Source organism: Cinclus cinclus, chromosome 1 (genome assembly GCF_963662255.1).
Source record: "Cinclus cinclus chromosome 1, bCinCin1.1, whole genome shotgun sequence".
Taxonomy (NCBI): domain Eukaryota; kingdom Metazoa; phylum Chordata; class Aves; order Passeriformes; family Cinclidae; genus Cinclus; species Cinclus cinclus.
Genome location: NC_085046.1, coordinates 5,607,757 through 5,743,366, shown reverse-complemented (window position 1 = coordinate 5,743,366; position 135,610 = coordinate 5,607,757). Strand labels below are relative to the sequence as shown.

Genomic DNA, 135,610 nt, shown 5'->3' with positions numbered 1-135,610 from the left:
CACCTCAGGTTGAGGTGGTGTTCCAGTGTCACTTCTACTCCCCAAAATGTTCTGGAGTGGGAGCAGGGTGCAAATCTTCAGGGATTTGGATGTACAACATGGGCTGCTCAATATTGTGTTTTGTATTTGAGGTCCTCAGGGGGCTGGGGCTTGTTCCTGGAATGTTTTTGGTGCCTGTAAAAGACAAAAACTTTTCTTTTAATGGGTAACACCAGTTACAAGTAACTCATGTGGGCTAATAATTTCATGTGACCAGCAGCATGCTGTTCCAGCAGCAAAGGGATTTCGTTTTATTTTACTCTATTTTATTTACGTGTGACTGAAATAATTGCTCAGCAGTGTGATTTATTCTAGAATGCAGGAATGTCCTAACATTTTCCTTAGGAAGTCAGGCAAACTACCATGAGGGTCCCGTTTTCAGCTTTGGAAATGGGAACCTCAGAGGGATCATGGTCTTGTGAACAAGACACTGAACTAGAATTTCAGGATTCCATGTTCCTCCATGCACATAAATCAGACAGTTGCCTACTGATAAACTCCAAGTAAACTTGCTTTATGGCAGTCTTGAGTTCAGTGCTTGAAACTTGGCTACATCTGTAGTAACAGTTTTGAAAGCTCCTGCCCATGATGGCCAAACATGAAGAATTTAACAGGAAAGGTTTTGCAGATCAAGTGCCCTTCAGTACTTGAAGTTTTAGGCTTTTTTTCTTACTTTTCTGTTTCATTTTCACTGCAGCTGCTTTAGGAAAAAGCCTGTAATTTTCTCATTAGACAATTGTGTGTGTGCAATGTTCCAGTCTCTTGAAATGTTAGTATAGCAACTTTTCTCATAACTGAAACTACTCCACTAACAAATGAAAACTTAAGAACTAATGAAAATGCTCTTTCATAATGTCCTTGGAAATTAAACTGAAAGATTCTCCATAGGAAAACTGCCTTTTCTAAATTAGCTCCAGTCAGTACAAGGCACAGTAATATACTTAGAGAAGCCTGAGGAAAGGACGAAGTGTTTGTATGAAAGACTTTACAGAGGAGTTAGTTACTTAGTCCATACATAAACCTGCACTGACTTTAAAACCAAGGTTTTCAAGATCCGTGTTTAATTAAGATAACTAAATCAATCAAAGGAGAATGAAGTTTTGAAGTATTTCCTTCCAGGTAATTTCTTGTTTCATGTGGTCTAATTGTTATCCAGTATTTTTTCCCTGTTATACCTAATAGGTGTATCTGTGCCTTTTTGTTTGTCTGTTGGTTTGTTTGTGTTTTTTGTTTGTTTTTTTTTGTTTTCTTAATAATTCTTTAAATACTGAACTACGGTGAAGAAAAAAACCCAATTACTATGATACCCCACAGCTACCCATTATGAAGTGGGGAGATATTTCCCATCTCCAATTTTTGTGAAACCTACTTTTGAAAAGGAGACCCTGTCTGAACACTTGCAGCCAGAAGTGAGTGATACATAGATCCTATTTGTGTCATTGAAAAACCCCTGTGAGAGAGGGTCTCCTCCCTCTAAAGATCTTGCAGAAGGGGTGATATCTCATTAGTTTTCTAATGAAACACTGAGGATAAATGGGAACCAAAAATATATTGTGATAAAATTTATGTATGAGTAGGGAATTATATTTACTAAGTCTCATTGCAACAATATAAATGAGCAGATGTTTTATTAATTGATTTAAAAAAAATACATCAGAAATTATCTTGAATATCTTGAAACTGAATGATGAAATCATATGTTAAGAAATATAAAGATTTTAAAGATTATATAATTAGAATCTTCTGTGGCTAATAAAAATAGTAGACCTCAGCAGGTTGATCTGTGTAACTAGAAAGACTGCTTTGCTATTTTAGGTTTTAGTCAAGTTTTTGACTAAGTTTTAGGTATTACTGAAAGTCTTCATTGTGAGACATATAACCCAAGCCTTCTTGCTGCTTCAGAAATTCTGGGCCCTTTCCTATTTGGGAAAGGGTAAAAGTTCAGTTTGTTGCAGGCTGGCATGCATTTTGTAGCAGAAATCTGCTGATGTGCCCAAAGTGCTGCAGGGGCTGATTTCAGAGGAGGCTTTTGGCAGGAGCTTGAAATGTTGCAGCCGTTCTCTTTGCTGAGGTTGTTCAACACACTCGAGCTTCCCAGCTGCCTGAGCTCAGAGAGTTCACCTGCTCCTGCTGGTTCCTTGGTCTGCAGTGTGTCGTTTCCCTTTGAAATCAGTCTGTGGTTGTCAAAACTCCACGGTGTGCTGTTGCACTGGGAAGGATCCCAGGAATCTCCTTGTCCAGGGGCCTGCCCCAGGCGGTGAGTTCCCAGGTGGATGTGCCATAGCAAGTCGTCTTCTGAGTCGCCACTGTTGATTGGCTCCAGCACGACTTTTCTGACTGGGACGTCTCCTCTACATGACTTTGATCTTTTAACTTTCTTATTAATTAGAACAGGGTTGACAATTGATTCTGGCAGAACAGATTCATGTCCACCTGCAGGAGAAATACATTTGTGCACGTTACTATAGTGGCAAAAATCAAGGGTATGATTTCTGCAGCATAAACTCATCTGAAAAGCTTTAGCATGAGTTCTAGCTGTGTCCTTTGGTTCAGTGGCTGAGAGCAGTGCAAGTTCTTTTGATGCCACATTAAGGAGTAGAATTACTTCATGCTTGCTTTTGCAGTTCTGAGGGCATAAATGGTATTCTAGTTTTAGTCATATGAAAATGGAAATTTATCAAGACAATATTGATCTAACTGGTACTCTAAGACTCATTAACAGCACAGATTGAGAACTGACTTTCAGTAATTAATTGCTTGTAAGTAAAAGTTCTTAAGGTGAGTAGAGACTTGCTCAGTGTGTTGGAAGTGCTGTAATTTGAAAGACAAAAATGTTCTGTTTCATACTGTTTGAAGTTTGTATTCACAGCTTCATAATATTATGACTATTTCCAGATGAAACAAGTTCTGAATGTCTTATTTTTCTTAATGAAGGATCGTTAACATTATAACCTTGTATTTTAATATTTTCCTGCAATTTTACTATTCCAATCAGTATAAATTGTGTAAATAGCTTATCACAGCCTGAATGATAACTTAGATGAAACTTCTTCCTCTGTGAAAGGTATAGAGTAGCTGTAACAGTTGGAGAGATTTTGGTCTCTTTTTTTTTTTATTTAATATTCTACTCCTATAGCTTAATTTCTAAAGCACTATGAAAGTTACTGTTAAAATGTTTAAGATATTAGAAATGATAATGCTACTTTAATTATATATAGCAGTCATCAAATTGCTGGACATGACTGGTTTTCTGTGTCTTGAACAGAAACTGATCTATTACACTAGAGATAATCCATTGACACTAATGAAATATACTTCAGTTGGTATAAATACAGTTTAAAGTAGGGGTTGTGCAGAATGCTGGCCTTATTTACAGGGTTGACTTATAGTGTCTTGTGTCTCTTGCAGTATAAGTTCTGAAACACATTAAAGGGAGAAAAGTAGACATAGAAGAGTGCTGATTATATTTTGAATGTCTCTGAACAACTGTTTTAAAAGGATTGTAACCCTGAATTTGAAATGAAGCTAGTTTGAGTAGGATGCTGCCTGCACAAAAACCCAAGAGCAAAACCTCTGCTTCAAAGCTGCCTTTTGTGTCATCTTTACAAATGTGTTAGGAGATGTCAGACCCAGCTGATTTACTGGCAGTAAATGAACCTGTACAACAGGGGTTTTGCTAAGCAAGGGCTTTCACTGCTGCCTTTGGCTCCCACTGCTGAAACAACAACCCCAGCATAATATCACAGAACTTTTTCTGCTCCTTGGCCATGAAGGGTTGATCTGATAAGAGCTGTTTTTGCAGCATGGCTGGGAGGGAGAACCATGTCAGGCCACACTGGTTCTCGTGCCGCATTACCGAGAGAAAGGAGACTGAGGCACGTGCAGAGCTTTGAGATACAGGTGTGTTTGTGCATCCGTCTGTACAGTGAGGTGTGTTAACAGAATTTCTTAGGGTGACTCCACTCAAAGAGATAAGAACACACAGTTCTCTACCAATGCAACAATGAGAATCAAAGTTATGACTGGACCTCATCCAAGAAATAAAGCTGAGCTTGGCTGGCTATAAAAAGATCCACGTGCAAATCAGAGCCCCGTGTGTTCTGCAGAGCAGCACAGTATAGCACCAAGCTGTGAAAATCAGGTCTTGTTGTCTGTATGTGAGAGAAAAACCAAGAGAGAATGGAACTGAGAGACGGAGGTGAAGCAACTTTGTGTGTTCTTGTGGTGTTAACTGTGCTTTTTGCTGTACTGACATTGATAGGCAACATCAGAATATCTAGAACCTTATGAACTGGTCATCAGAGTAGTTATGATCTGTTTTGAGCTGATCAGAAAGTTCAAAGTGACAGATATAGTCCAATTTTAATAGTGTGAACTGGTTTTGAGTTCAAGGTTGATTTAATTCCTTGCTTGGCTCCAGGTGCAGCACACAAAATTGAGCAATGACCTTGGATAGAAATGCGATAGTCCTGAACCACTGAGTGTTGAATTAACACATCTCCAGCACTGTCCAAACTTCTCAAGAAAGCTGCAGTTATACAGACCTTTCTTTCTGTTTTTCTGTCTTTTTTTTTAACCTCCATGTAAATTGTGTATTATAGCCTTGTTGCAGAGTTGTTTACCATCTGGCCATATGCTGTCATTATTAATAGATACTTTTAAGATTCTGGAGTGGCAAAAGTTAATCTTATCTCAAGTTAGCTTGGGAAATACTTGGAAGAGATTTCTGCAGTCAGAGCCCCAGTATTTATTCTGTTGTGACTGCATGTGCTGAATACTCCCACTTAATTCCTAAAGTAAATACTGTTTTTCAGCTTCTAAGCCAATAAATAATGAATACACTGCTGTATTATCCCCTTAACTGGTGCCTTTCAAATCTTTGGTCTTTGTTCTCAAATAATCAGGAGTGGGCAGAAGCATGAATGTGGCTGTGTGTATTGGGCAAGAAAAGTTGTTTTCAGGTGACTTCTTGGTTACTAAGCCCTCTGTGAAAAAAAAAATAGAGTTAGAGGGTCATAAGGTCTGTTTAAAGGCCCACAGTTTCACGACTCCTGCAGACAGGAAGTGATATACAAAGCTAAAAGTCCTCTGGAAAACTTGGAATTACCGTTCCAGCTGTGGTGCAACAAACCTACAGTGCTCCAAATCCCTGTGCTTACATGGAAGGGCAGCTTCTCTGCCATGCAGGAATGAAGCAGGGCTTTCCTGGTAAGAACAAAGACCTTTGGCAGGGACTTTTAGGACCACGAGGGACTGAAGGTGCTCTTCTTCCGTGAGAGTTTGTGTGCCTGGTCTTTGAGGTGTGTGTGTATGTGTGGGGTTTGTGGTGGTCCTGTTGTTGTCACCCCTTTCCCAGCACAGCCATAACTCGACCCTCCAGGTAGGGAAAAAAACTTGGTCTCAGTACAAATCACTGACACATACATGGACTGCATTTTGGAATTGCCTGGAATTTTGGGATAGTGTAGGGCAGTCCTGATATGGCAATGTTAATTTTTGCTCCATATATACCTGAAAACTGATGCATGTAACAGGTACAAAGCGCTGAGCCACGTAACTTGTTTTCCCAGCTTCCACAGGAATGTACAAGATAAACTTTTAGGACCTTGAGAGCTCTGCATAACAAAAAGTATCCAAATTCGGTCTGCTAACAGTGACATGAATCCTTTCCACGCAGGTTGTTTGAAGATGGAAGTTCAGTGCAGCAGGTTATGTGATTTTGTGAATGTTTTGGGGAAGGTGCATGTGTACAAAAATATTTGTATGTGAATTTGTAGCCCTACTACGTTTTAAACTCCCCAGAAACTGCGGTTCTACTTTCTTACATATTTTAATCTTCAAATGACCTTGCAAAAATCTGCTCTTGATTACGTTCATTGTATCTGAAACTTCATTTGAATTCAATCTGAATAAAGGCTTCTGCTCCCTTTCTTTAACTAACTTTTTTTTGCTATAACTGATTAGATGGGCTGTTTTGTCTTCAAGTCAGCTGCTTTTTGGTACCTGATAAAATAAGCTTATATATATATATTTTATTCTTCACAGAGATTTTAATTCCTTTAACATGAGAATTTCAAAACATTTGAATGAAGGAATATTGAATAAGTAAATCTGTTGCATAGTTCATAATTACATGGTTTTTTTCTGATTGTTTTGATCATGAAGTCTGACACAGACAAATGCTAGAACTGCTGAAAAACTTAGAGGAAAATGTAAAGAATGAAGTAACCTAAGTTCTCCACTTGTTGAGCTAAATACTAATATGACACATGAGTGAAGGATGTGTTTTATATTAAAATTAAATTCAGAAGACAACTTTATTAGCTGTCTTAGTACTCTCAATATCACTTTAACTTGGAAAGCTAATGTATCAGTATGGTATTGTCAGCAGTAGTCTAACTAAAAGCTTCAAAATAATTGCAAGTTTCTTATGTAAAATCTTTTTAATGTGGCAGGTAGATCAGTGATCTATTCTTACATATTCTTGTTTTTCTATGTATGCACTTTCCAAGCAATATGCACTGAAAATACTTTCAAAACAGGACCTTTTGTTCCAAGCTTGTACCTTGGCTACCTACTATGACTTCTAATTAAAGTTATTTTTTAACAAAACCCCAACTTGTGCTTGTTACTTGATATTTGCCATTGCTTCCTGTACTCTTTCTTTACACAGATAGAGAAGGGGAAAAAGAGAAAGATTATCCAGAATTGCTGGTTCTGATGGAAGCATTGAAGAGAGCAGAAATATTACAGAATATGTTGCACAAATACACTTATCATAGACATGAAGAACATGGTTACTGTAACAATTACTATTTATGTTTAGAACTTTATTTTACTGATATAAAACCTATAAAACCTTACCTTAAATATGTTCATCTGTTTCAAATACATAATAATATTTCACTGACATGAAGCTTATAGATATAAATATAAAACCACCTTTCAGCAAGACGAATAAAACCCCAAAATGACAGAAAAGGAATTTACTTTTACCTCTATTGAAGCTAAACACAAAAAGAGCAGTGTGTTATAAAACATTTAAAGAAACAATCTTTACATTACATACGCATTTTTTTCCTACAAATATAAGCGTACCTGTTTTATATACAATAATGTGTGGTTGCAGTTTTTGCTTCTGTTTTATATGGTCATACTGCTCCTCAAGTACACTTACATCCATCTTGGTGAGCTTCTTATCACCCTCTGAAACCTGTGGCTCTGAGCTATGAGTCACTGAAAAAATACCAGTCACGTATTTGTAAGCCTTCACCATCTGTTCCAACAAGGAAGAAAAAGTCAAGCAGAAGCAGGACATTTCCTTCATTGTGCTAGCAAAAAAAAAAATAATAAAAGAAACTCAAGTATGCAGCATCTGAAGTCTTCCTAAATGAAGGAGTGACTTTCTTCCAAGCACAGTGACTTGTGTCAGGAGTTGCCTGGTCTGCACTGAAGCTGTGGATGTCACTCAGGTTGTTTTCATGCCCAGTGCCCGGAGCTCCTGCATACAAGAGTTCACAATCAGGACTGCATAACTGGATTTAATGTTTACTTAAGGTTGTGAGCATATGAACATTTGCCAAAAAAAAAAAAAAAAAAACCACAGCAAACTACAAACCCTCGTTGAACAGAGCCAAGTGCAGAAAAGGCTGGGTAATACTGGTTTATGTAGCAATGCTAATTCTTAAAGGCATGCAGTTGTGGAGGCATCCCCAGGCCAGGAGTTCCACCTGGGAAATCCATTTCTTTTTTCCCCGTGTATTTTTTATCTTCCTCCCCCCCCTCCTTTCCCTTAACTTTCAATTACATTCTTGCTGACACTTCTTGGGGCAGTGGAGTGTGAGGGGAGGGTTTATTAAGCTTTCATGCTTTTGTGCTTATTGTTGCCTTTCAAATAATAACTTAAAAATACTCAGGCCTGGCTACAGAGTAAAAAAAAAAATATGGACCAACAAATTTGGAACTGGGAGCCAGGAGACAGGAACGCCTTGCTCTGACTCATTCAGGACTTCTGCTGGTCTATAAAATGAAATAAACTACAGAAATAATGATTTTGTTAACGAGAGCTGAGCAAATTCTTAAAATGCACAGTAAGGTAAATTTAAAACTTAATGTTAACAGTATTATCTCATAATGAGGCAAAAATTTGAAAAACATGGCTTTTGATCATACCAGATAAAGTACAAAGCTTTGCCTGGGCTATATACTTCAACTTTTTGTCCCTGAAATAGGTCTATCAAGGGCCCAAGACAGTAGTGTGTAAAAAAAAAAAAAAAAAAAAAAAGGAGTTAAACTGTAGTTTTAATACAACTCTGCATCTGCTCCTTTTTGTGTAGTGACACATTTTTTTGGTAAGGCTTTAAAAGGACTATCTCAAATCTAACTTGAGTAAACATTCCAGGATATTTCCTAAGAACCACGTGGAATGCAAGACTGAGGTTTTTGTAACTAAAATGTCATCCTCTACAGACAATTTACCTTTAGTGTGGCGTAAACCAAGCAGAGAAGCAAGGCTTGAAAGCCAAACTGCTGATGGAAGGGACAGAGAATTGCCACAATGGTTGGCTAGTAACTGCAGGCTAATAAAGCAGCATTAATTTTTCCTAAAGACAAGGAGGAAAAGCACTTCTCTGACACATCCCTCTGGGCTGGGCGAGCGGAGGCACCAAGGCAGCATCCTGTGCATCCCCCCAGAGCCGCAGCAGCCCCGGGCACCCACCTGCACCCCACGGGATGGGCGCAGCCTGGGGGGATGCTCGGGGATCCCGGTGGCTGCTCCCTCCCTGAGCCCCTTCCCAGCAGTGAGGCCGGAGCTGCTGTCCTTGGGACCAGGGGTCCGGAGCAGCCGGGGCGGGGCTGCGGACACAGCAGCAGCGGGTTCTGGAAATGTCACCACCATTGTCACTGTCACAATGGATGCTGTGATGTACGGCTGGAGGAAATAGCAGAGGGTTCCACGATGGTTTTTCCTGGTTTTGTGGGCTTCAAGTGCTGTGATATACTTAGAACCGTGAATCTCCTGTGCTGGAAGTGTAGGCTCAGATGGGTCTGTGCAAACATCTTTAGGTGTAGAATCCTCCATCAAGCACAACAGAAGTCACAGAATCACAGAATATCCTGAATTGTGAGGGACCTTCAGGGATCATCAAGTGAATGGTCCATACAGGGATCAAACCCACAACCTCGGTGTTATCAGCACCATGCTCTAACCCACTGAATTGAAGTCTGCAGAATTGTAGGGAAGGTTAATGGTTTGAAGCTGCCTTGAGTGAAAGAAAATGGTAGTTTCTTTTAGAAATGGATAGCCCTCCTATTGCTTTGAAAATAGGCTCTTATTTATCCATTTGTCTCTTTTCAAGATACCTTGTGAGGGCATGTTATAGTTCTCTGAGAAGAGTTTGTGTCTAAAAGGGCATAAACCACAGCTGTTAGACTAGCAATAACCATTTATGAAAACTTGTGCAGGTTTGTGGCGCTGTTGTGGCGCAAGAGAAGTTCATAGAATCATGGAATGTTAAGGGTTGAAAGGGACCTAAAAGACCATCTTGTCCCAATTCCCCCAGCCATTCCCCCTGCCTGGGACACTTTTCACTAGATCAGGTTCGAGGAATTGTCCAACCTGGCCTTTAACACAGACAGGATTGGGGAATCCACAGCCTCTCTGGGCAATTTGTTCCAGTATCTCACCACCCTCACAGTAAAGAATTTCTTCCTAATATCCAGCCTAAACTTTCCCTCTGTCAATTTGTACCCTTTACTCCTTGTCCTGTCTCTACAAATCCTGATGAAAAGATGCTCTCCAGCTTCTCTGTAGGCTCCCTTCAGATACTGGAATGTTGCGATGAGGTCTCCACACAACCTTCTTTTCACCAGGCAAGATGTTAAATCCTCTCCATAAAAATCAGTTGTGCCACTACATTTACATCTGTGTAGTTGAAATGGTTACATTCCCTTTGTACATGGAAAGAACCGAAAGATGTATTACGCTCTGGTAAGGAAGGTGTGTTCTTAGACGGTATCAGGGAACTGAGTAATAAAGTACAAGTTTTGTTTTCCTACAAAATACTGGGGGTAGTTAGGAAGCAACAATATGTTATTATAAAATTTATATATAAGAGAATGATGCCATTTACTAAGACCCATTAAACAAAATCAGAAATGAGCAGAGATTATATTCATTGATTTTAAACGTTTTAAGATTTTTAAAGATTACGTAGTCACGATCTTCTGTAGCTAATAAAAGTAGTAACCCTCTACAGGTTGACCCATATAACTAGGAAGACTATTTTGCTATTTTAGGTTTTAGTCAAGTTTTTGACTAAGTTTTAGGTATTACTGAATATCTTAATTTTGAGACATATAACCCAAGCCTCCTTGCTGCTTCAGAAATTCTGGGCCCTTTCCTATTTGGGAAAGGGTAAAAGTTCAATTTGTTGCAGGCTGGCATGCATTTTGTAGCAGAATCTGCTGATATGCCCAAAGTGCTGCAGGGGCTGATTTCAGAGGAGGCTTTTGGCAGGAGCTTGAAATGTTGCAGCCGTTCTCTTTGCTGAGAAGTTCTCTTTGCTTGCATTTCTCTTTGCTGAGACTGTTCAACATGCTTGAACCTCCCAATTGCCTGAGCTCAGACAGTTGACTTGTTCCTTTGTGTTCCTTGGGTTGCATCATAAATGATTGACTGAATCAGGCTGAAATCCTGCAGATCTTGGGAATCCCCTTGAAAGTTCTGTGTCTGCAGGTGACAGGACTCTAGATACCCAGTGCACAGAGCTCTGGGAAGGCTCAGCAGGCTCGCATGTGTAAGTCTGCTGTAGCTGACTTGTTAATAATTACTCCTGCCTTCCCAATATGCTTGTGTCTTACAGTCATGTTACCTACCTCAGCTGCAGTCCTTTCCAGCCTTAGCCAGGGAAAGAACAGTAAATACAGTACTCTGTCAGACACTGTGGGTACTCTTGAAGTTGGCTTCTCTCTACCTCAGAAAAAGCATGTCATGTTAGAATTGTTCTGATGTATCATGGCTTTGTTAGATCTACTTTGATGCTCAGTCTTCATCAGTGACAAACATCTTGTGCTCTCTAGCAAGCAGTGCCTCAATTGCCTTGTTTGTCCAGTGTTCAGAGTTGTTGTCACATGGAGTCTGCCACTGGACCTTCAGGCAGCTGGCTTATACATTGGGACAGGAGATTTAATTAACTTCATTACAGTTTGAGCTGGCATTCAATACAAACATTATTAATGGTCATAAAAGTTACCCAACCTTTTTAAAATTCCAGTCACACTATTTGACTCTCTGAACTCTTGTGAAAGTGACTTGTGCAGCCTGCCTGTGTGTGGCTGGAGGAACTACTGGGGTAGCATCCTTAAACCTGAAACATAGGCTCTGCCTTCAGAGATGTGAGCTTCACTTCTCATTAGAAGGGCATTTAACATGTAATGAGTTTGTATCTGATCAGAAATTATTGTTAATTATTTGTGCGGCGCCATTCCCATGGAAAAGCCATCACACGTAGTCACACGGATGGTTTACACAAGTCAGTCCCCTCCCAGGCAGTTGCACAGGTAAACAACAGAACCACAAACTAGGTGAAGGAGCCAGATGGCCAGTGAAACAAAGGGAATGAGTCCAGGTGGTACAGCAGAGTGGAGGAACTGCAAACAGGATTAGCTCAGCCAGTCCCATATACATCACAGTCTGTTTGCTTTTCAGGGAAAACTTGTGAACAGAGTCATCATAGAATTGTAAAGGCAGGAAGAAACCTTTAAGATCAGCAAGTCAACCCAGCACCACCATGTTCACCATTAAACCATGCTCTCAGATGCCATTCCCCAAGTGTTTTTTGAATACTTCTGCGGATGGTGACTCCCCCACTTCCCTGGGTAGCCTGTTTCCATGCTTTATAACCCTTTCCATGAAAAAAATTTCATAAAATCCAATCTGAACCTCTCCTGGTGCAATGTGAGGCCGTTTCCCCTCATCCTGCCACTTGTTACCCAGGAGAAGAGACTGACCTCCACCTTACTACGACCTCCTGTCAAGGAGTTGTGGAGAATTATAAGGTTCCCCCTGAGCCTCTTTTTCTCCTGACTGAACCTCCACAGCTCCATCAGCTGCTCCTCATCAGACTTGTGCTTCAGCCCCTCTTCTCTGGACACACTCCAGCAATGTCTTTCTTGTCATGTCTGGCCCAAAACTGCATACAGGATTTGAGATGTGATTAAATCAGTCTCTGGAGGTGCGTATGGGTTTCTGTGTATGTGTGTTTGTGCAGGTACACTTTGCCATCAATTCATGTCTCTGTGTCTGTATACACACACACACACACACACATATATACGTGTGTGTTTTTTGTGAATAATTTGCAACCAGGATATGATTAATAAAATGAATTGCAGCTCTAATCTGCATGACATCAGAAAGTACATGAGGTTAATTGTGAGTTTGATGTGTAGTGAGCTGATGTAACTAATCCTTATTATGCCACTGGGATAAACTTGAAAACAGATTATCCACAGGTTCTGTTCTTACATCATAGTGGAACAACTTTCTTTTATGTATTTCCTGCTTAGGTGTTACTAATAAATAAAAATTAATTCCTGTTTTCTTAGATGCACACCATGTGGTTTCTTTTAAAATCAGTCAATAAATCTTTAAATCGAGTTACCTGGAGCTCCAGAGCCCTGTACACTTTCCCAGTATGCAGCAGGTGGCACTATTGGAGTGGAATGACTGTGTTTGCCCGAGACTGAAACGTTAGAGGTCTCCATTTGGGTTGCTCTAGGTTGCTGAGGAGTATAAACAGCCAAGCCATTTTCTAGCACTGGCACATGCATCTCTGAACAGCACTATAGGTTCTGAAAATTTATTGCCATGAGTAGTTTTGTGTCAAAAGTTGTTCTTTTTTAATTGAACAAATTCCTGATCAAAAGATCATCTGAGTGGTTTTCACTTGATTATCCACTGAAGTCTGAAGTGCCCTATTTCCCTTAAGTATTTTCTTCCATCACAATGGAACCAATTCTTCATTTCCTCGAGACAAAAAAAAAAAAATTGAGAATATTTCATTGTCCAAAAGCTGTGGCTTTTAGAACCTGAAGTAGATGTTTACTGCCCTTGACCTTGGTTGCAAAATCTCATTTAAAAAGATGCTACTAATTTTATCTCATACTAATTAATTTGTGTGTAATAAATTAGTTTTTTATTAAAAATTGTTTGGAGGACCTTTCAGGAATAATTGTTGATTTAAAGATAATTAAAAATGCTCATAATTGTTAACTGACTGAATGCACTTCCTGTAACACTGGTTTTTACAGCACACCTGAGACCAGAGGTATATTATTCATGATATTCGTGTACTGAATTATAGACTTGTTCAACACTGTTCATGGAGGTTAAAAAGATAGAATGCAAATATCTGTAGATTTTAACTGGCACTGAGAAGGAAAATCAAAGTTACTATAATAATCCCCTTTCTCTAGCTTTCTATAGTGCTATTAAAATTTTTATTTAAGTGCAGTTTTGAAGTAGAAGAAAGTGACTTTTATTGTTAGAAAATGTAATAACACAAAGAAAGATAGAAACAAGGTGGCTACTATTATTTGGATTCCAGACAGTATTAGTAGAATCAATAGTAACTGTTTACTTTTGGGTGAGATTTTTGATAAGAGCACACACATTTCTATTGTTTGAAAGCACAACCTTGAAGCATGCCCATTACAGCCTGTTGTGAGTAGAGCACAGGACTTTCTGATGGTGCAAGATTATTTCTGGTGCTCTCTTCGTGTCCTTGCTAATGGGGTGAAAGATCCTACAGTGGAAGTTTTCAAAATGATCTTGAGATGTTTCTTCTGATCATCTTTCCTGTGCTTTCAGACCTAAAGGATTCAAAAGAAGGGATCAGATGTCCTTCAGGTCCCTCTGAAGATTCAGTGAGCTTGGGTTGCATGTAGTCCATCTTTGCATTTCCTTGACAGGATTCTAAATACCCATTTTATTCCTTGTGCCTTTAGGTAAATATGATTAGTTAGTGTGTGTAGGTAGGCATATACCAAATATCTCTGGTCGTCCACTCTGCCTGTGTGTCTCTAAAGGCCTAAATCAAGCACACCAAGTTAGCACTGAGGGTTTCATGCCAAATATCTCATGCTTTATATGCTTTTGCCAAGAAAGGTTGAAGCAGCTGATCCTTGAGGTCCCTTCCAACCTGGTATCCTGTAATTCTATGATTTAGTACTCACTCATCTAGCTGTGCAGGTATCGGGAGCTTGGTGCTATCCAGTCTCCTTTGCAGAAACACATTCTTTGGGTTTTTTTGGTTTTTATTTTTTCTTTTTGTGGATGGTAAATGTGGCCAAACAGAAGTAACTGTTCATGCATGTCAAATTCAGTTGTGCTGCTTGTGAGGAATTAAATGCAGCAGATGTTCTGTATGAGTTTTTTGCACCTGACATAAACAGCATTTAAAAACCTCTGTTCTTCTGTCTTACTGAGGATTAAATCATATTCCTTTGGAGTGTTAGTTGCTACAAAAAATAAACTAAAATGCTGAAATTTGCTTTGTTAGAAGGCTGCTCCCTTTGTTGGTTGTCTCATTGATAGGTCTGGAATCTCTCCTGGGCAAACAACCAGCCTCCAAAACTGAGGGTCAGGAATTGTTCGTTTTACAGCTCTGCTATCCTTGCCCACCAAGAGCTTCTGGCATGCCCTTTTAGAAGTGACAATTTGCAGAGGCAAGTAGAAGAAGAAACTGAACATATTTACCCAGTTAGAGATTTTAAACAAATGAACTTTTGACATCTTCCCTCACAGTTCCCTGGGACTCCTTCTCTTCTATAACTACTTTTCTGACTGTTTCCTATCCATGGAGTTATGAATGATACAGTTTTGGGAGGTGACAGAACCCTGTGGTTATTTGTTCTCCCAAAAGACATAATAGGCATATAGGAATTATGTGGGAATTTCAAGCAGGGTCTAAAAAAAATGTATAAAGCTATATAACTATACTGCCTTGATTTTTGCACCTAACAGCTTCAGGATTTTGACTCACTCTTGATTGCAAGAAGATTTTTGGTCCTTGCAGGATGGCGGTGAAAAGAGCAAGGTTTGTCCCTTATTAATTTCTAATTCAGGCATTGTTTGAGTAGGAATGAGTTTATCTTTGATTGCTTTTAATCAATAAGATGTACTTATCTGTAAGTGAAGTTTGATAAGAATCAGGTACAGCATGAAAGAACTGGTTAATCTGTTGTTAATGAAAAGTTTTATCTGGGTGACACCATCTTGCTTCTGAGATATTTGCTTTTGAGTACTAGAACACAAACCGCTTTGGTATTCATTTTCAAGAAACTCTTCTGGGTGCATAAACTAATTTTAATAAGCCTTGCAAATGGCTGTAGTTAGGATAGTCCTCCAAAAAGGATGGTTAGGTACTGTTACTATTGTGAGAATGAGCATGGACTTGAAGTCTGTGCAGAGGAGGAAAGTATCCTAAAAATAATTTGTTATTCAGAAGCATCCTTCACTTCCATGCAGAAATCTCATGAGGACTTTGTACTGCACTTCATAATCACTGGTAGCCTAATTGAGTCAGGGAAATTACATCTGTAAAACTAGAGTATACAAAACCAGATACAATTCCACAGTACCTGATTCAGTACCCACTGAAGTCAAAACATCTTCTGCTGAATTAAATAGATGTGAAATTCGAGGGGTTTATGTACATGATCAAATAAAAGCTGCAAATTGACCAATACCCATGAAACCGATGGTATAGTTGAGATTGTGTAGAGCCATCATTGAAGTCCTTTTCTTGTACCCATTATTTTTGTGCTCGTGTGTGCTTTTATGTGGAATCCTGCACCAATTCCTGATGAGTTCTCTGCGAAGGGCCTTAACTGGTTAATGCAGTGCCACACCTGGCATATTGAATATGCACATGTCAAAAAATTAAATCAGCCAGTAAATTTGTGGCGTAATGACTATACTTAAATTATCTACATTTTTAGTCTCTATGCAAAAACTCTGCTCTGGGCTTCCTCTTGTGGAACTCACTCACAGGGATTTTGCTGGATCTTTGTATGTGCCTTCATAGAATTGCAGAGTGGGTCCTGTTGGAAGGGACCACAGTGGGTCATCTGGGCCAACATTCCTGGTCAAGGGTTGTCCTGGGGCACAGTGCACAGAACTGTGTTCAGACAGTCCTGGAATGTCTCCAGTGAGGGAGACTCCACAACTGCACAGCCACTCTGGGCAGCCTGCACAGCAGCAAAGTTCTTCCTCGCTCTCAGGTGTTTACAGCCAGTAAAAAGCCAGCTGCCTCAATCCATTGCTTTTAAACATTAAGCTCTTATTCTTACGGAGTGAATAATGAGAATTTCCACTGCATTTGGAGGTATGGACAAACATAATGGTTACCAGAAGATCATGTGCAAAAATAACTTCAACAGATAAACACATATTTAGGGAAAGAAAAACACTTTTGGTGTTATAATGCCAAATAAATAAAAAAGATCTCAATAAAAAGAACAGAAACTTCATCTTTTAATTTATGGTACTGTGGTATTTTATATTCCTCAGTACTTGGTTAAACATTGCTGGAGATTTTGTGATAAGGGTACTTGCAATGCCAAGTAGAAAGGGAATGACCTTTAGAGCATTGCCATTGTTCAGCTATTGTTCTGGCAGGTAGGTCTAGTGCTCAGGCTGAGATTATTTTTTGTAAAATTATTTTTAAGTGATGTGTTAATGTGTTACTGCTGCATTACTTGGAGTTTAACATTGTAAACATCTCCCACCTCATTAGCAGCACTGCACATGACTCAGGTTACCGGGCAAAAAGGTAGGTTTGCATCTGACCCAGTTTACTATGTTTAATGTTTCTGATGCTAATTAAACATTTCTTATTGGGAAAAGCACAATTGTGCTGGCAGACTTAACAATGCTTGTGCTAACATGGGCTGCTGTGGTTTATTGCATGTTCATAACTTAAATGTTTGTTTGCAGTGACTCTTACCTGTCCCATTGCTTCTCCTGGGCCTACCTGTGCTGATGCACCAATGTGGAATACCTGCTTGAGGCTTATAAACACTTGGCTGCCCTGCTACTTATAAAATAACTAGTTAGGTGCCCAAAATCTACATCTGGAAGCAGAAGGATTGTTAGCTTTGTAGTTGCCCATGGACATCCTGTGAGGGTGTGAGTCTTTCCACATCCCATTAAATTATGTAGCTGGTATGAATCAGGTTAGCCGGACTGCTGTCAATACAGTCATCCTAATTTACAGCAAAGGTCTGGTCTACCTGCTCTCTAGCTTGGCATGTCTCAGATGATGTGATTATAATGAAGCCTCAAATTTTGGCTATCACTGTTTTTGAAGGAGTTCTCCTGTGCAAAGCTGAGGAGTGCAGTTAAATCTTAGTTCATATCAGAGACCAGCTGAGATCAGAGGCAGGTTTTGATACTGGAAGTGAGAATAAGAAGTGAAAAAAATCTCAGTATGTAGGGATGTGGAATACAGTTAATTTATGTTTTGCAATGAATTGATGGAAATGTGCTGTTGCAGTGAAGTTGACAGTGGGGTAAGAAAAAATAGCTTTAATTGGTGTCCTAGCTGTAACTTATCTCAACAGCCAGGGGCCTAGGAAAGCATGGAAGTGTTGCTTCTCCATCAGGTCAGAAACTGGTTAATAGGAAAAAGGGAATAAACTTGCTTTTCCCTTTACTCTGCTTCACATGTCTTGAGTGATTAATATATGCTTTGCCTCAAGCTGTTAATCTGCAGTGGTGACATTTCAATTATAAACAGCATTTTGTCCATCCCCTCTGGAAATTCTGGGTTTGTCAGTGCTAAAACATCAGTAGTACATGAATGCAACTTCACTGATAAATGCACAGCTAACCCTTCTTTGCTTTCAGGAAACATCTTTGGAGGCTATGGCAGTATCTGTAAGCATGAATTTGAGTCCAGAAAGAACAGCAGCAATGCACATTTTCTATACTCAAACAATAAATTTGAGACACTGCTGCCCGGATGAAAAGATGGGCAACAGAGTGACTGGGTAAGGCATTGATCCTCCAAACTTCCTTACTTTCTTTTGAGAAATATGAGTAGTGAAAGTAGCAACAATAACATTCCCACTTTGTCCTTCAGTGGATTCTCCTCCTGACTTGTCTTGGACCCTTGTTCCTAATTAAGGAGATTGATAATACAAGGGAGGTTGTTCCAGCCCCAGATTTTCTGTGCTGTTTAAGTCAAGCAATTTCTTGGTTTTTGAGAGTATTCTGACCTGATTCCTGAAGAACATAACTGATTCTTACATCCTCACAAGATTGTTCTTTTGTTTTATAAACTCTGGTTCCCTTTCTACTAGCCTATACCTCCTTTAAAAAAAATAAAATCCGCTAATTTCTCTTTTTCAGAAGTAATTAATTGTTCTTATATTCAGACTTGCAGACTTCAGTTTCTTTTCATTTTTTTCAAATAATTTGAAAATGGCAGCACTTCAAACCTCAGCCTTTGGATCTGGTATTGTTGACAGGAACTATGCAGCCAATGAAAGGGCTGAGCAAACCTCTCCTCTGGCTCACCAGCAGCATTCTGCATTAATAAAAAAACAGTCTCTCTGTGTTATTTGATCCTTTGTATAAATTACAACAAGGAAACAGTTATTGGCAACATTTCAGAAACATTATTTCCTTCACAGCCTCTGGTTAAGTGAGACCTTTCTTCGGGACAGGTTCATCCAGCACAAGCTCTTCAGGGGCAGGCAAATTTCACCACTCCTGGTGGCCATTGTTCTGAAGGCTGTTCTTCTCAACAATAACTAGAAATCTTGAAAGAGTAAACCTATGGGTGTTAGGACTTTGAGAAATCACTGGTTATATTTTTAAATGTTCAGCCTATGACAAAATTTCACAATATTTTACAATTAGAATCACAGAATGTTCTGAGTTGGAAGAGACTCACATGGATCATCAAGTCCTGCTCTTAAGTGAATGATCCATACAGGGATCAAAGTCACAACCTTGGCATTATTAGCACCATGCTCTGACCAGCTGAGCTATCTCAAATTAACTGTTTGTACTGTAAAAATAGTTAAAGATCCTGGGCATGCAAAACCTACTTGACTTCATTAAGGCTCTGCTGAGATACTGTCTTGACTGCAGAATGGAAGTGTATTTTAGATAAGTCTTCTTTTGATTAAGCAATACCACTTTGCTTGTCATATGCTATGGCAGATAATGCAAAACCCTAAAACCCTCCCAACCTTCCCAAGTGAAAAAAGGCAAACCAGAAAACAATACTTCTGCCAAAGTAACAATACTGTGTTTTTTAATGGGATGTTGTGTGCGTTTGTGCTGATTAGAGTGTGATACCTCAACAGGGCTGTGGGATATCAATCGCAGTAATGGGATATTAAAATTTAATTAATTCCTTGGGACTGTGGCTTGAGGTTGTTGGTTTTGATGTGGTTCTGGTTCCTGGGTGGTTCCTGCATCCAGCTCTGCTGTTCTCTCACTGGCCTGGGCACTGCTGCTGGGGATCCTTGTGTGTGGGTGCTGGTTATCCATGCTCAGCTGCCCCATGCACCACCCTGGCACAGTGTGACCCACCACCACATCATCCCACCAACCCATCATCCTCATCCCAAGACGCTGAGGATTTGAAAAAGGGTTTGTGTCAAACTTTGTAGGCTTTTTTTTTTCCTTTTTTTTTTTTTTTTAATTGTTAACCAGTAGCTGTAGCTGGACAGTTATGATTAAGCAGCTGTATTGTGAATTCCGTATGCTTGGCTAATCTGCTGTTTTAAGGAAAAGGGAAGACAGTCCCAAGATGAATGGGCTGGACAAGAGCCAACAAGAGTGAATTCAACAGAACTGAGCAGGAACTGGGGGAAAAGTGATTACAGCAGTGGGTAATCGCGACCATCAACTCATGGACCGCCTACTCAGAACGGACCCCAGGCTCAAATGCAGGGACAAGTCACGTAATTTGCAACCAATGAAAGCTGACGCCTTTGTTAAAATGTATACACAATATAAAGTGTTGATGCCCTGTGCACCAAACTTTTGCGGGTTACCGCTCATCTCCGTTCTTTGCCCGAATTGGAATGAAGGGACAGCATCACCTCGCCCTGTGCGTGAATCGGGCCCGCATTCGGGACAATCCCAGCCCAGCATCGCCCCACCATGGCCTCGGTCCAGCACCTCATCCCCCCCGAGCTCTCCCCAGCCCCTCCGTGCGGATGGGGCTCTCGCCCCGCTCCCTGAGCACTCATTAACCGCGGTGCCGCCGCTCCTGCCCGGGGAGGCCGGGCCAGCAGAGCCACCCCCTTCCCGCTGCCTGTCCCGGCTCCCGGCTGAGGGCCGTGCCGTGCCATGGCCGCTCCCCGCTACCTGGGCTGGGATTTCAGCACGCAGCAGGTACCGCGCCACCTCCCCCGCCCCTCCCTTTCCCTTTCCCCGGCCGGGCCGCCCTGCCCAGCTCCGAACGCGGGCTCGGCGTGCGGGGAACGGGAGCTGCTCCGGCGGGATGCGGGGGATGAACTCGGCGCTCCCCGCCGCCACCGAGCAAGATCGGAGCCAGGCCTTCTTCCTCCCGGCCGCTTCCGTCCCCTCCTCCGCCTTCCTCCCCGCTCTCCTCCCTCCGCGGCGGGATCGCCGTGCGGGGCCGCGCTCCCTGCCCGGCATGGCTGGTGCCAAATTATGCACGGAATCACGCAATCCTTCGTTGCCCGGAGAGGTTGTGGAGTCTCCGTCACTGGAGATAATCAATAGATGTCTGCACGGAGTCGTGTGCCGTGTGCTTAGGGACGAACCTCCTAAAGCAGGGAGGTTGGACCGGATGATCCGCTATGGTCCCTCCAACATGACCGGTCCTGTGAGTCTGTGGAAGGGGCTTCTGGAGATCATCCAGTTCAAACCTCCTGCCAAGGCAGGGTCACCCGGAGCAGGTGACACAGGAATATGTCCAGGAAGGTTTGAAATGTCCCCTCCCCGGGCGTTCTGTTCCAGTTCTCTGCCACAGTCACTGTAACAAAAGTTCTTCCTCCTTTTGAAGAGGAACTTCCTGTCTTTTAGTTTATGGCCATAATAATTCCGAGCAGTTTGTGTGTTGTAAGAGGTCCATGGCCTGAACACAGTGCCCATACCTGGTTGTTCTCATATCCCCTTCACCTTCATCCCTTTCCGTTTAGCCCCACCTGAAGCAGTGGGCTGTATGTCGGAATGCATCCTGCTAGGGATGAGCTAAATCCCGGGGAGGAGTGTGGAAGAACGGATTATAAAAGAATAGAGAGCACTGCAGGTAATCTCACCTCTGATGAGTTACAGCGGTACTAATTTCCAAAGAGTGGAAACAGCCTTGCCCGGAATAGATCCCAGCTATGCCCAATAAGGATGGGTGTGATAAAAGAGGGATCTGGAGCCTGTTGGCCGTGCTCTGAGGAGGGTGATGTGCGAGGGACAGGAAAGAGTTGGCTGGTTGAAGAGGAGAAGGAATCAGTGTTGTGTGGAGCTGCCTATGGGAAATTTACGAAGAGAAGTTATGGACGTTTTACTGTAGGATATAAAAGGACTGATGCTTGTGTTACTTGTGAGTCTCCCATCAGTTGGTGCCCTGTGTGAGGAACAAGCACTGGCAGCAGAGGAGTGCTGTGGACATTCTTAATGTGCAGGCTGCATCAAGAGCCCTCTGCCCGCTGCTTTAGGAGCTGGGCTTTGCACCCCAACCTGACTTCCCAGTGTCCTTCTATGAATCGAGACAATAAACCTGGATGCTCAGATTTTTGCTTGAAATTCTGATTGGCCAGCACAGCTGGGTATAGTTGCACTGTGAATATAAATTCTGCACAAGTTGTGCAGAGGCCTGAATATGTTAAAAATAGGTATTTGAGCATAAATCATCATTATGGTTGTGTTGAAGTTTGGGAGCTTGAAAAAACACATCCAGGTTAGGTTGATCAAGTGTTTTTACAGGGACATGCTGCAAGTAGAGAGCCAATTAGGCTGCCGCGGGTCAGAGCTGTTTTTAAGTTAGTGCAGGTAGGTTGGTAATGAGTTGTGCCAGGGCATAGATAATGGCTCTACATTACTATGGTAAAAATGGGGATGGCATTGTTATTTGAATGCAGCTCCTTGAGATGATAGCTTTTGTAGGTGTTTCCTTTTCCCCCCCCCCCCACCCTTTAAATTAGTTCCTTGAGCAGCAGTTTGCACTCTCCCCCTGGTTGAAATAGGTACAGAATGTGAGCTTCCTTCTTGCTTTTCTTTTCAGCTCTTGTGTTCTTCAGAACTAGGTGAACTTAAGATAGATGAGGAAAGGTTGTGGTACCCTTCTAAGTCATGTTTACAAGAAGGCTCAGCTTTATGGAGTTGGGGATGTTGCTTTCTGTTGCAGTAGATCAAAATACAGCTATGTAATGCCCTCTGAGCTTTGCCAAATGGGCAGAGTTTGATTTCCTCACCATCTAGGGAGCAGGAAAGGTGTTCAAGACACCCTAAAGGGTCCATAAGGTTCCTTGGTAAGATGTGGCCAAAAAAAAAAAAAAGTGGTGTATGACATCTTTAATTTTAGATACTGTATTCTTTGGAGGAATTGGAAAAACTGGTTACTATGATGCAAGCTATGAACCTGGTAATAATGTATTTACTGCGCTTTAGCATATGCCTGTAACCCGTTCTTTTGTATTACAGGAGAAAGAAAATACAAACAAACCCACTTTGCTGAATAACTAGCATGCTGGAAACTCACATAAAAACTTGTTTAATGCAAAATTATGCCCTAGATTCAGTGAGTTGTATGGATTTTTTTTTTTGTCTGTGGGAATTAAATTATTATAAATGAGTAATTACTGCTATTCAATTGCTGCTAGATTTTGTTAACTTCCTGTTTTATATCTTCTAGTTGAAAGTCATTGCTATTGATGAACAGCTGAGGGTCATTTATGAGGATAATGTTCATTTTGATAAGGACCTTCTGGAATTTAAGTAAGGCTTTTCATGTTTAATATTTTACTTGGATAATGTAATTTAAAGTTTGGAGATTTGGGTGAGGGGAATGTTGCTGTATTTGGTCTCACTGATATGTATGGAGGCATAGGAAAAAAGTCATGCTATGTTCATGTTTCCTACTTTGCAAGGGTAGTATATGCTCTTCCTTCCTTGCATATAAATATAACAAGACCTCCCAACAAGAAATAAACTAAGAAAATATACCCCAAAAATATTATGTATAAATAAACCATTATTTTTCTTTTGGGACTTCAGACCTGTGGACATGACTGGATGGGATGCTCTCAGAACAGCATGTGGATTGCATGAGGGGAAACATCTAAAAGGCATTTGGAGATATATTAAGTTGTTAAGATGTAGGATGACAATATTTGCTTACTTAAACAATAGATTAGAATTGGCAAATGTCATCTTCCAGTCATAAGTTTCAATAAAACACATTTACTTGATGGTTTAACAGCAAAAATTGAACTTCATCTTTGAGGTTCAAGTCACTAATTGTGACAGAAAAACTATGAATTACATGGAGCCAATGAGCAATATCAACAATGGATTCTACCATGGATCTTACTGCAGGATCAGGGCCTTTCCATGAAAATCACTTACTTTGCAATTGGAGCAAACGTGTCACCTCCTAGGAGCTGGCTTTTACTTTTTCATGTCCCAAACATTGATCCTTGCTCTTAACATAAAAGCATTGCAAATTCTTTTTTGGTTATAAATAAACTTGAAGAACTCTGCTTGGCAGGGGAAAAAATTGCTGAATTTACTGAGGGAAAATTCTGTTTTTCTGTAGGACTCAAGGTGGAGTCTATATTCACAGTGACAAACTGACAGTCACTTCACCAGTGCTTATGTGGGTCAAGGTATGAACAAACTTTATATGGATCAGCTTTCTTCTTGCTGTTACAGAAGTGAAAGTTTATTGTGAGCAGTAGTGGAACCCATCACTCAAATCAACACAGTATTTTTGCTTGCATTCTGTTTCTTTGAACTGTTATTCTGTGTCTTTGATCTGCAAATAGTAATGCTATCAACAAACATAGTAAAAATTGCTAACATTTTGATAGGTTTGTTTGTTTCTTCACTCTCTACTATTACAGCATTCTACATGTGAGAAATTCCTTCCTGTCTTTCCTTCACTTAAAAAAGACTGTTCACCCCTATACACAAATAGGGCAGCTGTCACTTTGCCTGGCTTAAATCTGCTTTTGTAGCACCCAGGTTATTTAAACTGTTTTGTTTAGAATAAGCATTGCCTACCAATTGATGTTGCAGCTGGTAAGTGGTGAAAGTGCAATTTATTCACTGGTTCCCAGTAACTGTGACTGATTATTTTGAAGTACAGCATTTTTTCTATTTTGAAATAAGGCCTTCCTTACTTCTGTGCAGATTCTGCAATGCTTACATGATACTATGTAAATTTGTCTTACTAGAGGGATTTGGATAGTTAAAATACTTGAAAGGTCACAGAACCCCCAGCTGGTGATCGACAGTAGCTGACAAAGGTTTGGTAAATTTGCTTGCAATTGGTTTTTTGAACCATAATGAAGAGGAACTGTTGTAATTATTAAATTAATATGATGATATAGGTATATATGAGGCTTCTTTGGAAGTCTTGCAGTGGTCCTTTTTTCAAGAGCATCTGGGAAATGCTGATCTAATTTAAATAGTTTAAAGATAATAGATTAATTTTTGGTTTTAAACTTCAGGAAATAGTGTCAAGAAAAAAATTACCTAGGTGCTTGAAGTGCTAAAATAATTTGAATTATCCTTCTGTTGAGGAATCTGTGAATCTGTTGACACTGGGGGCACTAGTATTGAGGTTACCTAATGTCTTGTAGGATGGGGTGCTGGGTGTACCTATTAAGACTTCATAGATTTTTTCAAAAGAAAGAACAGAAAAATATTACCTTGCTTTGTGTCTAGCACTCTTAAAGTGCTTTTTAATGAATTAGAATTCTTTAATTTTTCCCTCTTAGGATTCAAAGAACAGATCTTTGAGATTCAGCTTCTTTAAAGTTCTTTTTTTTCCCCCAGTGTGACTCAACTTTTCTTTTATGGACTCTCACTTAATAAATTAATTTATGCAGATTTTTGAGATGTCCATAGTCATTAGCTAATTTTTCATTATCTGCCAATGAACTCTTATCAGTGATGACATGAATTTACTGTTTAATTCCAGATTGAGTGTGCATAATTTGATAGCTCGTTACTGTCATTCTTGATTCTGTTTGTTGTTGTAGGCTCTGGATATGATCTTGGAAAAGATGAAGTCTTCAGGCTTTAACTTCTCTCAAATCAGAGCTTTGTCTGGTGCTGGCCAGGTTAGTTTATACAGAAAAGTTCAGTTTTACTGTATTTCCTTGATAGAGTACAATGTAGAGTGATAAATTTTAACAGTTGTATGGCAGAAGAGTGTAATGGCATAGAATAAGATCTAAACTTCTGTATAAACATCCACAGATGTTCCTCAGGGGAATTGGACACCTGAAGCACACAGAGCAATCACTAGAAGATAGTGGGAGTGGAGGATGAGGTTTGCAGTTCAATTGTTTAGATCAGCATAGTCCAGAACTGCTTGGCTGTGCACTGTTTTAATTCTTTGTTCAATTTGAATTTCATCTGATCCAGGTGTATGTGGAAAATGGGCTAGAAAAACCAGCAAGGGGCACAGTTTGCTAAAAGCACAGTAGCATGCCCCTAAGTAGTTTTTTGTTGGCTAGGACAGGGATCAGCAGGGAAACAACAAAACCCAAATGATGCAGAAATGACAAAAATGTTGCTCTGATTTAGCCTGTAGTGCATAATGCTTTTTTTTTTGAGATTTATAGAACCTACCCTGATGTTTAGTCAGATACCCGCTCTCCTCCTAGTACTCCAATGAATCAACAAAGGCTTTTATAACTTTCCCAGATGTATTCAGGGTGAGGACAGCACCAAAGCAATAGCTAATTTTGACATGCGAGGTTTAGGTTATTCATCTTGATGTATCTGGGATTAATTAATCAAAACCCTTGCTTTTATCTCCATGTTTCATTGATTGCAGTTGAAAGTCTGAGCAAAAGACCTCAAAATCAGAGCTGGTAGCAAGGGTCTGTTAAGAATTCTTCAGTGGAGCACAGGCTGGGGACTCCCAAATAACCCCACGTTACTCAAGTGAAACAAGGGAGTGCATTTCCAGACTGCCCATATTCTCTTTATTTTTGGCCCCCTCCAGCAAGGGGGGCAGGCTTGTAACTGCTGGATCAGGGGTCTGTGCTGAAATAACACAGAACTAAATTTTGACTGTGGAGCCCTGATTATAGCTCAAAGAGCCCTCAAATAACTATCTAATGCCATTAGCAGTACAATTATTGTTCCCACTAGAAAATCTGCAGTTCAAAATAACATTCTGGTTTATTGTCTGCTTTACTCAGTCTTAAATAAGAGTTTTTAATGAGACCCTTGTTTTGTAATGGGCCATTTTTTAGTCCTAGTTTGGAGAGAGTTGTTTTGTTTCTTAGAGTGTAAGATCAGGATATGAGCTTTGAAGCTTGGGAGGGCATCTTCTCCTGTTTCTCTATTTCCTACAGCAACATGGGAGCGTGTACTGGAAAAAAGGAAGCATCCAGATTTTAAAGAATGCATCATCTGAACTGCCTTTACATCAGTCACTAAAGGTAAGGTACACAAAAGCTCTGAAGGGAGGGCTACACTGTCCTTTTTCTGATCCTTACACTTTGCTTTTCTTCTTTTTCTTGTTTGGCTGGGCTGCAAGCCCCTGCAGCATAATTGAAATGTAGTAGTTATTCCTTCAGTTGCAGGTCTTTTGATGTTTCATTTTCTCCTGAATGACGGTATGTTCTGCTTTAAAAGCTTACAGGTGTTAGTAGATGTCCCAGAATCTTTCTCTGTCAGAGTAACAGCCTCTTTGTTCTTCTAGGAAATGTAATATTTTTGTAAACCATCTGTAAGTATTTTGCATTTTTAATATATTTATATTAACAAATATTCAGGTGAAAAAGATCGCTGTACCTGAGCTTCCTTGCAGGATGTGCAAGTGATTTCATAAGAAAATATGTTTAAAGAAGACCAGTTGACACTTACCTCTGAAAGTATACTAGTGTGATGTTGTGTGGACTTAAAATCCTAACCAAGTACCTTGTTGAACCTCAACATTTTGCATGTGTATGATTGGTGAGCTTTGAACACAGATTTGACAAGCTTTTATTTAAAAAGAAAAATTGGGAGGACTCAGCTTTCCTCTGGAAGATCCTTCTTTCCTTACTTCAGGGTCAGAAAGGACAGAAATGTTGAAAGGGAGACTTGTGTAACTGATGTTTTAAATCATGAGTTCTGTAGCTGTCTCATCTGTGTAAAACTCATGGAAATGACATTAAAATACTGGAATAAATGGTGCATTAAGCCTCAGTTGTATTTCCAGGTGGTTATGCCATGCATTAAAGAGAAATGTGTTAGTAGAGCTGCAGGAAGATAGTCTGATGGTTTGCAGAGGTGTTCTGTCAGGGGCTGGGATTTTGGCTATCAGAGAATGTATTGAGACATCATGCTTCAGGGTCTGGGAAGTGACAGCAGAAAAAGAATGTCGCTTCCCTCTGACGCGAAATTTGGGTTGAACTTTTCATCACTGGCCAACATTCTACCCAATATCTGCATTCTGTAATTGCTGAGAGAAGGGCAGAAGTACGAGCTGTGAGCTGATACATACGGCTGCTGTGTTTTTATTACCCTAGCAGGCACTTGTCAGAGATCAGACTTCCTAATAAAGGGTGTTCTTCATTACAGGGCTGTTTTTCAGTCAGTGACAGCCCCATCTGGATGGATTCCAGCACAGCCTCCCAGTGCAGGGAGCTGGAGAAAGCCGTGGGGGGAGCCCAGCACCTGGCGAGTGTCACTGGCTCCCGAGCCTATGAGGTAAGAGATGGATGGGGAGAAAGTTCCCAGCAGAATCCTGTGATAGAAACAATTCTGTCGACACAGGGAACTGCAGCAGGTAGCCATCAGCCACTGACTGTGAAGGAGCTTTTGAAGAAACTCCAACCATACTGTGCTTTGCATTAGTTTCACAAAGGAAGATATGGAAATTTTATAGTGAAATAAACCAAACACTGGAAATTTTGCTGCAGGAAGCAGTTGGAGTGAGCATTTGGTCAGTGGTCCCCAAATACAGTGTTTGGTGGCCATGCTTGAAGTCTCAGGGCCTGTTTTTTTCCTGGGAGCATCTTGTGTAATCACATTTCTATTGGGATGGAAACTCAGTTTGTGATACAGGTTAATCTAGGGTAAATCCATCCACCTATTTGTGCATCATGCTCTAGGTTACTTCTGCAATTAAAATATTGGCTTTTTAATATTCCTGGGGGTAACAAGCAGCTGTTGACCTAAGTAGTGTCAGAAGTTTGGGACACTGTCAGAGGTACATTGTCACTTGTGTCCTTTTCCTGACTCTTCTCTCCTTGTAACTGTGATAATGAGTTATGGAGCTGGGAGCAGGGCTTCTCTCCAGGCATCTCAGCACCTTGGTTCAATAAAATAAGGCTTTACCTTCCAAACTGATGTTTTTGGTTTTAAATCACCATGCAAGGTTTATGGCTGATGTTGAAATCAGACTTAGCGTATCACTAACAGTTTATTTTTTAGCTTGTTAAATATTAAGGTCTCAGTGCTAGAAGGTTTTTTGATTATTTGACATAATATGTGGATGAAAAGTATTCTTACAGTGGTTTTTAACCTGTGGTGGAGTTTCTGCTTTGAGTATGAAACTTCCTGCTTTAATTTCAATTCATCTGCCTCACAGGCAGGTACATAGATTGTGTAGCTTAAACCTTTCCAAGGATTTGAAGGCAGCATTTGAACTGTGCTGGTTCCTGTGCAGAGAATAAGTGTATGATTCATTCCATTGAACTGTCATTTCTGAAATGTAAATTATGGATAGTAATGCTTTTCTACATGCTTTTTTTTTTAAAGGTGAACAAAATTCTCATAATGAGACTATGTGTTATACCCTGTTTAGTGCAGATTGCCTGCTGTGCCCTGACTTTCATCATGCATCAGGCAAATTAAATATCCAAAGTGCAATGTTCTGAACTCATTACACAGTTAATGATTATTGACTCCATTTAGGGTTTGTGTTTCTAAGCATTTGCATTTCTTTTCCAGCGTTTTACAGGAAACCAGATAGCAAAGATTTACAGCCAGAATCCTGAGGTCTACAAGCAAACTGAGGTTGGCTTAACTTCAATTCTCTCATTTGAAAACATGGTCAAAATCTTTCAAAATTAATTTTCTGCGGGTGTTTTTACAGATCTTTCCCCTAAAGATTTTTCTGATTATTGAGTTTGAATTTAAGATGAAAATTGAATTTATTTTTAATTTTGTTATTAGTAGTTAAGCAGAGAAAAATCAGACATTGGTTATACTTTGAGTGTTATATTTGTCAAACTAGTGACTAGAGCTTTAAACTGAAGTTGCTGGGGGAGGAGAACCTCAGTCCATCCCAGTCCTCCTAGTTTGGTGCCAGTACCAGAAAGAGACATACCCAGAGGCTGGAGACCCATGGCAGGTCAGCAGGAGAGCACCTGAAGGACAGCAGCAGCCAGTAAAGTCACCTTCATTGGAGGACCAGATTAAGTGTCTGGGCAAACACATATGGCATGGGGAATAAACAGGAGTTGGAGGGTTATGATCCTTTGGCATCATGGAGATATGGGATGCCTTCTGGAGTGTTGGAGTGGAAGGATACAGGCTCTCCTAAGCTGGTCAATGTTCAAGGATCACCTCCTCCAAGCTCTGAAGTGATGCATCCCAGCTAAGATTAAGTCAGGCCAAAACATCAGGTGGCTGTGTGGATGAACAAATTGCTCCTGGACAAACTCAAACACAAAAAGGAAGCCTAAAGAAGGTGGAATAAAGGCAGTAGCCTGGCAGGAATATGGAGAAGTTGTCTGAGCAGTCAGGGATCAGGCTGGGGAAGCTAAAACCCTGACAATTAAATCTGGCTAGGGACATCAAGGGCAACAAGGAAAACATTTATAGGTATGTTGGTGATAAAAGGAAGACTTTGAAAAATGTAGGTTCTCCCCAAAAGAAAATGGGAGACCTGGTTACCCAGGCTGTGAAGAAGGCCAGGTACTCAAGGAAGTTTTTTGTTTTTTTTTTTTGCCTTGGCCTTCACTGGCAAGAGTTGCAGCTAGATCCACCTGAGTCACAACAGGCAAAGGCAGGGACTGGGGCGATGAAGAACTCCCCAGTGTAGGAGAAGATGAAGTTCAAGACCATCTAAGGAACCTGAAGCTGCACGAGTCCATGGGACCTGATAAGATGCTTCCATGGGTCCTGAGGGAACTGGTGGATGAAATGTCTAAGTCACTGTCCATCATATTTGAAGAGTTGTGGCATTCTGGTGAAATTTCCACTGACTGGAAAAGGAGAAACGTAGACCCCATTTTTGCAGAGGGGAAGTAAGGAAGACCTGATTTTCCATTACTTCAGTTCTTGATAGCATTAATAATTTTTTCTTTTTCTTTTAATCTCACCCTTGTATGAAGCAGTTTATTTCATGAGAAATCAAGTTGCAGAGTTGACTCTGTATTTTGTTGAAGAATACTTAATTTTTAATTTTTTTTTCCTTTTCTTTTGCATTCTCATTGTAACTAGTAGGGTATGAGATGAAACAGAACACTAATGCAGTCTGATCATAAGCTTAAGACTAAATTTAGAGAAAGATATGTTAATGGGGAGAAGCGGGTCTGTGGAACCAAGAACTAGTCAGACCAATTTCAGACTTTGAGGGCTATTTGGACTGATGGCAACTTTTAGCAGTGAAGCTTATGCAAGATGTGTTCAAGCACAAAATATCTCTCTGCCAGAGCTGCTCTTGGGGACCCTCGAGGAGCACTTAACAGCTTGGCAGTCTCAATGACATGTGGAAGGTGGATGCTTTTGCTTCTGTAGGTCAGCTTGCTAAACTGGCTGGCTGATTCACAGTTTAACTTCATCCTTTTTTCCTTCCATTTCAGGCAGCTAGTGCCCACTGGGGCACCGTGGAAGGTAGGCCTTTGTTATCTGAGCACAATGTGATATATTCTTGGGGAGAGATGCACAAAGAGCAAGTGCATCATTAAATTTCCTGGCTATTACAACCATCTCTTAGAGCTCTGGCTATAGGCTGCCCTTGAGTGCTGTGTGAAGCAGTGGTTTTGTGATCATTAATAAAAAAGCTGTCATTTCTGGCTCACTCCACCAGTAGAGGTTTGATTCTGTTTAGTTACTGGGTGACAACCATATTTCTTCTGAGTGAGTCACAGCACAGAATGGCAATATCTCTGCTTTTGTGCCAGCTTCTTGGGAACAGACAATACTTGATCATGCAGAGAGCTGGTTAGCTTGGTAGTTCACACAGATGTGAAGAGGAAGCAGGTTCATGCTGCATCAGTGTCTTGTGTCATATGGGGCATTATTTGGCCAGCCCTACAGCTGGATTTCATGCAGCTGGAGCGTGCCCTGAGGCAGAGCTGCAGGCAGTGGCTCAGTTCAAAGCTGATTATCATCAGTTCCTGGGAGTAACTCCTGGGAGGTCTGGGGTCTCAGCTGGAAGGAAGGCAAGGGGTCATGCAGAGCTGCTAAAGGTGCCTGGGAGCTTTGCCAGAGCTTCTAAAGACTTAGAGACCTGTGCTGTGGGTGGGGCAGAGCATGGTTCTGAGCATCTCCCCTGTCATCCACACACACCCGGTTTTGGGGTGGATTTTTGCTTTTGTGTGTTTTTTTTTTTTTTTTTTTTTTTTTTCCCTTAGACAGTGTTTTTCTTCAGAAATGAGATTCTGTGATAGACTGAAGTTGTGGATTCATGCTAACATACTTAGGTGTGTTTTGCATGTTTCAGAAGGCAGAGCTATTAACAGCTTTTGTCATGGGGTTACTTTTAGATTGATATGTGCTGTATTACTGTGAGGGTCAGAACGGAATAATCCTTCTAGGTGTATTTTTGTGTGCTTTCTGGGCTTAACCTTAGGCATCTATTAACATTTGCTGCTTCCAATTACTTTGCTTTCTACTTACTTTGAAGTGAATACTGATGGGGTTCACTACTTCTCACTTGTTTTTTGATTTTTTTTACTTTTTTTTTCCCCAGAGAATCTCTTTGGTCAGTAGCTTTGCAGCTTCCCTTTTCCTTGGAACTTATGCACCCATTGATTACAGTGATGGTAAGTGTGGGGCTTTTTTCATAGTAACAGTTAAACAAGAAATTTTCCTTCCCATCCCTACATTATAGATGGGGGACAAGGTTTCTGGTATTTGTTCTCAACCTTTAAATTTAAATGACAAGTATATTAGATTCTAAGATAAGTTACTCCTTTCAGTTGTTTGCTGTGCTTGTCTATCCCCATCATACTGATTCCCACTTCTAGCAAATGGATCCACAGAAAAGATTATTAAATGTAATTATAGCTTTTTCCATTATTTTGTGATGTGTAAAGGAGTGGTGGAAGATCTTTCAGAGACATTAGAAAGTTGTGGAATCTTAAGCTAAACTTCAGAGTTCTGATATTTGTTCTTTGGTTTTGCTGGTTTAGCTGAAAGGTGCACAGGATGTAAACATGTCTATTGCGATGACTTTTTTTTCCCCACCTAGCAGGAGTATGGAGCTATAGCAGAAGTATATTTTCAAAATGTACTGGGAAAAAAAAAAAACATAAATAAAGCAAAATGTACTAAACCCAGTTAAAAAAAGAAATCCTCCATATCTCTCCGTTCGTCACAACAAATACAAAAATTGACAGGACTGTCTCTCTTCTGTTGTGTGTTAATCTCAGTTATCCAGCTTTTAAATGGCAATTTTAAATGGCAATTACAAAGGAAAGCATTTTCCTGGGAGCTCTGCTGTTATTTCTAAAAAGCTTTTCTGATTTCTGCTTTGAAACTAAGAGAAGATATATTTCGGAGCTGAAAGGTTAGATAACTAGGCTCTCTATGGAATTTTTGCATTATAGAGACATGGTTGACACCCATGTGTTAAGATCAATTCATATTTTCTCCTTTGTTATTCCATCAAATCTTACAGGAAAAGACCAGACGCCTCAATTTTAGCTAATGGACAACTTGTTATCAGAGCTTCCAGTTATACTTGAGACCTTAGAAATTGCAAGGCAATCCATGCTTATTTCATAACACTCACAATTGTGAGATTATTATATCTGTTTTCTGGTCCTGTCCTTTTAGCCAAGTATTTCACAGCTGAATTTTATTTTTGTGTATTATTGGCAACAATAACTCTTTGGAGATTTGCACTTTGCTCCTCAGCAGGTCTGAATATTGGGCACTTGAGCTGCTCAGCCACCTACTGTATTTCAAAGAGGGAGTGAGATTTTGAGGTACTTTTTCTGATAGAGAAACATTGATTTTTTTTATTTTTCAATGAGAGTGAAGTGTTAATTTTGGTTCGACTGTTAAAAATTATAAGCATTAAAAATATATCCGGTTTGGGTTTGTTTTCTTATTACTTGATGATGTTACTTTACCTTTTCTGCTTGGAAGCAAGTGGAAGAAAGTCATGCTTCTCCAATTTCAGAACATGAAAAATTGCTGGAGAACAAAATATTTTAAATCAAAAAAACCTAAAATTTTTTTTATTGGAAAATTTTCTGAGGAAAGAAGTCATATTTTTCAAACTGCTTCAGGAAAGCCTGTTGTATTATACCTATGGATATTTACAGAACCTGAATAAATGCTATGTGCTATGTAAGATTATTAAATCTTTGTGTGAAAAAAGAGAACTAAGCAGGATGTTACAGTTCTCTTTGCAACACAGGAATTTTTTTGGTATTGTAAGCTATATTTTCCTCATTCATTCATTTCTTAATATAATGAGGGAATTCTAATTCCAGTAATAAAATATAAGTATAGTGGGATGCAGTAGTTATTTGGATGCAGCCAAAAAACTTGCTTTCTTGTCATTTACCATTTCTTGCAATTCACTTGATCTTCTACTTAGCACCTGTGTATTGTAGTTTAAAATGCATCTCTCAGAATAATATTCAGATAATAGACCTATTCTTCATTTCTGTAGGTTTAACTGCAGGTCATATCATCTTTAAAAGACCCTGTCAAATTGTTTAGCTCTACACAATGACTTATCTCTCTAAATTTGCACGTTATTGTGGGAAATGTGCTATTCAGTTTCGAGATTTTTTTTTCCTTTTCTTGAAGGTCCAATCTTTTAAGGCTGAAGTCACTTGTGAATGGCTGAGCACCATGAGTGATTGATTTAAAGAAAATGAAATTACCTTCTAGTGGAATGAAGAATGATTTTTATTTATATTGTGCAGATGTTAAAAGTAAGGTAGATCTGGGACTTAAAGAAGTTGAACAATTGGGGCATTACTTCTTTTAGAAGACACCCTAAAGAACAGCACTTCAGCTCTTGACCTGGAGAAGCTTTATCTTTTGAAATGCTTTGCTGAGAGCCTTAGGCAAATTGTAGCTTAGCATACTAGTTTTTTGTTGTTCTGTCAAAAAAGGATGTGTTGGACTGAAGCCTTTTCAAAAGGAGTGTGGTAGGCTGAATTTATTCTTCCTGTAGCCTGTGTGGTGTCAGCAGTTGCACTTCTTATGGCATTAGCTCACTGCAAAGGCAACCAGAGGGCTGTAATGCATAAACAGATGCACTTAACTGCTTATGAACGTATGCAAATATTGATCTTGACTTTGTTGATGAATCAAACCAGTTAGTCTGCATCGTTGGGTCATTGTAATGAAAGTCCTTGTATTCTCCCCTTTCCCCCCCAGGTGTTTCAAGCACTTACACTTTTGTACTTGTAGTAAATATTAGCAAGTCCTGATTGTGCTCCTGGTCATTCTGTGCTAAAAGTCAGTGATGTTTGCAGTGAAATATGGAAATCTATGAATCCATGTTTTGAGCCTTTCCTCAGTTCTTACTATGCCATGGCCTTGGCTGTTGACCTTTACTGATGATGGGTGACCCTAAGGGCTGCCTTTGATTTTTTTTTTTTTTTTCCCCCCCCTTACTGCTCAGGTCATTACTGATTTGTATGTTAAACTTTGTGATGTAGATCATGAGCAGAGGTGCCAGAATTATGAACTTGGGGTGCATGAATCCTCATATAATCAGAGGAGCATTCAGCTCTGTTTTTTATTTTCCATGACTAGAGAGTCCCATGCCCCCAGCTGGGTAGGATGAATCCAACTAAACAGATTAATAATTGTTATAAAACCGTTGTTTCACAGTTCTAAAATGAATTTCTGAGTTTGTGGCAAATTGCCTTACCTCTTTTCTCAGGGCATGTGAAAGTCTTTGTGCCACTGCATCTACCAGTCAATAAACTGAAGCGTTGTTTCTGTATAATGTAAACATTCAGTTAGAATGATTAGAGGCTTTATGCAGGACAGATTGAAGGCTGCCCTAGTTTCTTGTAAAATTGCATTGGAGTGTTCTAGTGAAATGTTTCTCTAGGCTTGTGGGGTGTGGACCAAGAAGAATTAAAAAAAAAAAAAACAAACAGCAGGAGAAAAAAGTCTAGCTATTCTATATCTAACCTTTCCTAAATTCCTGTTTATTTAAAGATTCTGTTCCTCACTGCTTTAGTTTAGTGAAGAGGTTCTTGGCCTTTTAAATAACTTTAAATCATTTGTACTTTTCCAGGAAAACGTTTAAATTTGTGTATTTCCTTGTAGAAAGCCCTGTTATGCCTGAGAGCATGGAGCACTGCTCACACCCTCTACCTCTGAAAAGTGCAGGTGGTGACTCTGGTCTGAGTTTACCTTGTCAGGACACAGTTTACCCTGGGAAGGAGGGGAGGCTGGATTTAACAGTGATCTCTCATAGGGAACTGGGATAAGCTGGAGTGTAAATCATGTCATCTTTCCTTTTCTGGGTGTGTAGTAGTGATTTTGATGGCAGAAAAGGGATCCTTTGCCATTGGGAGGGTTGCTGCACTTCATGCTCTGTCAAATTCCTGGTGTTTTGTAACAGGCCAAATATTTCAAATCTGTTTTAATTTGCCTGAAATGGGATTGATTGACTTGGATAAAATTAATTCTATTTTTGTTATTAAGTATAATCCAAACATCCTGCTGTTTGGCTTGGGTTATTTCAGTTTCTCAGCTTGAGTGTGCAGCACTTTCTGTTTGCAACACCATGTGGAGCACTAGGTCCAGACCATGCTGGTGGTGCTTAGGATTGTACTGATAGAAATAGAAAGCTTGTTTATAAATGCTATTGAACCAATTTCTAAGCCTGTATGGAAGAAGTCTGCTGGGAGTTGGTAGGGTGGGCTCATTTGTGCTTGTGTAACCAGCAGCACAGTGTGTGTGGAGTGTGTTGAAGGCTCTTTCTCAGAGTAGAAGCACTGCTGGAGCCTTGTGATGTCCTGTGTGAGATGGGGCTTGAATCCTTTTCTTCCTCTGCATCCCAGCACTGCAAGCAAAGTCTTGCTCCACAGGAACTGCGTGTGGCATCAACCTCACCATCTTTAATTTAAAAAGCTTAAAAATGTACTGAATGGAAGGAAATACCAGGTTTTCCACTGTGCTCAACTGAGGATGTGGCTGTGTTTCTGAGATAAAGAAGTTGTGGGCTAAATAGTCTTTGACATGAAATTGCTATTAATATAGAATAAGACTACTATGTCCCTGAGCAGCACTAACCAGAAATGCATACAGATTTTCAAGTCTAATGAAATGTGCAGTTAAAGGTGTCTTAGAATCATATGCTAGGGGTGTAGAGTGCTCAGTATCTTATACAGAGTTGGCCACTAACCAACTTCAATTAACTTTTAAACCAGCAATAAAACAGCAAGGAAAGAGCAGTGAGAAACCAAACCAAAGCTGCAAAGGCCTTTCTCAGATCTAGTGAGAGTTTTGGTGCCAAAACAGGTGATCAAATCATTTATTTAGTTTTTTTGCATCCTTTAAATAATTTCACAGAATCTGGCCTTAAGAGGTTTGCATGCTGGCAGGTGTTGTGGATTTCACTTGGGCTGCTCACCATTCCTGGAAGTCATGGCTTTGGTATTCAGAACTAGATACCAAATTATCCTCAAAATTAGAGGCTTTATTTGAAAAATTGAAAAGGGAAACTGATATGGAGGAAGATTAGTCAGTGTGGCTTTAGATAGGATACTTGCTCAAAGGTAGGAGTAATGTAAAGCCATCCCACTTAGGGGGGAATTCCTTCACCTTTAGGTCTCTGCTGAGCACAATGCATCTTCAAGAGACATTGCTTCATCACTTTTAGTTATTGTATGAAGTCATTGTCCAAGGTGGAAGATCTGGGGGGGAGTTGATGGGGAGGCATTGATATTCTTGTTTTTACTCATAATTTGTGAATGACTGAGTTGCCTAACGCACTGTACATCAGAGCAGCCTTTTCTGCTACTTTTGCAGGTGAAAGCTCTCCAGAGGCTAAATTATCAGTATCCTTTGTTCTTAGAGCTGAAACCATTCTCTTTAAATGTAAAACATAACTCTAAGTTTTTCTGGTCTCTATGCACTTCCTCTTTTGATCTGTCTTGTAGGTTCTGGTATGAACTTGCTGCAGATTTGGGAAAAGGCATGGTCAAAGCCCTGCCTTGATGCCTGTGCCCCTGGATTGGAGGAGAGACTAGGATGCCCTGTACCATCCCACTCAATCCTGGTATGTGCCTGGCCAGGAGGGTTGTAAGCAACAATTTGGGCTTTGCTGGGAGTTCTGCTGATGTCACTTGGAGTGTATCTGGGTGTGCAATGCTGCTGGTTTAATATTTCCAGCTGCGCTGTGAAGGTGTTTTTTTTTTTTTTTTTCAAAGCAAATACAGGCATCTTTGAAAACTGGAACCCATCATAGCTTTGCCCTCCTAGGATTCTTGCATGGTCTTGGTTGTGTCAGAGACTTTTTAGTCCAATGATAGGAATTTTGGGGGTCCTCTCCCATGCCCCAGAGCACCTGGTCACTGCAGAGCTGTGCATGAGAGTTTATTGCTGCAGAAACAGAACACAGCATTTGCAATTCTCAACAGAGATCTTGTTTTAAGCTGTTTGTATAGTTAATGAGGTAATCTTTCTGAATAATTTGGGATATTTAAAGCTCCTCGGTTCATGTAGCTTAATGGTGAAATCAAATCAAGCCTCTCATCTCCTGAGTAAATGAGTTTACTATCCAGCCCAAAACCAGCTATTCTTTAGCTGTGCACATGTGAGGCAGTGGGGATACCCATCATCTGAGCCCTCTGAATTCTCTGCTGATCCTCTGCTGATGGAGAGGAACATATTAAAAAAAATCCTTATAGATGCTCTTGTGTTTTTTATGGAAGTTTTTGTCTGTTTTTTCCTCTATGGCTATAAAATGTGGCTTAAAAGAATATAGTTCTTGACCTCTAAAATAATAGAGGGTCATATTCCAGCATTTGATGCTGTGATGTGTATTCATGTTGTGTTTCCTCTTACGTTTGCATTGAATTTTTAATTTCTAGCTATTAATATTCATGTATACGTGCAAAACAGATGTGTTTATGCTATTTGGTGTGAATAAGTGAAGAAAGACCCAAAGCTAAAATGCTGCTATTTACTAGCCTGTTTTCAAATCTAATCTGAGGGTATTCCTGTGAGGTTTTCAACAGCAACAATGAAAAAAGTGCATTAAAATTTTTTAAAAATTCATTTATACCTTAAATGTTGAGAAATTATTCTTGTAGCTGCTCTAGGGTTTATTCAGTTCTGTGTTACAATACATTGTCATATATTGCACAATCGCATTCCATTTTTTTGAGGTTTTTTTTCTCTTTCTTTCCTTAGGGGCCCATTTCTCCATATTATAGTCAGCGTTATGGGTTTAGCCCAGACTGTAAAATAGTAGCTTTTACAGGAGACAATCCAGGTGAGATGATTAACTGTGCAAGATTCAGTGGATATGATTATGTATGTACTGAAATTCTAAATCTATCTTACTGGTTCTCTGCCTATAAATGAAAGAATATTATTCTTCAATTATCAAGCATAAATTCCTCTTTCCAATGCCCTTCCAACACCAATTCTTCTGAGATAGAGATATCTTGGGTAGTCTGTGTGTGACAAATTAATTCTCTTTTGCCAAGTAATCAGAGGTGAATTCATTTCCTCTTGATAACTTCAGTTTTTGTTTGCCTGCGTATGAGGAAACTATCCCTGCTATGAATTGCTAACATTTTAGGTTAGAAAATATGAGTTTAAAAATAACCTTGTATCTTTTCAAGCAACAAGATGGAGACGGTACCTTGTTGGCTTTGTCTAATAATTAGAGCTGTCCTTTCGTCAGACTGACAGACCTCAGTACAAGGGAAAGTGTTAATTTAGGGTCTGTGTTTTGAACCCTGGACACTGTTTCAGTGTAAAGTAAATGTTTCTGTTTCTCAAGACTGTGAAAATAAAATACTTGCCATATTACAGTAGCTTAGGCAGGTTTGAATCATGATAGAAGCTTCACAGTGATACATTTTCCATTCTTGTTCTGGGAGTTGGGTAAACTCTGCATTTCCCAAAAGTCCAATTTTTTCTTCTAGAGACCCAAATTCAATGTAGTCCAATAAATGTGATTAATCTGATGGAAGTGGTAATGTTCCTCCTTTAAAGTGTGTTGTTAATCAAGGGTCCACTGTATATAAAACCTGAATGCATAAACCATTAGAAAAATCATGCTGTTCTGTAGTGTTTTGTCTTGAGCATTTTGATTTTATTAAGAGTCACTCCCTCACACAAAAGCTTTGCCCATCTTTTTTGGTGGATAGCCCAAGGCCATCAGGAGCACATTTGCTGTTTGTTGTAGTTTGAGGTGGTGTTTGTGCTGTCCTATGATGTCTCAGACAACTGGCTGTAATTGAGTCAAAGAACTTCCTTTGTACCTGGTACTCTTTTTGCTTTCAGCATCACTGGCAGGGATGAGACTTCAAGAAGGAGACATTGCAGTAAGTCAAAACACTCTCCTGAAAACTGCTCGTGTCCTTGGGTACTTGAAATACTTGAAATGTAAATAGCTGCAGGTTGCCAGTTAAATTTACCTGCTAATGTTGATTTGCTGCTTATTGGATTTATGTTTGTTCTATTTCTATCAATCTGTAAGCTGCCTGAAAGATTTTAAGTAAACTCTTGTGACTATTTTTAACTAATACTTCAGACATTAAAACCTAAGTATCTAGTATGTATTTCACTTGCATGACGGCCTAAGTCAGAGCTAGCTTCAACACAAATCCAATTGACTTAATGTGTAATTTAAAAACAATTAGTGGTAATAACAAATGGTTTTAATTTAATTTCTGTATTGCTTTCCATGCACATTGTGATAAGGCTTCAATTATTTTTTTTTCCTTTTCCAGATTAGCCTTGGCACAAGTGACACATTGTTCCTGTGGATCCAAGAGCCAACTCCTGCCTTAGAAGGTCATATCCTCTGCAATCCTGTTGATTCTCAAACATATATGGCACTTTTATGGTAATATCATTTATTTTTTTTACATCTGGGATCGATAAGATATATTTCTTTCTCTGTGTTAGTGCTTTTTATTTCTTTTGTGAAATGATAATGAATAGAACATTCAGCATTCTCTACGGTATATGGCAATCTACTGCTGAAACATTTCCATCAACATTATAGCATTCCTATTGTTTAATTTGAGGAACTGAAACTGCAGAGTTGTGGAGGATAAATTCTCATGGCAATAAAAGCTGAAATGATTTCAGTGTATGGATAGAGCCAGTTCACTGTGTGTCTCAGGTAATACAGTTAATGCACAGGAATAACAAATCTGCTGAGATAGAATTTGAAATGCGTGAAGCCTGACCAGGCTGTGTAACTTCTGTGCTCATCTAGTGGTCCAGCAGGGTCATAATGGTGTAGGTGAAGATTCCCTTTCCAGAGAGGAGCATAATCAGTGCTGTTCAGGGATGTATTAAGGCTGTGCTTGAGGAAAATATTGAGGTCTCAAGGAATCCAGCTGAGATGATTCTTGCCATTGCAGCTTTTGGTTGCTTTGATTTGGGAATTGTTTGGCTGCTTGCCAGCCAAGTAGGTGGAAAAGTGGTCTGGAGCTGTTTGCCCTCACAGAACCACTGTATTCTGGATTAAAATTTCTAATCCAGGTCATAGTGTTTTGGCGAATATTTGCAAGTGATGTGTGGATTGTGTTGAAATGCCCTGGATTGTAGATGCTTGGAAATCAGAAGCAGCAAAAAGCTCATCTGCCCTGGAGCTGTAGTGTTGAATCCCACTTGTACAGTAGTAGGTGACAGTGGGAACAGTGTTCATGAAGTTGAGTTCAAAAATGTGATGTCAATTGCAAGTTACTGAGTTTCGTTTTGTGTTTTCCCAGCAGGTTTTGTTTTGTGTGGTTTTTTGTTTGTTTGCATTGTTGTTAATTTATAATTGAGTTTTTCTTCTACTTGATGTTTTCTTTACTTTTGCTGTGTAAAAGAGCTGTATCAACAACCTGTTTGTAATAGGAAAGCAGATACTGAAGCAATTCTTTTTTAGAATAAGTGTTTCACTGCTGCTCTTTCACTGCAGCTTGACATGTGGTTTGGTGGTGCTGAGTTAATCCTTCCTGTTCCTCCTTTGTAGTAATTTCTGAGCTGCCACTGCCCCTTTGGCATCAGGGCCCCTTTTTTTCTAGAATATTAAAGTTAACAGGGGACTCCCAGTAGAAAAAGAATGCCTGAGCTACCAGATGGGGTATTTGTATAAAAAACTCAAATAACTTCAGCTGGTGCTACTGAGTGAGTTCAATGATTTCCTTGCCCTCATTTTTGATATTTCTGTGCCTCTCCTGCTGAGTTGCTCTGATAACTCTGTGCTGGAGAGTGTTCAAACTGCTTTCCCCTGGATACGAATCCAGTGCTGCAGTATTTTGCAGGAGTGTGATAGTCACAAAGGTGACAACACTTCAGTGTGCAAAGACCATAAGAAAGGAAGAGAGGCATATTTACTGCATGGTTTGTTTACTGCCTGTGGTGATCTCTTTTGCCAGGTTCTGGCACAGAGCTAGACCTCATCATAAGTCTTAGTGGACCCAAGCTGGTTCCATACAGGTACCATGTTCCTGAAATCATAAATGCAACATGGAGACACTCCTGCTGCTCTTTGCAGAGCTATCTCACAGTGAGTGGTGGCAGGGCACCTCTCTGAGGAGATGTCTCAGCTGCTCAGACCTAGCCTGGGTTTGGCATGGCCTGCCAGCCTGGATCTAACCTCACTTACTGGAGAGATGTATATCCCCATCTGTGCACTGTGTTCCCCAGCATCTCCTGTAAAAGTTTTATCTTGTTCTTCCTTGTCTATCTCTTTCCATAATGAAGTGATTATATCTTTTAACTTGCCCAGCTTTAGACAGCTGATAAACTAAACAACATCAAGTAAAGGAACAAAATGCTTTAAAAATCTGGAGCTAAACGTTTTGGAAAATGCATATGGTGTGTTTGTGTGTTTCAGTTTTAAGAATGGCTCTTTGATGAGAGAGAGGATCAGAGATGACTGTGCTTCAGGCTCCTGGGATGAATTCTCCAAAGCCTTATCATCAACTGTTGCTGGAAACAGTGGAAACTTGGGTATGAATTTTAGGAGGGCTGGGACTCGGAGGGTTTGCTTAGACATACACTGCAGTAGGTGTAGTACCTGCTTTTGACTTGAGTCATCATAAAGGTCAAGAATTAAGTTAACTAGAGCAAGAGAAATTCCTGATGTGTACCTGGAAATGCTCTGTTGGCAGCCTAAGTGTCATCAGTGTTTTCCTTCAATATTCACTGACTAAGAAAATTGTATTTATGGATCTCCTTTGGTCATTGGCAGTAACAACTTAGCTACAGAATGCTTACAACTTGTAATTTCTGAAGGAAGCTTTCACTAAAGTTTATTTCTTTTTCCGAAGACTCAAACCAAGTCAATTAAGTAGCTCCATATTATCTCTTTCTCAGTCATTACTCTAGAATCTTGTTCATGCATGTGTACAAAGCAATGATGTCAAGGGATGCCCTGATTTCCTGTATTTTCCCCAATGTGTGTCACAGAATAATTTCATCCCTGTTTTTCTCCCATGTTATGGTTAGTGAATGAAATGTAACAAAATTACAATGATGGAAATATTTAAAACACTGTTAAACCCATGGATTTGACATTTTACATTATTTTCTTTCCCACAGTTTAACATTTTACAAGTCTCATATGTAGCTCTGAAATAAGCTGTTAAGAAGTGAACACATGTCTAATCAAGATTAAAATGGACTTAGTTGCAGAGCAGGGTTTGAAATCATCACCATCATCTCAGGAGTGAGTTGATATGGGTAAAATTAATGTAAAAATTATAGGCAGCAAAGTTTTAAAATGTAGATATTTAAGCTGTAGAAGACTTCACTCCTTAGCAAAGTGGATTTAAGACGGAGCCTCTTGACACTGTGAGATTAGATTTTTCAGTTTTGGAAGCTCTGTTATGTTGTCTGTCAAATCCAGTCTCTGTGGGGTATTAAAATGACTGGGAATCTCTTTTCACTAGAAGACAAATCAATTCTAGTTTTAGAAAATGGGAAGAAATTATTCTAAAACCCCAAAGTCAGCTAGTTTAGACAGTATTAAAAAAAATTGGAAGTTGATGAAAATATTGTTACTGAACCAGGACAGTGTTTTAAAGTTTTAAAGTTTGTATTATAGTATATTCACTTGATATCTTGCTCCTCTATAAAATGGTGTTTCATGGAAGCCATCCTCAATAACCTATATATTAGAATAACCTCTGGGTGTAACTGTAAAAATGCAGTGATCTCCATAATTTGAGTGCCTGGGGGAAGCAAAGCAAGAGCATAGCTGGTTAAACACCCCCCCCTTTATTCCTGCTCCCTGCACTCCCTGTTGTGTGGGGAGGTGCCTCTGCAGAGATTTGGAGGTCAGAATTGGAATGTTGGGATGTGCTTCCCCTGACAGGGCCTGCAGATCTGTGACACACAGAGCTAATTTCTGCCAGCTTTGCATAATGTTTAACCAGCAAGGTTGTGTGCTGAAGCACTCTGTTTTGGGTTTTATTTTGCCTGTAATCACAGATCTGATACGGCAGCACAGTTTTGTTTTAAGGTTACAACCTCAGAAACTCTCCTTAGTTTTAGCTATTCATTCATTTTTCTGTCCTCATTTTTTTCTGGTCTTCTTTCTTAAATATCTTTTCTGACCAACCAACCCAAAGAAATCTTTGCCTATCTGTCTTCAAAGCATTACAGCATTTCCTCAGATCTCATCAAAACTATTCAGAGACAAGCTCTGCTTCGTGACTTAAAATATCTGATGTTCTCTAATAAGCTCATGAAATCTAATCCAGGGTATGAAATGTTCCAATATTCCTGTACTCTTCTTACCAACTTGCCATTGTGTTTTTTTTTCTTCTTTCACTCTTGCATATGACCTAATCAAACTATTTCTAGTATGTGTTATGTATTATCTGTGTTGCTTGCAAATGTGTTTATTGTGGTGGCTGTATCCTCTTTTGTAGGCTTGGTGTTTATTACATTGTTTGGCATGTTTAAGGTCCACATTTTGTAAACAGAGAATCATAAAATTATACAATATCCTGATCATTAAAGTCCAACTCCTGGCTCTGCACAGGAGAGCTCCAAGAATCCCACCACATGGCTCAAAACATTAAAAAGTTGATGTGCGGACTGAAATTAGTAAAGAAACAGGCTGTGTGATGACTCACATGTCCAAATACATGATAAACATCTATATCATTTTAGCTGTGTGCAGAAATAAGTTTCCAACTTTGGGCCTGGGAGCAAACATGACCCTCTTTAATGTTCCTTGATGCAGGTTTCTACTTTGATGTGATGGAAATTACTCCTGAAGCAGTTGGAATTCACAGATTCAACAGGGACAACCAAAAGGTAATAATAATCTGGTTAATGTCTCAGACTTTGAAGAAGTACTGTCAAGGCTTCTAATCTTTGCCATTTTATATTTTTTTCTTTCTGTCTGGAATATTTGGTTAATAAATGAAAGTCCCTGGGACGATGTTCATATGGAAGTATTTGGTCTGTAGCTTGAGAGCATCTACAGAGCAATGTCTGAACTAGAACTTATATGGTATTTTTCTTATGATATATGTTCTTTACTGGAAAATGTGTATTTACTGAAACCAACACTGTCTTTGATACAGGATTAACTTTAAGTTTACTGAGAACTTAGTACATGTATGTGACTTAGTCCCTGTTTTTCAAGTTTTAGACACGTAGATAAGGGTGTGTTGATACTTTGGGCTGTAATATTTTTCTATATGTGTGTGTGCTTCAGACCTCATTTTGCTGTCCTGCATGACTTGGAGTAACCTACAAGCTGGTGTGTGAATAAGCACAGCTCAAGTCCAAGTGAAATGAAATAGAAATTAAGTTGTGGGAAGTTTTTTTTTGAGGAATGGATGTTTAAATGCCTGGCTTTCTGGGTGGTACTGAAACTCAGGAGATGTCTTTGATCAATCATGACTCCCAGTCGATTAGACCTCATGTAGGTGAACAGAGATTGATGCTATCTGGTGTTTGTAGTGCAGCTCTACTCTCAAGTGCTGACTGCTAAATGAATGCTTAATCACTTCTAGCTGTTACACAAATGTAGGCACTTACTGCAGTGCATGGAGAAACTCGACTTCATGTGAAGGATTCCCTCTATTTGTTTGCAGTTCAATATTCTCCTGCTTCTGTTGCCTGTCTTGTTGATGAAAAGACAGAAGAATGTTATAGATAGGAAACTAAATAAATTAATGAAAAGATTGCATGGTTTCACTTTTGGGCAGACAGAAATAGATTTAAACTTCTGTGACATTGCATAATTCATGTGAATTTTATGCAATTGCTTTAATTTTATATTTTTTCTTCTGCACAGGCATTTTTTCCTGTGCAGCTCTTAGTGATTGGAAATGCTTAGAGAAAAGTTTACAGCTTGCCCTAAACCTCTTTCCATTGTGCATCAACTTCAAGTTTGATGTGTTTGCCAACAGCCTTGAGGATATGGCTTGCATTCTCTGTCATGAGTCTTTAGGTCCATCTTGTCTGTATGAGTCAAAAGCTGGGCCTAGGTGAGAGCAGACTTCAGGGTGACAGCGAAGATAATCGACTATAAACCTGTCTTGAGCTTTTTAACCACTCTGCAGCTTGGCATTGTATGCTGGACAAGGCGGTGTTAATTCATTCCCTCTTTGGTACAGGTTTCAGGATTTCCAAAGGAAGTAGAAATACGAGCATTGATTGAAGGGCAGTTCATGGCCAAGAGGATTCATGCTGAAAAACTGGGATATAAAGTCTGTAAGTATGATGAGAACCAATGGCACAAGAGGCCAAAGGCAGTAATGTCAGTGCTGTGATTCCTGTCCTGCCTGATGGATACAAAAACTGGTATGAGTTCTGAATTTGGTCTCTTGGGAAAACTATTGATGGTGTTGGGTGCAAGTTTTGCAGATGTTAACATTAGAAGGACCAAGGAGGTTTGACTTTAAGATGACTTCTTTTTCAAGTATTCTTTGTTTCATTGTTTCTGAGCTGCATTTTCTATTTTAAAATAAGTTTGGCCTTTGATAGCTTGTTAAGTGAAAAGAGCACCAGCCTTCTGCCTGAAGCACAAGAAACTGTAACACAGAAAATCTGAAATCTATGTTCAGTTCTTGGATCTTCCATAAGCTGGTCGTGTACCTCTTTACCTTATCTTTCTGTTAATTAAGGCAGAAGCCCTTTCTCTGTCTTCTGGTTTAGGAAGCCAGAGATCTGTCTTCCTAGAATTTATGATATGAGTAGGTTTTAGCACATTGGAACAACAAAACCAGTCAGTATTTTACCGATGGAAGAGGGTTCAGATCATTACTAGGTGTACAATTCTACAAAAATAATACAGGCAAGTCTGTAAGGCTTTTATTGATGTTTTCTGTCAATGTATCAGCCAGTGGTATCTTAAGCATACTGAATTAGCTCATCTGGAGGATTTTTAATAGTTATTTTATTTTAAAAAATCATATTATTTTTATTTACATCCTGACTGCCTTCTTCACAAGCCATTGCTTGACCCCTACCCCCAGGCTTTAATCAATAATCATGAAGGACAGAATATTTGTTGTTTGTTTTTGAGAGAACTCCAGGAACTGAAAGTTGAAAAAATGCAGAGGTTCTGGAACAAATCACAAGGCTTGACAGCACCACCTCAAATTTATGCTGTAAAGGTTTTTGTGTTCTATATTTTCTTATATAGTTGAAACCGTATTTATTTGTGGAGGTTATTTATGGAGACAGGCAGAGTTTCAAATAGACTGTGTTTAAAATACCTGTTTATCCTTCTTTCTTAGATTCTGCTGCACCAAAATCTTGGCTTATATAGTCTAGAAAGCTCATGGTTGAGGACACTTCTGCACTCTGTAAATGTCAGGGGTTAGACAAGCACCAGAGTGTGAGAAGAACTGTTTGAGATATCAGACAACCCTGACACAGGAACAAATGGGGATAAATTATCTGTACGTACACTTAGGCTGAGTAGGACAGCCAAAAATCCAAATAATTTTAGGATGTGGCTTAATAAGCTTTAAGGATTCTTCATTAATATTTTTTAAATGCTGTAGATGCCTACAATGAAAAGGAGACAGGTGTGATTGGGTTATATTCCTATGGATTCCTTGGAATCTTATATACTTTTGTTTTGTTGCATCCCTAGGGTCTTTTAGCTTATTTGGTAACTTAACATATGAGTTGCTTTAAAAAAGAACTGCTGTTCATAGTGTAGGCTGTGTGCATCTCCCACTTCTCCTTAGTGGTATTATTTAAATGTCATACTCTGTTTGTGTAGTGATGGCAGGCTCACATCTGCATTTGTTGTGTGACAGCTCTGAAAACAGGGTGTGTTCTCAATGTGTTTCAGGGTACAAATGAGCATTGTGGGAATTACTCCAGCATTGCCAGACTTTCTCCTGTTTAATAGCTGCTGTTTTTCAGGCTGCTTCTCCCCACCCCCCCTTTTTTTAATGTGATTTAAAAGCTTATTTATTTTTTTGGATTAAATATGCAGTTAGAACCCTTGTGTTTATTCAATTCCTTTCAGACCTTGCCTACATGGGGGATTTACTTTGATATTTCCAGGAATCAAGCTGATTTTCATTCAGAAATATAATCACAGCAGGGTAAATCTTGGCTTTATTTTTGCTTTTTTTTTTTTTCTTCTGTTGTTTTCACTAATTGGAGAATACAGTAAGAAGTGCTGGATCTGGAAGGTTCTATGATGACACCTATTAAATCAACGTGTGAGAGATGTATGTGACAAGGTCAGTCACAACAAATGCTTTGCTGGGGTGCCCTGAGGTTTTTGTGGTGCGTATGAGTCAGAAACCTGGCTAAGAACTTCCCTAGCTCTGGCACCAAGGTGCTGGAAAATGATTTTGGCAGCTATGAACCTGCCTCTGTTCTTGGGCCAAATGCAGTTTGCATGGCTGTAATCAGAAAAGCAACAGCATACGTGAGAGAATTTTGTAAAAAAAAGCCAAATAAAAACCTGCCATATAGACTTCTTTGTTATGCACTGTGAACATGACAAACATTAGATAATCCCTTAGAATTAGCACCCAGTTAATGAATATATTATCTTGCAAGAAGAAGTATTTTGAATCCTCAGTCTAGCTGGTGCTGTGGGAAGGAATGCAATGATGTTGAAAGAGCTTTTTATTTGTTCCCAGCTGGATGTGTCCGGCACATTATAGATCTGATATAAATGACAAATAATAGTTTAAAATGCCCCTTATAACAGCTCCTCGGATGCTGTTTGTGCTGCCTGCGACATGAGCTCAGATTTCAGTGCAGCTTTGGTGCCAGCAGAGGGCAGGGGATTCTGTCTCATGAATTTTGTTTCCGAGGCTGGGACCTGTCAGCCTTGTTCTGAAAATGGCACACAGTCGCCAGATGATGCTTAGGAGAAAGGTTAAACCTTATATTAATTGTGATTTAAGGGCTTTCAAAGTGTGTGTCACTCTGTTCTAATTGCTCTAATCTTTCTCAATCAGGTTTCAGAGGAAATCATTCAGTAACACCCTGTATCCTGTTTTGCTTATGTGCTTGAGGGGTGGACTGGGTGTTGAATCTAGAAACAAACAAGTGAAGTTTGGTCTGTCCCTGTTGTTTACATCCTCCCATTCAGAGATTCATGAAGATAAGATGAAGGTTTGCTGTTCTGCCTCTATTTTCCTGAATTTTGATTGTATCATAAACACCTATTTTTTCACTTCCTTTTACTGCTTGCAGCCATCCCCCTTGGAAAGCCAAGCTCACAACTGGAGTTCAGAGGCTGGACTTACAGCCATTCTTGCTGCGTGGTTAGGGCACTCTCTGAAGTCAAAACCATGGTAACTTTGTGGAGAAATGACAGTGTCTGCAGCTCAGTGACACAGGTGATCTCAGCAGCTGTAAAGCTGTCAGTTCTACAGATTGATCTGCCAGTGTATACTTCAATAATCTTGATAATCACTTCAGAGTTGCTTCTCTTCCTGACCAAGCAATCCTAAAGTTCATCCTAAATTTGATACTGACTGGAGAATGTGGCCACTATCCTTGCTTGGACCGAGTGCATCTGCCCTGGTGAAGACACACAAAACTGATTAATTTTGGAAGCAAAATCCATCCTCCACTTTAGTGATAGGTGAAGTAAATATACCATGATATATTTTATATATGCTGAAGGAAAATAGCACACAGGTAAGGGTTCTGTGTTGATCACACGTGTAGTCAATAGGTATTTAAATTGCATTCTGCTCTAGTGTGTAGGAACCTTCATGTCAATGGTAATCTGAGCCTTGAGACAATACATGTTGGGTCAGGTGTGTGCTAGAGCTGTGTTAAGTAAGTTTTTGTGGGACTGCAGCAGCAATTAATGAATCCTGCCATGTAGGAAGGCTGATTATATGGGGTGGGGTCTGTGTTGAAGCTGGGCTGTCTTTGGACAGGGTTTTCTGTCTTCATGTTGTTGTGCCTCTCAGTGAGTTCATCCTACTCCAATTGCCCAATGTGCTGTTCTGTCCCCTTTATACCTTTAGGAATCTGATTCTGCCACCTAACTATCATCAGCTGGGGCAGGTGGATAGGAGGTGCCACATTTTACAAGTGCAGGCTTTGTCTATAAAACCCTGTGCCTGTGATGATTGTGTAATTTATAGTTTCTTGCATACATAAATCCATCACTTACAAATAATGTTGGTGCCTTGAATTCTAGTGACTGTATTGGTGCTTAAGTGCTGGTTGGGGTGACACTGACATGCCTAGAGCTTTGCACTACTCTAAGAAAGAACTGATTTTTTTTCAGTGAGGTGCATTCTTGGAAAAAAAAAAAAAGTCCTGCAGTGCTAAGAAGAAAAAGACAAATGTCAGAGCATGCTGGGCCTGATTTCTTAATGATTAGAGGGGGGACTTTTTTCTGAGGAACTCATCTTAAGATTACATGAGGGCAAACTCCAAGGTGGCAAATTTTCTTTTTCTTCAGGTGGTGTTTTCTTCTGATGCTCTTCTCAGCAGGCTGGAGGTAGCAGTAGCATTTGGCTTTTGCCTGCAGGGAAGGCAGTCTGATCAAGTCAGGGATGCTCAGAAAACAGAATCAAGGAATCATTAAGGTTGGAAAAGACCTCCTAGATCATCACATCCAACATTTGACCCAACACCACCATGTCCACTAAGACACATCATGAAATGCCACACCTATGTATTTTTGAACACTTCCAGGGATAGTGACTCCACCACTTCCCTGGGGAGCTTGCTCCAAACTATCAGTTAATACAACATGGAACAGTTGTGTTTCATTGTTCCTGTTGTCACATGGAGGAACAGAAACCCCAAGCTGAGACGTGAGGCTGTTACTCCACTACAAAGTTTTGGGTTCACTGAGGATGAAGTGGCTTTCCTGCTAAGCAGGGCTGGATGCCACTGCTCCTCAGGATGCTTCAGGGATGCCTTTGTGTCTGGCTGTCTGTGAGACAGATTTTCCTGCTGGTGGTTGTCCTTGACTGTCTGGCATTTTTAACTGTGCTCTCCAAAACTTGTGAATTATTTGGAACATGGGGATACTTGTTCTGTCAGCCTTTGCCTGCTCTGCTGAGTGTGTGTTTACTCCAGTTGTAGCAGTGTTTTGGCTGAAATAAGGAACACCGGGACTGAGGCCATTTTGTAGCTGCATACAGATTAAATTGATGTTGATGCCCTGCGGGATTTAAATTTCTTAGAGAAATCAATACTAAAATGTTGTGTTGGCTTCGTGCTTTGTCTCTTGCTGTTTGCTGCTGAGAGAGCTGATGGTGTTTCAGCAGCATGAAGGTGCTGGCTTTGTTAGGGGCCTTTTGCTTCAGCAAGCTTGTGAAAACCGTTTAAAAATTATTAGAGGACTGTGACAGGTTGAAGTTTTCTTTTTGAAACAATAGTGAATAGCAGTAACAGCCAGACTGAAACATGTGGAACAGAGATGGGGCTGAGTGTGCTGCTTGGCATGCAATACAAAGACCTCAGAAGTGCCTTGCCAGTACATCTTAAACCTATATTTTTGAGGGGGGAGTGTTGGCATAAGAAGTTCTTTGAAATTCATCAGAGGCAGGATCTTCCTTCCAGATGAGCCAGTCAGTCTGCTGCAGAGGATATTTGTATTTTCTGATGAAGCTTCTGGCTGATAAGAGTGCCAGTGTGAGATGGGCAATAGCTTGCCAAGAACTTGACTCTATCCCCTTTTATTTTTCACAGAGTATCAGACTTTTAGCACGTAGCTTAGCCTTCAAGGCATGATCAAGCAAGGCTTGGTTTTAAGCCAGTGATCTGGAAAGGTTGGTTAGCTCATTACCAATTCCCTGACCAAGTATTTCATGAAATATGGCTTTTTATTATTACTTGGCTCAGGAGAGTAAAGTATTAGTTTAACTAATTTTTTAAAGGATTAGATAAAATGTCTCTGAAGGAAATGACCTCATGTGCTATAAGGAAGCTGCTTACGTGCTCTAGAATTTTTCATGCAGTGGCTATTGTCTTGCTTTTATTTTGCTTTATTGTTGTCATACATATACAGGAAACACAATGAAGACAGAAAATCTGAAGAGTTAATAAAAAGATTGGAAGGGGTACTATCTGTCTTTCTTTTCTGACACAATGATAAAATGTTGTCATTGTTTGAACAATTGCTTTTAATGTTTGGTCAGCAAAAGACCAAGTATGTAAATGGTTCAATTCCTGCTCCCTGATGTTAGGAGAGATTGTTTATGGCTCTGTCAGTGGATGTACTGTTCAGGCAGTACTCAGAAAAATAGTCAAGCTGTAAATTTGCTGGGTTTGTTAGTTTTGTGGATCTCTGGAAGCTGGGGGACCTGGAGATCCGTTGGGTTATCTACTAAATCTCTTTTTATTGCTTGTTTTTTGAGACTGATCTACAGTTTTAAATCCAATTAGATTAGCAAGGGAATGACATGTCTGCAGTCTATAAGCACCTTCTTGGGGAAAGGAAGCTTGATAGTATAGGACTCTTGAGCCTTACAGGCAGAAACATTATGGTTCAATAACTGGAAGCTGAAAACAGGCAAACCTCAAATGACAAGGAAGGTGCAGACTTTTAGCAGAAACTGAAATCAGACTTCAGCAATTGACAGTGGTGTAGTGAATTGTTTAGCACTGGCAGTTTTAAGGACAAGATTTCCCCCCCCACCTAAAACTAGGTGCTCTGGTCTAAAGAGATAAATTATATTAGAGAAGAGTGAGTTTAAAAGATGAGTTGTCCATTCCATCTTGGACACGAGGGAATCTGTAAGAAAGGCCATTGCTAGGAAGTTAATCTGATTCACAGCTATATAACATTGCTGTGTAATGATCATTTATACCCATAACAGCTTCTGGTATCACTGTAAATGAAGCCCTGTTTTCACAATCATTCAGCTTGTAAAATATATTTAATTTAGTTGACGCTTAGTGAAATGTTACATATTTATTAATTTAAAATCTTTTTCCTGGTGTGTTCCTGTATTTTCATTTTTGTTGCTCAAATGTGACAGTCCTGTTAGTGAACCCTAATCAGCTTTCCCAAGACTTCCAGCTGATTTTCCTTTTTCTGGCTTAAGGTTATTCAGCTTCTTTCACACAACTCAGGTTATGCATCACTCCTAGCACTGAGTGTCTCAATGCTTTCAGTTGCATCAACCCACACTAGACTTTTCCAGGGTTGTCAGGAGTCCCTACTAGACAATTCATCCTTTCCCTGCTTCCTCTATTTGCCTGCACATGCAGTGATTTTTAGCTGTGATTGTTTGCTGCGCAAAATTAGGCAAGGCAATTTTCACTTACTTAAAAAGACATTACTGCCTGAACTTTAAAAGCAATTTTGGATATCTAAAGCTTTGATTCCATCCAAGACTTTGATTTCCAGAGGACAGCTACTCATTGCTTACCCAGATTATCTCAAGAAAAAAATAGCCAACCACCTCCCACATTTATTCTTTAAGTAAGACCCATGTAAAGTTCACACAGTTGTGGACAAGTTATATTGCTTTCTACTTCAATAACGTCAATTCTCTTCAAATGTGAGGAATTAATTTGGGAAACTTTTTCTTATTTCTTCCTTGTGGTTTTCAAGAACACACATGAAGTGTATTTTTTCCGACTGCAATGTTATTTAGCCTGTGTGTGGTGTGTCTAACTTATATACTAGCACAGGTGTGTGTGGGACATGTAAAATGACAGCTCTCAGCTCCAAGGCTTTCACAACCTCAGTTTAGTCCAAGTGCAAAAGGTAAGGTGGCACAAGGTGGAAAGTTAATGAAAAACAACCTTCAAGTGCAGTGTGTTCTTCTCCAGTTCTCTCTGGGGTAAGAACAGAAATGTGTTAGCTTTGCTTTTGCGGGCTGGAATTCAGCATTGGTGACAGCTCTGACCCAAGGAAGAAAATCGGGTGTGTGGAAGAGTGAGATTAGAATATCCACAGAATTAAGTACTTTGACATGGTAGGTGACATGAAATTTCTGATCCCAGCTTCTGGACAGTGATATATTTTCCCTTTGATGTTCAAAAGGCTGGACTTGACTGTGTCTTGCAGTGACCTCCAGCTCATCAGTGCTATAACTTTCCTAGCTGGAAAATCCAAAGAATGGATAAAAGGACACAAAGAAAGTTTGCTTGAATCTGAAATTGTCTTTTTCTGACTGCAGTTAGAGTGATTGTACAGCATCAGACAAAGTAAAACTAAACTCAGGAGTACCTGCTGAGCACTGTACATCAATTACTACTCAAGTAGAAAGTGAGTTTAAAAACGGCCACTTTTCTACCAGTCCTGTTGCTTTTAAAGTATTTTGTGTTCCATTTGACAATATCTGAAGATTAATAAGAAATGTCAAGAAATCTCTGCAAGCCAAAAATTTGAAATTGAAAATAGAAGTATGTATAGACATACAAGCAAAGGGTGGGTTTGTGGTGGTTTTATTTTTCAGTGTCTCAAAATGAATTAGTTCTTTAGAGGATACCTCTAATGCAGATAACTGCACTTATCAATATTTATCTGAAATGTTCCTAAAGTGTGGCTTAGCACTTAATATTTCATCTTGGGTTGTGCCTATTTCTGTGGATTCTTCTGAAATGCATATTTATTAGACATTTTCAGAAGTTCTGGCAGATGTAAGTTCAATTACATCTTGGTTGTGGAAGTCAGCTGCATCTTTCTGAAACAGAAGACTTTTCTTTTTGCACTTTTGCATTTTCAGTTGCTGAAGTTGGTAGCCAAAGTTTCAGCGTGCTTCTCTATCTTGCCAAGGTACTCCATCATTTAGCAGCTTCCATCAGGGCAGTTTTTATGTCTTATTTTAACCAGCTTAGTGTGACTTTTGTTGCATTTCAAATATAGGCTTTGTTGGTTGAGGGCTTTGTATCCTGGAGGTATTTGCTGAGGGAAGGCTCCTGAGGATTCCATTCAGTGCATCCCTGGCTGCATTCTTTGTATTTCCAGGGCTTGGTCACTCAGCTCAGCCTTCCTCTCCATTGCCACTATCTCTTACTGAGCAGGGTAGATGTCAGAATTTATCTGCGCATAGCTATTTTTTTTTTGGTGGCCAACTTAAAACACACAGAAATGTTGTGAATTTTATCTTTTGTGGGAGCAGCCCTGTGAGTAGCACTGGAGTGAAAGTGGTCGCTGGTCACAGAGCCAGAGGCATTTTAAAGAATATTTTCAAAAACATCCATTCTCTTAAGGTGCTCTTGATATATTTTTTTTGTGTTTATTCTGGTCAAAAATGAACTTTTTGTTATTTTGAAGTAGGTCTAATTATAATGGCAATACAAATGCACGAGTGAAGAGCTGCTTGACTAATCTCTTCAAATTAAGTGCACTTCTAGTTAAATGACTTAAGGTTACCTGTGAATGAACAGTTTTGCTGCAGAGAAAGTGATACAAAGCTCATAATTGTGTACTTAATTTTGTGAATGCAAAGGCCTGGTACCCACTGAAATGAAGGTGAACGTCTGAAACCATTGTTTTTAAGTATGACACATTAGAATAAGCAAATGCTGGTGTATCTATTTGGATGTGTAGAACTCTGTTTATAAGTAAATTGCAAGTAATAACTCCTTTAATAATCATGTGCATCTGATACTTTGGAGCAATGCCAGGAAAGTATGAAAAAAGTGATCTAATGGATGGTGTGTACCTAAGCTTCCCATAAAAGACTCAAAGAACAATTAGCCAAGTTGAATGCAGTGTTTCAAAAACAGCTTCATCCATTTTCCTGCCCTTTTTAGTGTTTTTCCTCTAAATAACTCTAATGTATATTAATTAATTGCTTGAAATAATATCAATAAATCTAACAAGGTTTGTCTAAAGCTTCACTGCACAGAGGAAACTTCATGTTTGTTTCAGTGGTGAATTTACTGAAAATATTAAGAAAGCTAATATTAATTTAGATGGAACTTAATGAAATCTTTAATGGCTTTTAAAAATTATTTTCCTTAGATTGTAATTTGAATTAAATCATTACTATTGTTAAATTAGTTAAACACTAAATTAAGAAATGCAAATGAAGTGAGCCCAAAATCCAATGTTGTTATTGTTTTTATTGATATATGTAGGCTAGTGGCGCGGAGCAAATTCCAATTATATCTGATCTGTTATTTGCAGTACAAGTTCCTGACTCTTCATTAAGTGTAATACATTAGATTAAATGCTTTGTTCGATAAGAGCTTGGAAAATACCAGTGTTACAATAAACCTCTTGCTGCTCTTGCCTCTTTGTTTGGGCTGTTAGCACTGTGTATAATGCAGGCTTCAAGGCTTTCTGGTCTAAAGTTTGAAAATGCTGCCCAGCTGTGATCATCAGAGGGAGATAAATGTAGGTAGCACAGTCACAGGAGGCCCAGGAGTGAGGGAGAGTTGCTGAAGGCAACTCCATTACATACATGAGTTCACCTGAATAAATGTTCAGTGGCTTCTGTTTTGCTAACTTTAAATACTGGTTGCTAGCGAGGAAAATGCTCGTTTCACATGATGTATCTCTCTCTATGATTAAAACATCCAAAATAAATGAAGCATGCCTCCATGTATCAGAACTGGATTGATCCAAGTTGTTCTTTATCCTTTGGTTTTTTTTTTAATAGGTTTTGTATTTATAAAACACTGACTGGAATCAGAAATCCAGGGAGGAAAGAGGAAAATGTGTGTGCCATTTTGGGCTTGCCTGCTTTGTGCAGAGCCAAGGTACTCGCCTGTGTAAAAGCTCATTTTTCATTTTTAAGCTGCTGTTTTCCTCTGAAGCTGTTCAGGAAGGTGAAATGGAGCATACCAGCTGCCAGTCCTCCCTGTTGCTGCCCTGTGACAGTCCCAAGTAGAGAGAGGACTCCATAACCAGGGGTAGGTCTGGCTGCATGACTGGGCAAGCCAAGCACACGTTCCTGAGCTGTGCCAGGCTTGTGCCTATGCCTCTGCAACCATCCTGATGCTGCGTGGCTCTGGATCAGGTGGTGGGGCTTCTCAGGTGTTCTCCAGAGCTCCTGTTGGAGCTGCTAGAGGAATCATTAAATACACTGTAGAAGAACTTGCCTGACTTGCTGAGCCTCTGTGCAGAAGTGTTCTTAGCTTGTCAGTATAGTGATGAAATGATACTTTCAGCTCACTGTGGTGCTCAGTTCAATTTATTCTGGTGGTGTCAAGGCACGTGTCCAGCCCAAGTGGGGGAGCTGCCTCTGCTCTGGCTGCTCTTCTTTGACAGCAGGGTATAGAGACAAAAAATGAGACCTCATCACTGTTTCTCAACCTTATGAAAAGCACTGTTGTATTTGGGAATCCATGAAGGCAGGATGCTGGCAGACCAGTGGTGACAGCGGATGTTTGCAGCAGTTACTCTGGTTTCACTGTACATAGATTTTTATTTTTTTTTCCCAGTGTATGAGGTAAGCCGCGCAAGTAGTTCTATAATCATGTGAATACAACTGATTCAGCTTCAGTCTCTGGTTAACCTTTTCCTGGCAGAGTAACTATTGGAATTGATGTGGCAGAGGCTTGTTGTGAGGTGGTTTCTGCTCTATTTTAGCCCAATGTGGTGGGCATGGCTAGTGTAACCTTGTTGGCTTTGGGGAGTGGGGTTCCAATGCTGGAACTTAGTTGTTTGTAATGCTTGTGTCTACACCAGGAGCATGTGGCAGAGTACGACAAGACATTGAGCACTGAGCATGTTTTGTGAGCCTTCTTCCGAGTTACCAAAGAAATTTTTGCCTATTGTACTCCAAATATTGAAACCTAATCCTTGACCAATACTGTCTGTGTCTTCCTCCTCTTGTTTCAGTCTCTTGGAATTCTGGATCATCTTGTATTCAGAGCCATTCAAAATGGTTTTGTGAGGGCACTGAAAGACACCATGCTGTTTTATTACTGAAAAGAATTAAAAATCCCGTTTTCTGCACCATGATGAGGGCACTAAGGATATTTGCCATATTGCTTAGTTTCATGCATTTGAATGCTCAAAACCTGCTGCCATAAATTAGAAAAATGCTTCCCTTTCCTGGTTTCTTCCAGTGTTCCTCATTGCACAAATCCTTGGAGTATGGCTGCAGGATGAGTCTCCAAAATATTTTGTCTGTCAGTGTAGATTATTAATCCCACTCCATTCCCATGGTCATCCCTGATCTGTGCTGGGAATAGAAATGAGCCATTCTGGCTGAAAAACTTCCTGGATGTCATGCTGCCTTTGTTGCTGAGGGTGGTGACAGCTAGTGAGTGTGTCCTCACAGTGGTGGTGTGCAGAGAGGAGTTTCTGGACTGGAGACAGATCTTTACCTTCCAGGAGATATCTTGTGGTTTTGAGGATGACATTGCTTGGCCCATTCTTCTTGAAGATTTTTGAATATGCTCTTATATAGATGTCTTCAGGTACTTCTGGGCTTCTTCCAGGGGCCTTTTTGCCACACAGCTATGAGAGGATAACTAGACTTCCAGAATGATCCTCTGTCCTTCTAAGACCATGTTGCAATGGCATCATCTTGTACTTGAACTGAATTGAATGGTGTGGCACCAGCAACCTGCAAAGAACGAGGATCTCAGCCCCCAGGCAGAGCAAACTGTGGTTATTTTCCAAGCATACTGTTAAATGGGAATCAGTTATGGAGAAGCACTGGCAGAGAGGAAGTGTGGTTGGTGTTGACCTTTAAGGTTTGACCATGCTGCACAACAGGAGCTTGTGCTGCTTCTTCCTGCAAAACAGCATCAGTGGAAGCACTGGGTTATGAATAGTGCAGCTGCTATGAATAGTGAGGATAAATAGTGCTGGATTAGAATATAAATCTTAATCAGGATTAAGCCCCAGCAAATATGTATCTATGAAGCAGAATGTGCTGTGTGAATAGGAACAAGCAAGATAAACAGATTCTGTAAGTTTAGAGACAGCTCTGCTTCAGTCTGAGTGTTTGTGCCCTTTTACACTCCCAAGGAGCATTCTTTTTACACTCGATGTGAGGATTTCTTTGAAATCAAATTTGTTCACAGAATCACAGAACTGTTTGGGTTAGAAGGGACTTCTGGAGACCATCCAGTCTGACTCCCCTGCCAAGGCAGGGTCACCTGGAACAGGTGACACAGGAATGTGCCCAGGTGAGTTTGGAATGTCTCCAGGGAGAGAAACTCCATGACCTCCCTGGGCAGCTGTTCCAGTGCTCTGCTTTGTTGGCCCGCAGCTGAGAAAAACTTGCTGCAGCATTTGTGAAGGATTCATTCACCCCATCTGAAATTCTATCAGGGCTGAAATGAAATGTGAGCAAGAGGAAGAACCATGTAGCAAGTAGAGGCTCATTTGTTTTCACATGAATACATTAGAGCAAAATCTCACTTTCATGAATCAGCATTTCCTTTGTCAATAGCTTTCAATATTAAACAGTAAGGTGACACCAGGATTACACTGGAGGAAAAGTAAATTAAACTGCAACAAAAGATTCTAGAGGGTAAATTGACACTTCAGGTCCTGATTTAGGTTCAGCTACAGAACAAGAAGGGAATAACTATTTCTTCCCCACCATGCTTCAAATTCTTTTGTGACTGAGCGATAAAAAGGACACTTCCAGATCTTTAGTGGATACCACCTCATCCAAATCCCACACTGTATTGAGGAATTATTCTGTTATTCCCTTCCATGTTCTCTGAAAATGGTAACACTCAGTTTGCCAAGATATGGAGCATATAGTGGTGCACGTCCCTTGTTGCCTAGAAAGAAAATAGCTGATGTTTTAATATCCTCATGTGCTGAAATGTCATATTCTTCTGCTGAAGTGCACTGTTTCCTCCTCTTTCTTCTTGCCAAATCCATTTTGTTTCCACACATTAACCTCTTCCTGACCTAGTGCTACTCATGCATGAAATGCCCAAGTGCTTCTAGGTTGCAAGCACAGCAGTTATCTGATGTGTTAGTCTTGACAATGATGCAAAGGAAATGGCCAGGTGCATGAATGTTACCAATAATTTTAATAAACAGTCCCTAGAAGTTATGTAGGAATGTGTATTTTGATGAAAAGGCAATCTTTAAATCTTCTGGAACTGTTTCTAAAATGGCACAGGTGCCCTGCAATTCTAATCTTAGTGGCAGAAATTCTTTTTGTTGATACCTATGAGTATCCATGGGTTTAGATAAATACAAATACATGCATTTCTTCACTTGTTATTGCGGTGGCAGCTTCTCCCTCATACTTACTTGTGTGGGTCCTCCTGTATTCTTTCATTTGCTATTACAAATTCAGATGGCCACTCCTGGGATGTTTTCAAAGTTCACAGAAAATGTAGAAGGCAAGCAAAACCAAATGGGAGTACACTTTCTGCAGGATTTTTGGTGGAAATTCAGCTGCTGCTTTAGTTGTAGAATAGGTTCTGTGGAGCCAATAGCAGTGAAAGCTTCCCTACCCTTCAGTTGAAGCTGTGACTTAAGGAAACACCTTTAGAAGAAAATGTACATATTTTTATAAAAATAGACTTTAGTCTGACCAACTTTTTTGTTTTTACCATGAGCTTAGATTTAAATACAGACATCATCTCACTGACTTGTTGATACTACTTGTTTTTAAGGATGTTCTGAAGCAGTTTTAGGCTCCAAACTAACTTCTCACCTCCTCCTGAAAGCCACTGAGAAAACAGAGTCGTGTCATTTGTGAGCTAGTGTGTGCTTAGCAATTACTGGCAGAAATCCCTCAAATAGGAATGTGCATCTCTCAGAACAGAGAAGTTTCAGCAGTGAGACCCCCAATTTGTCAGTCACTGTGAGTATAAACATTGAGAGAGGTCTTGTGATATAATGAGAAAAGGCCAAAGAGGTGAGCTGTGCAACACACTTCTCCATCCAGTGTACACCTAATCCTGTCTTACACATTCAGCTCTATCTCCAGGCTTATCTTCTGCTGTGATGATGAGAAGCTCATGCTTGTGACTTGAATAAATCATGTAAGTTGCATGTTAAACAGAGGAATGGTCTGTTGGGAGCCTCGTCAAATTCAACAAGGAAAAATGTCGAGTCTTGCACCTGGGACAGATAGAGTCCCTGCCTTGATAAGAATGTGGGGGAAAGCTCAGCTAAAAAGGATGTGGATGGTCTAGGAAAAATGGGCCAGCAGTGTGTTCTTGCAACAAGGAAGGGTGAGAATGTGCAGGCTGCACCAACAGAAGCACAGCCAGGCAGTTGAGGGAGAAGAGTTTTTGTCCTTTATTGACCAGCCCAGCAGATGATATCTGGAGTGCTGTGTCTGGTTTGGGGCCCCTTAATGTAAGATATTTATTGACAGACTGGACCAAGTGCAGTGGGGTGCCACCAAAATGCCTTGGGGCTGGAGAATCTGTTCTGGGTACAGAGGCTGGAGGAGCTGGGCTTGCTCAGCCTGAAGAACAGGAGGCTTTGGGGGAGTCTAATGGGCAACTTGTTGAGGTGTTCTTGTCTGAGGTACACAGCAGAAAAAAGGTGAGATAATGTCCATAAATTGAGAGAGGAGAGTTCCTAATTGGATATATATAAAAGGAGCACAGGGAGGAGTATAAATATAAAACATTTTATTAGTGAGCTCTTGCTAACTGAAGGTCTCAACCTTATCTGGGAAACGTAGCACAACAAAGCTAATTTTATGTTGTCCACCTTCCGAATAAAGTTGGTGTATTGACCTAGTTCTGTCACTCTGCAGCCATGAACCGATTGGATCCCTCAGCTGCCATCCCATCTTGTTTTGTCTTCTTTGGATAGATAGAGCTAATTACAGCAGGTACTCCATCCAAATTTTTATGGATTGATTTACAGCATGATGAGCAGGGTGATGGAGGTGCAACCAAGGAAGCAAGGGGTGCTCTGACCATGTCACTCACATGGATGTGGAGACATACTGCTCTTTTCCCAGATGGCTTTTGAGTTTTACAGAAAGTCAGTGACAAGTTTTAATTATTTCTGACAAACAGAGAATGCTTTCTCTTCTATCTGCGTTGTGCTACACCCCTCATGTGGAGAAAGGCAAAGCAGCATCTTGACCAGCCACCTTTTGGGTGGGGTATTTCGGACTGAAGTTTTGGGGTTTTGGCTCCAGTTGGCTCTGTGCTATCGGGATTGGATATTTCTGATGCAAGAAGGTGCTCAGGTACCTCTCAAGTCAATGAAACGTCAGTGCCTGCTAAAATGATGTTTGGCAACGAGATGTTTTCTCAGCAATCAAGGGGTAGTTTACATGCTATGTGGCATTTGATAACTCCTACTAAACACAGAAGATTACTGTGAAGCTGCATTAGCACATGGGTAAAAAGGTCAAGATTGTTGCAATCTCCAGAATTATGATAAATATAATTGAGTTTTTACGACTTTTGTCTTTTCTAACTTTTGAAACAAACACATTGAGGGGGGGAATGTCTGCATGTGGACTTTTGGAGCTGGTAGAATCAAATATATCTTTACAAGATTTAAAGGTGGCTTATTTGTTGGCTTGATAGTGAATTTTTTAAACACCCTATGTAAAATACTTTCATGTATTTTGTGATAGGGCAAGGAAAAGTGTGCAAGGTGTGTCTTCCCAACTGAAAAGTCTTTTGGATCACCTCTGGTTTGACCTGATTTGCAGGCTGTTGTTCAAAAGATAATTAAGGGGGAGACTCTTTCAAGAGTGCTCAAAGCTGAAGTAGCTTTGCTGCTGTTTTTGAAGGCAAAAATAGTTATCCTGAGTCAGGCTGAAGGCCCAGCTGGGCCAAAGTCTTCCTCTGACAGTGGCCAGTCTCTAACACACTCTAATCTCTAATCAAGTCTCCCATCAAGGCTTGAATGTTCTCCCAGTCTGCAGATTAGCAACTTCCCAAAACTCAGGGGTTTTTTTTAGGTAGCATTTGTTGGTGGACTTTTCCCCATGATATTTTTAATTTCTTTTTAAAAGGCTTTTGTCACCTGAGAGCTTCACCTGAGCTGTGCATTGTAAGAGATGTCCCTATTTATTTATTTATTTATTTATTTATTTATTTATTTATTTTTGTGTTAAGCATGTCACCTGATGACTTCATTTGCACCTTGGTAGGGTTTGTACTATGAAAAACAGAAGAGTTATTCTGTATTTATTGTCTCTGGCTTCCTGTGCTCTGCTGGTCTCCTCCTGGTGTCCCCTTAGCCATTTCTTTTCTTGGCTGAATAATTGCAATCAGGACTTAGTCATGTCTCGTTGGAAGCCGTCCCACCTTTGATCAGCTTTGTTGTGTCTCTCTATATTGTTTCCATTCCTGCTATGTTCTTTTTGAGATGTAGGAGTGGTGCTGCACTGAGTATTCAAACACAGACTCAGCTTTTATTTAACTGGTGGCATACTGCTGTTTCTGGCTTTATTCCTTTTATAAAAGTTTTCAATGTACTTGCTTTATCCATTTTTTGAGTATTGATCTGGTATTTTCATGAAAATTTTAAAATTTACCATGTTTTACTCAAAGGTAGTACTTCAGAGCCTGTTGGGTGTACAAATTTAGGTTTCTTCAGTGTTGGGTTTGCTGTCTAATTCTCTGCATTTTTCCAGATTACCTTTCAATTAGCAGCTGTGAAAACGGATCGCTTATGTCTACTCTTTGTCATGTTTTTTAAAAAGATGATCACTAGTTTGTGAGACTACTTCAATTCTTGTTCTGTGACAGCCTTCTTTCTACAAGAAGCTTTGGTGAAGGACCTCATCTAAATGTCTGCTGGAAATTCAAGTTTATGCTTGTGTAAAGCATTTATATTTTCCACAGGCAATATTATAATAATTGGGCACTCTATTTGCACATAACTTTAGCATGGGTAACATGATTTATTCTAAACATCCCTTGTTGACATCCTGAGCCCATGGATTTTGTGCTTAAGTCAAGAGTTGCTTGGGTTTTTTCCCCCTCTAAGGTTTTCAAAGTTGCAGCACAAAGCAGATGTGAGCATGATGTTTAGCCTAGCATTTATTAATTTATTAGTTTATCCTAATACAGAGATAACTGTAGTGTGTTGTGGTTCCTGTATTGCCTGTCCTGTGAGAACCCTTTGTGGGTATTTTGAGCCTTGCTATTATCCTGTGCAAGGTGGTGTTGCATGGTCCTGCTATTGATGTGATATTCAGACCATATGGATTATGTTAGAAGTTGGTACAAATAACTGCTTTGTCTGCTCTGGCTTCAGGTTTTCGTTAGTGTATAGCAACACTCACTGCTGTGGTTTTCCTGTATCTTTGCAATATAATTTGTTCTTTTATTTTACAGCATGTAATGTTTGCCTGCCTTTCACCAGTGTGTTGCTTCTATCAATATCCTCAGTGAAAATCAGAGACTTTAAAGCTTTCTATCTTATTTTTTTGTGTGTTTCTAGTGTCAGTATAACAACATTTCTGCACGTAACCCAGTAGCTTATTTTTGTGCTATGATTGAAATGGAGTTGCATCTTTTTTTTGTGGTTACTTGTTAAGATTTATTAATGTCTGCCCTATCTTTTATTTACCAATACAAAATTTTAATGATTTCAGCCCTAGAAAATGTCATATCCATTTGTGCCAGCCTTACTGTACTTCTAAGTTTAAAGATTCTCTTGTAAGATTATTAATTGTAAATGCTGGTAGTTTGGTACCAGTTTAATTTGGATGAAGACCATCTTTTATGTGTAAGCAGAATTTCTTCCAAAAGATTCTGCAGTTTGTATTGAAACAAAAGTTCACAGTAAAAATGAGGAGAGACTTACACCAGTACGGATTTTTAAAAAATATACTGAAATATTTGACAGACTTTGTTAAGAGAAAGAACTTTGTTAGAACAGGTTAATATGTTTGATATACAGTGATCCGTGGATACTGGAAATGCAGAGTGGTAGTTAATCAAATCAATGGGCATTTGGGTATTGGCTGTGACTTTGGAAGAACTAAACCATAAAAGACCATTTTGTTCTACTGGTGACTTGGCAAAAGATATTCAGAATACTCAGCAGAGGGGAGAACCAGGCTAATAAAGGCAGAATCATGGTATATGGGTCGGATTTGGTTGTAGGAATTGGAAAGTTGAAGACAGTAAGCTAAGCAGCTTAACATCTTCAGAACAAGAGGGAGCGAAGCTTGTAAGTGCATCAAGCTGTTTGCTTAGATCTGGACTAAGGAGCTTAAGTAGCTTATAACACCACAAGCTCCTGAGCTCCAGAGGAAGGGACTTACAAGCTGTGCAACAGCCCCACTTCAAAGGCCTTACAAGTATAGCTGATGGAGCCTGAAGGGCTTCTAGGGTGTGTGTCAAGTGAATGTATCTGTCTGTCTGTCTGTTTCCTCACAGCATCCAACGGCTTCCTTTTGTTTCCTCCTTACAAAGGTATGGACTACTCTCTCCTATGGAGTTATCACAGTGTTAAATGCCAGGCACTACGAAGTCAGGAGGTTCTGAAAATTAATTTAGTCATGTTATTTAGACATATTCTGTCCCTTTTACTCACTTAAAGTCCATAGTATTATGCATGCAGGGATGTACCACTTGTTTTTCTGATGAGATGTATGAGGACCTTGAAAATGATGATGAGTTCCCTGCTTATAATAGAGAACAGAAAATTATCTCAGTTGTATTATCTCAAAATGTAAATTAGCTGTCTTCAAGATCTTCAGCTCTAAACATGTTTGGTTCTTGCTGAAGTCTTTAGGACTAGATCATCACAGCTTGCAAAGTTGCACTGTTGCTGTGGTCCCACCCAAATCCCACTGAAATCAGTTAGCTTAGTTGGAGTCAAAGGCTCCTGCAAATCAGAGATGGCTACTTTCACAAACTTTTGCTCTCCAAAATAGCTGTGATGTCCTCAAGAGTGTCATTATTACTAGTAAAAAAAAACATGCCTCCATAATGGTGGTTTCTTAAGTAATTTTGTCACCTTGATCTTGTTCTGTCCTGACTTCATCAAGTCTACAGGAGATGCACTAAATTAAAGGCATATGACCACATTTGTTTTGCTCTAACTCCTTGTTCCACAGCTATTAGTTTCTATAGATTTCAAAGTAGATCCTTACATGCAGCTTAGTATTTTTGTCTGTACAGACTGAAGCATATGATGATGAAAAATAAATCTTTGTACATTAATATCTCACCCAGACTGATTTTGTGAAGTAGTTTTTCAGGATATTTTGCACTGTTTGCAGTTACATGTAGTGTTATACTAAGAGTAATTCAAATCACAGTGTGGAAGAGGATGGAAATGATCTCTAGAGCTCACCTAGTCAGAGCAGAGCCAGTTGGAGGAGATGGCCTGGGACTATGTCCGTTTTGGGTTTGAATCACAGAATGGCTTGGGTTAGAAGGGATCTTAAAGGTCATCTCATTCCACCCCCCTGCCATGGGCAGGGCCACTTTCCACTATTACAGGCTGCTCCAAGCTCCAGCCAGCCTGGCCTTGAACACTTCCAGGGATGGGGCATGCACAAGTTTTCTGGGGAAAGGTTGTCTTAACACCCTCACAGTAAAGCATTTTTTCTTCATAGCTAATCTGAACCTGCCCTTTGTCTCAAGGGGTGGAGATTCCAGACCCTCTCTGGGAAACCTGCTGTAGTATTTGATCACCTGTACAATTAGAAAAAAAGTTTGAAAGGATTTTTCTGTCTCAGTATATACCCTTTGCCTCTTGTTCTATCACTGTACAGTAGAGAGAAGAATCTCTTGTCTTATTCTCCCTCATCAAGTATTTATGTATAGGATTCCCTGTGAGATTCCCCTCTTCTCTTGAGGTTGAGCAGTCCCAGCTCTCTCAGCCTTTTCTTGGATGCCAGATGTTCAATAATCATCTTAATCATCTGCACATTCCTTCACTGGGCTCACTCCAGTGTGTCCATGTCCTTGCACTCTCTCGCCCAGGCTGGATCCAGCACTGCTGCTGTGTGTCCCATGTGCTGGGCAGCTCCTCTTTCTATTGTTCCTTCTAGTGCCACCCAGGATGCTCTTGGTTGCCTTTGCTGCAAGGACACGTGGCTGAATCTTGTTTGCCTTGTTGTACTTGCTCAGATCTTTCTCTGCTAAGCTGCTTCCCAGCTGATATTCAGTTAGTTGGTGCATGGGGTGTTTCCTCCCTGGCTGCAGGACTTTTCACTTCCATTTAAACTGGATGAGATTCCTGTTGAGGTTCCTAGTCAGCTCCTCCAGCCTGCTGGGGTCCTGCTGATGGCAGCACAACTCTCTTGCGTATCAGCACTCCCCTCAGCTTTGTGTCACCTGCAGACTTGCTGAGGATACACTTTGTCTCATCATCTAGGTTAATATTGAACAGTACCAGACCAGTGCTGACCCTTGGGATACACCACTTGTGAGTTGCCTCCAGCTGGACTTTGTACCCCTGTTCACAACCTCTAAGTCCAGCAGTTCAGCCAGTTTTCAGTCCACCTCACTGTCCACATATGTAGTCTGTACTTCATCAGCTTGTCAGTGAAGATCTTGTTGGAGACGGTGTCAAAAGGCTTGCTAAAACAGAGATGAACAACATCCCCTGCTTTCCCCTCAGCCATCAAAACCAGTCATCTCATCTTAGGAGACTGTGCTGACTAGTGCCAGTCATGTTTCTATTCTTCGTGTATTTGGAAATAGTTTCCAGGTGGTTTTGCTCCATCTTCCCAAGGATCAAGGTGAGCCTGACTGACCTGCAATTCCTCTGTCCTCCTCTTTGCCATTATTGAAGACAGAAGTGACATTTGCTTTCCTCCAGTCCTGAGGAGCTTCCCTGAATTGCCATGACCTTTCAGAGATGAAACCGTGGTCTCACAGTCATATCAGCCAACTGCTTCAGCATTCAGGGGTGCATCCCATGAGGTCCCATGGGCTTCTGTGCATGCACTTTTGTATAAATGTTCCTTAACCTGGTCTGTTCCTTGGGGAGTTTTTTCTGCTCTAGATTTCTTTCCTGGCCTCATGGACTTGCCATTCCTGAAAGCAAATCAGACTGAAGCAAAGTCAGCATGGAGGATTTGGTCCTTTCTCACCCAGTCCTATTCCCTAGCTGTCTGTGCTGCAGACCTTGGTCTGTGTCTGTGTGTGTTTACTTGTGGGCTCCTTTCCAAACAAACAAGCCTGAGTTTTGTGCTGATTTCCCAGACAAGCTTTTCCTGTTGGTGGCTCAGGATGTCAGCCAGCTGCCCCAGTGAGCCAGCAATTCAATTCCAGGGGAAGTTCAGCTTGGGTGAAAACAAAGACAGCAGCACACATTTTTCTTCGGGTTTTTAATTACTTCCGTCTCTGTATCTGAAACATGTTTCTTAAAAATACTTCATTTTGCAGGTGTTGCCTCACAGACTTTCTCTCATCATAACTTCTCTTATCATCTGTAGCCATTAAAGAGTTCAAAATACTTTTGGCAGGGGGGTTAACACAGGTGCCTTAGAGCAACTCCCATTGGGATAATTGCATTCTTTTTACTTCAAGTCCCCTTTTTGTCAAGTGTTATCTCAGGGTTCATTTAATGTCAGGACTTGCTGTGTTGTGCTATACTGTCTGCCAAAGAGGAATGTATTTCACTGTGGACTTTTCTAGGGCTGAAGCTTCTGTATGTAAAGTAATTTATTTTTTTAATACTGGAAGGAACAATCCAATAAACCATTTTCTTTCTTATCGGAAATTGAAATAATGTTGCCTTTTTTTTGATGGAAAGAAGTGTACAGGCTGGATTTGTGTCTCATTGATTGTCAAGCAGAGCCATGGCTGCAGTTCACAGTGAAAATGTGGGGTGATTTCAGTGCTGCTTTGACCCTCAGAAGACTTGGCCTGCAGTCCTAGTTCTAGATGATTATCTTCTATTTTCCTCACCTCTGAAATCAGGGTGCTGATAATTCCTATCTGTCAAGGGTGTTCTGAGCACAAATTGACTATTTTTAGACTGAGATTATCAACTCCCTCAGTTGTTAAATGGGAAACGAGATTCAGACGCTGCGATTTCTTTTTTTGGTGCTTAATTCCCAGATGGAAGCTCTGCTAAGGACCCTGAACACCAGCGTGTACAAGGGTCCAGACCTGGATCACTGAAGTTTTCAGGTTCACAGAGGGTTATTTGCAGCTTGGGTGAGATGTTTGAGTACAAGCAGAGGAGAATGAACCAGATTTACACTCAGTTCTGGAGAGCAGCAGTTGTTGCTTCTGCAAACTTTGAAGCATGTGGTTTGCATTTCTGTGTGGTAGGAAAATGAAAGACACTGGTAGGGCTCCCATGGTTTCTTCTGGGAATTTGTGGAAGGAAATAGTAGCTGATAGGCCATGGAGACTTTGCATGATGTCTTTGATATGTCAGATCTCTGACACGTGTAGTACACAGGAGACCAGGGCCCGTATGGTAAACCTTGATGCATTTTGTATTCCTCCCTTTCCAGCCAGTCAAAATTTGGGCTTATGAAAGGAAACATGAAAGCAGAAATCTGACCATATGGTGACCCTAATTAAGGGGGTGATGTTGGTTTATTCCACCTTCAGACTTAATGCAGTCCTGGTGACCCCTGTGCTCTTTGCTTTCCTATGGTGCATTTCAGCATGAAAAGTTTGCTTTCCTGAGCAGGGAGACTGAGGAAGCATCCGCGATCAAATGCTTGTGGTTTTATTTCATAAGAGATTATGTGCTTTCAAAATGTCTCTTCAAACTGTCTCATAGGTAAAGTCATATTTTAGAGGATTTTTGTGAGGAAACATGAAGGATGCATCTCTTTTAGGAGACGGAGATCCCTTCTTTGAGTGATAACAGAAATTAATCTTGAACCTAAATTTTAACATAAATAAAGCTTGTGTCTTTGCTATTGGGTTTTGTCAGTCTGTCTTATCCTTGGGGCTATTCTACCTCTTATGAAATATTCACCAATCTAGAGAGACAGCGTGACTTTATATAACTTGATGGTGAAGGAAAATCTGCAGAATAAAGCAGATCCCAGTTCAGGTTATATCCCTGCTCTAAGTCAGGGGGTCTATGTCCTAACTGATTCCATAAGCAGCAAGGTGATAGTGTTTATTTACAGTCTTTCTGTACTTTCTTCAGCTGCATATTTTCCAATGTGGCCTTTAAAAACTCTTCAGTAAGCTGTTCTGGTCCAACAAAATGTGTCTGGTAGAGAAATTCTTGACCAGTTCCTTCAAGATTACTTAATTTATGAATTGCAGAACAAAGGTGCTAATATGTTCCAGGTAATAGTACATTTTGTTTAGTCAGTCTTTGCTGAAATCAGTGCCTCATTAGATTTTTGGCTTGTTTGCTGCTGCTCTATTCCTACTTTGCATAAGACTATATAAGGAGAGGGTCTAACACTGTCTTTCTCATGGCCAGACCTTTGCTTTTTTTCCCCTTTTTGTGTGATTTTCCATAATTTAGATAGCTTGACAGTGTGTCTTAGTGGATTTTTAATTTTGCAGAACTTGTGTCGATTTGCTGTTGAAAAATTAACCAGTCCATGCCCTTGAGAAGTCATTGCATCTGTTATTACCTCCACATGTGATAAGTTTAAGAAAATGATTAGCAAAGGTGTCACTCATTTCTGCATGCTGTATATCGCATCGGACTGGCTGTGAAGTAGTGAACCATATTAAAGCTGTGAAATCAGCCCTGCTCTACAGGGACTACAACCAGCTGCACCAATCTTACTACTTTTTTTCCCTTGCAGATTCAGGAATGATTGGAATGGAGTTTGACAGTTTATTTACAGATTTGCTGTGACTGACAGGATGCCAGAGGGGAAATGTTTGTTCTCCCTGAAGATAGTTTTTAGTAACTAAGGCTAAATATCTGACAGGACTTCTGTTACAAAACAGAGTGTGATCAACAGTTGTGTTACTGCAAAATTCAGTGCAGTTTTTCATTTAAAATACAGCTAAAAATACAGAACTAAAGCCAGCATTTGCTTTAATGTAAAATGTCTCACAGAGAAATGTGGCACTGGTGAATTCAAGTCTTTCAGTCCAGTTCTGATCCCTCATCCCTATAAGAAACTGGGAGAAGGAAGATGAAAACTGCTCATTGATTTTCAAACTCAAAATTTCAAGGGTCCCTAAATTTTTCAGTATGGGACTGGACTTCTTGCATGGTAAGTTCAAGTCTCCTTGGCAACCAGTGTGTTTCTCTCACACTATGGGCTGCCAAGAGTTCATGGACCATGCACTGAAAACTTACACCCATGAGTGAGATGTTAAGATTCCCTGAGGTTTAACCTTGAAATGAAGAAAACAAAATTATTCTTGTTTTCCTCTTACATTCATCCCTTGGCTTTTTAACTAGTACAGGTGGGCTTTTCCTTTTTCATGATCATTCTTTTTCTGATTCCCAGTGTAGATATGCAGTAACCTAAAGTATCCTTGTGGTGTATAGAAATCTTATACAATGGTAATTTGAAAACCTTTTAACAAATGTATGAGCCATATACAGTATTATGTACCACACATAGGTAGTAATGTTATACTTCATATTCCCAGAATTAATATTAAACTTTTAGTCAGGAAAGTATTTTTTGTTCATTAGGAGCTCTTTGTTCATTTATGAGGCACAGAAGCTTTTGTACATTGCAAAGGTTAACTGTGCTCAGAGTAAAGGTACTTGAATAAATTGTTTTATGGGTAGCAGAGGTTGAAGGTGGGCAGATTTGTCTAGCACAGAGAAAAAAAATATTTTTATTAGATTGCTAGGTGTTGAGAAGTGCTGCCAACTTGCCAAATGCAATCTGAGTATTCAGGAGCAAGAAATGCTGAAATATTGCAGGGGACAGAAAAGAGGCACCTGAGTGCCTGTGTCATTACTTGTATTTAAGACCATCCTGGTTATGTCAAAATTATGACAGATTTTAATAGGGTTAATTTTTTCTTAATTTTGTTGTTTTTCTGGCTGTATTGATAACCTACTGCAGACTGTATTGTTTGCTGTAAGTTTTTGTCATAATGAGACTGTGCACCAAGGAAGAGATATAGAGGCCAATGAGCGAAGAATAAATGAGAAGGCAAAATGAGCCTTTCTCAGTCACCTTCTAGTGAATAAGTCACTTTTTAATATTGATATGTGAAGAATGGCTTACAGAAAGACCTGAATACACCGTGCTGTACCACAGCCCTAGGGAAGATTTTTCTGGCTGTCTGGTTATTACCAGGCTGAGCTCATCTCCCCAGTGATGGGGCTCTTCCAACATAGTCTTTATTCTGGATGCTACAGGTGAATTCTTATTTGCCTTTTTTAAATTGTTGGTAATAAAAAAGCATGCTTCTGGGAACAAAGACTGGCATCCAGCTCAGCCCTTTCCTGGTTAATTCTGTTTTCATGAGACTGTATAGCCATGGTTGTTCTGGACCTGTGACTTTTCTGTCATGGCAGAGTGAAGGTTTTCTGTGTCTGCACCATTGTCCTCCACACAGTCAAGGAGCTCCTCAGGGAATGGGGATGGTGGTTAACCTGTTCCCATGTCTTTATCAAAATCTTTTCTTGCATCAAGTCCAACTTTGATGCGTCGCAACTTAGTCCTGCCAGGCTCCCTTCTGCCTGTGCTGGCTGTGGCAGAGTGATGGTTTTCTCTGCCTGCTGTTATCCATGCAGTCAAGCAGTTCCTCAGGCAATGGAAATGGTGGCTGTGGCTCTCCGGTGCCTTTTAGGACTTCAGAAAAGCAACCAGAAGAGTTAAAGTTCAGTCAGTGACCACTGTGCCTGATATGAAGTTCTTCAGATGTTGGATTATCTTATTAAAAAAAGATTAGATGGTGTAGCAGGAATGGAGTGCTTTGAGATCAGCAGCAGAGCTGTGAACTGGAATGATGAGCATTACTAAGACTGTCATCCAGTGCCTAAAGACAAACGTATAATTACCATCAGAAGGTCATTTTTCTAAGCAAAGGACAGTTTTAAACTGCCTCTGCCAGGAAAAAAAAAATCAGTATTTGTTGCATTGCATCATTGAATTATTCATCAAGATCAGACACTTTCTTGTTCAATTTGCTTTGTCATTTTCTTCTAGCTTATTCTCAGCAGTTTGGATGAAAATATAACACAGTAGCACCTGCTTACAAGAAACATTCAATTCACTGGATGTCTTGATTGGAAAGACATTTGCTCTGGTCCAAGGTAAAATCAAATGCTCTTGGTTTTAATGGACAAATAGCTAGAATTGGTGTTATGATACCTTTCTGTTAACCTGGTCTTATTACTTTAGTAGGCTATTTCAGACCCTTAATTTATAATAAATGACATCTACTCATGGATCAAGTCCTGCATCTTTTCTTCTGTTCTATACAGCCTGTGTTGAAACAAGTGTTTTCCCAGCAGTAAGATTTGATTGTCTAGAAAGGTGTAAATATTCCTTTTTCTGAGATTGCTTCATGTATATAGGTGAAAATAACACTCTCTTAGGAAATTCAAAGCATGGTGAGATTGTTTCAAGACCCTGGTCAGAGTACTGAGATGAGGAGATGAGTAAGTAATAATTTCTGTCACTTCACAAGCTTTCCTTCTTATATGCATGTATATAAAGAAACTCAGAAACACAGGATGATCAGAATATGCCCCCATATGTTCCTCTCACCGTGATCCTTTTCTTTTTCTCTTTTGTTGCTTTCTCCCATAATTTACTTCGTTTGCATATTTTAGTGTTTCATACCATGGTGCCTGAGTCAATTTTCTTTTGAATAATTAAACAGGTACATGCCCTTGGAAAGTCATTGCACCCTTTATTGCCACTTAATGTGTTAACTGTGAGGAATTGGGAAAAGATGGTTTACATTTTTGTTGACTGCTGTTTTATTTGAGGGTTGGATGTGGTGTAGTGAAAGTCAGTATGCTGGATTTTGGTGAACCACATCTCAGGTACTCAGAGGATGTGCCCAGAGTGGAAAACCTTATTTATAATTTGCATTTGAAATGAAAATGTGAGCACCCTCTTACTTTAAAATAGCAGCAATAATAATGATAATTTGAAAAGAATTAAAAATTAAAATTGATTGATAGGTTCAGTGGCTATTTGGTGATGTCCCATACTTAGCAGGGGCTGGTAGTAGAAGATTTTGGCCTTTGCAGAAGAAAATTCAAATAAAAGAATCGGTCCTGAGTCCTCTGTGCTGTGTTTTTGGGAGAAGGGGAGAGTGAAGGAATGGACATAAGGAGTTTTTCAGCTTTCTAATCAAGATATCTGAGACTTCTCTGGAGGGATGACAGGGGCAGGTGGGGATTGGGGTGGATAACACATTCTGAGCTGCTCTGGGGAAGGCTGGGTTAACAGGGAAGTTTCTGAAAGCAGTGGAGAGCTCCAGGTTGTCATTAAAATCCTGAGCCAGGTGTGCTTGAGCATAGCTGTGCTACAGATGCAGCTCTAGCAGTGATATTATAGGGATTTGTTAAAATTGTGCTGGCTTGTTTAAATGAGTCACTGTTTCTGCTGTAGGAACAAGGAGCGTGTGACATGGTAGGCCAGCAACAAAATGTGCTTTGCTAAATTGCATTTTATTTTACTATTGTCTGTTAGTCATGCTTTACTTTACTCCCTCCTTTATCTAGAGAATACTCTTAATTGTAAACATATTTCAGTGTCTTTGGTCACTCTGAATGACATTTAAATGTTGGGTTGCCTTCATTGCTCATTCAAGCCCTGCTCTTTGCAATTAGGGTACTACTAGAAATTTATATTGTTTTCTAAGAGGGTTTTTGCTTTTTTTCCCTTAGGATAAGACATGTCTTTGCTTAAATGCTACAAAATAAACCAAGGCAATTTTTGCTTTTTAATGACAGCAACTAGGTTTCTGGGATTGTGTGGCTCGTTAGTCAGCATGCAGAGAGATCTGTGGAGAGATCCCAGCTGATCCCTGAAGCCAAGGCAGCTGCTGGACTCCAGCTCTGTGGCAGGAAGGTGAAATCTCTTTTCCAGCAGTCAGAGGCTGAGTATTCCCTTAAAACATAAAACTTCTGCCTGATCAAGCTTGAGAAAAAAAGTGCAGACTGCAGCTTATGCTTTTGATGTGTGAGTTGATTAATAAATGTAGAAATAGGAGGAAAGGGTTATGGCAGAGTGGGTTTGGGTTCAGTGCAATCAATAGTGATTTATCCAGAGAAAAAGGATTCCATCCATCGGTACAGTTCTCTTCTCTTGGCCTTTGGAAGAACTTTCTATAGAATTGCTCAACTGTGCTTAAATATCCCCATGTCAGCATGACTGGTGTGTTCAGCCAAATGCTAAATGAAACATGCCTGATTTTGGGGTTCATCAGTGGGAGAAAACATGGGGAGTATGGCAGCAGTTTATAAAGGAGCAGCCTCTTGAATTATGGAAATTAACATCTCAGGGAAGGCTACAGGCACAAAGCATACCTAAATAAGGATCATTGGTTAAAAGGCATCAGTGCCTTGGAGATAAAGAACTGCTATAGATTGTCAGAGATTATCAAAATCCCTCAAACCAGACAGTGTTAATGATGCAGATCATGAAATGTGTGGTGACTGAGACTCAAATGTGTATTTTGATACGAATTGTATGATCACTCATCAAAGGATTCAGACCTGTTGTTTTTTTTAAGAGTGTTTTCTTTACTATCTGAATCAAATATGTCAGCTCTGCAATCTGTGGCAGGTTAATTGAAATGCAGTGAGAGTGCAAAATCTGAATCAAGCATGAGGCTGGCAAACTTTGTTTATCCTTTTATTTCTGTAGATCTCTAAAAGTAAGCATTTAACTTGAGGACTGTTGGTGAAATTTGTGTGATTTTTCCATCCTTCCTCAGACAGGAAGTATTTGGGCCATAAAGGAATAATTTCAAAGATGTCTTATCTGTCTGGACTGAGTGAAGGTATATCAGGAGCTTAATTAACATATCAGTAGAACTGTAGTTAATTTTCAGTGGCCAGTGATGGACTTCATCTGATGAGTAAAATTCTGCAAGTGGCATGCCAAAAATATGCCCAGGTAATTTTTGTTGTCTCCTTTTTCCTCAGAAATAATTATTTAATTATACTTGGTGACATTGAGCATACATTAGAAGGAGGCATTCACAATGATTGCTAAAGCAAAGGGTATTTCAGGCTCATCCTTTGTGAGCTGTTCTTGTTTTTCTGCCAAAGCCATGTGCACCCCTGCCTGTCTGAAACCTGGCATTGGGCTCCTGCCTTTAGATAAGTGATATCCTCAGACACCACCAGCAGAACAACAAACCCACCAAACATGAATTTGTAAAACCTTTGGGCTACAGCCTGAGGGGCTGAAAATGTTATTTTCTTCTCCTCAGCTGGATCTTTGGTTCCCATTGCAATGGACTCTTAGTCTTTAGGTTTTATTGATTGTATGGGAACATGAGGGCAACAGAGGATGGTGCAGGTACCAGGATGATACACCAGGTCCATGCATGCACAACATAGCTGCAGGGGATTGTAATAAAAACAGGAATTTAAAACGTTCTTTGTCATCAGGAAGTCCCCACTTTTCAGTGTCACGAAGCTATTGGGGTGTGTGAGAGAGTTTGTTTGTACTGAGGGGTTGTATTGTTCAGTACCCAGCAGTGTACCCTTCCTAGATCTAATATTTCATTTAAAAGCAATTTGCCTGAATGAAATAAAATATGCATGATGGGTGAACACAGATGAGCTCTGTTAATGTATTCTAATTAACTTGCTAAAAATATTTTAAAATCTTAATAAGCTTAAAGAGAATTTCTGATGATCAGATGCAATGTTAATGAGCATGGTATAAAAACATAAGAAGGTAAAGTGTAAAGCTGATTGGCAGTCACAATGCTGTCTGTATACCTAACACTTTATGTGGGCAAAAGCTCTTTGGGTTAAATTTTACATTTTGTCTTGGTATCTAATTTATCAAGATCTATTTCTAGAAAGCTTAATGAGCAAAACCTTAAAAAAAAAATAATTTACCTGTTTGATTTTGGGTGTAGTAGGAATTTTATTGCTTAATTATACCTTAGAAAAACATGCTAAGGACATTTATAATAAAGTATCTGTGTTCTTTGTGTGTGGGAGAATGACTCTTTTCCTTTTATATATGCCATAAATCTCTGATTGTAGTCCTTTTTCTCTCCAGGCTATTAGGTTTCTGCAGACTGTATTTCATTCCTTAGCACCTGTAGTTGCTTGGCAACAACATCTGATTTACATGAACCCAGCCCGTGAATGAATAGTTACCTGGAACCTTTCTGTGCAGAAACCCTGAGAAACATAGCAGTTCTCCCATTCACAGTGACAATTATTAGGAAATATTAATTGCTTCTCCCTATTCATCTTTCCATAGCCTTTGTTTTTCAGTTACAGGGGAACAAACTATATTCTCTGTTTAGCTCTAGCCTGCCAGAGGTCACACAATCCATTTATAAATAATCCACTTGGAAAGGAGGAGGTTTATTAATAACAGAAGGCTTTAGTGCTGCTCAGAGACCCAGCTGGTACAAGTGGTCCCCAGTGCTGTGTTCTTTAGGTACAGAAAGAATGAGTTCAGGGGGGGTGAAGTAACTCAGAACAGTCACATAGAGCAGGTCAGCGTGATTTTTAATTTTTTTTTTTTTTTTCTGTGAGTAGGTCTGGTATAGTTTTTAGGGAGAAAAATGTTGCTACCTCAATTTATTTTCTTCTTGATATATGGAACTTACAGAACAAACAAACAAACAGATTTTCTGCTACCTCTGCTAGTGTTTGGTGAGCAGTTTCATCCTCTTATCAATTAATTTCATTCTTGTGAAGTACTTTTCAACCTGTTGGTTATTTCTATTGAGAGGAGTAGGAGGAATGAAAGAGAAAAATCAAGAAAAATTCTTCATGAGGCACTGAATGAACACAAACCAGTTTTTCTGAACTAGGAGATGAAAAGCTACAGGCAATATCTGTGGATGTCAAAACAGTTGTAATAATTCTTTTGAAAAAATGTTTAAAGAACACACCCAAATTGCCTTGTTTTGGGAGTTATTTTCTGGTTTTTTTATCAGGCTTATCCTTTGCAAAAATAAAATATTGCTTGGGCTTGCCTCTTTTCTGTTGCATTTCTAGAGGCTTTTGTTGCTGTTGTTGATAATACACAAAGGCTGGCGTGGAGGGAAGCAGAGCAGACCTGAGATCTGGTAGAGATCTGCTTTGCAAATCTAGATCCCAAACTGATTTTCCCCCCAGGTTTGTTGTGCTTTGAGTTTCTCTAGAATCAAAATACTTGATAGCATGTTCTTTTTTCTCATCACTTGAGAGGCATTCAAGGTCAGGTCAATGTACCCTGTGCCTTTTAATTATATCCTGTGGCTTTAGGTAATGCTGAATTGCAGCTCATTATTATTATATTTTTTCCTGTGGACATGTCTTGCTACTGATGCTCATACTCTGCAGATTAACTAATGCAGAATCGAATGCATTTGTGATCTAAGTAATGAAGAGGCCTTTGTTCTATTCTTGGTTGTTCTTCTGATTTTGTGTGACCTTGGGTGGCTCATTTATCTCCTTGCTTGCTTTTCTCATTTTAACCTTCAATGGATGGTGTCATATGTTGATTTGCCAATGTAATTTTCTTAGAAGATGTGCAAGGCTGAATATCGGTGTACGAGGACAAATCTTTGTTAAAAACTGTGTTTTTTGTCTTTCTAAATAACTCAGTAAGAAATGTTACTTACTGATATGTAAAGCCACATGTGGTGCTTATACACATCAGAATTGTGATAGGCATGGGAGGGTGTGTATTTTGCTGAGTTTCAAACACAAGTTTCTCCTGTGTCAGAATACTTTGAGGAGATACTGAACTATGCTGCAATGCTGCCTACACAGCACATTGGAAAAAAAAAAAGTTTTAGTCAGTGTAGAATATCTAAGGTAGCAGTGACCTTTTAATTAAAACTAATTTTTGAGTATATCTTGCATGTGCCTGTCTCTGGGTGGATGTCTCACCTTAGCCTGGGAACTGAGCAGCAGGAATTCTTAGGGTTGCCAGAGGCATTGGAAGGCAGCTCAGTGCAGAGCTCTCCAAAACGCTGGGCTCACTGGGATGGGGACCACAGGACACCTGACCTCCTCTCACCTGGCTGTGCAGGGAATGTCCCTGGTGGAGCTGCAGACATTCAGAGCCAGAACATTCTCTCCAAAAAGTTCTCCCAGGCAGTTTTCCAGTGTAAGATCCTCTGTGATTTATCAGGAGTTTTTATAAGCTGGTAAATATCTGGATAGGCAAACTGACAACTTGCAGTCAGACACTTCTGGGACAGACATTTTTAGTGCTCTTACCAACTCTGCCTTTTTTTTTTTGTTTTGTTTTTGATAGTGGTTTCAGAGGTGAAGATATTTCTGCAAGGCAATGGTATTAGACCAGCAACACTAAGCATCAGTGGTTTGTGGTCTTTAAATTATGCCTTTTAATGAGTGGCAGAACATAATATCCTTAGCTTACTAAAAAGAAATACAAGATGTAATTTAATTGCGGTCTGTAAAGTGCCAGCATGTGAAGGGGAAACCTAATTTTAATAGTAACATTTTAACTGGAAGGCAAAAGCCACAAAGATCAAGTGACTAAAAGTTTAAAGAATAAAAATATAAATTATGGGAAGAGTGAAACTATTAAAAGGTATTAAACATGGAAACAGACACAGTAAATTCTTGCTCACTTTAGCTGAGGTTCCATGTCTTTTTAAGGTCACTGTAGTTCAGTGATTACACATCTGGACTCTGGGATCACTGTGTGGAAGTTGTGTGATCTCATTTAGGCAAATGGTCCACTCTGATATTTTACTATTTTGGAGCTGTCTGCTGGTATGTTATTAAAAAACTGGATGTTATGGCCAGATTTAAAATGCCTGGTTTGCATCACCTCTACTTTTTGTTTTCAGACTGGTACCACCTGCTTCAGAACACTGTTTGAGAATCAGTTAATTTGTCACAGTGGTTCCAGATACCTTGTTTATTTGCTGAATGACAGGAATTCTGAAGTGGAAAATGAAAGTAGAGGTGTTGCAAGGAGTGTTATGAATAATTGTGGCAACATAGGGTCAATCAAAGCAGGTTGTTCTTTGTCAAGCCTTTAATTGGAGCCTTGGCTACTTTATAGATGTTTGAAAAACTGCTGAATAGTTTGAGGTGATTAGAATTTTTCCCCAACACAGTTCTTATAATATCCAAACTTAGGGTAACCAAAGAGGAAAATGAGTGGCTGAAAAAAATTAAACTTGATATAAGCAGTTGCATTGGTACATTAATCCTTTTTATCTTACTGCTTCGTGAAATGTTGCTTGTTTTTTCTTTAATTAATTGATTCAGAACCTAGAAATTAAACATGCAAGAGATAGCAGAGTTCATTAAATTGCTTCTAGTAGTAATGTCTTCAGGAGGGTACTTCATCCAGTAAATTTTCAGTGTTGACCAAACAGATTTTAAGTGTTCATAGAATCACAGAAAGGCTTGGGTTGGAAGTGACCTTAAAGATCATCTAGTTCCAACTTCCCTGCCACTTCTTCCATCTCTTTTCTTAAAAAGCTTTAGAGAAATATTTTTACAAAATACTCAACCTTTAGCTACAAAAACTATTTGTCTGAATCTGCTGTTTTTTTTCCTCCTTGCCATAAGCTCTAGTGCAGAGTTGTGGATATTTTTTTAATACCTTACCTTTGGAATTTATCCCAGACTTCAACATAATATTCTGTCAAACAGAGAACTGTGTCTAAAAAAAATAAATTTAAAAATCACTGTGAATTGATAAGCAATTGCAGCTCTGCAGTATTTCTACAAGAATTGCAAATATTTCAGAGGCCTTGTTGTGAGCATGTCAATGTATATGTTATAACAATGTTATGACTATTGATCTGCTTGTTCCCAAAGATGTCTTTACCACTCATGTACCAAAGTTTTCCCTGCAGTACAATTCTTCTGCAGTCAATGAAGTTGAATTTTATCTTGAGTAGATTTTGTTTCCTCTGTAGTACTTCTTGGGCTCTGTGGATTTTTTTATTTTTTTTGGTGGGGGGGTGATCTGCAGTAATATAAACTGCTGTTAAGAAATAATTTATGTGCATGTTTTTCTTTGTTTATTTCTTTCTGAAATCCATCAAGAAGGAGACAGCTTTGAGTCAACATCAAATTTTAAATTAATCTGAGCTCAGCTAAACTAGGAGGGTTTTCAGTAAGGTGATTCGGTGTCTTCAAGCTTCAGGCTCTGAAATCCTAAGTTTTGTCTTGATTGAAATAAGGTCTTAGGAAAGCCAAATTTGACATCTTCATGAAGAACCATTTCTTGAGAACATGAGGTGGCCTGTATCTATCAGTGAGCTTTGGTTACTAAACTGTTCCTACTCTGGTTCAACTCAGTTGTTGCTCCTCTGCTCATTTTTGTGGTGTTATTCTTGCCTTGCAGCACTGTAAGCAAGAAGAATCATGCATGGTCTCCCCCACCATCTAATCATGGTAGAGACTTTATCTATGTAAGTAGCATAAATGTTGAGAATATTAGGCATATTTGTCATTGCTGCTGAGAAAATCCAGACTTTTTTTCTGCTGTATGGAATTACAGCTGATTTAATGGTAGTTCTACTACAGTGGCCTTAGAGGCTGATGATCAGTTCTATCTGTGAATGTTGTTTTTCTTCCCCAGGCACTGCATTTAAAAAGTAAGACTAAATTTTGTCTGGAAAATTCCCGACAAACATTTGAGCAACCCTCAGTGAAATTCAAGTATGTTATAAAATATCTGAAAACTTCTTCACTTGCCAGTTAGAGAGCAACCATCCTCCTGGCTGGCTTTTATCAGAAATAAATTAGCTGATGCTTCAAAGTGGAAGTCAGAAACACTTCTGAAAAATAATTTTTAAATGGCTTTTACCTGGGTAGTTAAATTCATCTAAATAAAAAAGGAAAAGGAGAAAAATGGTATAGTCCAGTTTCCATTTCTTTTGCCTCATTCATATAGATGTTAAGGACCCAGTCCTAGAAGTCTCAGGGCATAAAAGGCCATATTTAAAAGGGTGTATGTAAGAGAAATCTTTTACCATAGCAGGAGTTAAATTTCAGTGTCATTATATGAATAAAGGAAATTAGCATGAATTTTGGAAGAGTTAACAAGCAAGGAGGATAATTTTGGAATATTTGTTTGATAAATGGGACAAAATAACCCCATAGTTTTGTTTTGTTGAATGGAAAGCTAATACTTTTTTAAAAAAAATTACAGTGTTTGAAGTTAATCAGAGAAATAAAGGAGGGGCTTTCCTTGTTGCTTGCAAATTGTAAATTGAAGTTATTTGCAATCATGCTTATAACTGGCATGGGTTCATGTGCATAATCAGCTGCTTTTTGAATACATGTTCTATTGTTCTGTTTTATTTATGGATTCAGTTGTGATGAGAGAAGCTATGAAGCTGTTTGGATGAATTCTTGGAATTGTCTTTTAAGAGTTTTCAAAGTCAGCGAGTGCCTGGAGTGCCTGTACCCACCCTGGAGTGCTGGGTGCAAACCAGAACTGTGGGCAGCACTGGAAATTTAGATGAAAAAGTTGAAGGGTTTTCAGCCTCAAAATGGAAGAGCACATTCTGGTTTCGGACTTTGAGGTGCATGAACCAGCAAAATTCTGTAGTAGCACAGTGACACAGACACTGTTTCTGCCCAGCTGAAATACAGCAAGATCCAAAAGCCCTGAGGTCAGGAGTCATCCCACCAATTTCAGCACCTGGATCTGTTACCAGTCTGATCTGACCCACTCCTGGTGGAACAGGAGGTTGAATTTCTGCCTCTAGTCTCCTTGCACAAATGATGTGGGAAAAGACTTTTGGTAATAATAATTATTAGCATTACCCTTCTGACTGGTGCGAGTTAATTATGCTGACATAATCATTTCTTAATATCTACATTTATTATTATAGAATCATAGAATGCTATCAGTTGGAAGGGACCCACCAGGATCATCAAGTCCAACTCCTGGTCCTGCTCCAGACATGCCCAAGAGTCACACCCTGTGCCTGAGAGCATTGTACAAACACTTCTTGAGCTCTGTCAGGTTTGGTGCTGTGACCACTTCCCTGGGGAACCTGTTCAGTGCCCAACCACTCTCTGGGTGAAGAAACTTTTTCTGATATCCACCCTAAACCTCCCCTGGCACAACTTCAGGCCATTCCCTCAGGTTGTCACTGTCACCAGAGAGCAGAGATCAATGCCTGCCCATCTTCTGTTTGTAAATATATGGTGATGCAGGACTACAGTCTTTTTGGGACCACTGACAATACTGAACATCTGTCATCGTAATTTCCCTCTATTCTCAGTGACAAATGTTTTCTTTTCCATGTGTACCTTTCAATAAAAGCAATGTTTTGGCTGAGAGCAAGAGACAGAAGATGAACTTTAACATCACTCAGCTCTTGCTGGATTTCTGTGGAAGGCACAATGAGTTTTTTTTTTGTGTGCATAGTAACATGTACAGTGTGTGCTGCCTTCTCAGCCTTGTGTGGGAAAGTGCCTTTTTTGCTCAGACTTCCCACATAAACTTCTTAACTTGGTTCTTCCTCCCTCCTCCTGTCCAGTGGGAACCATTGTTTTAACCCTATTTTGTTAGGTGAATCATCACATTCCAATAGATCTCCAGAAGATTTGCATATGGCAGAACACCACTGTGCCATGTGCAGCTGCGAACACTTTCTGGGTAGGTTTAAAATTCAGCATCAGCTCTCTAAAAAAAATAATCAGTTTTTCAATGAGAAAGGAATAAACTGGTTGGTTAGGTGCTATGCAGGGAGCTTTTTTTAAAAAGATGTTTAAATCTGTTTCTCTCAACTGTCAGAGAATTGAATTAATGAATTATGTTTGCTGCAGTATTTGTTGGGGTTTTTTTAGTAACACTACTGAAGTTCTCTTTGTGCAGTGCTGTAGGGGATGGATGGTAGCTCCTGACAGATTCAAACACAGCTGGCTGAGAACACTGCTGGTGATGGATGAACAATGTCTCTCTTAATGCCTTTTATACATAAATGATGGGCTTGCTTTATTTATTTATAAGATGTATCCAATTACACGTCTCAGAGCAAATGTCCACTGTTCAGTAAAGCACAAAATATTGGCATTGAAAAGACAATCCCTGAAATCAGTGATCAATGTATTTTCCTCATTTGCTGGCAAGAGACTGAAATAAGAAGTAAACCTAAAACTCAGCAAATTCAAGTAGTTCTTTAGGGACCTAATCCTTGTCCATAAAAAGTGACTGAGCTCAGTCAGAGATGATGCTGTGTCTGCTCTGGCCACCTGCAGAGTACCACATTCACCTGAGATTTTGCCTCCATGTGGGCTGGATGGATCAGTTCCACCTGTACAGCAGCTCAGGGTCTGTCATCCCACAGGGAAGGCTCAAACTCTCTGGACTGGGATGTGATTCAGGGAAGTGAGCCATCTTATTTCTTCAAAGGGGAGGAGAATTAATGGTTTTGAATGGTTTTGCCCTTCATGTAGCTTCAGCATAGGTTTGTGGGTGCTTCCACTGTGTGTCTGTGTTTGTTTGCACTGAGGAGTGGATTGAATTTAGAGCATGAGTTTTCCAACTAATGTTACAAACTTCACGGTGTAAATTAAGTTAGTTTTTTTTTTTTATTTTATCAAGTAGCTTAGTTGTATTCTGAAATAATCCGTAGTATTTTACTACAAAAGAATTAGTCTGCATTAAGGTGGGTGTGCAGATAGCAGCATGTTAAACAATTTTAGGAGGTCTGGCTTGGCCTCTTGGAAGACACCTAACGCAGCAGATAGTGGGATAAATGCTTACTTGTGTGTGGTCTGTATTAAATAGCAAATGCACTCTAAATTTGCCCCTATGTTTCTTATAACTTATTGATATAGAAGTAGCTTGAGTTACAGAAGGTTCTGACATAGCAAGGAGTAAGTCTCCCATCTCTTCCTAGATTCCAGATGCAAACTTTTGGGAAGTTGTGGAGCAGAAACCCTGAGACAGAGAGCTGGCATGCAGATGGCAGTGCAGGAAGCAGCTGAGCTAAGAAGGGTTTGCTGCTCTCGCAGGGGTGGTTTGCTGTTTGGCTTTGGCACTTTTATGTTCTCCACTGCTCTTTCCTCTTGGTGGGGGCCCAGCAGTGGCTTCAGCCCCTTTCCAGAGGCACTGGAGAGTAAGCCTGACTTATTCTTTGGTTTGAACTGCTGGGGGGTGCAGCCAGTGTGTTTGTTTCTCATCCTGTCTTGCTGTCTGTCTCTGAAATGTGGTGTTTTCATGTTGGATGTGGTAGTTCCACAAGAATTTATATTTGCAACAAGGTTTAGCAAGACAGAATTGTGACTACCAGACAAATAATTGAGAGTTTGGGTTGGTTTCTAGGAACAGAGGCTTACTAGTTATTTTTCATTGGTTTCTGTGCTATTATGTTGTTGTGATAATCTTGGCAGGAATCTGTCACTCTGTGGTGGTATAATTGAAACTTGTTTTCCCTGAGGAATCACTCTGCTGTTTGTTTTATTTGTTTACTGACATTGACAGAGATCCTAATGGCTTTTAAAACCCAATTTGTGCATCACTGAATATCCTCCAAAGAGGAAAATAAAATTAAATTTATCAGTAAAATAGGGTCTCCCATGCAATGCTTTGTCTGGGTCTTGGGCTCCACCTGAGCACCCAGATGGGGGTCTGGAAATGGTGTGGTGAGCTGCATCTTCTGATTATTTCTAATTCTGTCTTCAGGCCATTAAGGTACTTGAAGGGATAAATGACAATAAGTTATTTAGGACATCAGTGTAAGTTGCCCAACTTTGCCTCTGAGAAATAAATTGTCTTTAGCTTTTATTAAAAAGGAAGTTAACATAACAAAACAATAACCACAGCACAATTTCCCTTTTGGGAGAGTATACATGATGGTATCACTTATTGTCATAAATCAGGGTAATTAAGTGTTTAGATTTTTTTTTTAATGTATGATATCAAAGTGTTTATGCATTTATTTTATTTTAAGCCATTGAAGAACTACAGTGTGAGATGATTTGGACTGTTTATGCTGGTAATGCCTTGCTGAATTGTGATTATGGATAGAAGTGTGCCTTGTTGCATGCCATGCTCCAGAGGAGCATGTACACAAACAAGTGGTGAGGCAGGCATTCAGGAATGCAGAAGAAAGGATGGGTTTGTTTAAGCCTAAAGAACACAGGATATATTATTTAAGTCCTCCAGAGCTGTGTGTTTGCACTAGATGAAGATTCGGGTTCTTTTTAAAATTTATTTCAGTGAAGTGATTTAAACCATCTCTAATTGCCTTTTGACACACTTCCTTGTCATCCAAGCACATAGGGATTGCCCAGGTTTCAGTGAATTCTAACTGTGAACGTCATGAGGAGATAAGTTTGGAAAATACTGCTGATTTTAAAGGTTATCTGTCAGTTTGTATATATACAGCTAGGAGCCAAACCAATCTGACCTCAAACCAGAGCTGTAGTATAATAACACTGCTTTTCTTACTCTGTATCTCCTTTGCAAATCTCCCTGACATTGATAGCACTACAAAAATAATAGATCTGCAATATTTATGTTGCAATATTTGTTGCCTCTCCTAAGGAAGTGTTCTAATGTGCCTTGGAAAAGTGGGTAATTAATGTTATCTCCTTTTTTAAAGAAGGTAAATTAGAGGTACAGAGAGAGAACCCTGACTCCCACCTTCTTGTTCTCACTGTACTTGGTTCAGTAGCACAAATCTTGACCATCTGCTCTACCAGTCTGATTTGTACTTTTTATTGGATTGCAGTGCCTAGAACAAGGATTTTGGCTACTGGTGGCGCATCCCACAATAAAAAGATCTTACAGGTAAGTAGAAAATTGAATCCTGAGCTAAACTTGCAGTTACGTCTCCATTTTTATTTTGTTGTACTGAATCCAAGTCACTGCAGCTGCACAGGAAGGCGTGGATGTGGAATTGTGAATCTGCTGCAGGTCTTTGGTGTTCTTCTTCAGATTTAGTGTGAAAACCATTAACCCAGTGCTAACTTTGCATTGAACTTAGAGGATTTTTTTCCCCCCACACTTGACTGGTTTTATGAAAGTGTATCTGAAGCACTGGTGATTTCCAGATCTCATCACTCATATCAGTCAGCAAAGAAATCAAAAATAAACTTATATAATAACTGAGATTTCTTTTTTGGTAGTTCAGGTCAAAGTTGAACCACTGGTTTCTTTAAACTGAGGGGGAATTATGCTGGTGTTAAACACTAAGAAAACCCAGCAACAAACAAACAAATGAACAAACACCCTCATACAAGCCTCAACCCCCTACCTGTGTGTTACTTATTAGCATCATAGCATTTGCTGGGAGGAGGCTGCACTTTCGTAGGGTTGTTCCTCTCTCTTCCCAAGCTCCTCTCTTCCTGCTGCTGCACATCCAGCCTGGGAAAGATCCTTCATCCATCTTTGGAGAGCAGAGAACCGTGTGCTCTCTGTTTCTGCCCGCTGGGACTTGGCAAAGCCTTGCTCACAAATGGTGAGAGGTCTCTCACCTGGCCTTGGACAGCGTGCAGCGAGGCATCTGGATTGGGATTCGTCCTGCCCAAATGCAGTCATCTGTGATGTGATGTCTGTTTACGATATGTCAACCCTGTCAGAGGCGGGGGAGATGACTTCTGTTGCAGTGCAGAGGAAAATGGATGGTGGTGTAACTTAGCAAATGTAAATGTCTCCTTCTGAGTGATCCGAGGAACTTTCTGGGCTCCAAGGGCTGCCTTGACAAGCTCCCCTCTAAGCACGGTCTCCAGCACTGACCTGGATGTAGACATGTACACCACAAGTCCTAATCTTGGGCCAGGCCTTCCCACTGGCCCGCAGTGTGTAGTGAACACAGGGTGAAATGTTTTCTGGGGGTTCCAGTCCCTTCCTGTCAGCTCCAGAGAGTTGAGGCCAGCCTCAGCTGCACACCGTTCTCTTTGACAATTGCAGTCCTTTCTCTGCTCCACAAAACCTGAGCTGGATTAAATGGAGGTCGAAGAGCAAAAAAGCAAAAAGCTGTTTTCTCCTAAGGCATCTGAGCCACGTGTGTGTGTAACTTCTGGTTGTACAGCTGATGGGGGAGCAGCAAATTTGGCATGATCTGCCTGCAGATGTCACTTCTCTACATCTGCTTTGGTTACTTTGCCTAGGAACCTTATATTAGAAAATTAACTGGTTGGTTAATTGCTTGAAACATTGGTCCTTACAGGAGTGATTCTGCTAAGGGTACATCAGGAAAGATTGGATTCACAGATGAGTTTGTTTTTAAAGCTGCGTTTCCAGTTTGGGTCCCAGGAGGATCTCCTTGGTATGGAATGAAGGCAGAGAAATGTTACTAAAATATGTAATTTGGTAACATACACAGCTGAAAAGTCATGGGACTGGGAGAGTGGTGGCTGGGGTGCCTGCTCTTCACGTGTAACAATTCAGCTGATTTTAAAACCCATTAGAAGTGCCTTAAAATAATATGATCAATACAGCATCATTCACTTAATTCAATCACTGGTTAATTGGATCTTTCTTTTTAATTTAATCTAAACCTCAGAAACCGTATCAGTTGCATAAAGAATAACAGCTTCCATCCTTATCATGGTCAATTTTGGATCATTTGTTCCAGGGCTACAAAAGACTATCATTTAATTAATCAACGTTCAGGAACTCCTATATTTTACACCACAAAGGAGAAAACTTAGGAAAATCTGTTAAAAAAATTAGTAAGGCAACTTTCTCCACAGTTCCAGGAAGCTTTTTATAACATATGTGGTGCTTGATTAATGACTACACGGACCACAGTGAATTATCTTATGCAGTAGAACCTCTAACAATTTATTTTTTAAATTATTTGTGAGAGATACCATAGTTCCAAATGACTTACCATATATATGAAGTTTGAATAATTTTTATTTTATAATTGTGGTAAAAAAAAGCAATATGTTAAATTGTTAAAATGTTATTTGTAGCATTACAGGACTTCTTTGCAATCAGTATGGAGTAGAGTTGCATTGCATGAGGTTCTTCAGAGATGCACCAAAAAAAAAAATCAATATTGCTGTGCAAAAGATTGTGCAATTTAAACTTAAGGCAAGCAATGCCTACTAGAGATGAGGTGAAGAAGCAGATGGGGAATGTGTACAAAGTGGTAGCATTGGCTGGCAGGATGAGCAGTGGGACTAGAGCTCTGTGACCTTATAATTTCCAGAGGACTTCTTAATAGATAACCGTGGTTAATTTTTCATTTGTTCTCTAGCACTGAAACTCATGTGTTGCTCAGTGCTTGCTGGCAAATGAAATTAGCTAATCCTGACTTTTCTATCTTAATAGGAGACAGAGTTTTAAGTGTATAAGCTCAGGCTTCCATTGAGTTCTAGTTAGCAAAAAGCCACCTACATTTAAATTGTGAATATCAGTGATTTTCAAAGGTTTTTATTTGAAGATTCTCCACAAAATTTCAGAGAAAGAAAAATCCTTTAGGAATTTCGTGTTCTATGTATTTCTATAGGTGATATGGATTGAATTTCTAAGTAATTTTTTGTGAAGCCCTCAGGTCCATCCACAGCAAGGTTATAAATTCCAGGATCAGGATTGCCTTGCACTAATCCAAATGCTTTGGAATGCTGGACATTCTGGCTTTATTTTAGACTCAATTGCATGGATTTAAGTCAGGTGAGACACTTTTCCCTTTGGCAAAAGTAATAAGCTCAGCACAGGTTACATCTGAATTGTTTCTTGCTTCTTGTGTTGCTTAGCCTGAGGGGTACCTGCAGCCCTAGAAGTGATGAAATCAAAATGGAAAGCAGTTGTTGACAATGCTTTAAGAAAGGAATTATTGAACCTCTATGTCCCTATACAAATATGTCTTAATTGCACCCCTTTTCTTCCCCTAAACTGTGGGGAAGAGCACATGTACTCAGTGGATGTGAGGTGCTGATGGTGTTGATTTCAATGCAGAATGATGTGTGGTTGAATAACTTCAGTATCTGTTGGATACCATAATAAATCCTTTGCCTGTAAAATTTTACTTGTATTACTCAAGCCAAGTGTTTTGATATATCTTCATCACTAAAGTTCCCTTAAAAACAGGAAAATTGGTAAATTTAGAGGCTATGTAATCAGCTCCTGATCCTAATAGGATGGGAATTCTGGAGATGAAGAAGAAAGGCTTAGCAGGCCTCCATATTTATTGCTGGAGGCTTATTTTTATCCAAGTTTAGAACTGAGGAGCTGTGACTGGTTCTTCTTTCTTTCCTTCCCACTTGAATCAGCCTTAACATGAACGAAGAAAACTGGCTCCAGTTCTTGAGTAGGTCTCCTTGCCCTGACATAAGCCTGTAGCATGAGCTGATTGTGTGAGCCTTTGATGGATGATTCCTGAACTGAGGTCTCCACTGAACTTGTAACCAAGAGATCTGGAAAGAAATGGGACTTTATTTCCTGGCTAGAGTTACATCTGCAGCTCAGAATTACTGATACCCTGTAATGTGACAAGTTTATGCCTCATTGTTGCCTTCAGTGCTTCTTTCCACGGGTTCCTGAGTGCTTGTCTGGGGCTTGGGACAGCTGCTTGCTTTACTGAGCAGTGATGAAGGATTTCTTTTTTTGCCTTTGTGTTTCATGGATGCTTTGATGCTCCTCAGGTCCTGTCTGATGTGTTCAATGCACCCGTGTTCACCATCGACACGGCCAACTCTGCTTGTCTGGGAAGTGCTTACAGAGCAATCCATGGTAAGGCTGCCAGGAGACTCTTGTGAGCACTCAGGGAATTTAATTTCACTTAGTTAATACTTGGGATTAATGTTACCGGGCATGAGCGGGGAGAAAAGCTGTGCACATCTGACTGGAAGGTCGCACAGGTCAAAGAGGGATTTTTGCTCTCAGTACACTTGGATTAGGCCAGAGAATATAATTTACATTGTAATTCCATGTCTGGTGGCTGCTTTCCAACCGAGGGATGGGGTGTGGGAAGTGTTGGTACTGTCCAGGGAAGGTTGAGGACTTTCACATATTGAGTTGCTACTTCCATGGAAGAATGCAGCCAGCTGAAGGTGCTGGTGCAGCCTGCTGCCCCAGTTTGTGAACTGAGCTCTAAACTGGGTTGCTGAAATGGCCAAAACAAACAAAAGGTTGATCCCAGCAAAGAAGATCAATGAGGACAGGGACAACAATATAATACTGCTGGCCAGTATTAAACCTTTATTTCTTTCAGCTTTTAAACATCATATTGAGCGGTATGCAAGGTGTCCTGGGCTCCATGCACTTTCTCTTGTAAAAGCATGGATTTTGGATACTCTTAGGTTGACCAGTCATCTTGTTTGCTGTACTACATCTCTCACTGTAATATAACAGTCCAAGCCCCAGGATTTATCTGTTAATTAACTTATATCTATTAATGCATGTGGGTGTCTGTTAAGGGTAGGCCATCAGCTATTTAAGACCTGAATCCCAACCATGAATTTTTATCCATGTATATTGAAATAGTTTCTAATATCTTACAACTAAGCAATTAAAGGAGCGTGGAAGTCCTTGTTTAGGTCAACTTCAGTTAGTCTCAGTATTTTTTTTATTTGAATATTTAGGATTTGGGCCTTAAGACATGGGCAACTTTCCTACAAGTTCATGTAAAACCATGGGATTGAAACAGGTGTGGAAAAGATAGCATCAGCCATCAGAAGAAATCAGCCAAGTTTTAATTTTAGAAGCAAATTCTGCTGTCACATTATAGCGTCTAAAGACATGATCTCTTGCATTTGAAAACAGCAGAGAAAATTGCACAGCCAAAACCTGAATTGGTGTGTTTAATGCACATAGCACTCTCTTCTCTTTATCTCCAGAAAAGGCAGAAGGGTTCTGCCAAGTAGGCTTTTGCAGGACAGTGGGAACACTTGGATTATCTGTATATTTGAAGACACAGTGGGCTCATTTTTGCACTCGTGGGTAGAGTTTCCAAGCTATTTTTCTTTTTACTCAAACTTTCCTTTCTGCTTCAGAAGCCTCCCAGCCCCTAATGCTGCAGGCAAATTCCTTGTCCGTGAGCGCCTGTGAAATGTGGAGCCATCATGAAAGCTTGTGCAGATATTTTGTGTGTGTGAGATGTGTATTCCCTCTGCCAGTTTGGCATATGAGATGTGGAGGCTTGGCTGACAGAGCGTTTGAGCGAGGATTTCGGATGCTGTGCTGATGGAGGGACTCCTTGGCTCACATCCTCTGCCAGCCAAGCCCCAGGGGCTTTGCTGTGTGTGTTTCTAAATGGCATTTTTGATTGATGCTTTCAGCTGCCTCACTCTTGGCCAGGCAAAGGAGTTGAAGAAAAGTGAGGACTTGCTAATATAAATGAAATACTGATAGCAAGGGCTCTTTTTAACAGTATTACAATGTGCATCTGGGGTGTTTCACAGTTAGCCTGGGGTTCTTAGAAGGTGTGCAGGGAGCTCCTGAATGATGTGATTTGCTCACAAAGCAAAATGCTGTCATAGCAGAACTCCCGTTATTCTGTTTCTTTGCATATAAATATATTTAATAATTTGTAGCCTATTTTCTTGAAAGTATTTTCATTTCTCATTTTTGTTTAGTCACATTTTGTCTTTGAACCCCTTGCTTCCATGTATTTTCACTGCTGTTTACTGTATTGTTGTAACCATAAATAATTACTGATATTGTTGAGTAGCATTTCTGCTGCTTACCTGTTCCCCAGGGTGCAAATTGAGTGATTGGCAAAAACTCAATCACAGAGTCCCCACTTCCCAAGCTAGCTCATAGGAATTTAAGATCTTCTGCCATTTATCCTTCAATCCTGAATGCTGACCTGACCAGGGAAGATCAATATAATGTATTAATTTGCCAGGGAGTCAAGGCACATCCCTCATGGTGTTTTTTTGCATTGATCAGGATTGTGATTCTCATTGCAGGACTTGTAGCTGAGAGGAATGTGTCCTTCGCTGATGTTGTGAAATTAGCACCAGAGCCCAGATTGGCTGTTACACCCACCCCTGGGTCTGAGGAGGTGAGCAAGTTTGGGAACACCATTTTTCTTTTCATTTCCTGTCTGCTTCAAAATGTAGGGGTTTGCTAATTCTTCTGATAAAATAGATTTATTTAGGAAACACTTGCTTACACAGTTCTCATTCCGTGTTGTAAAGACAGGTTTGATTCTGAGAGATATTTGTTGTAATGATGCAATAATCTGATCCCACCATTCAGGTCCTTGAGAATGAATTTTCCTCACAAGGTGTGATCAGAGCAAAACTTTTTCATTAAGGGACAGAAAAAGTTATAAAATAGGTTGAATTTGGATACAGTTCAGTCAGGTTGTATCTGATAATCTTGACAAAATAATCTGGACTTGTTTGCAGCAAGCACTATGGAAAAAAGGATGGTGACTGTGCTTTCTGGCTTCTTGGAAAACATCTCCAAAAATCCTTCCTGTGTATAAACAGTGGTCAGCAATTGTATGTAATCACTGGTAGCTCCCACTTGGAAACACCACACCAGCTGGGAGGATTCAGTTGGCACAGGTCTTTGGTTCTGTGCCCATCCTGTGAATTTCGGCACGTCTGAAGGTGAGGTTTGTGCTTTATGGCCCACGAAGACAAAGCAGAAGAGATAGTAATTGTTGGTAACTATGTGATTCCAGCCCTTGTAAAACCAAGGAAGGAATCATTGTCTCAGGCACTCCAGTGCAAACCTGCACGTCTCACTCTCAGCCAAAGGCTTTAGTTTACAACAGCTTTTGAAATATAATGCCCAGTAATAAATAAACAATACAATATAGCGAGATTCCTGGAGAACATGTGTTTAAATAAGAGGCGAATCTCACCAAGGTCTTCAGCTGTGCAAAACCTTTTTGCATCAACACAGCCTTACACCTTCCACCATTTATGAGATTTGGAAGTGGCCTAACTACAGGCAGCAACGTTTTAAAGCTTTTATTTAAACTGGGAAATTAATGATCTGCCAAAACTACTAACTCCCAGCTACATGTGTAGAGGAGCACCAGATATCATCATGAGTAATAATAGAAATGATCATGCTGCATTGTGCCTGCCAGCGTATTATTTAATTATTAACTGAGATGGAGGAGCTCAGTAATCGAATAGAAGTCCCCTTCAGAAATATTAAGACATTGAATAATTTAAACTTGATTGATCTGATCTCATTTACTCAACCTTCCCCCCTCATTTTAAAAGATAAAATAATTAACAGCAGTGGCCTGTGCCACGTGTGCTGCAGCTGAAGCTCTCTGCAGGGAGCACACCACAGGAGCAGCTCCCTGGTGTCTCATTCAACCTCACCTTGCTGCCCTGTTCCCCCCCCAAATGCTGTGTGCTGAAAAGCTGCTAGCCTGGCTGGGGTGGAGGTGGGGAGTGCTCAGGGACCTGCTTCTGATCCCCTGGTGCTGCTTCAGCTATAAAGCTCAAGGACAGAGGATACAGCTGTCACTCACAGGGGCCTTGCAAGCACCTTGTACCCCTGCAGAGGCCAAGCAAACCTGACTGGAGACATCACTGGAGAATTCAGCTACCTCTTTCTATGTTGCTCTCTGCATAAAATGGCCTGGAAGCTAAAAGAGTTAATTATCTCCTTCTCAGTACTTTCCTTTTCTACACAGTTAGACCTGGCTCTCCTTGCACATCTTTGTTACTGGTTTTAAATTATCTACAGTAGTGAGCTGTTGCACCAGTAGATAAGAATGAAAGGCAGGGAGGCAGTGGCCATAGAGCATGGGGAGGAATAACCATTCCTGCTCTTTAGCTTAGCTTTCCAGCTTCATTCCCTTAAAATCAGCTTCTCACAGTTACATATTTCACGCCGTTTTTTTTCTTCCTGACTTATAATTTTGCAGTTGATGGTGGATTCCCTGGCTGGTTTCATGGCTGTGAAACTGCAGAAAGCCAGAGGGCCTGTCAGTAATACAATGTGTTAGCATGAACAGTGCAGTAAAAATTCATAATGCAATGAGTCAGTTTGATTCTGTTTTATACAGAGCTGCATCTCCCTGTCCATCCAATTTCATTCTGTTGAGGTTAGAGCCTTTCACTTAAATGATAGTTCTTTTTATAAACTTCAAAGTCATCCTGAGGTGAAGTCCTGTCTTGCTGAGGAGCTCTTCTGAAAGAGTCTGGCTCACCAATGTGAAATTTCCCCCAACCACTTCTTTACATTTTTTGGATGGCTACAGCTAGATCTTGGCAGGGCGGAGAGAAAACGGGTCATAACACAGCAATCTGCTCTGGTTCCATCCTTTCTTCCTGGTATAGGTTGGAGACAACATGTTAGATCATTGGAGAGAGGAAAACCTCCTGTAGGCAGAGGTCAAATGGGACAGTTTGATGTAGCTTCTCCTTCATTGCCAAGGCCTATGCCCACAGCAGGGGTTTCCAGGAACCAAAAATGCAAAAAGCGTTTCTTTGATTTCTGAGGGATCATTTGTGATAATGAATGTGATTTTAAAAAGCAAGGGCAGGGTGCACAAAGCTGCTCTTCTGGTTCAATTAAACTGATGGGCAGGTAAAACAGAATAAAGTCACAAGAAGGGGAACATAGAGCTTGTGGTGGGCGATGAATCAGTCCTTAGTGGAAGCTGAAGTCTCAAAAGTTCCAACTTGCCTGGCAACAATGTGACTTGATCCTGTTGTAGACGGTCCTGCCTTGCAGAGAGCATTTCAAAGAGGATGAATCCCTCTCTGTGGGTATGACCCCAAGTCTCTTAGCTGAACCTGATTTCCCAGTATTTTTGTAGGATATGGGTATTATTCTGAGCTTGTTTCTAATTCTGTCAATACCCAAAGGGGTCATGACGTGTTGTGGCGGAAACCACTGTGGTGATAGTCCTTGGTCACTCAGTCAACCAGACTAGCTCAAGTCAGTCATCTGCGGGATAATCTGATGAATTCTTCTTCCTCTTTTTTTCAGAGTAGCAAAGATTAAAGAGTCATCTCACCACTTTGGGACCTCCTCTCTTCCCTGAGGAAAAAGATTAATAAGAACCACTAAGCATGATAAAAATAACCAGGAGATTCTAGAGCAATAAATATATGTTAACAGACAGAAATAATCTGTTATTTCAGCATTAGAATTCAGATCTATTTTAGTAATCTATTAAAACAGGGATGGTTGGCTAGTTGGTTAATTAAGCAAAAATAGAACATGAGAGAGAACACGATTGTCTGGGAGTTGGTCACTTGTGTTTATACAAGCTGTGTGCCTGTGACAGAGTGCCAGATTGGTTGTGGTATTGTCCTGGGGGAGGTTTTAGGGATAAGGCATAGCAGCTCACTACCTCTGGATGTGTGATTTTTGATTGCATTATTGACTTTACTGTGATGTATTAATCTTGCAAAAATTCAGGAAGGGGAACGGTAAACTTAACAGGTTTTCTTGACTTTGGTGAATTGCCTTGAAAGTGGGTGGATTTACGGAAGTGAACCTATTACCCAGGAAGGTTATAATGACCTATTTATTGATTTAAAATAATTATATTTTGCTGAGTTGGCTTTTGGAGAGGGGAGGTTGTTTTCTAGAATTGGTTTTGGTTGGTAATTTAGTGTAAAGTACATAATAATGCATAATAAGGTGATTTGTGTAGCCAGTAGTTTTACCTGTAAAATTGATTAAGATAGGCTTGCAGAATGGATATCTAAAGTAAAGAATGTAATTGTTTCAGGTGTGGTTCCTTGAAGAAGTCTTCAGAGTATTTCAGTACACTTTTTTTTGTTTGTTTCTGCTTTGAGTATTCTTTCTGTGTTAAGAAAGGCGAACAACTGCTATGATTGGGATAATAAAGCAACTCCTGATTTCTTAAGCAAATCTGAGTAATTTGACTTTGGCTTAAAAAAAGGAACGTATCAAAAGTAGCGCTTGTGAGAGACTGATTAATTTTAATCTATTCAGGGTAGATTAAATGTACTCGGGTAGATTAAAATTACATAATCATCAGCATCATCTTTGTAATTTGTAAATTTTGAATTTCCCCAGTGATTGGCTAACAGAGTATTGCAGGAGATAGGAGGATCCATGTGGATTGTCATTTGTGGTGACAATTTGTAGCTGCTTTTGCTCTTAGAAGGTGGCAGGGACAATGTTAACTGCAAAAGCCCTATTGAGTACATAGGCTGCTAATGTGGTGAGATGTAGTAACAGGATGACACGTTTGATTTGGTCTAGAGAACAAGGTAGCATTGTACAAATGCATTTTTCAGAGAGGGCAGGTTAAATTACTCCCTGTTATAATGTATTATTTATCATTAACATTTTCTTTAGTTGTGGGACTGTCAGAATGTGGCCAGTTGTCCCCGGAGACAAGTTTATGGTTTGTAAATGAAGCAGTCAGAGTACTATCAATGTTGTGGAATAGGGTATAAAGATAAGATAGAGAAAGGACCATAATTAAGCAAGGACAATTAAATTATGGACAATAATGTTTGTGTTGTGATACATGTAATTACTTTAGTTAAATATCATGGTTTGATAGAATAGGTGTGATCTTACGGCAGAGAGGGATTTTATGTCCTTGGATTTTTATGCATTGTTGAGAGTCCTTTATTCCCTTTGGACCTCAATTATAAAAGTGCATGTATATAATTGCCTCAGGAAAGAGACTCCCAGAATTGCACAGGAGGAGTTGCCCAAGGTTCTGTGGAGGCACTTCAGTCATGACAGATGTGGAGAATCACCTTCCACAGACACACCTCAGTGCACACTCAGGCCATGCTCTGGGTTGGTGCTATTTGGCTTTTCTTTGTGTTTCATGGGACCTCCAGCCCCAAACCTCAGCTGGCATGAGAAATACTGCTTGTGAAAAGCCTGTGGTACTGCTACACTTATCAGCTGTGATGTACTTGTGGTATTACAGCCAAATTCCCTGAGGAGGAGGAATTTAAGGCTTTGCTTATCCCTCTGAGCTGTGCCACTTTTTACCCCAAAGAACAGGAATAGAGTAACAGGAAATATTCTTAATTATTTGTTTGCATTTTTTTTCATATGGTCTGTAATGCAAGATTCATTTACACTAATGGCTGAGAAGCTTATTGCAAATGCCTGAATTTTCTCAATTAGCAGCTAAGTGCTTAAGTCCAATAAACAGGAAAAGAAACTGTGTCAGTAAATGAGGTTGTTCATTTATTTTGACACATTTTAATTTAGAGTGATGTATTAACAATAATACTTCACAGCCTGCCAGTAAATGCATTGTGTGTATTTTGTAAAAATACTGATGGGCAAGTAACATGGAGCTTGCCTTCTTAGTGCCTGAGCTCCCTTACCAATACAGCTTTGCTGTGCTGAATCTTTGCTGAGAAGCACTTAGGGCTTATCAGATTTACAGAATAGTGAAGTAAGAAATAACCAGTCTTCATTACAGATGCTTCAGTGAATAGAAGAGCTGGTTTTGTTTGAAATACTGATAATCCCAGTATAGCTATGGTTGCCTGCTTAATATTTGTTTACTCTGATATGCATATTTACCAGAAATGAGAGCAATAACATTCTTTGTGAACATGAAAAGGATATATACATATGTACTTCTCTGAGCCCTCCAGGCCCTCCTGTAGTTAGTTAAAAATACCATGCTGAGTAGTGTGAAATTTCATAATAGGGGTGCATTTTATTTTCTAACTCCATAAATCTGCATAAACCTCCAGGATGTCAGTATCACTGTCCTGTGGAGAAGAGGAGCTGGGGCACACACATGTTAAATGCCTGGCTTGGGCTCCCTGAATGAGTCTTTTGCAGAGGCAGGAGTGAGTAGGATTCTCTGTTTTAATCAGTGGAAGACACTGTAAGATTCAGTCATTGTGAGGTGGCTTTAAAAACCATTTCATGATGTTTTGGCTCTTTCTACTTGCTGTGGATGCTCATTCTCTTCTACCACTTCATATACTTAATCTGTTATAGAAATGTAGAAATGAAACTTTAATTTCTGCAACATCTGTTTTGTAAAAAGGAGTTGGTCAAAACTAGATCCATCTGCAGAATGTGTCCATTAAGTCACTTCCACCTGCTGTTGTGGAAGGTGGAAATAGGAATGAAGAGAGAAATCCAGTTTTCACTTGTCAGGCTTAAACTATCCTTCAGGAGAAGGGAAATATAAAAGCTGGGTATTTTGCCATCAGTTGAAAGGCAAAACAAAAACCCACTATTTTTTATTTCCTAGACGAGAAAATTTTGTGACTTTAAATTTTTTTTTTTTTTTAATCTGGGAAAGTGTGGCTGTTACAGGCACTGAGGCTGCTGCGGGACTGTACAGAGACCTGCACAAGCCAGAACAGCCAGAACAAGTCTCCTACTAAATCCCCATAGCTTACACCTGAAACATTTTCCTCCTGAATTTTTCATGTATGTACGCACCGTTGCTGGCTGTCCTGAAAAGGATAAGATGCATTGAAATGCTAGATCTTGCTTACTGATGAGAGCAGTAATTCAGTTTGCTGGGTATGATTCATTATGTCTCTATAACCTCTCTGAACCTGGAGCCAGCAGCGAGGCTGCCCTGATTATGAGTCAGTGCAGAGGGCTTGTAGACCAGACTGGCAGCCTCTAGGATTCACTGTGGCAGGGATATGACCTTATGGCATCCTCCTAAGGACTGTTTGAGCCTGTACCACACCCTGCACTGGCTCCTGGCAGTCCCTTCTTTGTGCTTGAGCCAGCAAATGTGCAAAGCTGTCCTGGTATGGCTTGTCACAGTCCTGATTTTATTAGAGGGACAGTTAACTCCAGAGGGAGGAGATAAGGAGAAAGGTGCATCTCCAAGATCTAGATGAAGTACAGTTTTTTGGTTGGAGCCAGAGTGGAGATTTATTCGGGGTTTCTCATGTCATGGATCCAAAAAGCACAGGATGTCTCTGACTGTGGGGTTTTAAAGGCATTGATTCAAAGTCTTGAATTTTTGATTCTTTTTATGAGTCTTGATTGTTTTCATGTTGTAACAATACTCCTGGAAAACTCTAGGAAAATACTCTGGATAGAAGCTGGGTCTGCATTTGGCCCTGTGGGGATTGGGGGTGAGGAACCACGGCCATGGAGCAGACTGGATGGGGAAGGCTGTGGCTGTGAAAGATGTGTACTGGAGAAGCAGCTCAAACAGGTACACGAGTCTGAGAGGGAGTGTGAAGTGCATTTTGGAAGGCTCTGGTGAGCACACTGGCCAAGGAGGATCTATCTGACTGTGCTGGAGGGGGCAGTGGGGTGATTAGTGAGGCACAGGAGGAGGGGACAGAGGCAGTGATCCATCCTGGGGCAGTGGAGGGAGGCGAGGACAGGAGTTCTGCCTGGGTGATTAGCACAGCTATTACTGAGGGGGCATGTCACACTGGGAGAGGTGACTTTAGCTGAGCTGCTTCTGCTGCAAGTAATGACTTCTGCTTATAGCAAGAATGCAGTCACAATAAGAACAACCTGTGCGTGTCATAAAATTAAGCTGTAAAGGCGATGGTAAAAAGGACTGTGACATTTCAAGAGGAAAAACTCTGCAGCACTTTCATGAGCAAATTGGGGAAAAACCAGCCCGAACCTTCAGGTATCTGTGAAGATGCCACATTTTTCATGTCTGAAGATGCTTTTTAACTGCAATGTAATTTAAAAATCTAATTTTTCAACGAGACATATTTATTTCTTTTTTCTTTTTAGCTCTATCGTCCGCTTCTGAAAAGATATGCTGAGCTTGAACAGAAGGTTATCTACAACCCAGCCTCTTCTTGTCTTGTGAAATAGAAGCAAACAAAATTTATATGTTGTCTGAGTAGGCTCTCAAGGAGAAGATCAGAAGAGATTTGTTCAGAATTTACTGGAGCTGTTTAAATAATTTTGTTTCTCTTTGTAGACAAATCATTTTTAAATGTCTTTGTTTGAGTGTGTTGGTGGAGAAAAAATTACATTGTGATTGAAAACCTGATTAAAAAAGCATCATATTGCTCTGTGTGTTTGTGGCCTCAGTTTTTCCCTGGTACTTTTCAGACTGTGCTTGCTGTTTTGGAAGAGCTGGGTGACAAAGTCAAGCTCCTTGGGTATGTGTCACTCTACCCATCTCTGTCAGCTTTGATTCTATGTATTTGGCATGCCAGCCTCTGCATACCTGTCTAGCAAAGTATTTTAATTCCTCAGTTTTTCTTGCTTAAATGTTTTGAGACTATCCTTCTGTTCATCTGTAACTTGATGGTGTTTATATCTTTGCCTACACAGAAAGCATAAGCACACTGACTTAATCCCATCTTTCTTTAATATGTGGAAGAGGCTGATTAAAGTCTTTAAAAACTCCCTGGGATCCTCTGAGAAGGGAAATTCTTGTCACATGACACGATGTGTGATAAAACATGATGTGGCTGGGGTTTACAGATTGTGGAAAGCAGAGACCTTACATGATACAGACAGCACTGTACTATGTTTTACTTGACATCAGTTCTGGAAGAAAGAAAATAAGAGACCAAACATGGGAAAATTTCATACATCTTTCTGCTTCAGAAAGCAGTCAGTTCATCTGCATGCCATCTTTCTCCCTCTTCCTTGTCATGGCTGTGAAATTGTGCTGTGCTCTGCTCTCAACTGGGCAGGAAGGTAAATTTTTTCTTACACCCTCAATATCCCATTTCCTTCTTTGAGATCTTGAACAGTTTGATGGTCTTGCTCTGTTGCTACTGTTTCACTTCAAATGTTTTAGTCCAAATTAAGTAGCCTCCAACTGAGAAAATCTTAGAAAATGGGAGCCAGGAGCTCCTTCTGCAAAGATGGGTGGAAGTTGCAGAATTTGAATGAGCATCCCTGTGCAAGTGAGAACACTTTACTGCATTCTGTGGAGCTGGTTTCTTTCCCTTAGGATAAAATTTCTCCTGGGAATAAAGCAGAGTGTTTAATGAAAGTGACTGAAGCCATTCTTCCCTTCCTGTAGAAGCTGCAATCTATCTTGGGAACAAACTAAGGAACTATAGAGAGGATCGCTTCATTGACTGAAAGCTGGATTGTGCCCCTGCTGGAGCTGTGTGACTCAAATTCATATTCCTTCACATTTTGGGGGCATAAGAGCACTCTCCCTATCCCTGCCATATCTCTGAAAGTGGGAACCCCTTGCCGTGACTCATCTCTGGAGTAGCCAGGGTATATTGACATTCCTCCTTTGGTTTCTCTTTTGTATTTAAGTGCTTCACTTTTGAGTACAAACAGTACCTTTTTTGTTCACAATTGAATAATTCAACTTCTCCTGATATTAGCATGATTACTCAGGAAGGTCAAGAACTACATGTCTGAGTTGCTAAAGCAGGCTTCTTTTAAGCAATTGCTTTAAAAGGTGGCATTAGAAATACACATCTATCTCTTTTATGTGCTTATTATTATGGGTCCAGAGGTACAGCCCTAAAACATATAATACTTCTTGCAGGCCCCCATTGTCAGCAATTGCTTTGTCATTGAGCAAGGCTGTAGAGAAATGAAGAAGGGTTAATTAATACAAGCTAAATTATGCCTGCTAGTTTAAGCAGCATTGCCATCATCATTAGCCTGAAGTTCTGCCAGGTTACTGGATTGATGTCAAAGTTAACCACGGAGGGAAGGGGCTTGGAGAGGTCACAATCACAGAATGGGTCAGGCTGGAAGGGGCCACAGGGGTCATTTGTTCCCACCTCCTTCCTCCAAGAGGCTTATCCCAGAGCACATGGCACAGGATTGTGTCCGGATGGTTCTGGAATGTCTCCAGTGAGGGAGACTCCACAACCTGAGTGACCTGTTCCAGTGCTTGGAATTGCCCAATAAAGAGGTTCTTCCTCATGTTCAGGTAGAACTTTCTGGGCATCAGTTTCTGCCCATTCCTCCTGTCCCGTTGCTGGGCACCCCTGAGGAGAGCCTGGTCTGTGTCAAGGCTGAGCAGCCCCAGCTCCCTCACCCTTTCCTAAGAGAGAGTCTCTGGAGTCTTGACATCCAAAGGAAGGTCTTCCTCCTGAAACTCATTTACCCTGGTCTCCTGGATCAGAGATTCCTGAGGGTTGGTCTTATTGTTGAATACTGATGAAAGGAAGGTATTCAGTAACTCTGCCTTCTCTACGTATTTTAGCTTTGTGCAGTTTTGGTGACAATGTCTTGAGCTCATTTGTTTTGTCAGGGTGAGATGATTATTGTCTCTTGCAGCTTTCTGGCTTTATTTGCTTGTGAAATGGGAGGCTCAAGATCTGTTTCTTACTCAGCTGAAGAAGATTAAAGCTCACATTTCCCAGCTCACAGCACATTGTAGAACATTTCTAGTTAATATCTTGGATCACAGTAAAGTATTATGTGATGCTAGTAGGATATTGTCTGCATGATTTAACTACTTTCTGGGCCTGAGCTCTTCTCCGGATAGAGAGAGGAGACATTTTCTTGTCTCTGGGCTGGGGCTCTCTGACATGTCCCACATTAGCATTAAAGCACTGTGTGTTTGCTGCAGGAGTCCCTGAGAAAAGACTCAGATGCTGGGCTCTGAAGAGTGAGCCACCACTGAGTTATAGTATTGCTGTGGTGATGGGTTTATTAGGGCTGTCCTCTGAGGAACAGTGTCTGGAGTACAAGAATTTATAGACAAGCTCTTTTTTTTCCAGCTCACCCAAGTTGCACATGTTCACTGACTAGTGTCTGATAGAATAAGACTCAATAAATCTCCCCCTTGAAAGGTCCTTTGAAGAAATTCTGCTGTAAGCCTTCTACTACTCTTTTTTTTTTGTCCTTCTAGGAATGCACATTAGCTCACCAAGGAAACACAGGCTTCTTGTTCTCATGTGTACAGCCCTTTAAAAATGTCCCCACTAATGGAAGGATCTGGTGCCCATTTGTTTCCAAAACCATGTGGGCTTTTTGCCAGCTTCTCTACCTTATGGTACTCAGGTTGTCCAGAGTAGAGGTGGTATTATGGTATCAGCTGGACTTGATGATTTTGGAGCTGTTTTCCAACCTAAGTGATTCTATGACTTCATCAACATCTTAGCCAAGAGAAATCTAATGGCAAGGCAATAGGTTCTACCTCTAAATATTTGATAGATGTTGATTCCCTCCCTCCTCTACAGGGGACCTTACTGTTCTTCAAGGTGAGAAACATTGCATGCCCATCTTGCCTAGATGAGAGGTTCAGTTTCTACTTTTAAATATCTGATGAACTATTCCCAGTCTAGGATACCTTGATGGAAAATTGATCTCACCTCCTGTAAAAAAACCCACCAAGTTCTTGATTGCCAAAAATAGATTGTTCACTGCTGTCTCTCCTGCAGCTCCTGTCCTGCACAAGCAAAGCTGCTCTAAGTTGGAGGTGGGTCATGGAGTTACATGGAAAAATCCAAGTACCTTCCCTAGCTCGATGGCCCTGTGCTCTCACCAGTCAATCAGAACTTCACTGGATTCACCCACAAGCTCCTGCTGTACAACAACCCAAAGACAAACAGTTTTCTTTGCAGCCTGAAGTCTTTAAAGTATTTTGTGATGCAGCTGGAAACAAACAGGGAAAGATGTTTGCTCTTTCTTAAGGGATCAGTCTGAGAGAGTGGGAGCTCTGATTGAATAAGTGATGTACTGAAAAAAATCTATGCTATGTCAGTGCTTTAATAAGTAATTGAGCTGAATAGCACTGTGTGTGATCCCAGGGGGACCTTTTTGTTTTTCAGCTTGCTTTTCCTTTGGAGTTTAGCTACCACCACAGACCACAAAGCACTGCGGTGAAGGATGTGTATCTAAAGCCACAAAAAGCCAAAGCAGAACTTTGAACAAATAATTTGTTTTATCCTCATTTCTATTACCTTGGTTCCCCAGACTGCTTTGTGCAGGTTAGGGGCTGAGGGGAAAAAGACCAACATTTTAGAGAACTAATCTGTCTGACTTTGGTGTTGTCATCAATGCAAGGCCAATTTAGAATCTCCTCCTTAGGAGAAAGGGACTAATTTGGATTTTTCTGCTCATCAGCAGACCTCTCTGATTTTGGTTTTGGTGAAATCTTGACCCTCATGTTAAAATGGGCTGAAATTGCCAAACAAATGGAAAAGGAAAATTGGCAGAACATTCACTCATCTGATACCAGGGCATCACTGTTCTGTGAGGAGCATTTACCTAACCAGCTTCTCTGAAGGTGACTGTAGTCCTGATTCCATGTGGCTTGAAATTTTAACTCCTGTGCAAATTGGGCACTAATCATATCTGCACCAAAGAATCTTACCTCTCTATTACTTTAAGCTCATTTTGTGCAGGTCAAAAGCCCTTTGTGATGTGCAGGGCAAAAGAAGGCTGAATGATTTTTTTTGGGTAACCCCTGCTCACCTTCCATACTTTGCAGTCTGGATCAAACTTCTTTGGTTGGTCAGTTCAAGTGGTTTAGCTTACATTGCCAGAATGTAATATTTTCTGATTATTTCCCCCCTATGTATTTGTTTTGGTTTAGGGCAAATTTGGGATGATACTTTCAAATGGGGTCACTCTAGGAAAAAGATTCAGGTGGTGTTACCTCCAACTGGTTTGGGAAAAAATTTCTTCAGAGAGAATTGGAAAATACTGTTTATTTAGTAGGCAAGGCACTTTCCAGTGCCAAAAAAAAAAAAGGAACAATACTAAATGACAAATCTTTTTGCTGCTTTGAAGAGATGACAAATTCAGAATGCCCCTTTCATAGGTTGCAGCCCAGCTCACTCAGTCTGTTCTCAGTCCCTCTGGTGCTGGGAAATGCCCAGGCCAGGTCCCAGTGGGATACAGGTGTGAGCTCCTGGTGCTCTTCTGGGTTTTCAGTCCAGAGCAGGTTCAAACAATTCTAAGAAAAGGAACACAATCCAGGGAACTTCTCTGCCTCATCCTGACAAAACCTAAGAGCAAAGGAGAGCTGTCTCCTGATGTCCACTGCAGACAACACAGTCTGTGTGAAGGATGTGGGAGAGCAAGTGCAGTCTCTGATGACAAACTCTGCACCTCTTTTCTCCCCCATCACCCCTGGAACCAGCCTTAAAGTTGCAGAACTCAATATTCAACACCAATAGAACAGACAGCTGGGGATACAAGCATCATAAAGTCACTCCAGGACAGCCTAGAACCAGTTTTTTCTTCTTTTGCAGCAGATAACTACCTTTCTTGTAGATGATTTGCCTTGTTGGCTGTTTCCACTTCTGAGGGATGCTGAGAGCTTCTCTTACGTGACACACTGCTGAAATCCAGCCCCAAGAGTAATTTTGCTTTTCTTATTCTTCTGCTTCTCTGCTGCTTATAAAAGTTGGCCTTGACAAACAGAACAATGTTTCTGTGGCAATCCCAGATTCTGGGAATGCCTCAGTCACTGTGGGAACTCAGTGGCTTGGTTCAGTGTTCTTGAAGCACATACTCTGAGGAGAAGGGTGAAGGAGCAGCTCTCACTGCCTATGGATACTGCTACAGTCTCTGATTCCAGTCTTTCACTGATCCTCATCCACTACCTCATCCACTGATGTGTCAGCCTACCCATTAGACATGATGTTCAATCACCAGCCTGACTACTTTGGGGATATTAATAATTGCATGTGATGTTTTTTGCTGTAACATCTTTAGATGACAGGTATTTGTGACACATTCTTAAGATGCTTTTATTTGGTATATGTTGGCAGAGCACTCTGTAATGCATCCATCTGGTTGTCGTTCCTCTTTTAGCATCTCGTCAGCCAAACAGGAGTCTGGTCGCTCAGGTGTGGGATTCATCTGACCAGTGTAGACCTCTCTTTCTGCTGTCATATGGACTCCTTCAGCTGTCAAAGGAGAGGATCACAAGGCAGAGGAGTTTCTGGCTGTTGTTCATCTTACCTTGTGGCAGATGTCTACAACAGATCAGGTGATTCGTCTCCTGAGTGAGCAGTTTCTCCCTACTGAGTAGAAAGGCAGTGGTGTGAAAAAGAGGACAGAAAAAGCCAATTTCTCTTCTTGTGCCAAAACTCCTGAAGATTTGATTGAAAGCTTTTCTCAACTTTGGAGACAAGATTTGTTCCCAGCTACCACTGTACAGCTGGAAAGCTTCCTTGTTCCAGCACTGCTCTGTTTTTACTGTCAAATCCATGAGACTGACCTCCCCAACTCCTCTTATACTGCCTCTCCACACACCTGCATGGAAGTACCCAGCAGACACAGTGTGAGAGCTTTGCTGCTTACATTCTTTTGTCCTTTAGTTACATGTCCTTGCTTGTGTTTATCCCTGGACTCTCTCAGGCATTTGTGTTACGTCTGCAAGCTCAGAACCCTGGTTCAGTGAAAGACAGATCCCTAAAGACTGAGATAAGCTTTGCACGGGAAGACAAAGTCTGCTTGACTTGCTGTTTGAGGACACTATTTACTCTCTGATTGACATGTATGTACTACCCTCCTGAAACCTCAGCTCTCTTCCATGTCTGATAAGCGCTGGTGTTTTGGAAGGTGGAATTCTCCTTAAAAAGTAGTCCAAGCCATGCTGAGTAACAGGAAGACTTGGACCAGAAACGGACCTGCTTCTTAGGTGAGGACTTCTATCTTAAAATGAAGCATCTTGCAGAAATCAAGTGAGAGGCAAAGGAGTCACACAACTTTGATATCACAGCTTATGCCACCTGGGAGCATCTCTTCACACTCCTGTCACAGCTTGTTAGGTTAAGATGGGACATTCCCCTGTCACTCCTGGAATAATTTCTTTACTGGGTTACTGCTTGAGGACAGTTGCACATAGCAGAAACATCCTTTTCATCAGGAAAAATGCTGTCAAAAGGCAACAATACGTTTTCTCAATTTCCATTTCTCAGTTAAATTATTTGGGTCCTTGCAATTGTTGTCCCTTAGAAGGAACACCTACTCAAGCAGAGGATAGAAAAGACATTGAATGCAGCTAATCCAATATGTGATTTAATCAGAGAGTTCAACTGAATGAATAAGCAAATAAGCTGCATTCCAAGCCCTCCCTTGCTGTGAAAGTATTTTATTTTCCTCAGAGTGATTCTTGGCTCAGAAAACACAGCTGTTGTTTTTCCTTTGTGGAAGGTGTCTCTGCCCATGGCAGGGGGATTGGAACTAGATGATCTTAAGGTCCCTCTTACCGAAACCATTCTGTGATTCTATTTGGCAGACTCTCCAAAAAACCTTTCAGCACAGACTCATTTTGCTGTTTGTTCAGTGAATACAGATTTTTTCTTTTGATCTGTGTTGTGCGTGGTTTTGGCATGATTTATAAATGGACCAGTTAAACAAGTGTTGCTACAGCTGCCCCTGACTGTTGTCAACCCTCCTTGTTCTTGGGCTTCCACAGCAAGAAAGATGAGCCTCTGTGGGTCAAGGGCTTCCCAAAAACTCCATAGTAAATGTCAAGGGGCTCTTTTCCCTTCCTCCTGGCCCAGAAACTTTTATGTAACTCAGGTTTGCTAGACAGGCAGTGTTGGATTATCTACAGTATGAGTAGTTGGAAGTCAAGGATGGTAATGTTCAGCCAGATTGTGTGGATGAGAAATCACTGAGGTGAGACTGGGCAGGCAATTTGTATCTGGTTCTGCATTTTGTAATTTATACTCTGAATCTTTAAATGACAAAGTAAATTAACTTGTTCAGATGATTGAGAACAATGTTTAGAGGGGGAGGGAGAATTAATCTGGACTCAGGAATTCTTGGTGAGGGGACCCAGGCACTCAGAGGCTCTCTTTTTTCTGGCCTGATGCATCCTGACTTTTTTCCTCTACGGCAACTCGGGTTTACAGCAGACATGGAAATTTCTCCATCCCTGAACTTTCTTCAGCCTACCAAAGGTGGCCTGCAAACTGGCACCTGGGGTCAAATCTACCAGGCAGGGGGAGCACCCAGAGCTCCCTGCTCATGGTGTCAGGTTGTTGTCTTGAAGCTGTTGTCCAAAAAGCTGTCTGCTTTGCATCAGTTGGACACGAGGCTCTCCATGGGGGCTGAGTTGTGATGCCTCTTGGATCTGCCTCAGACTGGGAGTTCAACCTTCAGCAGGAGTAAAGGAGGTGAATGGTAAGAAACATACTAGTTTTTTATTTTCATGATGACTAAATAATGACCTGGCTATGAAGAAGGTGAATGTTAACCTGGACTTTACCTGTGTGCTTTCCCAGTTGAGATGCCTCATGCAGAACTTTGATAAGACCCAGCCAGATCTGTTCTTTTGTGCTGAAGAAAGAATTAAAACTGGAACGGGTGGAGGAGCGGCTGGTACCTTGATCAGGGAAAAGGTAGGGCTGTCCTAGGAGAGGAGGCTGAAATTTTCACTTACTATGCCTGAAGCATGAAGAAGTTGGGTTATTCCGTAAAAATTATTTACTGGGTTATTCAGTAAAAATCCTTCAGATTGGGGGTGGTGAAACCTCTTCAAGCCAAAGAACAGTGTTGGCACATGAGCAAGTGACACATACTGATTGGGAATAAATTTGCACTGGAAATTAGGAGCAAGGTGGGGGTGAGGTGCTTAAGGACCTCTTGTACTTGTGTGTGGTGCCAGGAGTACAGAGCCCCACACCTGCAGCATGACATGCTGTAGGATGGTAACAAGGTGTTAGAAATCCTGTGTGAAAACTGGTTTGGACCAATAGTGACCTTTAGAGAAACTGTTGTTTGCTGTGTGGACAGAGCAGGGCTTCACACTTGTCCTCTTCCTTCTTGAGTGTGTTTGTGGAAGGAACAAGTAAGGAAGGGACAAATAATGGAAAGCTTCCAACTCTATTTCCTAATCTTGGGACATGTAATAGCCCAGTTTGCTATCAATTTGCTGGGCTGGTCCTCTACAAACAAGAGGAATTCACCCCACGGCAATCTTTCTTCACTAGAACCCTGCAAAAGGAAGTGAGGTTTAATTAGCATTTTAAAGTGGACAGCCTTGAAGTTAATGATATTCAATAAAGAAAAATTGTTTTAACCTTATTTGCACTTTTCAATTTACTTATTAGAGGCCATCTGTTATATTTTAAGCAAGAGCACTGGGAGCTAAACTCTCAGATTGTCAATTGAGGTTTTAACTGTCTAAGCAGAAGGGAAAGAACAGACTGCCTTAAATGAGCAGTTAGGCTGTTTTTCTTGAATTTCTCACTTTTGTGTCAAAAAGCAAATGGTCGCCAGTTCAAGAAACAGTCAAGTTGCAACAATGACATCTGTTTTTAGAGGTGCTGATGAGTCTTGGCCAATGTCACTTGTCCCCAGATCTCAGATATGCTCTAACATGGATGAAATTCAAAAAGCCAAAAGTGAGATGAAACTGGTGAGGGTGTGAAGGGCAGGAATAAGGATTCCTATAAGTAAATCACCAGGAGAGAGAAAATGGGAACATATTGATTTGCTGCTGAATGTGTTGGCCAGCCTAGTGACAAAGGGCATGGGGAAAACTGAGGTGCTCTTTGCCTTTGTCTGGCATCAAACTTCTTAATTTTCGTGCCTAGTAGCAGGATTTAGGAGAGGCAGGTGCCACCTGTCATAGGGGAGGATCAATTTAGGGACTGGGGAAGCAAAATGTGTATATATGGGTGCATGGGACCAGGTGGGATGTGTTTGAGGGTGCTGAGGAAGATGGTTCATGCCACTGCAAGACTGCTCAGTGTGATCTCTGAAAGGTGGGCGTGATTATGGGAGATCCCCAGTGACTGGCAAGAGGTTGATGTCGAGGTCATCCTCAAGCAGGGAGGGCCTAAGAAAACTGCAGACTGGTCAGCTTCACCTTTGTCTCCATGAAGGCCACAGAGCAAATCTCCTTTGGGACCATTTCCAGGCATGGGAAGGGCAAGAAGTCACTGTGGAATGCAGGGACCTGATCTCCATTGACTGTCACAGGATTTTGACTCCTAAGCTTAGCTCACTTAAGTTTGAGGAGATTCCCACCATACCTCTGGGAAACTGGGTGTTTTTCCTGTGTCCTGGGTAAAATGGGAGCCTTTGATAGGATAAGAGCCAAACCTTGATCTCCCAGGTCTCATGAGAATAATTTAAATACTGGGCAACCCATGATTCCACCTAGAGGGTTGGGAAAGGAAAACAAAGTGTCCTCTCCATATTGACTGAGAAATTTATGGGATCCAGTGCAACTGCTGCAGTGCAGCTGGATTTTGGACTGTGCACTCATGTATGGTTGTTTGAATTCAGAGGTGTTGCTAAAATAGATAAACTGTTGTTCACTTGAGCAGAGGTTCTGAATCCAGGTCTCTGGGGAATTTGGCTGTGGTGGCTGCAAAGTTGTCATGTGGGGTTGGGATAATCCTTTTAATCCCTTTTGCAAACAAATGCAAATTGTGATCAATGCCATGGAACAGCAATGTAAATTGCTCCAGCCTGAATCCCTCTGAACTGGAAATTTGAAGACAGATCTCACAATTGCTTGAAAATTTAGCTCTTAGGCTGAAGTTGTGAGATTTTTCTCTCTCTGTGAGATTTTGTGTGTATCCCAGATTTTCTGGAGACTGACCCAGCAGCTGCTGGTGGTGCCAGGCTTGCTCTACAGCCAGCTGTGACTCTGTCCTGCATGGTGAGTTATAGAAACAGAAGGAAGGAGAAATGATCCAAACAAAAGAAACAGAGCAGAAGCAGAAACTAGATCACGTTGATTCACAACACCACTTGATCATTAGGAAGAAAATATCCACTAAACCAAATGAACTATGAAGTATCTGTAGCAGTGAAATCTGGCTTCCAAAACAATGTTATTGTAAAACATAGTCATGGCTACTGTTAGTTTGCTATAAGCACTGAAGCTGAATGAGTGGGCAATAAAATAACTTTTATAAAACCTGTCTTTTGTGTCATTCCAAGATAAAAATGGTGTTTTGTGTTCAGATTATAGATAAAAAAGCCCCACACCACAACTTAGGGTGACTTTTGTTTTAAGACTGTTTTAAATTTATAACTGATCTGGCTAAAATGCTTTTCATCAAAGTACAAAAGTTTCATGCTGTAATTAATGGCAAGTGATATCTAATGCAATAAAACACCATCATTTGAGTGTTCTTACAAGACTATTTATGACTGGATATTGAAACTGATAATGATTCTGCCATTTGTCCTCATAATTTATTATTCCAAGGAGAGGCAAGTGGTGTTAAGGGTTCACGATCCGTTTTATGGAAAGAGTGCTGAATTCAGCTTTTTATTGGTGTAAATGACAATGTTTGGCTCTCTCTGGAAAATGAGCTTGTGACAGCAAGTACAGGACCTACTGAGGGGTCGAGTGGGGGGTGTTCATGCTCCTTCTTGGAGAGCTGAAGCCCCTGGCTGTGTGATCCCTTGCAGGTAGCCTTACTGGGAGCAATATAAAGGCTCAGTTGCCATCTCAGTAGGATCCCTTGGAAGACCAGGGCAGAATTTTTCTGAAAACCTTCTACCTGGTTTCTCAGCTAGATGATCTCTTGAGGTATCACAGAGAGCCAAAGCTGAATTCACTAACGAGCCTAATCCAAACCCTGTGGAAGATAATAGAAAGAATTAAAGGCTCAGGTAAAATCTTGTGTCAAGCCAAAACAAAACTCCACTCCAGAGGAGACATCCCTTGGTCTTGTAAATTGTCAGCCAGGCTGTGTCTCTCTGAGCACAGCCTTTTCATATTGTGCCAGGCCAATTCATGGAACTGTCAGGCTCATGGAAACATGGAAAAATTTCTTGTAAGTCAATGTTGATGCAACTAATGGAAAATTTGAATCAAGTCAGACCTTGTATTTTTTTCTTTTTTTTTTTTTACTGTTATCTGAAAAACAGAGATTATACTTCATTCTGACAGACTCCCAACTCTGAGACTAAAGATTTTTGGTTTTCCCCAGCCTGCTGTTAATTTGCTGTGGAATAAGGTCCTGTAGGTAAAGATTTGCATTTCCATCAATAGTCCTAGCAGCAATCTAATGAGTTTCTTGCCGTTTTGCAAATAACTTGCAGTGAATCTGATGGCACAGAGTCAGGAAGCAGGATGTGGCCCGTTGTCTTTGCTTTTCAAGAGCTACAGTCACCTTCCTCTTCCCTTCCACCTCCCCTTGTTCATTCTAATCAGCGTGTCAAAAGGGAAGTTGCTCCTTTATTGGAGGTTATCCATGTCAAGGGAAGTTATGTTTCCATCACTACCTGGGGGCCCATAAGCAGATGAAGATGGAGAGTAGTGACTCAGAATGACTTTGAAGCAACACCCAGCAGCAACTGAAGACAAGAACATAACCTCAGCTGACGTTTAAAATAACCCGATGCACAAATAAAACCGTTCTGCTAAATTATACATATTTTTACTCTTGGCTGTTCTTAAAGGAAAGAGACTGGGTAAGTGTTTTCTGTTTTCTGTGTGCCTCTGCTTTACCCTGTGCTGGGAGCTGAGTGACAGATGCACATTGATGGAGCAGAGTGGATTGATTTTTATGCTGAAAAGAAATACAGCTTTTAAAATGACAGAGGGCCCCTTTCAGAGAAAAATGTCAAGTGTACAGGTGAGTTTTGCTGAATGTGCCTTAGTTATCTGCTTTGAGTTAAGCACGTGCCTGAATGCTTTGTTGACCAGCATTGACGGGAGTACACTTAACAGTAAGTTTGAGTTGAACTAAGTAATGGCTAAAGAAAAATCAAGAAGAGTAAGATAATAGGGAAATTGAGAAAAAAAATCTCTGTTTTAATAATTAAAACCAAGGAATAACATGCTGCATTTAAGGCTTTTTCCCTAATGGCACAAACACAGACAAGTGCCATTGCTTGAGCACTCTCTTTTCCCATCTGAGATGTGAGGACAGTGAGATGCTGGTTGGTTGGGGGCTACAAGTCAGCAGTGAGTCTGAACAGCCAAAAAGACAAAATCCATTCTGTGGTGCCTTAAACACAGCATAACCAGCTGTACAGAAGAGGTGATTGTCCTGCTCTATTCAGTGTTGATGTGGCCTCATCTGGAGCACTGTGGGCAATTCTGGGCCCTGCAATTTAAGAAGGGTGTGAAAGTCTTTGAATGTGTCTGGAAGAGAGCAATAAAGCTGGTGAGGGAATGTCCTGTGAGGAGATGCTGAAGGCTTTGAGTTTGTCCTGTTCAGAGAAAAGGAGGCTAAGGGGTGAGCTCATTGCTCTCTACAGCTTCCTGAGGAGGGGAAATGGAGACTCAGGTATTGAGCTCTTCTCTCTGAGGTCCAGTGACTGTGTGGGAATGGCTGAAAACTGCACTGGAGGAGATTAGATGGGACATGACAAAGCATTTCTTTACTGAGAGGGTGGTCAAACACCGGAACAAGCTTTCCAGAGATTTGGTCCATGCTCCAAGCCTGTCAGTGTTTAAGAGGTTTTGAGCAGTGCCTTGGTAACAGGCTTTACCGTGGTCAGCCCTGAACTGGTCAGGGAGTTGGACTGAGTAGTCATTGCATGTACTTTCCAGCTGAAACAGCCTATTCTCCCCCTCTCCCTCTCCCTCTCCCTCTCCCTCTCCCTCTCCCTCTCCCTCTCCCTCTCCCTCTCCCTCTCCCTCTCCCTCTCCCTCTCCCTCTCCCTCTCCTTCTTCTCCCCTTTCCATTCCATTCACTGGTTCCAGCTCCTCAGTTTTACAATAGCTCAGGCTGTTTCTCTCATCATCACTGATTTCACTCTGCTCTCACCAACAGAGCCTGTTGTCCCCATTTAAGGTCCTGTGGCCAAGCCTTTGCCAGATGCAATTTCCACTAGGGAGGTGCATTGATTGACCTTGAGCAATGGCCTGCCCTCCAGATTTCCTTTAATGGCTCTCATTCAAAACTTTTGGGGAGGGCAGGGGGAAGAGGAAAGATGTGCCATTTGCTTTGGGTATCGTTGTATTAATTCTCTTACTGCAATACCACTGAAAAGCTGTGGGTGTGGATCACTGTGATGTTGCACTAATGTAGATCAATTACCAGATTTGGACCCCAGTTGCTCCTTCTTTTGTGACCTTTCTAAGTGCATAACTAGAAAATACAATCCAGTTTTACACACTGAGTTGTCTGTTTGCTGCTCTTCTTTAGGTTCTTGCTGTGGCAGGCAGGATAGAGAGCCACCAAGACCTGTTTTCAAAGTGATGTCCCCTGAAGCACTGCTTCTGTCAAGTTTCTATGTCAAGACTATGTTTCTGTGGTTTCCCAGGAAGATACAAGCATCTCGCACGTCAAGGGATCTGTGGTTTGCAAGTAGAAGGGGCTGATGTAAGGGAGTTGTTTTAATGTTTATCCTCCTGCCCTGCCTCCCAAAAAAATTGCTGCTTCTGATGGCAGTTGGTGATCTGGTCATAACTTTGAAGCCTTGAACATGGCTTGAGTCACCTCTGATACCTTTAGCTTGCTGAATTCAGTATACTCATTTCTGGTGAGTCTCTGGTTTGAAAATTATAGTTGATTTTAAGAAGAAATCTTATATCTCTAAGAGGTGGAGGGTGAAAGTCACTCTTTTTTGAATATGTTGATCAGTTGAGATCAATCTATCCCATGGATGGGTTCTGTGAATGTGTGTCCACATCATAAAATGGCCATGCAATTTAGCATGACAGGCAAGAGGCATTTTCAAGGTTATTAAGGGGATGCATTGGCTGATCTGCCTGTGAGAGCTTGCACAGATCCTGGCTCAGCCTGTGTTTTTGTGTTTCTGCCTCCCTTACACTAACAATAAAAAATTAAACTGTGTTGCAAAATTCCTTTTGTTTCAGGGGCCAGGCAACCGTTCCAGGTTTGTTGTTTATTTATAGGAGATAAACTTGCTTGTGAGATGGGTTTTGTAAAATTGAATCCAGCTTTACCCAGCACTGAGCCAGCTCCATGACTTGCATTACTGGCAGCTGGTTTTCATGGGAAATATCCTCCTGGTTCAGAGGAGCACAGGACACAGAGGAGGGCAGTGAGGATGCAAGAGGTGATGCAGGAGACTCATGGCCCTGGTTTTCCCCTACCCAAGTAGAGTCCTTTGGTGTTGGACTAACAGGTCAAGGAAGAGCATGAGCTTTTAGAGAGGTGAGGGTTGGTCTATTTGAGGGGACCAGAGGAAATGTCCTGAATTTGTGCCAGAGAAGGTTTAGATTGGATATTGGTAAACATTTATTCACTACAAGGGCTGTCAAAGATTGGAAAAGGCTGCCCAGGGCAGTGGTGGAGTTCTCATCCTGGGAGGGATGTAAAAGATGTGCAGATGGGGCACTGAGGGGCATGGTTCAGTGGTGGGACTGGCAGTGCTGGGTTGAGGTTTAGACTTGATCTTAGAGGAATTTTCCAACCTAAAAGATTCTATGAGGAATGAGGATACAGAACTGTTTTGAGGTGACAAGCTGGCCCTGAATCAAACACAGAACTCTATGCAGACCATAGAAACCTCCAACACATCAAAATGCCAGTAGTGATGTGTCAGCCAGGGGTGACCTTCACTGACACAAAGGTTGGTTAGATGCCAGGTTTTTAAGGTCCAAAGGGACATTCACATTAATATAGATGCAGTACCACTCATACTGCCTTTTGGGACTTGGCTCTGTCCTGCCCCGATGGCTGCAGTTTCACCTGGCACCTACAGCCCACCTACACCATCACAGGTGCTGAAGGTCAGGCCACCAACCACTGTCCCATTGCCATGTGGCCTGACCCCAAAACCATTTTGCTTTCAAAACCCTGGGAGAGAAGGATGTTTTGTCCAGGAGTGTTTGTGGAGGTGGTCTCTGTGCCCGGGAGGGGATGGTGTTCTCTGGGTTGGGATGTTTTATCTCCTCTGGCCTGTGCTCTGTGTTGGTTCCTTGGTTGGGAACTGTCATCCCGAGAAATATATGGGTGGCTGTTTACCATTCATGGAGCAGAATTGCTCTGATGACACAGCATACATTACCCAAAAGTTCACTGCAGGATGGTCAAGGTGATTAGGAACAGAAGAAAGTTGTTTTTCTTCCAGTGACTTGAGAGCCAAATTGTATAAAAGTGAAATATGCTTGAGTGGTTCCAGCTGTGCCTACACTGCTGGGTACGGGATGGACTGGGACACCCTGGGCTGTCCTTGGCAGTTTCATTTTGTTTTTTAATTTAGACTCTTTTAATACAAATGTCCCTCCTCAGATGTCACATAGTCATCTGAATCTGCTCTCTCCCAGCTTAATGCTGTTCAACAGCAACATTTCTAATTTCCCAGCATGTGCCCTGGGACACATCTGTTTTCATGCCCAACCCTGCACATGTGGCACTGTGAGTGATGGTGGCATTGGCACTTCTTTACCCTCAGCCACGCCAGGTCCCCAAAGCTTTGAAAACCTTTAAATCCTCCCTGGGCTTGCATCTCCTGATCGGGCTCACACGCTCCGGATGTCTTGGGACACGACAGGCTCATCACGAGGAGATGTCGCTCGCACTAATGAGTTTCGTGTCTTGCTACAGTGGATGGTAATTAAAGGGGGTTGATGAGACGGAGCCTGCGGGCACGGGTGGTCGGTGTGGGGGCGAGGAAAGATGCTGCTGAGGAACAGCGCTGGGTGCGACAAGCTTTACTCAGAGCATCACACTAGAGGGTGCCAGATGGCTTTCCTCCACCCTGCTGCCTTCCCTCGCTCACGTTTGGACACATTTTGCTTTGTGCATCTTGAAGGCTCCTTCCACCCGCTAAATGCTCTTTGTGTGCACACAGCATTGTGAGTGCTGGCCACCCTGAAAACCTTGCCATGGACATGTGGTATCCTCCTCTCCACAGCCTGGCTTGGTCTCAAAGCCAGAGCTGCATCCTGAAATTCAGCATTGGTCAAAGAGCAAATTGGTCTGATTGTGGGGTGTGCATTGACCTGAAAGCAGGAAGCATCACTGGTCTTCAGTAGGGAGCCCAGAGGCTGCCCTGGTCTTGGAAAAAGAGTCACAATAGGAAAATTGGGGGTTATCCAAACCCCATTATGCCATGGCAGGTTCATGTGCTTCCCTGTGGATCCCCTCCTGTCAGTACATCATAGCTCTGATGGGATGGTGCTCTCATTGCTGGCTCTTTGTGGCCCTTGTTCCTGTCCTTCAGACCATAAACAAGCACTTGTTGTTCCTGTGCTCTGGAGATGTCCCTCCCGAGGGCAGCGGGTTGAACTCACTCCCCTAGATTTCCTTATTGCTGCTTTCAGATGCATTTCAGGCTGAGGCCTGTCTGAATTCTGCTTCTGTCCTCTTGAATATTTCCAGGCCTTTAGGACTTGATCCCACCAGGCACTTTACAAGCATGTTCTCCACCCTTCATTGAAGGCTTCAATCAAGATGCTGGCCAGTCCCACATCAGGGGCAAATCTCTTCAGGTCTGGGAGTGAGCCATCGCCAATCACTTTGCATCTTGTCTTTCAACCACTTGTACCTTTACCTCCATGACTTTTCTGCAACCTGGGGCCATCATCTTTCTGGGCCCAAAGCGTCCACAGGAACAATTAGCCAGGATCCATGGATCTGCCTATGGACTCTACTGAGCAGTCCCTGTCCTGCAAGGACGACGTCACCCTGGTGGGGATCTAAGCCAAGCTTTCTGAAGTGACCATAATTCATCAGGACAGCATCTTTTCCTCCCAAACTGGTTGATGGGTGTGGTCAGTGTACACAACTTTCATCCACATGAAATGGAAGACCCTTGGAAGAGCTTCTCCTTCCCAGAAATATGGGGTTGGAGTTGCTGATCCCTGTAGGCTTGAGATTGTCTCCTAATTTGAGACATGTAGAGTCTATAAAAGAAGGGGAAGTATATGAGGCAGATGGGAGCAAATAATTATTAACTTCAAATCCCTTGAACTGTAATCTCACTCATGCACAAATGTACACTTCGTCACATTCCAAGCAGAATTTTAAGTCCCCAAATGCCTATAAGGACTCCCACTAAAATCTCTAGTAATAGAGGCTGGATATTGAAGGGATGGGTGGCAAACTGTTATGTAAGTAAAGCTGCAAAAAGGTTAATTAGACACAACCTGGTTCATGCATACCAGCAGGATAAATGTTTCTTCAGCAGGGAATACCTCCAATTCCATTCCTGGCCATTGTGCACAATTCAAGGGATGGCTTTGCTTCTTCCTCCTGTTGTTGTCACCATTGGAGCCAGACCTGTCTGTTACCTCTTTCTTGCCTCATGTGGGTAAATTAGAGCAGAAATGATGTGGGGTGTAATCAAAGCTGCCAATTAGAATTATGTTTGGTTATACATAATAAGCCTAATTAGAACCCATTGTAGATCTGTTGGAACTCAATGAATTTCTACAGTGGATGGATTTGGCCCAGTTTTTCCAGGCCATTTACATGTGTCTGTAAATGGCTAATGTGTGAATATCCTGTAGCATCACAGAACAATGCAGGAAGGGGAGATGTGTCTTTTATCCCATCCTCTCTGCTTGCTCCTTTATCCAGCATTTTGTATTCATATTTGCCCACTTTTATTTTAGAGTGTGGATAGTATCAGGAGTGACTGGCTTATCTAAACATCTCATCTGATTTTTCTAGAGGCTTTAGTAATGCTGTTTTATCATCCTCTGAACTTCAGAGGGGTGAGAAAGGACTTTCCCCCAGCTGCTCAAAAGCCCCCTGCCACATATTCATTTCTCCTTACAATAAGCCAAGCCCAGAGGGGTTTTTGAAGCAGCTGTGGTCCCTACTTCTCACTGCTGTGTCAACCCATCCTCTCTGGAGGTGACCAGTGCTCAACATAAGCAACACCTTTCTTCCCAGGTTGTCCTGGTGCTGTTAGTGAAGGTGTTTGATGAGTAACTTGTGACTTGGTGAGCAGCAAGAGGATGTGACATGTCCTGTGCGCTCTCCACCAGGCTCAGCTTGTGTCCTGACCCATGTCCCTTGTGCCTGCATGGATCAGAGTGGCAGCATCCCACTGGAGCAAGGGCAAGGAACCTGCCAAGAGACTTGTGGGTGCTGACTGATATAGGGTCCATAGGAATTTTGTTTCATTTTCCAAAATGTTGCCTGGGACTGGCTGCTCAGTACCACAACTTTACTCTCTGTTTCAGCATAGTTCCTTTAATTTTTCTTATGATTGCATCAGAATAAAATTCAATGTACTCTTCTTCTCCTTCCTAAACTGAGATCTCACTGTTTGAAGAAAACATTGTCACTTCTCTCATGCACCCTGCCTAATGGGTACCACTCCTCTAATCCTACCAAATTTTGCAAACTTTAAACATTCAAGCTTAAAATGCAAAGGAGGGCAAAATGATAGTGTTCCCTTATTTTAGCACCCTTGCAGCCTGGTCTCCCCATAGTCAGTGAGCAGGGATGTCTCTCAGGTTATGGTGGTACAGGAAGCAGATGTCCAGGACCCTGCAGTCTACAAAGTGTATGGCCAAGGCTTTGAAATAAGTTATTCTTATTGTGATTCTTGTTTATAAAACCAGATTCATTGTTTGTAATTTTGTTCTGTGGCATCCAATCAATAGCAGAAAATAAAATATTATTTCGAGTGGTGTAGACATTCCATGAGAATGTGATTGATTGCTTTAATTTCTGCCTTCCTCAGTGTTTTTACTAAGCCCTGTCTTCATTTCTTTCATTCTGCCTAGTTCTCTTCAGCATCAGTTGTTAAATAAAGTGACATATTTATTATATCAGCTTTATTTGACAGATTGCAGGGCGACATATTTCAGATTAATTTTTTCATTTATAGATGTATGTATGTGTGTATGTGAAATTATACATATATATACACACACACTGTATAAAATCAGTGTGTGCCTGAATATATTGAAGGCCATAATTTCCGAACACAACTGGAGATTTTAGGTGGTGGTTTTAGCTGCCTAAATTGACACCCTTTGACTAGTCTAAAATCAATTGCCAGCAAGTATATGATCATGCAATTTAAGTGATGTGTTATATGAAGTTCTCAGTGGTCAGATGAGGTTTATTATCTCTTCAGATGGCTGCAGAAACAGACCACACAGCACTCCTGGTTTTCCATGTCTGACAGGACAGCCTAACACTCCACCAATGAAAATTTTTATATTAAAACAAGCACTGTAAGGTGGTTTTAACATGTTTTTTTACAGAAATATTTCAGAAATGTCTGGAAAAGTTCCTCTTTGTCAAAAATCCAGGGAATTTTTTTGAGCTATTACTGGTAATCATCAAACCCTCTTGGAGCACCTTTGTTCCCGTAAGTCTGGTGTGTTCAGGGCATGGAGATTAAAGTCAAGCTCTTTGGGTGGTTTACATTGATTTAATCCACTTATTCCCTGTAAGGATATGGGCCATGAGATTTAGTGCACCTCCTAAATTACAGCCTAAATGAGCTCTTTCTCCTGTAAATACTGGATAACTTTAAGTCAGGTGCTCCAGAACCTTAATAGCCTGTCCCAGAAATCCAGTGTTGTGGTGAGAATGACAGCTGTTTCCAGCTTTAGTTGGTCTTGATGTTGGGCTATAAATCCTAGCCTTGGTGGAGCACTGAGCATTGCTTCAGAATGTGCCCAGTGTGTTTTGGGTAAGGAATTTCATAGCTGGAGAACATCTGGGTGCTGTTAAACATCCATTCTTGATCCTCAGACAACTCCTTTTTTTTTTTTTTTTTTTTTTTTGCACTGATTTGAGTTTCACATTTAAGATGGTAATTGTCTGAACTTGTTTAGTAATTTAGGATGTTTTCATAGCAGGGAAGCATTAAAGACTACACAGGCTCTAAACCATATATTGAAAATGGAGCACATTCATGTTTCTTTCCTAATCCTTTCAAAATGTTGTTGGAGTAGGGTTTAAGCCCAGCCAGCCCCCTTTTCATGAATATAGCTTGTTGTCTCTGAGCTTAAAAAAACCCCACAACCACCAAACAACCAACAAATAAATCCTATTACTGCAGAATATGATTAGTGTTCTGGTTTGAGTTATAAATCCCCTTCATTTAAAATGCACTGTTTCTACAAGTTAGGATTTGAAAGTACAATCATGCAAATGCCATTTGCAATGTTTTCACTCTAGTAACCTTGGCAATACTGCAAACAGCTCTCCTGTTTGATACACACAGGTTGGGAATCTCAATTGTAAAGCAGAGAGGGGGATGCTGCTGATTTGGGTTGCTCCTGGGAGGGGAGAAGGTAATTTCTGGGGTAAAATTTCGTTGCTGCAGGAGCCATCCCTTTTTAGTCAACCTCATTCTAGATACTGGTGCTTTGTTTTATGTTGTTTTATGCTGGTTATATCCAGCTTTACAATATTTAAACCCCTCGTATAAATCAAAATCACAGAGCATAAATATTTATCAGCACAAGAAATACACTGCACAGGAAACAAGCTCAGGAACAGAACAAGCCAAGTATTGCTCATAAAGGCAAAACCAATGGGTCACATTTTTATACCATCCAGAATTAGTGTGAAGCAGTCACAGACCCAAGAACCTTAATTCCCTCTTGATTTGATATTAAATATCCCAGACCAGCATGGATGTTCACGCTGTGGCCACCTGCTTCTTAGGGCTTGTGCAGAGGAGCATTTGGGCTTCCCTTGGGCACATCTCCCTTCTGAATAAAGCCCCACATCTGCAGGCTCACAGCCCCAAAAGTGGGCCCTGTGCAGCACTGCTTGACTTGCCCACGATGGCTGGTGGTTGTTTTTGGTGGTCCTGGAAAGGCTGATCACACCTGGCCACTGTTTTGCTGCCTGGTGGAGTGTGGAAGATGCTTTGTAGGAGGTGCCTCCTCCTCAGTGTAGGAGAGTCAGAATTTCTTTGTGCAGGTAAAAAATAAAGCCCCTGTAAGACATGGCAGGAACCTTGTTTTTGTCAGCCATTCTCTACTGACTGACAAGCTGCTCTGACATTTCTCCTTCCTAGAGGCTTCTTCCTGATGTTGATTTTCTGACAGCAGCCTCTCTGGAAATTCCTGCACCCACCTTTTCCAGGCCATGGCCCACTGCTCCTGGATGCTAGTCCTGCTCATAGAATCAGTATCATTAAGGCTGGAAAAAATATTTAGGATCATCAAGTCCAATAGTCAATCATCTTTGAGCTTGGGTCACCAAAACCTGTTGTACTTTAGAGAGCGAGCAAGATCACAGAATCACAGAATCACAGGATCACAGAATGGGTCAGGTTGGAAGGACCACAGTGGTCATCTGGTCCAATGTCCCAGCTCAAGCAGGGTCATCCCAAAGCACAGGGCATAGGATTGTGTCCAGATGGCTCTGGAATATCCCCAGTGAGGAAGCCTCCATGTTCTCTCTGTTCAATCTGTTTCAGTGCTTGGTTACTGAATAGTAAAGAAATTCTTCCTCATGTTCAGGTGGAGCTTCCTCAGTATCAGTTTCTGCACATTGGCTCTTTTCCTATTGCTGGCACCACCAAGAAAACCTGACCCATCTTCTTGGCACCTCTCCTTAGGTATTTGTGTACATTTATGAGGTGCCCTCTCAGTCACCTCTCCTGGAGACTGAATAGTCCCTTCAGCTTTTCATCATAAGAGAGGTTGTCCAAGCCCTTGACCAAATTAGTGGCTCTTTACTGGAGCTGCTCCAGAAGCTCCATGTCTCTTGAAATCTCCAAAAGGCATTGTTGGAGATGTTCTGTCTGCTCTGATCATAGAAAGCAAGGAGAAAAGAACAGAAAGGTAAAGAAAATGTACGAAGACTTCTATGGAAAAAAAAAAACAGTGTTATGTGCAGGTCTGTCTGCAGGAAAAATTATTGCTGACTAGAAGCATCAAATCTAACCTTACAGATATTAATGGTTGTTTGAACTTCAGCTGATTTACAGCAGTGAATGTATTAGCAAAAGCATGAGTTAAAACTCAGTCTTTTCTCATGCAGTTCACAGGATAATCTCCTGAGGTCTAGAAAACTCATCCAGAACCATAGGAGAATGGAAGTTGCATTACCTTGATTATAGCTGCAGAAATGCAGCAGAACTGGAGTTACAAGAGCTTGGCTGAGAGCAGAGAGTGCCTTGAGGGCAGAAAGCAGAACCTGGGGATGGGTTTCTGAGCAAGGGGCTCTTGTAATTCCTGTTCAAGAGGACGATGCCATTGTGTGCCTTGACTTTCTGCAGTGCAAACTTCCTTCAGGAAGATATCACTTTGAAACAAAACACCTTTCCTGCACCTTTTCAGCATGAGCATGGAAACACTCCACAGCTGGGCAGGGGCTGGGTGACCATTGGTTTTTTATTGCCTTTTCAGACAGTGTTTTGCAGCCTTTAGCACTGTTTGAATTCTGTAACAGAGTTGGATATTAATTGGTAAAAAAAAGTTTTATGGCAAAATTTAACTTTAGCTTTGCCCTCCCCCTTTTCGATGCCTTGTTTTAATTTGGAAGGGGAAAGGACCTTCATGATACTGTTTGTTGGGGTGGGAGAGGTCTCCTTAACCATGCTCATTGTCCCCTCCAGCTCAAGCAGGGAATGCACTGGGGTAACAATTTCATAGATACGTGGGATAGGTGTTTCCTCCATCTGTGGTCTGCAGCTGATCCTGTCTGGCTCTGTGGGTTTTGAGGGAGATTCACCCACCCCACACAGATACCAACACCCCAGGGACAAGGTGTTGTGCTCAGGAAACTTTTCCACTGTGGGAATCATGTTTTCCACCAGTCTCCACATAAGCATGCCCATCATCACCTGTGGCACAGCAAGGCTCAAAGTGCTGGATACATTCCCCTGTGCTCACCGCAGTCTTTCCAGACTGAAAGGGAAATTTGGGAAGTAGGGTTTCCAGTGCAAAATAATTACTTGGAAAACAATAATTCATCATTTTGGAAAATCACGTTTCGAACTAGGGAGGGATAAGGCACTGAACCAGGCTTATGTTGTCAGGCTGCTTAATGTCTGTTCTCCAGCAGCTTCCCCAGGATTACAGTCCTCCTGATAAGGTCTCAGCTGTGCTCAGAGACTGTCTCTGGGATGCTGAGATACTTCAGGATCTGTGGTCATATTGTCTGTGGCTGACTGGCTTCTGGTTAAAAAGCCCCATGGAAGTCAACACAAGTGCTTTATGGACTCGTTGAAACCTCCCTTAAAGCTTGTCAGGTCAGTATTATTAAATGCAAAAGGGTTTGGAGTAGGGTGTCTGGAAGCAGACACCTTCCAGGTGCTGCAGCCACAGGGGTGAAGCATGCAGCACCTGGAAACAGACACTATTTGGATGCTTTCCTGTTTATGGAAACCCCATAAAATTCAATGACAATAGGAGCAAGGGCATTCTCTAAGCATCAGATAAAAAGCTATGTTGTTGTTTTTTTTTTTTTTCTGCATACTGTAGAATTTAATACATATAAAGATTGCTTCTATGAGTGTCATTTACAACTTATTTTCTGTTAAGTTCTGTTGTCAGGGTCTGAAACAGCAAACACACTGTTGCTATTACAACATGTAGAGCATCTGCCTTAGGATTTTTTCCTCTGTTATCCATAAAAGAAGTGCGTTCCAAATCAGTTAAGGCTACCCTTTGGTCATATTTTCCATTCTCCCCTAATCCTCCTGTTGTCAGAGGTCTTCAGTCAGCTACGAAGAAAATGCCTCCTCCTTGGTGGCTTAGGATCCAAAATTCACCCTCTAAACAAAATATCCAGACATGACTTCGTGTTTTTGAGAGACACTGCAGAGTTGAAACGACAATGTGCAAACATATCCTGCCTAGTACTTGTATTGTGGACAAATCCCAAATCACGAGCTTCTGCAAGAAAAAAGGCTGGAGGGAAAATTTCTGTGCATGCTGGCAATGCAACAGGCATGCTAATTAGCTGGGCTGTTTGCTGCTCTGGATCTCAAAGGACCTGGGTCTGCCCAGGGATTTCTTAATTCTTTCCCTCATTTCCCCCTTGTTTAGTTGTTTTGCTTTTTTCTTCTGGCCTTCACCTGTTTGCTCTTGTGGGAACAGCTATTAAAGACTCTGAGGAGGCCTGTCAGTGAGTAATTGCTAGCACCCAGTAATTAGTTGAACTAATCAGAAGTGGTTAATTGTGATGGGATAATAAATGTAGTAGCCCACCACTGTAGCTTGTAGGGGGGAGGTGAAGATGCTTGGGTGAATTTTAGCACTTACAGGTAGGCAATGAGTGGGGGATGCAGGGGACTGGCATGGGTCTAGGTAAGGGTTATGGGTCCTCATTCAGTGAATCTGCTGACTCTTGATATCCTGATGTTTAGGCACCTCCAGCCCCTGAGCTGAGGTTAAGCTGCATGGCTTCCAGGTTTCTTTACCCCACTGTGGTTTGTAATTTCTTGCACTAGTTCTGAGTTCCAGTTCAGAGGGTTGCAGTGTGTACTGGATCAGGAAACTTGTACTGTCTTTTCTTGTTTATAGACATGGCTCTGATCTGGAATGAGGTCTTTGAAATCACTACCCTCGATGCTGATGAGGATCTCTACACCCTGAGACTTCTGCTTGGAGAGCTCTAAGCTCTGAGTACTTGCAGTGCTCCTTTTTGCCTTGGCTTGCTCTGATAAAGGGCATGCTTTGTGATCCCTGTCTTGTGAGACAGCAGGCTTTGGCACATCCTGAGACACCAATCTCTTGTTTCAAAGATCCTACATCAGGCAGTGAGTGACTTTTCACACCTAAGAAGCAAGTGCAGACACTAGACAGAGAATGGCTGGGGTGGGCAGAACCCTTCAACAGAAAGTGCTGTGCTATCACCTTTACCCTCACTGAAATTTTAGCTGTTACTCCTGTCTCCCTGCTACTCCATGCCTTTGTTTCTGAAGAAATATGGCCTATTCTTTGCTTGGATTGATGCCCTGATTGTGTTCTCTTTGGTTATGTATCTCATCTAGAAGTAAGCTTTGTATTTTGCTCTCCTACTGCTGACCAAAACTCCAGACCATGGCTTGGGTGGGCCACTTGTGTCAGCTTTGATCACCTGTTGCCAGGATGTTTTATTTTTTTTTCTTTTATAAACAGAGACTGCAAATGAAGTGCTGGATTTAAAACAATAATGGGGAAACAAACCACCTTTTTACCACTCCCTCTCGTGTGGATGGACCTCATTTGAATGGGGGCTCCTGTTGCTGTCCTATGCAGAATTTGTGTAGAAACTTCTGACAGGATTGTCAAAAGTAGGTCACAGAAGCTGGAAGTTCTTGTTGGAAGGGAAGAATTTCTGTCCAGACAGAAATATTTTTATCTGGAGTACCTGAAGATGGGATAAGTTTGGTGGTCACCCAGAGATAAGAAACTGAACCTCATGCCAATACCATGGCTTGAAACACACTCTGCTGCATCCTGCACTTCTTGCCTTGCTCACAATTTATTGCTTTTTGCACATGGGTTGTTATTCTCCTCTTGCTCTTTTCCTACTTCATATGGATAACTCAAAAACCATTGAGCAGGAGGAAGGCAGGAAAGAGTTGTACATCTTTTTGTCCCCTCTTCCATCTCCCCTTTGAATGTCACAAGGCTGGAAGGTTTCCACTTTGCAGAACCAGATTTAAAAACACCCTGTGTAATGATCACAGCTTCCTGTGAGACCAAGCCCTCCTGGGAGGTCTCTATCCTGCCCCAGGGGAGGCGAAGGACATGAATACATCTGTGTATCCCAGTGCCTGTTTCACACAAAGAAACTTTCCTTTATTTTGACACTGGATTTTTTTGTTGTTGGTGGTTTTTTTTTTTGTTTTTTGTTTTTTTGGTTTTTTTTTGGTCACATTATTAGTTTTTCATCTTTAAAGACTACTGACATACTGCCTCCAACATTAATTTGCTGCTCCTCTCCTGCAATGTGTTAGAGATGTTTTGGGGCAGCTTATCTTCAAAGAAAGTAAGTTTTTCCTGTTTCACTTGAGGACTTTCATTACTCCTTCTTCAATCTGGAAAAAAAAATCCCAAGCCCTAAACAAGCCCATGCACAGGAGCCCAGACAAACTGGATTGAACCAAAAGGACAAGGCACAAACTGTACCCAACACTACCAAGCTCACAAAGCTCAAATCCATTCCAATTTTAATTCCTCTTAAACACCTAGATGGCCTGTATAGCTCAGAGAAAATTCTAGTTTTCCTTGTCTACACACAGTGTTTGCTGTTTGCCTTTCTCTTGATGTGTCCTCTTTGCCTGTCCTTGGCAAGAGTGAAACTGTCACTTCTTGAGCTTTAGAGAAAAGCTTCTCACACTGTACACTTATAAATAATAATAGAAACCTATACGTGTTCATACACTAAATGCACATTAAGCACCATCCTATCTGGAAGAAGTATTCATATTTTATGAGATGCTCTGCACAGCCTCCGAGGCACACATAATACAGAGGTGCCTGAGCAGGTGATCAGAAAGCAATCTAGGCTATAAACTGTGTTTTTTCTCCAGGAGGGGACCTGGTTTTTTTGCCCGGGATCATTCCTGCTTCCTGACATCAAGTGTGGCACAATGTTCAGCGAGTATATGCTGGAGTGCGGGGTCGTCTTAAGTTCTTCTCACAAAATCTCAGCACAAAAAATTTTGCCACAAATGTAACATTAGAAACAATCAGCAGATGTTAAAGATGTGTTGTACTAATGTCCTATTTCATATTCAAGTTCAGTTCTGAATTCCCTTCTCAGCCACTAATTTGCATAACGTTTTATTCACTCTCATTAGCCCATCAGGAGGTTCTAACTCAGCAAAAGTGGATATTCATCAATTTCCCCTTTGATAATGAATTGATACGACACCAAAAACCATTGTAAGCTTCTCTGTACCTGCAGCAGTGCCTGGAGAGAATGTGTCGTGCAGCCCAGTCACTTCTTATCTGACAAGGATGCCTTGGGGGAATTCTTGTGTTTGATTTCAGTGGAATAAATGAGCCCTGCAGAGAGGCAGTAAAAAATATGAGACCATGAGTGCATGCTAATGAACCTGCCTAAATGTGAAGGTTTCCAAAACCTCCCCAAAATGCTGCCTGAAGTCCACAAACTTCTTACAGTTAGCAGCTAAAGCCTTCAAATCTGCAGGAGTGTTACCAAGAGGGAAAGAGAGGGTAAGAATCAGCATGACCAGTAATCAAAAACTGATTCTAAATCTGACTGATGGACCAGCTTGCATCCTGCCCCTGACCTAGCCCATGTCAAACTGCATCACCAAAACAGCAGCCACCACCTATCACGTGAATGGAAAGCAAATGACAGCCCAACATGCATGTCTGGAGAAGACCAGAAAATTTTCAATGACCAAAAAGGATTGAGTAGCCTGGATTTTTCCTTTTTTTTTTCTTTTTTTTTTTCCTTATTTTTAATTCTGTTGGAAAACTTGGTGCTTGGGACACACTGACGTTGTTTTGATGTCAATGAAATCTGTAATGGTGATGACACAGAGAAACCCAGCAAAAATAAGTGTGACACATTGTGAAGGGAGGGAGACTTGGTCATGAAGATTAATTTGGAATGACCTGTTTCTACAGATTCCAACTAGACCTGGAGAAACTTCAGATTCTGATTTTTATTTTTGAATGTGTCATGCTAAGCATGACATATCTTGCTTACTTTCAACTGTCAGACCTAGGACATCTCTGCATGGGAGAAGAAAGTATTGGGGAAGGTCTTTCTCACCCCCCTCTGCTCTGGACCTGGAGGGGCTCTGTGTCTTACAGCACTGACTTGTGATTGTAAGTAATTCCAGGACAAAGGCAAGGCTCAGTTAATAATGTAAGACAATTCTGGGAGTGGGGGTAGGGGGCAGCCTGCTGTTCCTTGTATTGATCAGGAATTAATGTCTAACCTTTGAAAATGCAGTGGAGAATCTCAGTGTGATTGTGAACCCTACTTTGTGCTGTGATCAGTTACCTCTGGGGACCTGCATGGCTCAGCCTGCTGATTATAGATGCATTTGGAAAAACCTGAATTTTCAATTTTTCACATGAATCTTGTGAAGTGAAACTGACTCCTGCTGGGATTTATGGAAACTGGTTTACTCTCCACTGCACTCAGTACATCTACTTAGCTAAGTTGGGAGAGTGCTTCAACCAGAGAGGCACTGCAAGAATTATTCCACCCTCAGCAAGTTAATTGCTGCATCGTCAAGTAGCATGGTTATCCATCCTATTCCTTCTGCTTTCTCTCTCTTCTTTTCCCCCCTCTTCCTCTCCAAGAACTGATGTGTGATGCCTTTTATTTTTTTTCCTCCTTCTTGCCATCTGTTTCATGTTTGTAACTTGCAGAGGGTGGGTGTGTGGTAGTCAAGCTTGTGATGAAGTTTTCTGGTAGAGGCATTTCTTTCACTCTGTTAATTAGATTTGTGTTTTTGTTACTCCCAGTTCTAAAGGCCATGCAAATAGGACTAAATTATGCATTAGTGATATGCCCCAGTGTTTAAAACATTCTTATTGTTGGGGGACACCAGTTCCATCCTGTATTCCTCCCTTTCATGGAATTCAATTATATTTAAACTATTAACAAGGAAAGTCTAAAAATTCTATTAAAATGTCAGTTTAATAAATCTTCCTAGGTTTAATCTTTCATTTCTGGACCAGGGGAAGGGGAGGATGAATTATGACAGTTTTAAGTTCTCCCCGAGCAGCCCCTGTGTGTTAAATTGTCTGTAACTGTCAGAGTGTTTCTGAACTTACCTCTATTGGTAAAACAATCTGAGGCAATAGGAGAGTGCCCGGGGTATTCACTGGAATCAAGCACTTCATGTCCAGGTTTTAAACATGCCACAGCTGGGGGAATTTGGACCAAGTTCTTTCTTTCAAACCATTACAGAGAAGAAAGGGAAATAGGGTGCTTCATGCCTGCTCTCCACTCCCTGCTCCAGGCTCTCAAAAATGGGTTTATCCGGCTTTAGATATGTGATTTGGACCCAGCACTACTTAAAACTGATTAGATTGTTGTTTTTAATTCCTCTCTTCTTCCATGTGCCACTTCAGAAATACCAAGGGACTGTCCACCATTCTGGTTGGTAATCCATGCTGCTCAGCACCATGTGAGCATCTCCTGCAAGCAAAGATTTCTCCTCTCCTTCTCTTTGTGCTGTATTTCTGCTTTTAATAAATGCTGAAATTGTGTCTCTTCTGTTTGCTTCAGCTAACTCTTGATTTGAAGCTGTTTCAGTGTCTAAAACACAGAGAGATTTTTACTATTTCCTCTCAGCATTCCTGTGCTTGAAAATCAGGACTCACATAGGACCATATAAAGAGATTGCAATGGTTTAGCCCAAATAAAGGAAATCCAGCTCTTGGTCCTGCACTCTTATGACTGTAACACAAAGGATGCAGGTATAGTGGTGGTTTTGAAACCTGGGACATGAACAGAGCTTCCAGAAATATTTTGTGACAGGGCTGCTCCTATCAGCTCCTATTCAAGAGCTTAATATCCCTTGGTGGGGAATTTTGTGGGCACTGTCTGGGAGGGCAAAGAAGATGCAGGTGGTGATTTAACCCAAGTGAGTCTGCTTGTACCTGAAGTCCTGCTGGATCTGGTGTGGAGAACATGATGAGGACAGTGATGGGATATTTTTTATGAGGCAATCAGTAGTCCTGCTTTGCTTGTCCCATAAAAATGTGGATTGCTAGTCTGTAGATGGTGATGGTTGCAGAGAGCTATGAGTGTCAGATCTGACCAGGCTTGAAGGGGTTCAGATGGGTTTCCTCTGGACAGCAATGGATGATGATTTGTGCTGGCTCTGCAGTCCTTGCTCATGTGTTGGGGTGCAGATCCAGCACTGGGAGAAAATCCAGTAACTGTGGGCTCCTCAGAGGATGGATGCTGAGAAGAAAAATCCAGCTGCACCTCCGTGGTGCAGACTGGTGCCAGAGTCAGTGCACATGGGGATCTATATTGAAATGGAAGAGACTTTTCATTAGTTTCTTGGCTTTGTTGAGAATCCCTGTGTGCCCTCAGCAAAATGCCTGCACAGCAGGAAAATGTGGCTGGCATGGGCATATGGCTTATGGCACCTCTACCATATCAGCAATGAAATATCTCTGACAGAAGACATACCATGTGGGAAATGCTGCTGTGGCTGTTGGTGACACAGCACTGAATGAAGAATAATTTCCCCCAAACAGCCCAGCTGACCAATGACCCTGTGATGACCTGGTGTGCCTGGCATTGCTTCTCCAAAATGGAAATGGGTGCGGTCTGGTACAGCACACCAAAAAAAAAATCAAACTCCTTTTCTTTCCTCCCTCTTGCTCACATTTTCATCTTCTCTCAATACTTAATATCAGTTGAGCTGAATTGCCCTATTCCAGCCCTGTAAATGGAAAAAGTCAGTGACCAGCAAGGAGGGTCAAAATGTTCTTGGTGGATTCTAGGGAGAAAGAGGTGATAAGTGTTGCTGGTTGAACGCCTTGGTCAGCTGGTCTGTGGTGCGTAGCTAATGCCAGGCTGCAGAGAGAGTGTTGGGGCAGAGTGCTTTGTTTAGGTGAATAAACCATGCATGTTCATGGAATATTAATTAATAATAAATGAACATGCATGAATTATTCATGCTCATAAAAGCAAATTTGCCCTGAAGGCATAACACAAGATAGGTTTTAAGAAGGTTTGTTTTTGCTGTTTTGTTTTTTAAACTGAGGGATGGATTTGTACAGGGCATAACTGATTGCTGGTAATTTGAATCCAAATGCAGTGTGACTGCCACAGCCAAGCCAGTGTATCTCAGCACACTGAACAGGCACTCCTGCTTCCACTAATGCTATTTCAGTCATTCATTTGTCTTCCAGGGTACATACAGGGACCTACTTGCTCTGAGTCCCGTTTGACTCTGGCAGGCCAAAAATGGTCCCATGGGTTAACACTGTTGCTGTTGGAACAGGGGTAGATTTGTCCCAGCACGTTTGTTCTGCTGACAGATTTGTTCCACCAGCGTGCAGCGCAGATGTCTCATACATGATGCAGGATTCAGGTGAGATTTGAAGCCGTGAGCTGATGCAGGAAATGCTGCCTCTCTGTTTATACTCTGGGTTATGTTAAATGGGCCAGCAGAACCTTTTTCTGCACCAGTGTCCATACTTCTGGACAGCAAAATAAACCCCATTAAGAGGGATTTAAATAAAAAAATGTGTCTTAACGATGTGCCACCCTGCCATAAGAGGCTGAAAATTGTCCCTAACTTATGAGGGATCTTGACTCACCTTGGGCATCATTTTGTCAAGGCAAAATTGGATGGCTGCAAGGAACACATGTAAATGTAGGACAGGTATCACTGTGGGACTGTCACCTTGCTCACTGTGCTCTGTAAAGGCTGACCTTGTAGGGGCCAGGGGCATAATGTGCTGTAGCCATGCACAGAAGTATGCAAACATGTGCAGTATCTTTCTAAGTGCCCTGCTCTGTCACTGCTCTATGAAGCGAAATGCAAAGTTTTTCTCCCCATCTGAGGCCATTAAAGATTCTCAGGCTGCCATTCTGTTAGATGTTAATACAGTTAGAAAGAGCCCCCACCTATCTATGTCCCTGCACATGTTTCATATCGAGGTATTCTGGTTTCTCTTGATCAGATGTGGGAAAACTGGGTAAACAGGATGTTGCTGCACTTGTCCCAAAGCTGGATGGTGGGTAATTTGTAGCTCTCCCTGGGTGCTAAAACCTCTCCACAATATCATCCTGTTTCTCCCGGGAAAGGAGCTGTCAGGGTTGTGTACATGTGATGTTGTGGCTGAAGCCCCTGTTCTCCCACCCTGGGCTCCTTGCACACTCCTAGCTCCCTCATGTTTTGCACTTCCAGTCAAAAATTGCAGCTGGCATATAAGGTGCACTGTCCCTGCTCTACAAAGACACCGCGCTTGGCCAAAGTGTCTCTGGGCAGGCAAATGTGGCCATGGTGTGTCAGTGACTAGCTGGGGAAAGGGCTGCCTACATCTCTGGAAAATGGGTTAGGAACTGTGAAAGCAGAGGATGCTTTGCTGAGTGCTGCTGGATAGACCCTGTGGGCTGGCAGGATGGCAGGTGCACAGGAAAGGATGTAGAGTGGCACACCATAAGCATGGTGCTCACCAGCCTCCCAGCCAGCATTTCATGGGAAAACATCAGGGAACTTTAGAAATAGAGGAGAGATCCCCAGACACAACTCAGGTCTGCTATGAATCTGGCCTCAAGCCGTCAAAATAATCTTTAACTCCTTTTTATTTCCTTTCCTTTTTTTTTTTCCCCAGAAGCGTCCGTGGACTTCCTAAGCTAATAAAGAGCAGGGCCAGAAACTCTGCTGCCTTTCCCTGGCAAGGCCATTCCCTTTGGTGAGCTGTTTCCTCATGTCTTCATCTTCCTGTTATTACATTTTTAGTTTCTGCTTTTCCAGCAATCCTTCTCTGCTGAGCTGCTGCGGTTTGATCTCTTCTTTTTCTGATTCCACAACAAACATGTTTTAAAGCCTTTGCTGCTGGTCTGCAGACAGTTTTTCCAGGAAAAGTGCTTCATGAATTACAACTTAAAACATGGGTGGATTTTTCAGGATTTACCATCTTGGGACCTAAGCCTTTGGTCTCCTCTTTCATATGGTCATGAAGGCAGAAAAATGGGAATGATTTGAGTAATTTATATATTAAGAAGTAATAATCTTTGCAACCATTTTATCCATCCAAATGCTTTTAACTTTGATCTTTCTGTTTTCTAGCAACACCTTTTCAGACCTCTTCACCTTTCAGAGATAACTTTCCCTGATGACTCCTTTGAATGCTTCCCTCAGCTAAAGAGAAGCAGTGTCTGATTGCCACTGCACCATCCATGTATCTCCACAATTAACTGAGATACTTTCTGGTGTTTGAGGGTAGGGCAGAAAAGGGAAAAAGCTCTCTAGACCTTGAAAGCTGCTTTGTCCTTGCACAATGGTAATCTGAAGCCCTAGGTCTTGCTGTGTGTAGAAGTCAGTTAATTTACTAATTAACGTTCTTCACTCAATTAAAAAGCCCTTGATCTGAGCCCATCAATAGAATTTTGGTATCTATAGAAATCTTGGCCTTGTGCTGAAAGATTTAGCAATTTCCTTTTCTCCCTTCAGACGAAGTCTCAGTAGGGATGAGATGCTGTTTGGCAAAATGGGCTTGGCCGCTCCGCTGGGCTGTGTCAGGAGCCCTGCCGGGAGGCTGTCCCCGGCTGCAGCTGGGAACTGGGCTTAATTGCAATAATTTACTGGGCTGGGTAATTATCAGATTAAGGGTCAGTGTTGTAGCACTGAGGGAGGCCATTGACAGAATAAGGGGCCTTGTCCCAAGGAGAATCTGGCAGGGCTGGTGCAAAAGCAGCAAAGGTATCTGTGATACCTGTTTTTGAAAGGTCCCACAGTGTAGGGAAGAAGGCAGCTACAGAACGACATTTACTTTATTCTATTTAGGCTATAAACAAGGAGGATAAGCAGAGAAATATTTTTATTTCTTTTTATTTCCCCTTGTAACAGCATAGTCAGTGCTATGTTGTCTCTGTTTCACCTCTTGCTATAAATACCTTCCTGCGAGAAAGATCTTCTCAGCCCACTTGGTTTGCATTTTAATTATTTTGTCTGTCTGGCACTTTTCACCTGTTGAGCTGTCTATTGTTCTTGATGTTTTGTAAAGGCAGATAAAACCTGAGCATCACTGTGACCTGGACATCCCAGTTCATGTTGGAAGATGCATATGAAAGTTTTCCCCATAAGAGAAAATCCTGAAGTGAAAACTGGATGAAGACAGTTTTTCCCAAGACCACTGGCGCAGAATGATGCACTGATGTCTTAAATTGACCTAAATCCAGTACTTTACAGTGTTAGGACATATTTCAGTGACTTAAGAAGTTTAGGCACATGTACCCTCCAGTGAAAATATTTGTCCTCTTACAAGACCCTACTGAAGTTCTGAGGCTTAATAATAATAATCTCTAATTGTGCTCCTTTCCTGAGAAATACTTTCATCAGTTGTCTCGTTAGATGGACTCTATTCTTTGAGGATGGAAACCCCTTATTAGTCTTGTGTGTGTGGCACATCTGGGTTTTGGAGTATTGGGAGGTGGCAATAGAATGTGTGATGGGGAGGTGACACGAGGAAGCCAATTCCTAAAGCCTGTCCTTGTTT

General features: G+C 40.9%; 2 protein-coding genes across 2 annotated transcripts; one reads left to right on the top strand and one right to left on the bottom strand.

The window, feature by feature from the left end:
* Positions 1-1,900: 1,900 nt before the first annotated feature.
* On the bottom strand, positions 1,901-7,986 carry C1H9orf152 (chromosome 1 C9orf152 homolog). The gene is made up of 2 exons (XM_062493652.1): positions 7,138-7,986; positions 1,901-2,472 (listed from the first exon to the last, which is right to left on the bottom strand). The coding sequence occupies exons 1-2, from the start codon at positions 7,364-7,366 to the stop codon at positions 1,901-1,903; spliced, it is 801 nt and encodes a 266-aa protein (XP_062349636.1). The 5' UTR covers positions 7,367-7,986.
* A 12,430-nt stretch (positions 7,987-20,416) lies between these two features.
* On the top strand, positions 20,417-100,572 carry XYLB (xylulokinase). The gene is made up of 19 exons (XM_062493644.1): positions 20,417-20,461; positions 22,944-23,026; positions 23,847-23,916; positions 25,297-25,377; positions 26,626-26,712; positions 27,839-27,967; positions 29,213-29,278; positions 32,184-32,256; positions 37,585-37,703; positions 38,840-38,921; positions 39,944-39,984; positions 40,393-40,508; positions 42,501-42,616; positions 44,859-44,932; positions 46,246-46,342; positions 86,639-86,697; positions 90,504-90,591; positions 92,772-92,866; positions 100,489-100,572. Exons 1-19 carry the CDS (start codon positions 20,417-20,419, stop codon positions 100,570-100,572), a joined length of 1,605 nt encoding a protein of 534 aa, XP_062349628.1.
* The last annotated feature ends 35,038 nt before the right edge of the window (positions 100,573-135,610 follow it).

What these genes read in the sequence shown, in the direction of transcription:
- C1H9orf152 (XM_062493652.1), bottom strand. Translation starts at nt 7,366, where the DNA reads ATGAAGGAAATGTCCTGCTTCTGCTTGACTTTTTCTTCCTTGTTGGAA. An exon ending in CATTATTGTATATAAAACAG is followed by an intron (nt 2,473 to 7,137) that starts GTACGCTTATAT and finishes TTTCTCCTGCAG; the next exon opens with GTGGACATGAATCTGTTCTG.
- XYLB (XM_062493644.1), top strand. Translation starts at nt 20,417, where the DNA reads ATGGCCGCTCCCCGCTACCTGGGCTGGGATTTCAGCACGCAGCAG. An exon ending in ACAATAAAAAGATCTTACAG is followed by an intron (nt 86,698 to 90,503) that starts GTAAGTAGAAAA and finishes GATGCTCCTCAG; the next exon opens with GTCCTGTCTGATGTGTTCAA. An exon ending in TGCTTACAGAGCAATCCATG is followed by an intron (nt 90,592 to 92,771) that starts GTAAGGCTGCCA and finishes TTCTCATTGCAG; the next exon opens with GACTTGTAGCTGAGAGGAAT.